Raw genomic sequence first — 144,179 nt, 5'->3', positions numbered from 1 at the left:
ATCTTATCTATGCTGCTTCTGAATCCAATCAAGTAACCTGAAGTCTTTACCATTCTCAAAGAGCTCATTGATTTCTGCTCCCAAGAGACCAGAAATATTGTGACCAATAAGAGTGCTAACTTTTTGGCCATAGATATTCACTGCATCTGTCAGCTGACCCAGTGTTTTGACAGTATCCAAAATAATCATGTCTATGCTGTAACTTTAGTTCTATTATTTTCAGCTTTGTAACTATATTTTTTTTTAAATTTATTTATTTATTTATTTATTTACGATAGTCATACAGAGAGAGAGAGAGAGGCAGAGACACAGGCAGAGGGAGAAGCAGGCTCCATGCACCGGGAGCCCGACGTGGGCCTGGATCCCGGGTCTCCAGGATCGCGCCCTGGGCCAAAGGCAGGCGCCAAACCGCTGCGCCACCCAGGGATCCCCTTTGTAACTATATTTAATGTACATCTGTGTCTAAGTTTATATCCATCAATGCCTGCTAAGTGGTTTTCTAAAAAAATTCTGATCATCTCTGTGGTTTCATGTTGTATATTAAAGTGTTCTGTCAATCACAATGTAAGATATGGACCTAGAATTAATTTGCATGCCTTCCCTTTTCACAATTAATGTGTTATTTGCCTTGCATTCACTTTTTTTTTTTTTTGGCTTTTACTGGTTCCATTAGATTTTATTTACATTTATCTTAACAGACTTCTGCAGTTAATCAAATAAATTCAGCAGTAAACCCAAGATGACTGTTAAAATGATTAAATAAACTTTCTCGGCCACATTACAGCTCTCCAGTCATTATGCTCTTTGCCTGAATGTATTTATAAATAAATGCGTGCATCACAGCTAGCCAATTGTCAGTGGGTATTCTGGGAGAAAATGATTCAAGGGGAGCTGTTTTATGTCATGTGTTTTTATTAGAGAATTTTTACCATAGCTTCTGTTTGGGAGCTCCTTTTTGAATCTAGGATTATAATATTAAGACTAAACTGAGCATTAAAAACATTTGGACATAGATCAAACTCATATCACCAAGCTTCTACAGTGTAAAATTCTTCATTTCTCTCTTTGTTTACAACAAATTGATAATAAGGATATTATAATTTTCTTTTTACTATTGGGAAAATACTTAAATTGTCTAAAGTACTTTAAGAGTCAGTTATTCTGACTCAAATTTTAGTGTTCTTTTACTTTACTACTGGCTCTCAAATTATTTTGATGATAATACATTCAGGTCCTCAAAATCCTCTTAACTCTCCCATTTACACTTTCCATATTGGTGGGAGAAAGAGGAACATTTGTGCTAAAAAACCAAATTGTCACAGTCTAAGCAAAATTTGTTCAGGGTGACTTAAAAACAGAATTTATTAAATAGAATTTATTGAAATCAAGAAAAGCAATTGAAAAATATACCCAACTCAAGACTAACATAGATGATGCTCTGCATTATTAAGCACTGCCAAATTTCCAATGATATATGTAAGTACCACATATCAGCAGCTCTGCAATACTGCTAAATGCTGTCTGGGATCCAGACTTCATAGCAGAAGAAAAACCCACAGTAAATACCAGGGATGCATCAATTTTTGTTTATAAAATTACATTTAGTAAGTCACAATAACTCATTTAAAAAGTGAACCTCAGTTATATATAAATATATGCTTGGTTGGGATTGATTGTCACTGAATCATAAGAACTGAAGAAGAGGGGATCCCTGGGTGGCGCAGCAGTTTAGCGCCTGCCTTTGGCTCGGGGCTCGATCCTGGAGAGCCGGGATGGAGTCCCATGTCGGGCTCCTGGTGCGTGGAGCCTGCTTCTCCCTCTGCCTGTGTCTCTGCCTCTCTCTCTCTCTCTCTCTCTGTGACTATCATAAATAAATAAAAATTTAAAAAAAAAAAAAGAACTGAAGAAGAAACTGGCATCTTGGAACACTTCCACTCATTGGGTAAATTCTTTCTGCCTAAAAGGAGGTTGCAGCCGAAACCATGAAAGATCACTACAAGGTGGTTTTCACCTAATTTTAAAACTATGTTCCTTTGAAGGAAAATATCTAACCAAATATGCCACTGGGCTTTATGCCAACTTACATACTGAGATTTAGTAAAAGTTTTTTTTTTAAATAAAATGATTGAGAAGGAGCATAGAATCTAGTTCCTCTCAAATATTTTAACATCATGACACGAGTAGAAAATTATTATCTTTAATCAGCATACATTACCTGGAAGTGATGAGAAACACTAATATATTTTCTGTAGTTCATTTTTTAAATTCTTTTTTTTAAGATTTTATTTATTTATTCATGAGAGACAGAGAGAGAGAGAGGGAGAGAGAGAGAGGCAGAGACACAGGCAGAGGGAGAAGCAGGCTCCATTCAGAGAGCCCGATGTGGGACTCAATCCCAGGCCTCTAGGATCATGCCCTGGGCCAAAGTCAGTGCTAAACTGCTGAGCCACCCAGGCTGCCCTGTATTTTATTTAATAGTAATAGAAAAAGTGAAAGCCCAAAGTTTAAATTGATGTTTTCGAAAGTTTTAATGAGCAACTTAAACTTGCTAAACAACATAACTTTTTTTTGTATCACTTTGTATCGCTTGAAATGGTTACATGCAATAATTTCAACTGATATATTTTTAAGTGGTTATTAAATTGATTTAAATTGTGTCATTTCTTATAACTATCTCTGTAATGTAGTCATAGCCCCCTAATAAGACATGGCATATTGGTTGTAAAAGTGATACATGACTTCATGTTCCCTGGCTTCAGATTTGTATACTCTTAGAATATTGTCTGCCCTGTAATACTTTGCACTTGAATAATAATAATAATAATAATAATAATAATAATAGAGCAGACCATAGCAGACCAAGGGAGTTCACAGATCTGTTATAACCCCAGTGCAGTTCTTAAGCCCCTGTATTTTTAAAAATTCTTCCCCATTTGTACCAGATTTTTCTCCAGTTCTAGCTTTTCAAAAATATTTATAGACATTTATTGAGCATTTAGTTTGTGCTAAAAATTCATCTCAGTGTTTTGTGTATAAAGTAGTTACTGTAAACCAATATAGAATAGGTGGTATTATTATTCCACTTACACTGAAATAAAACTAAAAAACCCTGTGTCCAAGATTGCAGACTCCGGCAGTGTGACTCAGCATTTCCTCTCAACCACAATCCCTCAGACTGGTGCTCTCCTGCTTCTGGCCTTCCAAGGGAAGAGAAATTAGCTCACTTGCAGAGATAACCCACCCTTTTCTTAACCACTTCTTATGTTTACACCTGTTTTTCTTCATGTTGAGCTGCTGATTCCTGATAATTACCAAAGTCTGGTTCTCCCTACTAGGTAATGTAAAATTATGCCTCATTGAAGATTGCTGAATTCAGGGCCGCCCTTGAGAGATATTTGGAGACAGCTCTTCAAATAGCAGGTTTTTCTTCTCCAGTCTTAGTACACCTCATTGTTATTTGTTTTGGAATGTCTTTGAGACCCTTGACCTCTCCAGCACTTCTCCAGGCAGGAATTGTCCTCTTAAGGAATGATACCAAGACTCAGCCTAAAGTCTCTGGGATTCTTTGACTCCTATGTAACAAAGATATACATGAGCTTTACCCCTCAGATGCCTAAACATCCCTCCACTGGTGAAAAATCGGGTTAGAATTTTGGCAGTCTTGTTACAAAGTTGCCATTAATGTTGTATGGACAGAAAGGAAGGACCAGATTGCTTACTTAAGATCTTGTGATGCATAAGGGGTTTATGTTATCACTCCACAGTAAGGGAGTCAGTAATGGAATATCATGGATTGTGGAGTTCTTCATTGTGAGTTCTGTCCTTTAACCCAGCTCCCTACAAGTGAACCTACCCTTTCAAGTACTCCCTTGCAAACATCAACTGTGCAAGTGAGAGAAATAGTGTGGTCACAGTGGGAGGCGATCAGCCAAAACAAATTGGGGGAGAGATGAGAGATTGTGAGACTGAAGGCTCTTGTTTGAACTTGGAGTTGAATGAGACCTGCCTGGGACAAAACTAGCACATGAGACAAATTAAGGAAATAAAATATTTGGAAATGTACTCTTGGAATAATAGGAGACTTCGAGGTCTGGCTTTTGCCCAGGGGCTGGAATTGGTGGTTCTTTGGTCTAAATGAAACAGTCATTAAAAACTGAACAAATATGGTTAAGTCGCGTTCAGAAGGAGAGTTTGACTCATTCTTCAATTCCTAATCCTCTGCAAACAGTGTATACAATTTTCTAACAATGTGATTTAATAGTATTGAACTGAGATTTTATTTTCCAATTTTCAAGCCATTCTTGACAATTAAACTGAGTGTAGCCATAGACAATCTACAAAGAAAATACCCATGTTGGGTCAGGAAATCTAAAATTCTACCCCTGCACTGCCATTAGATATTTTATCTCTCTGCGTTAATTTCTTCCCAGGTAAATTAGGATTAATCTACTTGCTTCACAGAATTAAATGTAATCTTCTACAAGAAAATAATTTGTAAAGGATAGCCTACTGTTTAAAAGTCTGTTATTATCATTAATATTTATGATACTATCCATATATTTTTTTAAGATGTTATTTATTTATTCATGACAGACACACAGAGAGAGAGAGAGAGTCAGAGACACAGGCAGAGGGAGAAGCAGGCCCCACACAGGGACCTGTTATGGGACTCAATCCTGGGTCTCCAGGATCACGCCCTGGGGTGAAGGTGGCACTAAACCACTGAGCTACCCTGGCTGCCCACTATCCACATTTTTTAAAGATTCTTTTCTATGTATAAAGTTCTTCAATATTATAAATAATCATTAAATTGAAAATCTCTTAAAAAAGAATCCTTATTCTTATATTAGAGATTGATGGCCAAACAACAAACCCTTTCTTCTCTTCTTCCACAGCAATAGAATTGTAGTTGGTACAGTTCCCAGACTTCCTTATAGTTAGATGTGGCCAGATGTCTTCGTTTATGTGAGTGAAAGTGACATGTGCCACTTCCAGGACAATTTCTTAATAACAGGCTGTGCTTCCTGAGTTTTTCTTTTTACTGACCACTAGTTCTAACTTGGACATGGTGATATATCACACATGAGGAAGACCCCTTAAAGGATGGTAGAAAAATACAGCTTTGAAACCTGGACCTCTGAATCGTCCCATGAACAAAACTGTCTGATACCATGGTAGATATTCCCTGCATTGTTTTGGATAGAGAAATAAACTATAGTTTTTGGTGCCTGTTTGATACAACTGTTTAGTTCATCTTACCTATTAAAAATTATATCCATTATGTTCTGAGGTGTTTCCATGTTTTCTCTGAGATCCCAGAAAACATATAGGGGAAATGTCCTACTTAGGAAATGTCCTAAATAATAAAACCTCTCAAATTGGCAGCATGGAATGAATAGCATTGATAACCCAATACTGATTAAATGATCAAGAAGTTTGAATTTTTGGGATGCCTGGGTGGTTTAGCAACTAAGCGTCTGCCTTCAACTCAGGGCGATCCTGTGGTCCTGGGATCAAGTCCCATATCAGGCTCCCTGCGTGGAGCCTGCTTCTCCCTCTGCTTATATCTCTGCCTCTGTGTGTGTGTACGTGTGTGTGTGTGTGTGTGTGTATCTTTCATGAATAAATAAAAAAGGAGTTTGAGTTAATATTTAGATAATTTTATACTTTTAAAATAATTGCAAAAATAATGCATAGGGTTCCATTTACCCTTCAGCCAGCTTCCTCTTATGTTAACATCTTATGTAACTATAAAACATTTATCAAAAACTAAGAAATCAAACTTGGTATTATTTTATTAATCAAAGTACAGACCTTATTCACATTTTGCCAATTATTTCATTAATGTTCTTTTTCTGTTCCAGATCTAACCCAGGATTCCACATTGCATTGGCATTCCTAAGCAGTCTTCTCTCATCTTTGAGTCCTGTCTTTTCTTATCTTTGATGCCTTGACACATTTGAAGAGTACTGTAAAGTTGTTTTGTAAAAGGTCCTTCAACTTGGGTTTGTGTCATGTTTTCTCATAATTATATTGACATTAATTAATGAAAAGAATATCACAGAAATGGCATGCCCTTCTCAATACATTGTATCAGGGGTACATGGAGTTGATGTATATGACTGGTGATGCTAACCTTAATCATTCAGTTGTGGTAGTGTTTGCTAAAGTTTTCCACTCTAAATTTACTATTTTTTTTTCTGTTGTTATACTAAATGCTGTGGAGGAATAATATGCAAATATCCTCTTTCAGCTTAAACTGTCACCCACCTATCTTACTTTCCACCTGTGGATCTAGTCTGTGGCAATTTTTTGCTATAGTGTTCTAATGATAGTCTTCTATTTTCTCTTGGTACTTTTAAATTTGTTCACTAACATTCTTTTTACTTATTCTAGGTAGGTGTCTAGGAGTGGGGCTGCTTGGTCATATAGGTATATGCTGAATTTAGAAGAAACTCTCAAAGTCCTCTCCAGTTTGGAAATGGCTGCAGCATTTTGTAAGCCTGCCAGCAGTGTTTGAGAAGTTTCAACAGCTCAGCATGCTCACTACTTTTTGGTATTGCTAGTTGTTTTGATTTTAGACATTCTAATTGGTGTATAATGATGTCTCATTATGGTTTTAACTTGTGTGTCCCTAATGATTAATGATCTTGAACATCTTTTCATGTGCTTATTCCTACTATAACCACAAAGTCTGTTCCTTAAAATGAGTTAAAAAGGACTTTAAAAAAAATTCATACCTTGCAGAAATTCAAATGATGGAAAATTCACAAAAAGAGTGTTAAACTAAACTTGAAATGAGTGTTACTTTTTTAAGAGTAAGAAATGCCAAAAGCAGAACTAAGGAAGATGCTAAAACCCTTTGGATTTTAATGCCTGAGTGACCTGAGGGAGTTTCTAATATAGCCCATCCAAGTCTGTTTATTGTTAATACAAGAACAATCTGTGAATATAAGTATATAAGTAACCTTAGTGTGTATTGTGGACAAAAATAGTCATATAATAGTAGAATATAGAACCTGAAGGAGATCTGGATACCTAGCCCGTCTTTTTTTATTTAACCGGATGCTAGCGACAATCTGGTTTATAATAAAACATCTCTTGCCTGGTTCTGTCTTGTGTGATTTTTTTTCCTCCTAATTTTTACATAGCTTTTATGTCCATATTTATGTTTCCCAGTTACCAATCTAGGCAATTCTTCCTATCACCTGGAAGAGTAAACTGATCCCGAGATGACTTTAAGATCTTTCTTAACTATGAGAATATTGCAATAATAATCCAGGAGAGAGCTCAGGGTCCTTTCATTTCCTCAGAGAGTGCCAGTCAGCAGCTGAGACCATAAACAGCTCTCTCTTTTTTTAAAAAAGTTTTTAAAATTTAAATTCAATTTGCCAACTTAAAGTATAACACCCAATGCTCATCCCTTCAAGTGCCCTCCTTAGTGCCCAACACCTAGTCACCCCATCCCCCCACCCACCTCCCCTTCGGCAACCCAGCAACCCTTCATTCGTTTCCCAGAGCATAAATAGTTTTCGTTTGTTCATCTAGTAAATATCTATCCAGCGTCCTGAGCTAGGCACTGAGATGACCATAATAAATAAAGGTTTTTTCCTACTCCCAGTGATTTTCACACTTAATTCATTTAAAAATATATATTGTAGGAGAGGAAAAAAAGAGGTTTCTTTTCAAGAATGTGTGTTTCTCAACCCAGCTACACATCCATGGCAAAGGTGTATTCTGGATGATACAACAACCATGACAGGTTTCTTTAAGGAAGAAGAGATAATAATCACTTCAGATCCTTACTTCCTGAGCCACCAGATGCAAATATTTTCAGCAAATTGTTGAGATACTTCCTGTTGTAATGCAGTTCTTAAAGACTTGGAAGAGTTATTTGCTTACATCAGATTTTAGGAAGTAATTCATAGAAGAGCAATTCAAATACAAGGCATAATATTGTTCCTCAAGCTACACCCGCTCTCCCTTCTTACAGAAAAACACTGCCCAGACTTCCTATTAAATACAATCTTTTCCTAAAAGAAGGTGAATGGCATCAATTCTGAAACAATGGAATTCCATCTGGGATGGTCGTTTATAGAAGAGTAGCTCAAAAAATGAAAATTATCATTAGGGAGACTGTACATACAGAAAATGAAGAGTATTTTGTTAGATTCTAACAAACTATGATCTTACTAGACTCTTATTTAAAACATAGACTTTTATTTAAAACTTTTTGAATTGAAGGTCTAAGCAGAACAGAGTAATATTCAGAAAAATGTTCTTCAAAGTATATATATATACATATATATGGAGATATGTATATTTATGCACATTTATCACATGTATAGTTATATAAGATATATAAATAAGATATTTTACATATATCACATATATATTTACAAGATATATATAAGTAGGATATATTTATGGAGTGTTTTGAGTCTTTTTTTTTAAGATTTATTTACTTATTCATGAGAGACACAGAGAGAGGCAGAGACATAGGCAGAGGGAGAAGCAGGTTCTGTGGGGCTCGATCCTGGGACTCCAGGATTACACGCCCTGAACCAAAGGCAGACACTCAACTGCTGAGCCACCCAGGCATCCCTGTTTTTGAGTCTTTATATGTGATTCTGTACAGGTAACATGAGAAATTTAGAAATAAAGAGGAAAATAATTTTAAACACTTTAAAATAATTTAACATTAATTTTGAAAAGATTATTCAATTACTATCTTTTTGTGAACTTTTAATAAAATATAGTTTCCAACTTGCTGAAAATATTTTCTGGTTATTATTGTGAGTTCTCATGAGTTACATGTATGATGTTTCTTTCAAAGTTGTATGTTTAAATCATAAAGGTATTATAAAATAACACATGGAAAATGATTTACTAGAGGTATGTTAGCTGAAAGAGATGGAAGACTTGATGATTCTCACATATACTACTAACAACTCTGTGGTCATATGTATTCAGACATTGGCAGTCATTTTTGCATGCATTGAAATATGAATATTCATCCTTTGTGTTTCACTGTGATGTATGTGACAGTATTATATGCCACCTTGACCCCTGACCATCACCAGAGATTAGAAAGAAGTTATGTTGAGTGGCAATAGATTGAATTTCATAGCACACCTTCATATGACAAGAAACCATGACCCCCACTAGATGTAATGAGTGAGAGAGTTTTGTGTTTCGAAGTGTCAGGAAATAAGGAGAACCACCTCAGGACATTCAGGTCAAAGTTTGAAGGAAAATATGTCTAAAAAATAAGAAGAGTAGAGATATGGATAAAATAAATACAGAAACAGAAATCATGTTAACAACACCCATTTTAGAAGGTGCTTCATACATACACTCTCACATAGCCACATTTCAATCTCTATGGATACTTCAAGTAAAATGATTCAGTGGAAATCGGGAGATTTTTAGACAGGAGACAGAAGTATAGGTACAACTGAGATTCCATGAAAACATGTTGCTAAGAAATTTACTGATATTAACTGTTATTTTCCTGAGGAATGCTTTTAATTCCATATTTTAACTATTTACATACATTTTCTAAAAAAATACTTTTCTTAAAAAAATAAAAATAAAAATAAAAAAATACTTTTTTATAGTTTTATAATCCTCTAATTACTGGCTTTTACTTTTAATATTCTTAAAAATCCAATAATAATAATGTTAATTCAAGAAAGGTAAATACAATGCTGAGCTCTCTAAGGTACAAGAATTTTTATACATCACCACATAAAAATTATCAGTTAGAGATTGTTTTATGGACCTTTCAAGTATTAATTTATGATATTTTGGTATATTGTAAAAATAATTCCTGTTGCATCTGCTAGGTGATCATTATATTTGGTGACTAGGTAGACATATTGTCTATTACCAAAGTGGACTTAATGCAGTTCTAAAAAAGTACAAAAAGATTTCTCTTGCCTAATAAATTATTTTTTTCTGTATTACTTAAATGACTTGTTCCCATCAAATTTTATTTGTCTAGCAGAATCTAGAATAACCTTTGCATTTTAATATTCACTCTGTATTTCATTAGGATTATTCATAATGCTTTGTTTTTTGCTTTGACATTTCTTACAGAGAAAACTGGATATGCCAAATTTGTGAATTTATATGTTTATAAATGTATAAATTTTACTTCAAATAGAAATTACAGAAGGATCAAAGTAATCTGAATTATGTTGTCCTTGCATCTCTGCTTTTTTGACTACAGGGGAGGAAATTCTACATTCGATGGACGTGGGTATGCTACTCAGCATCAGCCATGAGAACATCAATTGCCATGGAAACTCATGTGGGAAAAAAACTGTAATTTAAGTATATTAAATAACTTTGAAGAAGATAATTCAGATTATATACTTTTCCCCTAAAATATCTATTTTTAACCAAATATTCCTTTTTAGGTGTGATTCTATGAACTATCATTGTCACCTTGATTTATTCTATGTATTTAATGCTTTTTGGAGGTAATGAGTCATATCTTCTTTCTTCTCCTTTTCCTTCAGTTTCCTTGTTAACTGTTTGCTCTGTTCTGCTAGCTACCAACTTTTGCAACTCCTAATTTCATTTAAGCCTTTTCTTTCTTTTTTTTTTTTTAATGCTGCTAAGACACTAAAAGGAAACTCTCAGATGCTAGAATCAAGCTCTGGAAACATACTGGAAAGGATTAGAACATCACGATGAGACTTGCCTGTTTAAGGTAGGCCAGAGACATCTAGGCCAGGTACAATTTGGTTGCATGGGATACAGTAATGAAAAGAGCTCTCTGACTTTGAGAATTTTACACATACTCAGGAAACAAAATAATAACTTGCATTTCTACATTATCTTAGTAATTCCTAAAATCAGTGATTTTCAACTTTTTGAAACTGCTACATGGAATAGCTGATGTTCAAATACATCACACTGCTATGAGAATATAAAAAGTCATGAGCATTTCCATTTCACTAGTTACTGGTTGTAATTTCAAGGTGATGGTTGTTATCATGGAGGCTAAAACAGATCGATGACTAGATATTGTAGAGGTCAGCACTACTTGCCATGTATTGGAAAGTATTAGAATTAGACTTGAGTCGCTGAAGAAACATAATTAATGTAAACAGGACACAATATTCTTGAAGGAACTGACATATCAGGTCAGTAGAGAGAGAAAGACTCAGACACAGCCAAATAAGCCATGCAGCCACTTAACTAAAAGTACTACAGAGATCAAGGACTTGGTCTTAAACCTAAGACAGAATCTTTGAATTTAGAACTATAATATATGGTCAGAAAATATTTAGTGAACCAAGTGACTTGAAAACAAGTCATGGTTTAGACTTCCTCTTAAGTAAAGGCAGGACTTGTTGAGGATCTCAGGAACAATCAACACTGTTAATGGGACAATATGCCTGAAAGCACCTACCCATAGTTCAGCACTTGGTCAATACATATTCAGTATCTATATCTTCTTCTTAAATGCCATCCAAGAAATGTTAAGATCACCACAAAAATTCCAGGATAGCTCTGTGAAGGAGTGATTGATATTGTATCCTAAATCAGGAAAAATTTGACCAGACAAGAAAAAAATACAATCTATATCATGCTTTATCCTGTATTAGAGATACTTAACAACTACATCAACCCCCTTTGAAAATAAGTTGATTTCCTATTTACCCAGATATTGATGAGGAAATTAAAAGAAATATTATTTAAATGTTATTAAGCTAAGGAATCGATTCAAATAATATTAATTTTAGGTGCCACTTAAATTATTTGAGCTGAGAAATTCTCTCTATCCCATTCCTTCTATAGAACTATAAGCTATGGGGAATAAGGAAAGGAAGGATAACTTCAGCTTGAAGCTCTCTACGAGGAGCCAATATATCAGGAAACAATCCTGGTTCAAGGAGACAACTTGCACATCCCCTTTCTCTACTAAATTTCAAATGTTTGTCACAAAGCAACACCTAGCCAGCACCATCTGACTCCCTATGAACTTTCAGCAAGATAAGGCTAAAAGGTTCCCACCACTGATTTCCCCCAGAAAGAATACTATTTCAACTTCATGGCTCATGCTTTACATTCATTACATAAACATTTGAATATCACTCTTGTTGTATGTGTATATTTGAATAACTCTTTATATTGACATACTTTCAAGAAAAATCTTCTTTAGAAATATGAACAAGATGTTCAAAAATGTGAAACTGGTTTTTAGTAAACCAAGTTGAACTTAAAAGCGATGCTGCATGGAAAAGAGCAACAAAATGTTTCCTAGCGGTTATGTACGATTGTTTTATTAGGTTTGATAAGACTAAACAGTCCAAAGGTTTGACAGTCCTGACACCTGGCATATGAAAGATGGAATTCCTGAATGGAAATTATTCTTATTGAACTTCTCTGAAGAGTTTTGGCTGGAAAGAAGTATCTTTTCCAATGCCAGTACATTCTCGGCGCTCCTTCAACTGGCTGAAAAATGAGGTACTGAATTCTTTGCTTAATGGGAAATCTACTGTTGTTTTAATACATTTTTTGGAACCTTTTTTTAAAAAAAATTTCTGTCATCACATTTCCTTTGTGGAAATAAATATGACACCATATGGGAAAAAATGTTATAGCGCCATATGTATAGAATAATATTCTGAATTTAAAGATGAACTAACTCTAACCCCCATTTAATGATCAGAAAAATATTGAAAATAAATATCTATGCAGTTTATATGCTTCATGATTGCTATGCAAAACACCAAGGTAATATGGATACTCTGTACTTGGCTATGTTTAGGTGAAATCAAAAGTGTTTATAACATGAATAATAAGGTATTTTTATGTGGCTACATTATTTATCTTACTGGTTCTACTGTGTGATGCACAACAGACTCGTTATTGTACTTCAGTTCAGATATTTATATACAATATAGTTCAAAGAACTGATTCCTATTCTTCTACCTATGGCTTAAAAATGTAAGACAGAAAACCAAATAAAAAGAGATTCATAAATCACAATAGTATAGGTGTTGAAAAGGAAAAGTGGGGTTATTTTTTTGGTCTGTCAGTGTATCACATGAATTCTTAAGTTATGAAACCCATAAAGAATAGTTTCATAATTGAAAACAAAAAAGGAAACTGTGGATTAATCAAACAAAGAAATAAAGGATTCTGTAGAATCAATTTGGAGACCAGGTGAGAAAGCTATACATTTTGGAAGGTCTAAGAAACAAAAGTATTTTGTGATTCTGGAATACTTTCTCTTTTCAGCCCAAGACTCAATAATGGGAAACAACATAAGACCAATACTTTGGGTAGAGAACCAACAAGTATCCTGAAACATTTGCTTCTTTAACCCATTTGAATATGTTCCATGAGTCCAATGTAGTAGAAGGTGATGGACTAGAATTCATGAACCCCCAAAATATGAGCCAAGAGAAATTCTATCCTAGGATGACTAACATCTTGTATCAAAACATTTCTGATGACAGAGAACTCTTTTCCTCCTGAGATACTCCATTTTATCTTGATCCAAACATGCTCGAACTCCACCTTTTGCTCATTTTTTTCCTGTCTTAAAGAAACATTTATCTCCTGTTTCTTGCCTATATGGTTGTTTAAAACACATGAAGATAGTACTCATGTTCCTCAGCCTACATGGCCATTTGAACACTGTGTTGTCCAGAAAAAACATGCTTAGCCCTTTCCATCATTTAAAAATGTGAATTCCTGTCATGTTTGCTCCTCATCTTAATTCCACATCTTTAAATGACCTCGTAAATTGTTCATCCTATTACATTTTAAAATGTGTCAATGAAGACACCCCAAACACATTCCAGTTTTTATAGAGGATAAAAACACTATCACTACCTCACTTTTATTACCTGTTATCAGAAAATACTATCTGTCCTACATATTTACAGTGAACCACTTTTCCTCTCATTTTGCCAATCTGACTGATCAGCAGAATTACCTTCTTACCATTAATGAAATTCCATGATAACCTAAAACAATTAAGCATGAGAAAAACAATTTTTATTTGAACTAGATGAATGCTCATCATATTTGAGGGAAGTAAGTGTCATGATTAGTTATCCATTTGGCAGTTGAAATATTTCTTTCCTTTTCCTTGTAATAATTTATGTATAAGGCAGCAATACAATACTTTTATCTATAGTGGAATTCCTTCTCCACATGAGCTTTTATGTTTCCCAGCTTTCAATGTTACATTTTTTCTGAAGTCTAAAGTAATTGACAGAATAGCCATTTTTAAAATATATTTCCTTATTCCAATACTTGTTTCAATTCCAAATTCCTGTTAAGATTCAGGTATCAAGCTTCAGCTCTGAGACCTGGGCTAGTGTTTCAGAATGGTCTTTGTCTTCTTCTTTTGTGAAGTGAAAAATAAACGGCTCACCAATGGTAAAGAGAAACCTCTTTTGTAATTATTCATTGCATTATATAAATAAGGCTCAGAGGAAAAGAAGAAGAAGAAAGAAGAAGAAGAAGAAGAAGAAAAACGCTTAGAGATGATGATGTCAGAGTATCTCTGAGAATAGCCACAGATTGGTAATTTTGAGTATTGGCATACATACATTAATCTTCAAGAAGTTTTAAAATATCCTTGAATGTACATAGTATGTTTAAGAAATGTTATTACAGTAATGCCAAGGATTTACCATTCATTGAAAATAATGGTAAGAACTTTCAGATACATTGAATACTAGCATAATAAAGTTTTGAAATCCAGTCTTCTGGCTCCTTTTTTTGTATGCTCAAGCCTAAAGCTGTTCTAACTAGAGATTTATGTTTAACCAAGTCAAGATTTCTAATTAAAGTCTTGTTCTGGACATGATAATAGCTGAAATATGACAGTGTTTGTGACAAAGTGACCAATTACATAAAGATGAGCAGAAAATCAAGGGACATATTTTTTTGTCCAAGAATGGGACAGAAGTCCCCTATCGAATAAGATTTAAAGGGGCTGTAGGAAACAGAAGTAAAAGTGAATTTTGATTAGTTAATAATTCATGACTCTTGCTACTTTGGAGGGGATGGCAAAACCTCAAAAGTTAATATAGCTTTAAGACCCTCCTAGGAGGGCCAGATCGTGGGCACTGAAGTTCCAAATCTGGGCAAAATGTCCTCTCCCAAGTCTAGTGAGGTCCTACCCTCAGAAGATCATTCCCATTTGATCAATGTGTACTGACAAATGGAAAATGAAATCCAAAAACTCAGGAGGCCCTCTTCAAATGTTCTGGATTATATACAATCCTTGGGACCTGGGGAGATGTAATAGGAGAGATCAAATTTCTCACCAGTGACTCAGTCAGATGTATTTTGATTTAGAAATATGTTTTGATACCTAAAGGTTATGATTTTATTAAAAAGAAATCAGACTTTCTTCATTCCAAAAAATTTGTGAAATAGAAAGATATGCATGGCAACAGTTGAATCAGGACACATATTGGGTCGACAGGCCATTGGGTGGGCATGTGTCAGCAGTGGGTAAGTATTGAATCAGTGGTGTCTAAAGACAACTCATACACAACCTGGACTTTCTGTGCATTTCTCTAGCTCTGTGGCCTCTAGGATGCATTGCCCTGTTTGCTATGTAGTTATATACTGTATAAATGCTGCAAGGGCATTTTAGAAGATTTCTGATCTTGATTCACTTTCCTTCCTGAAAATTCTCTGTGAGTGGTTATTTTTTTAGCCTTAAAGTAGGAGTTTTATGCCTCTAGAAATATACTACAATTTTATGGCTCTTTCTGATGAGTGAATTTTTCAGCAACCATATGGTGTGGCTGGCTCTAACTCTGTCAAACTCTAATGACCTTCAGAGCCTGCGGAGCAGCTTGTTCATGCCGATCTTTCTTAAGCCTTGTTGTATTGATTGCAGTCTTTGATAAGTCAAGTTGTTGAGTTTTCAGTCTGTGCCAAAAGGTTTAAATAAGAAGGTTGGAAATTTGTCCTTTGGTTGAGCTTTATTTTGCAAAACTTTCTTTCTCCTTTGTCATAGGTACAATAACTGTATGGCATAACTTCTTATTTTCTTTTTGAATATTTTAGAAAATACTTCTCAAGCCTCTTCATGTGAAGTGTCTGAGATAGTCACACCATCCCTTCTCATTTACATGTATCAGAATATTTTCTGCTATAATCTCAGTTTATACTTCTTGAACTTCTTTGAAATATGCTTATGTTTCTAATTATTTCAGAGCTTAAAGTAGTGAAATATTAGGTAGTATAATGAGTTTCTTTTATACAGTAAAACTTTTATTTTTTATCCATACAATAATCATTTTAATTAATATCTACTACGTGCTTAGCATAGCACCTTCCCATAGTAGAATGAGATACTACGACCGCTGTTAGTGATAATAATAATAATAATAATAATAATATTAATAATATTAAATGTAGGTAAAATTTGTTGAGTGGTTCCTACTTGCCAGACACCATTGTAGAATTGTACATGTCAGATGCCAATTCTTATGCATACTCGATTGGATTATAAGAAATTGAAATGGGAAAATTTGTTCTTTTGCTTCATAATAAATGTCATACAGATGATTCACAACAAATTTCAACTTAAGCAGCTTGATTCTTTGAACTTATCTTGGCTTTCTGGACAAGATAGTGAGGGATGATTAAAATAAACTATTTCTGTTGGGGGGTTGGTGGCTCAGTTGGTTAAGTGTTTGTCTTTGGCTCAGGTCATGATCTCATGACCTGCTTCAGGCTCCCTGCTTCAGGCTCCCTGCTCAGCAGGGAGTCAGCTTTTCCTTCTTCCCCTGCCCCTTTTCCTGTTTGTGCTCTTTCTCCCTCTCTCTCTCTCAAATAAATTTATAAAATCTTAAAAAATAATAATAAAATAAAATAATAAAATTTCTGGGGTGCCTGGCAGCTCACCTGGTAGACCATGTGACTCTTGATCTTGGGGTTGTAAATTCAAGCCCTGCATTGGGTGTAGAGATTGTTTTAACATAACATCTTAAAAAAAAAAAAACAATGAAAAAGTATTTCTGATGAGAGAGGAGTTTAGCTCCTGAAAGTCCTAATGAGTCTGGCAAACAAAATGGGGCTTTTTCCTGAGGGAATGTAGATCAAGGAGGGCATGTAAGTGAGGGGCTGACATAATTGGCTGCAATTCCAGAAAGCTCTCTCTGGTAGTTGTGTGGTGAACTGCAGGCTGGAAAGGTGAAAAATAGTTGAGAATTATTCCCAAGTTTGTGGCTTATGTTGCTTGAGTGAATGGAATGTTTGTATGACAGTGCAGGAGGAGTGAGAAAGATAATGAACTCAGGTTTGGAAATGTGGGGTGGCACTGAAGGGAGTTGGGAATGGAAAAGAATTTGATACTCAAATAGAAATTTGTGCTAGTTCTGGATGGAGTAGATGAGGCCAAGGAACTGAATGGGGTTCTCCTTTGAGTGTTATAAAGCACTGAATGAGAGCCAAGGACTCAGGAAAACTCCAACAACATGGGCGTCCCAGAAGACAGGGAGTTGACACAGTTTCCTGACAACCATTTTGAACAGTGATGAGAGGAAAACAGAATAATCAGGTGTGAAAGCCAAGAAAGGAGGCATTTTGGGAGACAGGACGACTGTCATTTTTTTAAGCCTTTGTAATCTGATGATTGAAAAGATTTCTGTTGGATTTATTACCAATGAGATTGTCAGCAATCTTGGTATGAGTAATTTCACTGGAATGATGAATTCTGCAAAGCAAGCTGAATTTGACTGAGGAAACAACTGGGAGGTAAGGAAGCAGAAATAGTAATGTAACAACACTTTAGGAAGCTTGACTGAAGGCACCTGGCTCAGTTGGTTAAGCATCCAACTTGGGCTCAGGTCATGATCTCAGGGCCCTGGGATCAAGCCCTGCATGGGGCTCCTACTCAGTGAGAGTCTTCTTGTTCCTCTCCCTCACCTTCTGCCCATCTCCCTGCTCCTGTTCTCTGTGTGTGTGTCATAAATAAATAAAAATCTTCAAAAATAAAAAAAGAAGCTTGTCTCTGGGGATGCATGGGTGGCTCTATCCATTAAGCATCTAACTGTTGATCTCAGCTCAAGTCTCAGTCTCAGAGTTGTGAGTTCAAGCCCCACATTGAGCTCCATACTGGGCCTGGATACTACTTTAAAAACAAAACAAAACAAAAAACTTGTCTGTGAAGGGCCAGAACAAGAATATGTGCTTACCAAAAGGGACATGTCAAAACAGAACCAATAAACTTAAACCAAAAGTACTCATAGTTGATTTTGGCACTAAAAAAGTAGGAATAGATAGAATTATAGGTGTATATGTTTTGCAGAGGCATATAGTGTAAAGAAGTTGAAGTCCCTGCAATGATACAGCAGATTGGGGCAGTGGGGGGAGGGGAGGCTAGTGCCAAAGTAGTTTAGAGAATTCTAAATTAGCTGTTTGTGGCAAAGGGAAAGCAGCTGACTAGGGGAATATGAAAGGTAAGCTATGTTGAGGAACAAGTTAGGACTACAGATCATGTCAGGATCTGCAAGTTGGTGCTATTTTCTCCCGAAGAATTTAGCATCCTGGAGAAGGGAAACAACTACATTTATTCATGCTTGAAGTTTTTCTATCCTAGTGACTAAAGAACTCATTAGAGAGGAAGGTGAGTCTATTAGGAACAGAGTTGAAAAAAATAGATGTTATTGAATTTGAGCAATAAAAAACAAGGACTATTAATGAGTTACTTGCCGCATGTAAAGAGGACCAGCAAAAGAACTATGGGTCCTGTTTGCAATTATGTTAGTAGTTGAGATAGAAATACTTATACAAATGTATAATTAATAGTGATATTAATTGCTCTGAAAGAAAATTAAAATATATTCTAAGAGGCTAAAAAATGGTAGAATGGTAGAATGTTTTGGATTCAATATTCTGGAAACAGACTCTAGAATGGGAGTGTCACACAGAAGTCTTACTGCCGAGTGCTCTCAGGAGACTTGTAGAGACTTGGGCAAGCAAGATTGTGTTGAGGGTGAAGGTGGATCACAATGTGGTTGCACCTGAAGTCTTAGCTGATTCTATGGGAAGTCTTATTGTTGCAATGGCCATTCAAATCTGTCCCAAACTGAGGCAAGGAAATAGAGATTTGCATCTTCACAGTACACACTCATTGGCCACAGTCCCTTCCCCCCACCCCCGCCCCGAAAAAGTTGATAATCATGGGCAAGGCACTCACTACTACAGCCGAGGGAAATTCAGTGGTGGTCATAGCAGAGAGCTCTTGTCAGCTGTATTTCCAACAGCTGGGGTGTTGTGATAGTCCTAAAGAGGGTATCTAAATGAAGTATCAAATAATAGATTATAATCTACCACTTAAGTAATACAGATCCACTGGCATCTTCAAGTAAGTTTTCCCTATCTGGGAAAAGCTCCTCCAGGATTCTTACTGACCTTCTTCCCTGGGAAACTTACAATGAAATGGTTATAAGATCAACTGTAATCCCTGCTGCTGCTTAGTTCTTAGTAGTAACCGATATTCTTCACCTTCCTCTACTACATATTCCAGATTTTCTTCATTCTGGAAAAAGCTAATTCTTCTCCTTGCTCGGTGGTTTACCTGGTGGAGTGACTGAGATTGTTATCCCTGAATGATCCCTGGTTACCATGCTATTCTTAAATAATGACTGCTATACTTTTTCATTATTGTTAAAACCAGTTATAGAAGCAACGGAATACCCCACAGAAGCATCTGAGCCCAAAATGTATTCATCCTCATTTTGCAGCTTTAAGATCAGAGTAGATCTCTTGGCAAGATGCCTGGCAAAATGGCAATTACCTGTTTTTCTTGATGTTTTCTTGGTGCAGCTTTCAAAACCAAATTGATGAATATAATTAAGTACATATTTAAGAGATCCATTCTTCCATTCATCAGGTCAGTAATTTCTGGGTGCTTTTATACATGTCCTGTGGTCTTGTGTCCATTGCCATAAAGTTGGTCCCTTTGTCTGAGACATAGTCATGTGAGATGCTGTGTCAATAGATGATATATTTTTCTATAGGTCTTCAGATATACAGGATGGCCAAGGCCATGTGTGTAGGAAAATCATATGTATAATCAGAACATGTCTTTTGACATACTGATCTTTCCATGTGGGAGAAGTCCAATGCAATCAACTTTCTACCAAATGTTGGCTGGTCTTCTTGAGGCTGGGATCATATCAGAGGCTTGAATCATATCAGAGGCTTAGCATTGGTATCTGCCATTGGCCAGACATTCAGCAGAAATCGTTTCTAGAACAGTCTTGGGGAGTGATGGCCTACAAATAATCTCCATCCTTGCCATCATGGCAACTACATTTATGATCCCTTTGACCGAGCCCTGGGATGACCAATGACAGTAATGGACTGACTTTATATCTTAGTCATTCTCTCTATTTTGTTACTTGGTTTCTCTCTGGGGTTTAAGCTGATAAGTGGTATTAACATGCTATACAAAGATCTTCACACTCTGTGCCCTCTCCCATTCACATGTTTTTCCCCTCGATTTTCATCCTATTATTAAGAAATGTCCTTCTTGTCTGCCTATCTTCTCTACAGTTATGTTTTATTGATCCTCTAATCCTCTATTTTGGTGGAGTTGCTCTGTTTTACAACCTCATGGTGCTGCTTATTGTGGAAACTGCACCCATTTTGTTTCTAACAGTTAAGAGCTGCCACCTGACTTCCTATTCTATCATCGTATCATCCCCATTGCCATCGTGAAGCCTAGATCACCCATTTGCCATCTGCTACGGAAGACGTGTTCTACTGAACTTAACGATAATGATGATCCTCTCACTAAGCATCCTTTATCCTAGTAAATGGAATTTTCCCCAGCCCTTCTATGGCATATTTAGCTGGTAGATTTTCCAGCCTTAGATAGTACATTCATTCTAGAATGTTTACTTCTCTGAGTTTTTTGAACTCTCCCTCCCCTACCTGTTACAGCAGTTCTGGCATTTATACTCCACTCAAGGCAGACTATCAGTTTTTGCATGTTTCCAAGAGTTATCTTAGCCATGTATTAACACTGTCTCCTAGGGTTCTCACCAGAATTTTAAATATACTACAGAAAAGTATCCCATATCAATGAACTTGGCCTTACCAAATTTATGTCTGCTTCTCTCAGTGCATCTGAAAATTCAGTTCCATATATTCTCTCCCTGCTCCTGCTGGTGTATATGAGCTAGATCCTGGAATTTCTTCACTGAGAATCCCTCTCCTTTCTTGGCAGACTCCTGTCATTCAGGCTGTTCAGGCTATCCTGGGATTTGACAGTTTTTTTAGTGGTATGATTTTAAAATGTTTACCAGGATGTAGATGGGAGTAGATCATTGAAGAGGTAAGCATTCTCTTGTAAGGTACCTGCTACTGCTTCATTTGAGACCCTTCCATAGTCTTCATGCAAGGGAAGCCATTAAGCTCTAATAAAGAAGGTGTAGGGTCAATTTTATAGAACCAGCAGGTTCAGGGAATTTGGGAATTCAAAGTTCTCAATAGAATTTATCTAGAAATCCTCTTTCCATATTTTAAGATCCTTCTATTTTCCTATTTAGGCTGTGACTTTGGCATAAAAGATATGCTGGACTAACAATGCAGCCTTGTCAGAAATTCTGTAATTCTTAAGATAAAGTCACGAATCTGTTCTTCTGTTCTATCTTCCCTCTACTATGTGAAATTAGGGTTTTTTCTTTTTAATGCAACGGATGAGGCCCTGCAGGTTTTGCATTTTGCATTAAATTGGGGATTAATGACTGAGCTACTGGTATCCCATCCCCCCTCCTAACCTCAGTGATGGTGTCCTTATTGTTACCTAGATACTTGGCGGTCCAGCTCTAATGTTTTACTTTACAGTTGCTTCCTAGCACCATTCTTGACATAATCCTAGGTTGGATTTCCTGGAAATATACTTTGAGGAAAAAATTGTATTCTAAAAGTTTATTGGGAAGAGTTCTAAGGAGACATACCTATAAAGAAGTGAAGACAGTATTGGATAGAAAGAGATGCTAATCCATCACGCAATATGATACAGTCAATCCTTGGTGAACATTTAGAATTCAGTTAAAGAAAGGAGCCAGACATTTTTATTCTTGCCTCATACATATTTTAGCCTTCTGTGGATGACTATTTCCAGTGAAAGATGCAACTATGTGCTGTTGATAGCTGATGTTAACTGATAGGGAATAGCAATTTATCTTACCTATGAAAAAGTGATTTGGAGAAAGCGTGCCCTATTTATTATGGAAGATTCAAGGCAGGCTTTTTGTTTTATGAAGAGATATATAGATTAAGACCATTAAAAGGCAATGTAAGGCGAAATGGTGGGAGAAGAGAATTAAATGCAGAAGGAAGACCATGTGTGAAGATTCTAGAGTTAGTGAAGAGACCATCCTTCCAGAGGACTTAAAAGACATCCTCTGTGAAGAGGAGACAGATTGCCTCAAGACATGTCTGGAGAGAAAGGCAACAGCTAGATCATATAGGATCCTTTAGAACATGTTAAGGATTTTGAATTTTAATATAATGGGAAGCTGTTGAAGAATCAAGAGTCAATAAGTGTAAGTCGAAATAAGATCATCAGCTCTGGCTAAAACAAGAGTCTCTAAGAGACTCTGGTTTGAAAAATGGCCAGAATCCAAGCAGAGGGGCCTCATAGTGATTGTGCAGATGAAGAATAATGGAAAAAGATACAAAATTTATGACAGAGTCAAAATGAACAGGACTTAATAGTGGATTAGATGTGAATGTTGAAGGACGGGGAAATATCAAAGAAGAGAAATAAAAACAGATTTCTGCCTTGAAAACCAGGTAGATAGGTAAATGGTATTGTGATCTAGGGACACTAGCCGTTGAGACTGCAGACCTAAATGGACCTCATTTAGTCATCACCCATGGGATTCTTGATGTTGGCATCAGGGCAGTTAAATATATGGGTATAAAACACCAGGAAAATAAATTTAGGATCTGTAGACTATAACCGAAGGGAAAAAATGAGTTCAAATATGAAGGGGATGTAGAGTGGGAACATACAAGCTGAGACATAAAGAATATTGTCAAGTTGGGTAGAGGTCCCAATTTCTAGATATTCAAAGTTTTGTTCCCTTTCTGGTTTTGTTTTGTTTTGTTTTAATTTTCCTCTTTCTCTCTCTACCCCAAAGCCCTCCACCTCTACTTAGTGAGTTCCAGACACTATCAATATACAGAACTTGGCAGCAGACTGTTGCAAGAGCATCACCAGAAAATATTGTCATTCAACTTGAGTGGATTCTAGAAAGCCCTATGTCTAAATGCAAATGTTTGCTCAGTCTAAAATGTTTCAAAAAGTTCCTTTTATTTCCAAAGTTGTCAATATTACAGTCTTATTATTTTTAACATTTTATTATTTATTATTCATAAGAGACAGAGAGAGAGAGGCAGAGACACAGGCAGAGGGAGAAGCAGGCTCCGTGCAGAGAGCCCAAGGCAGGACTCGATCCCGGGTCTCCAGGATCACTCCCCAGGAGGAAAGCGGCGCTAAACCGCTGAGCCACCCAGGCTGCCCTACAGTCTTATTTTTTGAGTTATGTTTATGTCAGAGAAAAATGTTATTACTGCCATTTTTCTTGTCTTTAATATCAGTTTCTTCTTTCTTAACTAGCATGTGCCTCGGGATATGTGGGCAACTTGAATGTGGTGACCATGTCTTATTCATATTATGGTTCCAATGTTTATCCTAGAGTATGACAAATAAGCAGTGGTCAGCAAATTCTGATTGAACAAATAAATTAATGAAAATTGAATAAATGACTATGAAGTTACTATAGAACAGGGAGAAAATTATTAGAGCACCAAAACAACAACAAAACAAAACAAAAACTGAGAGAGGGTGGAGACAATCCAAGTCATTAGGAAACCATTTTAGCAAGACAAGTCTTTCATGTCACCTGATGTGACTCCTAAGACAGGCAATGGATTCAGAGATGTTATTATGCATTCTACATACATGAAAGTATTAATTAAATATTTTTAAATAGGCATATTTCATAACACTCTAAAAGTGCACATGCTAAGATACTGGTGGGGATTTTTGAACAGTTGCATGATAAATTTAGAGAGACCATGAAGAATGCCTGAGTTTCCAAAAAAAAAAAAAAAAGGAAAGAGAAGAAATGAATCACTTGACATAATATGACTAAGAAAAGAAGTGAACATTCTTTTATTAGTCAAATGTCAAAATATGGACCAAAAATCAAAGAAGCTTAAAAACAAGCAAAACCAGAACAGCATTGCTACAGGCAGAAAAGAAATATCAACCAAATGATAAAAGGCTATTCCCAAACACAGACTTCAGCTCTTTCCTATGTTTACCAGCAAGCTGGCAGCAACTCAGATTTCAACAATTTACTTTACCACAGTTGATAAAGGTGCTAGAAATATTTTGTTTTATCATAAACAGGGTGGAATAGAGAAATGGAAAGGCAGAGGACCACTTTCAGGATGTTGGGAGGGGGCTGCTTGGCCCCTTACGGGGAACATAGATGCTATGTTTGAGTAATCCGTATTTTTTTGAAAGCCAGATGCTAGGGTTTTTCCTTTTGTCCTTTTCCTAAATGCATTTTCTTATATAAGTAAAAATATATTTATTAATCAATGAATTTAAGTAATATTAGCTTGGTCACAGCAAGCTTATAAGATTTCATGTACTGAAAGCAATTTAAAATTGTACACAAGATATTATGCTTTTTTTTCCTGTCCAATATTTTTGGGGCATTGTGAAGGGAACTTTTTCATTATTCAAAAAGGAAATGATTAATCTGCTACTGTCCATTGCCAGATGGTAATATGAATTTGTAGTTTATTTAAGAATAGACTTAATGTGGGGGGAAGAGAATCCTTCCTATTTGTGATGTATCAATAATTTGACTGAAGAGAAGTTATATACTATTAAGTTGCATGTTAGATTCTTTTCCTTTTTCTTCCCTGAAGTCGTCACAAATAAACTGCACCCAAAATCATATTATATGCTGACAACTTTATGAGGCTATTTAAATATCCTTTCTTGAAACATTTTTAATAGTAAAGGATTTTTGTATATTTGGCTTTTTAGACTTTGGCATCCAAAATATTTTCATTTGATTACATACTATCTGTTGCTAATAGATAAGTAATTCATTTTCTGGAAAATATTTCTTCTAGCATTATTTTCTAGCACTTTTACAAATATAATTCAAATGCATTTTTTTGGAAAAGAATCAGAATTTTGGAATATCTGTTTCTCTAAAAATACATTCAACTATGGATAATTTAGTACACACACACACACATATATATATATGCATATATATACATATATATATGCATATATTGTTTGCATTCAGATCCTGAATTTGTTTAACTAATAGAAAATTTTAAACTTTTTTTTTTAATTTTTATTTATCTATGATAGTCACAGAGAGAGGGAGAGACAGAGACACAGGCAGAGGGAGAAGCAGGCTCCATGCACCGGGAGCCCGACGTGGGAATCGATCCCGGGTCTCCAGGATCGCACCCTGGGCCAAAGGCAGGCGCCAAACTGCTGCGCCACCCAGGGATCCCCTAATAGAAAATTTTAAACCTGTTAGAATTTTTAGGGACATAAGAAATTCTGCTTTGAAATGAAGAAGAAGGTATCTTCAACTCATATTTCTAATATAGTTATCTTAAAATATGTTGAAATTCTTTTTTGCCATTATTATTATAAAATGTTTTTTTTTTAACTATGGGAAAATCCTAACACATACATACATTTCAGGAGATCAATAAGACAACTCCATCTACCTTCATTACTCAGCTTTAAAAGCCACTATGCCTCCGGACCAATCTTCCTTCATATGTGCCTCTCCTCACAAGACTTCTCAAAATTATTTTGAATTAAACTCTCTACTTCATATCCTTTTATTCATAAATACTAAAAGCTACTGGAGTACCTGAGTGGCTGAGTCCATTAAACACCCAACTCTTGATTTCAGCTCAGATAGTGATCTCAGGGTCATGAGATCAGGCTCCATCCTCCAACTCCACACTGGGCATGGAATCTGTTTGGGCTTCTCTTTGTCCCTCTACCTCTGCTCCTCCCTACTCCCTCCCACTCTAAAAAAAATAATAATAATAAGTAAAATAAAATCTACCAAAAGATCCTCTTTTCATAAAAAAAAGAAGAAGAAAGAAAAAGAAAAACAAAGGATAACTGATTCAAATATCTCTGATACCAATCATTCAGCTATGGGGCTAAGCAAGGGCAATATTCATCCTGAAATCTGGCTCCAAAGGAGAATATTAAATGCTATTTAGTTACCTGTTACCTATTCTTAAAATCAATGACCAAAGTTACCAGTAATGAAAGTCAAAGTATATTCACCTTTAAGTATACATTGTATGCCTTTTGGGGGGTTGGGCTATTTTTACTCCTGAATAGGAAGCTGGTTAGGTGAACTGTCATTATAAGTTTATGTTTAGTCCTTTGGTTTGGGATCTAACACAAATCACTTCAGTGCAAGGCAGAACTCAGAACCCCCGAATAACAGCCATTGGGTGCTTTCAGTGAAAGCAAGAAAAATAATACAATCATGTTGGTCATTCACTTTTAAAAAATCAGTAAATCATCTAAACCCATTTATTATTCATTATCCATCTATTATGTACCTACTCATATAGCTACTCATTCAATGAACATTTATTGTGTGTCATCCTCTGAACTAGGTGCTAAAGCTACAAAGGTGAAATAAAAGTCTATGATCTCTTACATGCAGACAATGAAATATTATTCAGCACAAGCAGAAATGAGCCATCAAAAAAAATAAACATAATGACACCTAAAAAAAAAAACAAAACAAAAAAAACTGACCCTTGGATATGTGTGACATTCCTCAGGAACTCCTGCCCTAAATCCAAGGAAAGGAAAAACAAATGGTTAAGGAGAGCATGTGATGTAATAGGGGCACTGGGTGTTATATGCAACTGATAAATTATTGAACACTACATCTGACAATAATGGTGTACTGTGTGTTGGCTAATTGAATTTAAATAAAAAAAAATTTAAAAAAGAAAAAAAATGAGCCATCAAACCATGAAAAGACACGAAAGAATCTCTAATGCATACTGCTAAGTGACAGGAGCCAAGCTGACAAAGCTACAGACTGTATGATTCCAAGTAAATGACAATCCAGAAAAGGCAGATGGAGACAGTAAAAAAAGATTAGTGGTTACCAGGATTTGGGAGAAGTGAGGGATGGATAGGTGGAACACCAGAGTTTTTAGAGCAGTGAAACCATTCTGCATGATACTGTAATATCAGACACATGTTATGATACATATGTCAAAACTTATAGATTGGAAAACACAGAGTCAACCCTTATGCAAACTATGAAATTTAGTCTCTATCCATGAATCACTGTTGGCTTATTAATTGTAACAAACATGTATCAATGATGCTTGCAGTTAATACATAATAGGAGAAACCAGAGGAGGGGCTATGTCAAAACACTGGGTACTTGCTGCTCAATTTTTTCTGTAAACCTAAAACTACTAAGAAAATAGTCTATTAATTAAAAGCATATTATGATCTTTTCCTTCCTAGATTTCAAGATCTAGTTTGGGGCAGATGTATAAATAACTATCCTTATTAGTTTCTTTGGTTTGCCGTAACAAATTTCCACAAACTTAGTGGCTATAGACAACAAAAGTTTACTCTCTCACAGTTCTGGAGTCTGAAAAAAAGTGTGGATAGGTCGTGCACCCTCCAAAAGCTCTAGGAAAAACCTTTCCAGCTTCCGGTGGGTCCATAAATTTCTCAGCTTGCAGTCAATACAATCTCTCACTCCACCTTCACACAGTCTCCTTTTCTCCCTGTGTGTCTTTCCTTTGAGTTTTATGAGGACACATATATTGGATTTAAATCCCATCCATATAATCCAGGATGATCTCATCTCAAGATTCTTAATTTAATTGTATCTGCAATGAACCTTTGTCCAAACAAAGTTGCATTCAATAGTTAAGTGCTTAGGGTGTGGATATACCTTTTGGGAGGCCACTATTCAATTCATTGCACTACGCATAACATGATTTGCACTATAGAGAACGGTACAAACACAGTGCTCTGAGAGAGAGGTATGAGATTCTCATAGGGAATGTGACAGGAGATGGATGTTGAAAGTCTAGCTAGAGGAGCACCTGGGTGGCTCAGTTGGTTAGGCGATCAGGTATTGATTTCAGCTCAGGTCATGATCTCAGGGTCATGAGATTGAGTCTGGAGTCAGGCTCTGAGCTGGGCACAGAATCTGTTTAAGATTCTTTCTCTCTGTCTCCCTCAGCCCCTGCCAAAAAAAAAAAAAAAAAAAAAAAAAAGAAAGGAAGGAAGGAAGGAAGAAAGTTGTATTGGAGTTTCCAACATTAGGGTAGGAGTGTAGCAGTGTGAGAGGTAGGGGAATGCCATCTTCAGGGAGGTGTTTCAGGCAGCAAGATACATTTAGAGAGTGATAAGAAGGTCAATGTCCCAAGAAAGGAGAGTGGATGAGAGCTAAAGGAAACAATAGCATATCAATCTGAGATGTCAGACTTGCCAGGTTATACAAGAACTGGCAACCTTAAGGTAAAAACTTTGGTTCTTCTTCCTATTCACAAAGTTTCTAAAGACAAGATCGGATTCATAGTTTAGAAATAGGGCTGTTTGCAACAGAGTGAGGACTTTAGGAAGCAGAGATCAGTGGCCAGGAGATTGATAGTCTGCACGCAAATGAAATACGACTCTTGAGATCTCCCAATGGGGAGAGAGCCGAGAGATGAGAAATAGATATTTTGGAGGTGGAATAGATGGCATGTGTTGAATAACTGGGTTTGCTGAACAGGGAAGAATATGAGGGTGAATCTTCATTTCATGGCTTCAAGACTGAGTTTGATGCCTTTCTCCAAAGTAAGGACTTTCAGAGGAAAGGAGTGATTTCATGTGGTGTCTATGAAGTTATGAGCTAATTTTGGATATATTTAATTTTCTTTTATCTTGTACCCAAGTTCTAAATGTAGTGTATCAATTTTTTTTTGTATCAAAATATTTTGCTCTGGAGCAGTAAAGAGCTCTGAAAAAAAGAAGTTTAAACTTTTGGGGAAATCTTCAAAATTATCTTTCAAATTGCCCGGATAGTCTCTCCCCAGTCATTTTCTGTCACAGATGACAGGCTCAAACAGACCCATGACTCTGAAAACAGAAAGAATGAGAGAGTCATCAAATATCCAGGGGCTGGCTCAGCAGTTTAGCGCCGCCTTCAGCTGGGGCGTGATCCTGGAGACCCGGGATCGAGTCCCACGTCAGGCTCCCTGCATGGAGTCTGCTCCTCCCTCTGCCTGTGTCTCTGCCTCTTTCTCTCTCTGTGTGTCTCTCATGAATTAAAAAAAAAATCCAGGAGCTTTACTGGTTTGTAGACGTGAGAAATAGACGTGAGAAAAAGAATTTCCCTTTTTCAGGAGAGAGAAGTCTGAAATGACTGCTACAAAGTAGCAACTCAATCTTATTATAAAGGTTGTAAAAAGAATTAGAACATAAACTTTTGCCAGGGAGGAGATCTTCAAACTCAAGGAATGTTGCTTTACTACCTTTTATTTTTATCTTTTCAAAGCTGGTGCAATGAAAGAAGAAATCTATGTTCCAGCATAAAAAATAAACATAATATCACTGTGACAGGGACTGATTCAGTATGGAAACATTGACTGTAGAGGCTTTCTGGCTTACTTCAAAAGACTTTCAATAACTGCCAAAAGAGTTTATTTGGATAGTTTCAGTTTCATGTGTTTAATCAACTAAAAACTCAATCCAGAGTTGAGAGCGTGACACAGCACGTGTTCAGAAGAGGGTGTGCATGTGTTCATATTTGTAGAGCCATGACTGTGTTTGCATGTGTAGATATTTGAGCGTGAGCAAAGGTGTGTGTGTGCATGTGTGTGTATTATAAAATTTTATGCTGTTTTATATCATTCATTTTTTTAAATAGGGCCCATGCTTCTCATCCTCACAGCTGTGATCATATCAGGCCTAAATTTCCATGATTTCTGTAACACTTCATCATGCTCTAGATCTTACAAGAGTATGTCACAAAGGGATTATATGTAACTATAGATAAGAATGAAAAGTAGAAAAGTAAAACTGCTTTCCCTCTGACTTTGTTCAGCTTGATATGATAGGCCTTACTTTTAAGGACTACTATGTTCTATCAGTTGGTTTCCATGTATTGGCATATACTGCTAAATGTATATTGTGCCATTCAGTTATGCACTACAAGCAAAATAGTGTTTCCTGAAAGGAATTTCTCTCAAAACTTTCTGTTATTAGAGTAGGCAAATCTACCATAGCCCTTCCTAGATGAACATGTGAATAACAATGTGATGACTACCACCTCCTATACCATTGACTTCTTACCAATTCTTCTTCTTGTCATATCAGTTATTTGGAGAGTTTGATAAAATCATAGATTCACAGGCGCCATCCCTGCTGAATGTTAAATGTTCGGGAAAGAACTATGATTTTAGCCAGCTCTTTGTGAACTCATTGAAGATTCTGTAAGTCTGTAAAACAATAAACTAGCCCAATCCCTTGTTTTTCAGGAGGATTTTCAGAAGACTGAGACTAAGGAAGATTATTAACCCATTCAGACGATGTCTCTTTCTCCTAAACCACTGTGCCACACCACCAATCATTTGGGCACACAATACACAAGGAAATTCTGACTTGGGGTTTTCAGCATAAGTGACTTTAAAATGATTCTACTATGCCACAGTGAATTTGGCCCCAGTTCCAATATACATACCAACATGCAGCTTAGTGGTTGTATAGAGTACAGTGTTAATGATGCCAGAGTTGTGCTATTCATCCCTTTACTGTCATTATTTAAAAACAAAGACACTGGTAATTTTGCCCATCTTGCATCTAACCTTGATTCCAACCAGTGGTCTTACAAATATTTCCTGCTGGTCAGAAAAGGAGTGTGTGTGACTCAGCATTGCCACTGACATTGGAGGGATATAACTCAAAGGGTGTGGTGTTGGTGACATAGTAGTAACATCTCTGCAGACGAAGAACAATTTCTTTTTGAACCGGTGCCATTAGATATTAACTGTTTTTAGTAGAAGGATAAGACATGGTCACTGTACCTAATGAACTTAATGTATGAATGGAAAAACAAAGCCTGACCCAGAAAGAAGAGATTCTAGGTCAGGGCATGTGTAGAGATCTCTCATTTTGAACCAGGGGCATGACACAATGTTCCCTCTCAATCTTCATTCCACATACATATATGATAAGTTGTTACGTCAATTGTTTAAAAAAGTGTTGTGGATGATTTTTTGACATTGACAGTCTATTTTTTTTAAAGATTTATTTATTTATTTTAGAGAGAGAGGGTGGGGGGGCATAGAGAATCTTAAGCAGACTCCCTACTGATCATGGAGCCCCCACACAGGGCTTGATCTCAGGACTCTGAGATCCTGACTTGACCAGAAACCAAAAGTCACACATTTAACCAACTGAGCCACCCAGATACCCCGCCAAAAGTTATTTAACTTTATACTGGCATCAGTCGTCTAAATGATATATATTCTTTCCTGAAGGAAACAACTCAGTAAATATACAAGTAGTTTATGATCTTTCTTTTGCAGTTCCTCTAAAACCATGAGCAAAAGATTACAGATACTGTATTTTCCTTTGTAGAAAGCATAGGCAAGGCTCATATCTTCTTAGAAATTTTGTGAATTTGCATAAACTACTCACATTCTCTATGTTCCAATTTTCTGTCAGTAATTGTGACCAAGAACAACCGGTTTTATGGGGTTTCACTTGGGGTACTGTAAGCCACAGGCTCATCTGACCACTTACTAAATTCCCCAATATTAATAGTAAAGGCAGACACTGGGTAACAGTTGTCACCATTCCCTAGTTTGCCACTGTCTTTGGGCAGCTCAGAATGCCTGCTTCACTTCTGAGTTTCATTAGAGCTGGCCTGTGAGGCAACTGGCGTGCTAAGGGAGATGGCGGAGATAAGGATGAATCCATATTAAATGTTCTCAATCTCTTCCTACTGTCAGAAAGTTAGCAAATGGTATGATTATGGCATTAATGAGTGCATTCATCCCTGCTCCCTCCCTTCAACCCCATCTCTTGGGGAATGATTGAACAACTCTTACCATCTGTAAGGGTCTAAGATAAGTAGTTTATATGCTTGAATCTCATTTGGTCCTCCCAGTTATCTCACAGTGTAAGGTGGAGTTTATTCAAATTTTCCAGGCAAAATTAAGGCTCGGGACAAATAATTTTCCCAAGCACGTGTGACTATTAGTTGTCAAACCTGGGTATTTGAACACTTTCAGTATGATTCTGGAGCCTATGCTTTTGGCACTTGACTATCCTCTGTCCTAAAGGAGAGCAATGGGATTAGAAACAGTTGGGAATACCAAACCAAATGAGGCACCAGGGCCTGTCTAGACATGTAGCATACGAGCATTTGGAAGCCCCACTCCTTCTCCTCATTCTCTTGGTACAGGCTTCTTCTAATTCATTAGTTGAGAAATCAACTAAGGTATATTACAAAGGGGGTGGGTAGGTGTAAGTATGAGTAATTTATGGAAAAAGGGGTTTTCCCTATTACTCAGGGAAGGAAAAGTAACTGGCATCCAATAAATTCCAGGCATAAGCATTTCTCTTATAACATGGACCTACTGCTGTGTGGCATTGGCCCATTTTACGGATGAGGCATTCAAGCTCTTTAGGTTTAACCCATTACATTGTTTCTGATGCTTGAATACAAAGATATTGTTCCTACCCTTCAAGTGCCCCAGATATGTCAGATATGAATATATGAATTGCAACAGAGAGGAATAAAAATGATGGAAGAAATATACGCTGAAAAATCTATTTACTGAGACTTCTGGTTACTCATTCAAAAGCTGCAAGTAAAAATAATAAAACTATTTTCATGAGAGTCTTTTGAGTTCTAGACTTCTCATTTGGAGAATAGACCAATTATGTCTAGGTTGGGATTTAATTTATGTTAAGGTCTTCCAAAGTTATTTTTAATTTGAAGCTTACTCAGACCAGAAAATGACATTTTCTGTGGTCCTGAATAACTTCCTTCACAAAACTTCCATGGATGGTGCTGAACATATGACCGTCTGCAGGGTTAACCAGGTAAAACTTGAACAGACAATTTTCTGTAGTCAGAAGCAGTAAAACCAAATCCATGACATTTTTATCACATCAGGCTATTCCAGATACTAGTTCTACCTTTTGACAGGATGCCAAGGAGTTGACCATTAAAACAATGTATCCGGCACCATGATATCTGGCTTTTTAAATACTCGTTTCTATAAAACATAACAACATTGCACTTCAGTTTTCAATTGCTTTTCTTTTTGATTGTCTCTGAACAGACACATATTTGATTCACAGGATACATTTAAGTTTAATGTTCCCATAACCACAGACAAAATTTTGTGCTTTTTAAAATAAGTTTTAACAGAAAGCATGGATGATAGTAAGGAACATGGTAAAACCTAGTGACTTCCCAAGACATCTATAAACTGTGAGCTATTTTAGGAAAATGTAAAAACAATGCACAAAGAGAACACACACCCAAATCAAGTCCTGAATATTCCCAAATCAAATATAACTGGAAGGAGCAGTTGAAACTAAAAACTAAAAATTCTCTGTGAAAAACCTGCGACGAAAGAAATATCGATCCCATTCTCAAATATTAATGAAACCTACATCTGCGGAAATGAACAATGTCACTCTGAAATGACATTATCAATACTAAAGAGATAGTGTAAGTGGGAATCTGATAACTGTAAGGAAGATTTCAATATATTATAAACTAAATGACTATATGTATCCTAAAAGAAGGAAAGTGAGTGCAATAAAAGCTAAAATAATATTACAAATTTACTTTTTTAAAAAAATATTTTTTAAAATTTATTTATTTATGATAGTCATACAGAGAGAGAGAGAGGCAGAGACATAGGCAGAGGGAGAAGCAGGCTCCATGCACCGGGAGCCCGACGTGGGATTCGATCCCGTGGCTCCAGGATCGCACCCTGGGCCAAAGGCAGGCGCCAAACCGCTGCGCCTCCCAGAGATCCCACAAATTTACTTTTTAAAGTAACGAAATGTTTCATCTGCCGTGTCTTATAAAGATATGTTATGATATTCTTTGTCCTGTTTCCGCAGAGTAAAAAATCATGCTTTCCCTCACCCCCAAAGCAAGAAAACAAGCCCATTCTTTCCAATGGCATTCCAATTCACTATTTTTCCCTCCAATATCACCTCTTTTACTATAACCAGATTGAGAGTATCAAGAATGGAAACCAGTCCTCCTGTCTTAGAAACATACATAAGAAGTCTTTCTTTAAAAAAATAATAAAAAATAAGTAAACTTTTTTTCATATTGGAATCTAGGGCACTGTAAGAAAAGTATTCCAATTGATGGCAGAAAGCCATTATGAGGAAACAAACTGTATATAAGCATGGGGACACAGCCTTTGTAGCTCTGAAATAACTTACACAAAGAACTCATATATAAATTTGGCTCACCTCAGCAATGCTTTTTCTTTAAATTACACAGAAATCTGAAATGCATTGGGTGTGTGTAAGGGCAAACTGTGGCCCTGAATAAAAATGTGTATTTAAAAGGGGAAATGTGGAAGTAATTATTACCTTGATGTATTTACCAGAATGCACAGAATGTATTCAGCATGTCTCACTTGGGCATTGAGGGTTTCGCAGAACACCTATGACTCTCAAACTCCAGCATTTGGCATCATGTGATCCGTGAGTTAGTGATAAACTACCTTTACCCAGGCACTGTTGTCTTGGAAAGCCTCAACGAGCCAGGCTGCTGAGATGAACTGAAATCATTATTTGAAATGAATGAGTCACTCTTCTCTGGTTCAAAATGAACAAATCAGTGTTGCAGGCAGGCACTTTTAGAGAAATAAACAGGAACTTTTGTTTCCTTCCACGTAGAGGCTAGAAAAGCAAGGCCAAGGAAAGTGTGCTAAGTAACTGCAAAAAAATAAAGTTGGATTTCATGATTACTGTTGGGTCTTTAAATTGTGCTTCTAAGCCAACATGCATATTTCCTGCAAACCAGACTTAAGAGGAGGCTCTGGTCAGTAGTAAGAAGTGTCCATGCCCAAGAGTGGGGAGGGGATGTTTATAAAGTGGGGGTTCTAGTGGGCTGGCTACAGTAGATATGCTCTACAAAGTAACTAGAAGTGGGGAAAGTGGACAGTGGCAATCTGAGCCAAAGACCCTGAGGAAATATCCAAAGTAGGAAGCTGATGAAAACATAGGAAAGTCCCTAATTTAGAGATGCAGAGACACAGCTACAAGTTGGGCCTTGGGAAAGAAGCCACACTGAAGCAGACAGGCCATAAACAACATGGTGTGTCCCCTATGATTTCAGCACATACCAGTGAGCATTTAGGGTTTATTTTATGGGACCACAAGTGTGTGATCCATGGATATATTGAGCCAGCCAAATAGAGCAGGATCATGAGATCTAAATGTTTGCATTTGTCTTGGCTTCTGGAATGACAGATAATAACAATTGCCTTTTTACAGCAAAGTTCCAGGACACATTTCTCCTCCTCCTGTTCCTCTGTGATCACACCTCACAGATTCTCTAAGTGAACTTAAGAATGATGGATACAAATAAAATGGTGAGCTTATGAAGTGAAGGATTTGGGGTATTCAGGTTAGATGGAACCTTGAAAGACCAAATCTACTAGAAGGAAGCAAGGCTTAATTCAGTCTAGGAAAGTACATAGCAGTTTTCTGCTGAGGACGAATGTTGGAAAGGCCATCTTAGGTAAAGAAGAAACAGCATGTGTAAACAAACTAGTGTGCCTGAGGAACCAGAGTGATTTATTATGGATGGACCACAGATTATTGGCAGGGAGTGGCAAAAGGCCTGGTTAGAAATGTTCAGGCTAAGGCCAAATTCTAAAGGAGCTAGCTAACGCGTGCTATGGAATTTGAACTTTATCTGTTAGGCAATGATGAGTGATTAATGCTACTAATGTGGTGATGGGGAGGGAGGTCAGGGATCACGTGTTTCGATGTACACTCCAGAAATCTCCCTCTGGTCACAAGATGAAATAGTTTGGAAGTGAGCCAAACTAGAGGTAGGGGAAATTGGTTAGAAAAAGTTGATTGCAACAGTTCAGTGAACAAAATAATTCAGAATATGGAATAAGCAGCAACAGTAGAGGAACAGAGACAATGGGTTCAGGAATATTCAGGAGGAAGTGTGGCAGTACTTATGGAAATGAACCATCAGGGGACACGAGGTTTTCTGACTGGTGGTATGGAATACAAGAAAAAAAGCAGATTTGTCATGGAGGAGGGGAAATAAAGAGACAAATTTAGTTTTCAAAATGGTATGTCTGTGGGACATCTGGGTGCACTTGCTTGAGATCAGATGGAATTATTACTTTCAGAATTAAGTTCTCTTATTCGGTTCACTTTTTGATGCAAGTGACACAAACCCAATTCAACTAGTTTAAACCAAATCAAGGGATTTATTAGCTTTTTCAAGTGGGCACAGCTGGATTTAGAGATCTAAACATGGTTTGTCAGACTTTATCTCTCATTTCTCCTCGCTTCTGTTTGGCTTCCACTTCAGAGGCCCTTTCCATGAGGTAGTAAGCTGAGTACAGACAGCACTAATCCTGCATGCTCTTGGTTCCTGAGGAAAGACAACATGCTCTTCTTAATGTCTCTGTCAGAATTTCTGGACTCTGATTAGCCTGGTTTGTCATGCACCAGTCATGTTCCCAGGGCATGAAATACTCAGATAGTCCAAGCCTGTGTCACAGTCCTGACTTGGGAGCCAGCTTCCAGGTAAAGCACCAAGAGTGACCATCCCCAAAGAACCACATGGGGTTGAGACAGGTGCATCTGAGTGGCAAATTATGCAGCTCTAATGAAATGGCAATTAGACAACTAGTTTGAACTTCAAGACATTGGAGAAGAGCAATGAAGGTGACTTCAAAGCATGTGAACATGATAAATCTCTTCTAAGTTAGCCCTGCCTTCAAAGGCTCCAGAGCTTGGCCAGCACGGTAAGGAGAACCAACACATATCTCTAACACCAAAAGTCAAAGACTTTTAAAATTTATTCTAAGGAAGGTTTTTGAAAGTTTGGGAACCAATTGGACAAATAAACAGAATTACTTGGAGGAATGTTTGGAACTGAACCATACCCACTGAAATCCTCCTCCATCCTCACAACACGCTCACGCACACACACACACACACACATACACACACACACAGGATGCAAGGCTGAGAGAAATCAGTGTGTTTGGGGAAGTGGGGGGGCACAGAACCAGGGAGAAGATCACAGTCCCTGGCCTGAAAACCTGGGAAAGGAGCTGCTTTTGTTTAAGCCAGCTGCCTCAAATCGCCCCAAAAAGGTGTTTAGTCAGATTGGATTCTCCAAATAACTAAATTCCATCCCTCCCCCTGCTGGGGCAGTGTAGCTTTTGGAAGTGATTAGAACTGCCTGGAAATCCTGAGTTGGAAAGGTAAGCAGAATGGGAGGAGACTGCCAGCCCTGGCTCTCCAGGGAGTTTTGACCCGGTCCGTCCCATTCTGGGCTTGGACAAATCTAGTGACTGCCCTGGAATCCTGGGTGCAGACTAGCCTCTGCCTTGCTCTCTGCCAGCAGATCCAGGTGGTGGCTTGGGCTTGCAGGGAGCAATGCAGTCTGTGGAGAGCAATACCCCTTGAACTCAGCTGCAGCATGAGTGTGGGAATACACTGAGAGGACCAGAGTGAGAACCATGCAGGGCTGTGACTATATAGCCTGATTTATAACTTTCAAATATTCAGACATGCAGCATGTGGGCCTCGGGCCCAGCAAATGTTAGGGGCAAGCCTGTCTCTAGCATTTACCATTTCAAAGCCTTTCATAGTGTAATAAACACATATTTAAGATAAATCTAATTTTGATCGTGGTGCAAAGAGAAATGTGTGTTTCCCAAAAGATGGTTTACTGTTACCGAAGAACTTCACTGGCTTTGCCTTTTTAGTGGGTTAGCTGTTAAGAGTCATGTAGGTTAATCTACCATGAGGAACATTTACAAAGTGACTTAGATTCTATTTGGTTTTACTTAATGAGTGTTTTTATTTTATTTTATGAGTTTTTTTTTTAAAGTATATCTTTGTGTTTTATTTTTGTAATTGTTTGGGTATATTTATGGTTTGGAATGGGTTTTTAAGAATTTAAGTGAAATTGAGACTATTTCATTTATAGGGAAATTTGCAAGATTGCATCTATAGGTCAATCCTATGAGTGATCATAAGAGCATGAACAAATTAGATTCTTGTTGAGGATCACCTTCCAGTCACCTTTTATAGTCACCTGTTATAGTGCTTTTTGTAAGTGATCACTTGCCTGAACTGCCCATTAGCCAATATGTGGCCCCGCCACACAACAGCCAGGAACTTTGCCACCTTGCGAAGCCGATTTCCTGACACATTCCCCTCTGTTGCAGGATTCTGGACCATCTTCAAAGGCTTTTGCCTGGTTTTTGTCAAAGCTTGAAAATGTGAAGGGACAATAAATATTCCAATCTACTTCAATTTACAGTGTTATTTTAATTATAAAAAGTGTCCCCATATACAGCAATTATACTTGGTGCTAGACTAATGGATAATGGAATAATTATACAAATAAAATACAGAAGAATAAGTTGCTTTAAGATAATGTATTATGACTGGTTTTAGTTTCTAATATGGCAGATCGTGTTAGAGTTTTCAAAGCTATTTGAAGTCTGTAGATGTTTTCGGTTTTCGTAACCTCAAAAACAGATGTCTAAAAAGTCTTATTGTGCTTTTCTACAAATGGTGTATAGGAAGAGTGTTTGCAGAGCACAGATTACCTCAGCCCTATCCTATGAGTCTCTGTCTTCAGTTGTATTTTTTATGGTCTGTGGTACATAAACTTTTTAGACAGTGGGAGGAGACAGTAGCTGAAGTAAAATTAAGTGTCTTACCATGGGAGAACTTTTACTACAACTTCCTCTGTGACTAAGCAGAACTCTAAAAGAATAGGCAGTCTTTAGCCACAGAATGCTCTTGAGGCATTTTTCTGAGAAAAATGTTTAATTTTTTTAACCACTGGGCAAAAAAAAATTTCTGGTAACTAGTCCACACATCTAAGTGCTTTCAAAATCACACACAATTTGGGTTCAGATGAGACTATATCCTTACTAGCTATGTATCCTCAAAATAATTAGACCCTCATCTATAGATTAGGGAATTAATACTGACCCAATAGGGATATTCTTGGGAAGAAGTAAAGTAAACCTGCAACAGATTCTAGCATATACTTGGTGATCAACACTCATTAGAATGTAATAGGTGATCAAGACTAATATGAATGTGAATCTGACCATGATTCCTCACACTATTCCAATTAATAGTACTTGACATCTGACACATGTGCCCACTTTGAAAAAGCGGCAGTTCATCTGAAGCATTGCAGAGATGAAACATAATTAATGCATTACAATTTAATGCCATGTAATAGACTATGTTTTATACTCAGATAAACGCTGGAAGAAATGGCTATAAATACAATATTTTCCCATTTTATTAAAATGTTTGTCCTTCCCTCCTTCCTGTTTTAATAGAAATATACATATTCATGTATTAAAATCTTAATAGTTCATTTTAGTTGTTTTAGTTGTTTTGAAATTAAGATTTTTCTCCAGTTACTTTATTATACATTATTGATCTTTCACCTGTGACCACCTAAACATTTTCCTCCTTGGCTCTCATTTAGTAAATCAAATCTAAGGTGTTCCAAAATGAACCTCAAGTTCATTACTCTTCTTCATCTTCTACCAAACAGCTATTACTTTTGCTATTTCTCTTAATAAAGGTGCCTTTTTGCCCATGTCACCTAAGCTTGAATTTTTCTCCCTTTCTTTTAACTTCTTATCCAAACTGCTATGTTATTGAAATATTAATTTGAAACCATTTTGCCATGTAACATACACATTTCATATATATAAACATATATGTGATAGCTAACATGTGTATGGAGAGTTCACATGTGTGTATATACACAATAGCTTGCATATATGTGTGTATACACACATGCTAGCTCTCTATGTGCTCTCATATATATATGCATAACTATATATATGTATACTAATGTACACATATATGTAAAGAGCAAATATTTTTGTTGAGTGGTTACCATATAAGATACAGAGAATCCGTGTTACATGTTACAGAAATAGTGTTTCATTTATTCTAATCTTCCATTCACCCTGTGAAGTTGATACTGATTATTTCCATTTTGCAGATAAGGAAAGAATTTCTGGAACTTAAGCTCAAACAAATAAGAAAGAAAAGAACTGAGGTTTCAAATCCAGATCCGTCAGACTCTAAAGCCTGTATCATCTACCACCTATTACTTCCCACATCCAGTCCATCCCACCTAATCACATTGTCACTTCTTTTCTTGAACTCTTATTAACTCGATTACATTCACCCCTTAGTGTGTTTCTTCATTGTGTTTTGCCCTTGATGCAATTTAAAATTCGTCACATGATTTGTTCTCTTAAAGCACAACTCAAGCCTGTTTTTCTTCTATTTAAAAATTGTGAATGGCTTCTTATTACAAATGTTCTCTGCTATTTTTCTTCCATTATTGTATTAGGGTTCCCCAGAGAAACTGAACCAGCAAGTATATTTATAGAGAGAGAGATTTTAAGGCAGTGGCTCATGTAATTGTAGAGTGTGACAAATCCAGTATCTGCAGAGTGGGCTGGCCGACTGGATACCCAGGGATGAGCCAGTTTTACAGAGTAAGTTCAAAGGCCATCAAGAGTGGAGACTCATGAAAGAGAAGATTTTCAGATGAAGTACAAAGGCAGTCTGTTACAGAATTCCTTCTTGCTAAGGGAAGTCAGCCTTTTTTTAATTCAGGCCTTCAACTGATCAGATGAGGCCCACTCACATTGTGGACAGTCTGCTTTACTTAAAATTAACCAATTTAAATATAAATCTCATTCAGGGTAAAGTTCAACCAAATATCTATCTTGGTCCAGTCAGGTTGATATACAAAAGTAACCAATTTGATAACTATTCAAGAGATTCCTTATAATTCAGAGAAACTGGCCCTTCTGGATTCCTGAAAGCACCCTATTCTTTCCCATCTTTTTCCTTTAATGGCACTATCACTGTTGCTTAAACAGTCCACTCTTCTCTTACCTTATCATTCAATAAAAGGTGTGTTTAATGAATGAAGAGATAAATATAAGAAGAAAAGGAAAAAATAGTATGCCAAATAACAAAGCAAGTATTGCCTGAAGTTATAATTAAATAAGTCTTTCAACAAATGTTAACCCAGCCACCAGAGTTATCTGTTATACAAACAGTAACTCTCTGGAATGTTTTTTTTTTTTTTTTTTCATTTGAAATGTAAAGTGGTGAAGAACAGAACATCATTGGTCAGTAGAACTTTCTGTGATGATGAAAACACTATAGCCTCTAGTATCCAACATGGTAGCCACTAGGTACATGTGGCTATTAAGCACTTGAAATGTGACTTGTTTTACTAATGAATGAAATTTTCTCATTTCATTTAATTTTTATTAATTTAAACTTAAATTGCTAGTATGGCTAGGGACTACTGCAGGCAGTGCATGACTTGACAATCTAGAAAGTCTCCTAATCTAATTATCTTTTTATTCTGTTTAATAACGTTTAATTCTGTGTAACCAGACATATTGGAAACTTATATCTTTATAGAAATCCTGTTTAAGTCAGATTATGAAACTGACATGGAATTTTCTGGAAAATATCTAAATCTATGTTTGGCATAAGTTATTTTTATGTGACAAATTTATTTAATAATTAATAATGAGGAGAAATGCATAGAATTCACTTTACAGTGTAAAGTGCTTTGCACCTTAATTTCTTAACAGTAACAAAATAGGGCTAGAAATAAATATTTTACCTGTGTAATTATGGGCACCAAGTGGAATAACATGTATTTTAACACTTAGCATGTTTTCCAGCGTATAGCAGATCCTCAACATAGTTGTTTTTCTCCCTTATAATTTTTTTAAGTTATACAACCTTTCTTATAGTCTGGAGGGTAATCTTTGTTTTTATTTCCTATTGAATTTGGTTGTGTTTCTTAAAAAAAAAAAAAGAAAAAAAAAGGAAAGCCACAAACAACAACAATAAAAAACCACAGTGCAATATAAATCACAAATCAAAGCAGGGCAGGGTTCAAACACTAAACAAAAGAAAAACATTCTTCACCTTGGAGGCCCTTTTTTCCAAACCAGCAAGTTCAAGGATTTCTCCATCACTGTTGGTGCTGGCAAGGAAGCCACAACCTGTTTGTTTTCCTTCTCATCTCCCTTTGGTCCAAGTGCTCATTTTTAAGTCTTGCCACCGGAGATGCTGGCCCCCATCCTTCGAAAGAGACCCTATCATTTAAGAAAGGATTGGGGCGGCCAGGTCGCCTGTGGCTCCATGCTCCAGCAGGACTGCCAAATATGTGGGAGCAACTTCCTGCTCATTGTAGGCTGTGCCCTGGCACCCTCAGTGCCAGCAGCTGTGTGGGGTCTCTTCTCGCCAGGGGCCTCTCATTCACTGCTGAAACATTCTTGGAAAGTCAAGTTCCAAAGCTAAACAAACAGCAGAGATAAATTTTGCAACAATATGCATTGACATTTTATAGCAGGGTTATGAAAAAGATTTAGGGGAAGTGAAACACACCTCCTAATACTCACATGTGACAGCAGCAGCATCACCAGGCTTAGTAAACCTAGACCCCCTTCTGAAAAGGAATTCTCATTTGAAGTGATATTCCACAGAGATCCTCACTTTAAAGTTTCCTGTAATTTGTCTTTGCTTTTCTTTTTCAAGTTACCAGGCTCACAATGCTACTGATCACTCCCTGTTTGGGGAGGGACTCTCTCCTCACCCCTCTTAGTGTTTTCAAGGTCTGTGAAAAATGAATTTTAGGGGGGATCCCTGGGTGGCTCAGCAGTTTAGCACCTGCCTTAGGCCCAGGGCATGATCCTGGAGTCCTGGGTTCAAGTCCCGCATCGGGCTCCCTGCGTGGAGCCTGCTTCTCCCTCTGCCCATGTCTCTGCCTCTCTCTCTCTCTCTCTCTCTGTGTGTGTGTGTGTCTCTCATGAATAAATAAATAAAATTTAAAAAAAAGAGAATGGATTTTAATGTAAAGCTTGAAAAACATAATTTCACCAGAATAATTAGTCAATAAATATTTCTTCAAGTAAGACCCATTGTCATAAAAGTAGTGTGTTGAAGAGTGAGGTCGTGAGCTATTAAGTCTCAGTTTATGCTTACATGTGCAAATATCTCTCTGTCAAGGAATAGAAAACACACTGCTTCCTTTAACGATCTTTTCTAGTTTTCTAAGCCCCCTTACGTTCAAGAAGCATATGCTCAATTCAGTGGCAACTTGAAAACGTGTGACAGATGTACAATAAAATATTGTATCTATGCTCACACTAAGGGCTCAGAAGGAAAATTAAATCTTTCTAAGTAGGAGAGGTCAGGCAGTCATTTTTTCCATACTTTCCTGTATGTGCTCCAAGCTCTGGAATGTACTGAGGAATGCATATCGAATGGTTTAGTACAGATATTTTTCTTCAATTTTTCTCCAGATTTTATTGCATTCACAGGGAAATATGAAATCACTAGGTTATCTTATCCATAGATTTATATGGAAATGAAATAACGTGTTTGATACTGAATGGATGTATTGCCTTCTATGTCCAAGAAGAAAAATGTTTTTCTCCCTGAAAAAAAATCAAATACAGTTAATGCCAGTTATAATTCACCTTCCAAAACCCTAAGTTTGGTTTAGACTAGGACTGGAAATCAAATCACATCTTCCCTTTGTGTAGTAAGGTGCAGCCATGGCTCATTTATTGGGCATTGTTAAAAGATGAAGTATCCATGTAAAAGAAGTGCCCAGGCACAACTTCTATTCCTTTACGTATAAACTGAAAAGGAAAAACACATAAAAGTATTTTCTAAACATTAAAAAAAAATAAATTACATGTTACCTTCATATGCTATGTGTTCTGAATATAATTTAATCAAATTTGGAACTGAGATCAGCCACTTATTAATTAAATAACTTTGGCAAGTTAGTAAAACCCAGCTCAGCCATTTACTGGTTTTATAATTTTGGCAAATTAGTTAGCCTCTGTTTTCTCATCTGTCAAGTAGAGATAATTATACTTATGTCACAGTTTGAATTAGCTAATCTGTATAAAACACCTCATAAAATGCCCAACACATAGACCTACCCAGCATAACCTCCTGGCCAACCCTATGGGTTCAATGGCCAGACTGTTTGGATTGGAATGTACCTTTGCCACATCCTAGCAAGCAAACTTGAGCCATGTTTTTAACTTAACATCACTGCCTCTCAGTTTTCATATCTATAAAATGGAGATGATAATAGTATGCAAGAATGAAATAAGTAATGCACACAAGCGTTTAGAGCAGTGACTTCCATATATATTAACTATGATTAATATTTTCTGAAAGATTTCTAAATGATCCAACTGTGTATCATTTTGGCAGGGATGTATACATGCATGTGTGGGGAGGTGAGGGGGGGTAGTATTCTTTTTTCTGGTTATTTATGTGTCGGCCATCTTTCTAATACCTTTCTAAATAGCAGCCATAAAAAAGTTCATCGAAGTAGGTTAATTACCTGTTTCTATGCTTTTGCATTTTCTATGTTTGTCTGTTGGTTTTGTTGTTCCTTCCTGTTTTCATTGTGAAAACATCATACTCATCTCAGCCAAATAATGAGGAAAGACGGGGGTGGCTGAGGAAATGGGAGATCCTTTCAGAATCTGCCAATGCAGGAACAGTGGAGGCCCATCAAAAAATTGGTGTCACACAGGCAAATAGTAGAATGAAATTGTGGTGACAGATAAAATGGGTATTCTCAGTGTACTATGTTCAGATTTGTGCAAGAGGTATCTCTGCTCCTGTGCTTGCCTCTCCCAAAGAGCAAGGATTTAGTGCGATCAAAGGATATCCCCAGCTAATGTCCATATTCTCCCTTTCTGATCCATTCTTCTGGTATCTACAGTTTCATAATTCCTTAATCATTATTCCTCAGCTTATTTCCAGATTACTATCCTGAGGTCTACTCTCCTAGACCCAAGGGTTGTGGGGGAGCTCTATATGGAAATAAGAACAAAACTCGGGTGCCTGGACTGTCTACATTGATGTGCTCAGGGAAGTCTCATGGTGGGTGGAAGGCAGTCAGGGCTGGCACATAACAGAGTTCAGAGAACTTCAGACTGGCTTCCCTACACTTCCACATTTAAGTGTCAACTGTGAATCTACATCCCTAGGTCATTCTGAATTAGATATACCAAAGTAGGAAGGTAAAACATGTTTAAATAGTAGTTTGGTAGCTTGATTTAGAAGTTTTAAATATTAGGTGATAGTATGTTGATCTTCATTTATACTCCTGTTCCAGCCCTTGTAAATATTAGGAGTAAGCCTGTACATATTTTTCCATCTGGGATACCTCTTATGATTTGAAGATTTGAAACTTGAACACATTGGGGATAGTTTCACCAAGGCTTATAGCTGAAGTAAAGAGGAAAAGACACAGAAGTATATGAGACAAGGTAGACTTTAAACCATAATGAGATCCTACTAAATACTTAATGGTTAAAACTAAAAAGCCTGACAACATCAAATGTTGGTGGAGATGTGGAGAAACTCATTTTTAGGGAGAATGTGAAACGGTTTAATCACTTTAAATAAAGGTCTGGTGGTTTCTTATAAAATTAAACATATATCTATCTTATAAAATTAAACATATATCTAGCAATTCTACTTCAATTTGTTTAACCATGAAAAATTTTAAAAATATGTTCAAAAAATATTTAAAAATTTAAAAAATAAAAAATAAGTAAAAATAAAAATATGTTGTCAAACACATTTTTCATTGTAGTTAAGCACTGGAGACTATCCAAATGTTCATAAATAGAAAAATGACTACAACTGTGGTTTATTAATATAATGGAATACTGCTATAGTAGAATACGAAGGAATGAATTTCTGACAAAAACAATATGCAAAAATCACACACACACAAAAATAAATGTTGCTAAGTTAAAGAAACCTTAGACACACTGGAAAAATATATAGTAATTCCATTTATACAATTTTCAGTGCAAATAAAATGAACCTGTATTTTAAAATATCTGAACATTTTAACTACCTCTAGGGGAATGATGGTAGATACTGATGGGGAAAGAAATGATGAAAAGTTGTGAGGGGCACCTGGATGGCTCAGTGTTTGAGCATCTGCCTTTGGCTCAGGTTGTGATTCCAGGGTCTTGGGATCAAGTTCCGCATCCGGCTCCCTGAGGGAAGCCTACTTCTCTCTCTGGCTATGTCTCTCCTTTCTCTCTGTGTCTCTCATGAATAAATAAATAAAATCTTTTTTAAAAAGTTGTGAGATATAGGTAATGAGTGTATGTATGCCCGTGCATGAGAGCAGACTTCTTGGAGAAGGGGTAGCAGAAATTCCTGGAGCTAGAGATGTTTCTCCTAGTGAGGAGCTGGTCAAGACTTGGAATTCTTTCAATAGCGAGTATTTCCGAAATGCTGTTTTCTGGAGAAAGTGGCTAAATGGTGGAGGAAAATGTTCTGGTGCAACTAGAGAGGTCCTACCGTAAGCACCAGGTCTGGGACCATGGCAAGTACCCCAGGGTCCTGGCTTCGCACAGGAGCAGCCTTCTCCAAGGGATGATCAGTCAGTCTTAAATAATGAGTAAATCAGAAGGGACAAATGTGGACTAAAGACCAGAACGGACTCCCTGAATGGGCTAACTTTTGTGAGACCCTAGGGTTTTCACGTGACTTGGAAAGGGTAAACACTCAAATCAACGGAGACTGATTTTTATACTGTGCTGGTAAGTGAAGTCTCAATCAGAGTAGAAAAATTAAATCATGTTCTGGGTCTTCCACTTTGAATTTATGTTTAAAAGTTGAGCCCTCCTTCAGAGGGATTAGGCTTATGTGGGTGGCCCGGAAGGCAAAAACCATGACAAATGCATGAAGTTTTACAGAAGTCAGTGTCAGCTCAATATAAAGAATATTTCCTATGGGAGCTATAAAACCAGAAGGGATAATGTGTTCATCAGCTAATAATACATGTTCTGGTTCACTTAAAATTTGATATTCTCTTTGCAAATTAATAAATGGTATTCTAAGACATTAACACAAAAATAAAAACAGAATGAGCTGTTGCTGTAAACTTATCTCAATTGATTTAGTCTTTTAGAATTATTGGGTTCCTCTTGTTATGGAAATTATTCTGCAATATATACACATATCAAATCATCACATTGTGCACCTTAAGCATACACAGCTTTACATGCCAATTATATCCCAATAAAGCTGAAAAAATTAATTATTGGATTCCTTTGGGTAGACATCTGTAGCCTCCAGCATCTTACCACAATTTGGTGTTTTATGATACAAGTAAGTCTCAGGCCAAATTCTGCCAATATATATTTATTAGGAAGTACACACAGGTCAGGAATTCAACCTGCAAACTTGTTGGAGTTTCTTTGTTCTTTTAGGAACTCCTACAGCTAAATAAAAGAGTCTCCTGTGGGGCAAATGTGACAATATTCCAATAGCCATAGTAGGTTAGCCTGCTCATCAAAATGAGGGACATAACCCTAGGCATGGGGTACCATTTTGAACAATTGAACTAATCCAAGATTCTTATGCCTCATTTAACCAAAAGCAGAAGTGATCAGTCCATATTATCTTACACAATGCTTAGAGAAATCACTGCTAACTTTCTTTTGGCTGATTTTACCACACCATTTGACACTAAGCAAGGCTCAAGACTCGGGATGATTGAATTGATTATGATCATCATTCTGCAACGTAGAATTCTGATGACGACTTTCAAGTACTAGTTAACAATGCCTGGGGTATATGATCTTGATTAGGATTCTTCAAGTTAACTCGTTATCCCTAGTGTACAGATTAAAGCTAATATGCACATTTATAACATTTACGCTTAAATGATCTCAGATAATTTGCAGAAAATATAACATCTACTTCATAAAGCATGAGTTCTCATTAATATAAGCCATCTTATAGCAGAAGCTGTAAGATCAGATGTTAGTCATTGCTGTCAGAGAAAATACCTTCACTGAGTCCTTTGGGTCCTCATCTCATTCTAAAATTCCTTTTTTTTTTTTTAACCTAAGATCACACATCTAAATAGTGGTGAATCTAGGAATGAAAATTAGTTTTCCTTTTGATCAGTTTCTCCTTCAGGCTGGCTACAAGATTTAACAAGTTATTCAACATATTCATATTCATAATTATTTTTGATTAAGTCGTATTCATTCAAACGTCCATTGATTTTCTTAGAATACTACTTAAATCTTTATTATCATTCTCCTTATTGTGGTTTTTATGATAAAATTTATAGTTTTAACTATTTTTACTCTACAGACTAATTGCAAACCACATTATGAAAAATGGATAAGTATGGTATTTACCTCCTCTAAAATGTTAAATAAAAATTACTTTTAACATTCATCAAAATTACAAGTGAGGCTTGCAGTTGCTCCACATCTCACTATTTGTGGAGTAATTTGAGATATTTGTAATCTATCAGAAAGGCCATATAAAATATCAACATTTAATTTCTCACCATATTAGAAGATATGAAGTTCAGTATATTGATATTAGACAAAAGGTGACTGTAGGTACATTCTGTTCTATTAATTTTAAAATGCAAAATTACACTAAATTCTAAATATTCAGACATAATATAAAATAAATACTTGGGCTGAATGATATCCTTGGTAAAATCACTATTTAAAAGCAATGAAAATTCCCTTAATTTTCACAGTGGAATTGAAACTATTTTATTAGAGAAAAAATATTATGCAGGAGAATCAAGCTTCTGATTATTCTAAGATAACTTTCCTATTTCTTTGCTGATGAACCTTTCTTCTTCCTGTCATCACCTCCAAGTTTCAAGGAATGTGAAAACCAACAAGGGGAACAAACTGTTCTGTGGTGTCAGGATTGGTGGTTTTATGGAAACTTCTCCTAGCTATCCATATAGTCTCAACGAGGACAGTTAAAAAAAGGCCAAAGCAAATGTTTCCTTTCTGGGGTTTTGAGGCCAGCACTTCCAGTTGAGAAATAAAGGCACACATTTAGTGGGTTAGTCTGTTGCAATAACAACTATTTGAAATTGGAAGATTTGACAAAGTGATGAATTAGAAATCCAAAAGTATTTTGCTCTAATGAATACATTCTGATACATTATTGATCAAGATGTGTCATTTAATTTTAGCATACCAAATACCATGGAAAATGCATCCACATTGTAATATCTGTAAAGGGTGTTCAAAACAGCTGGGCTCCTATATTGTGCTGCAGCAGAATGAGCAGAGACTAAAATTTCCTTGAGGATGGAGGCCTTGTGTTACAGATTTTTATAACCAGACAGCCCAGCCAGATCAGTGCTGATTGGTGAATGGGAGTGATCAGTGTCTTAAATTGACAACTGCTTTGTATAGATTTAGTGAAATAAGAGCTGGATTGGTGAGTGGTCAAAAAGCTGAGGTTCTCCTTCTAACCCTATGTCCTGCTAACAAGCCTCATTCTCCTCAATTATATATTAATGATGTCTGTCTACCTACCTTGAGACTATATTTTATGGCAAAAGCAGTTATGTTTGTTTTAAAACTCTATGTACTGGATTGCTATAAAGGGATAGTCCTATAGTGCGTCCTACAGATGCATCCTATAGGTGGAGTTATCTTTAAAATACCTAGGCAAGAGAAGGTAGCATGTTGCTCGATATTCCTGAACCCAGTAAGTGAATGAATCCCTGAAGTTAGAGCTGTATAATATGATCACATTTTAAAAATTGAGGTATAACTTAAATACAATAAGATTGTACAGATTTTAGATATATAATTTGATAATTCTTACAAATGTATACACCCATATAATCACTAGAATAATCAAGACATAAAACATTTCCACCAATCTCAAAAGTTCCCTCCTGCCCCTTTACCAGTCTATCTCCATCTCTCTACCACCAGGCAGCTGCTGTTCTGATTTCTATCTCTATAGTTTAGTTTTGATGTTCTAGAATTTTGTATAAATGGAAAATACAGTATGCACACTTTTTTGGTTATCTTGCTCAATGTAAAATCTTGGAGGTTCATCTTGTGTCAGTTTTCTCTTTGTCATTGATGACTTGGATAAATATATCATTATTTGTTTACCCATTCACCTATTGATAGATGTTGATTTTTTCTAGTCTTAGGCTTTTATAAATAGTTTCCATGGATATTCTTGTATAAATCTTTTTGTTGGAACATGCTTTAATTTCTCTTGGGTAAATATGCAGAAGAGAATTTACTAGACCATTAAGTTGGCTTTTCTTTATAAGAAAATGACAAACACTTTCTAAGGCAGTTGCAACATTTTAAATACTCACCAGCAGTGAATGCATGAGAATTCCAATTGGTCTGTATACTGTCCAACATTTGGAATTATTGCGTATGTGGGTGTGTAATTTTGGCAATTTCAGTGGTGTTTGTAAAGTAGTCCCTTCTTGTGGTATTAATTTGCATTTCTTGATGATAAAAAATATATGAAACTTTTGGAAGTCTCTTGCCCATTTCTAATTGTTCTTTTGTCTTTATATTATTACAGTTTAAGAGTTCTTTATATATTGTTGATACAGATTCTTTGTGAGATATCGTGAATGTTTTCTCCCATTTTATGGATTGACTTTCATGTTGTGGTATCTTTTGTCAAGCAAAATATTAAGAATTTTAATTAAGTCCAGTTTATCAATTATTTGTTCTAAAATTAGTACTTTTTATTTCTAAAAAAAAAACTTTATATACTTTTACAAATATATTTCTCTTGTTTTTTTCTTGTTGGCACTTTATAGTTTCAGTTTTTACATTACACTAATAATTTTGCTTATATATGTATATGCTGTGAGTCACATTTAATTTTTAATTTTTTAGATGTTTATCTGATTTTCTAGTTAGATTTGTTGAAAGACATTCTTTTCTTCCATTAATTAGCTTTAGCATGTTTCCAAAAGTATGTCGACTCAATATATTTGGTCCTATTTCTGGACTTTATTCTGGTCCATTGCACTAATGTCAATGCCACATAAGATAGTTTCTTACATATAGTATCTTTATAATAAGTCTTAAAGTCAGTTATTTAAATCCATCAGGTTTGTTCAACTTTATCAATGTGAGCAGCATATACTTTGATATTTCTGAAAACTTACTCTGAAAATCTCTGCCTTTAAATACAAGTGCTTAGTCCATTTACACTTAATGTAGTTGTTGACACTCTTAAGTTTAAGCCTGTCATCTTTCTTTTTTATTTCTATTTGTTCCATTTATTTTTTGTTCTTTGTTTTCTGCACTCCTTTAGAACAATGTAATTTGTTCAAATCTTTCATATTATCCCCTTTGATGACTTTTTATCTCTGCCTCATTGCATTACATTTCTAGATACTCTTTTATAGACTAGAATGTGCATTCCATATTATTGCTTTTTGAATTTGAACTTTTATATAAGATCAGTAGAAGTGATATTTAACTATTTGGTACTAATATTATTTGTTCTAAGCTCAGATTATTGAGATATTGCAAGACTAGTTATTTTCAGAGGGACTACCAGAAAAGAGAAAAAGGTAGTTCTTATGAGAGAAAACAAGAAGTACAGAAATAAATATCATGTATGACTAAAGCTCCATTTATATGATTTGGGCTCAAAAGTAAATATATAAATATTTTCTTTAAATGTATCCTTTATTAGATTTTAGACAAGTGATACAGCACAGTGATACTTGATTAAATGTGGTAGCACATGCTTGAAGTTACTATAACTTTAAAAATAAACTATCTTTGAAAAGAAGAATATATTTGACTGCTAGCCTTTACATTTACATTCATGCATTTACATTTACATTCTGTTAAGATAAATGCCTTTTGATTTTCTCTTCATTCATTCATTCATTCATTCATTCATTCATTCATTCAAAAAGTAGCTCAGTTTGCTAGGAACACCACATGACCACTGAGGAAATCTTGAGTCAATTCCTAAGAAGGCCAGGAACAGTTAATGTTTCTTTTTTGTTCCTTCAAAGCAAAAGGAGGCCTGGCCTAAATTAAGCTGGGAGTGCTTTTTGCAAAGCATACCAAGCTTTATGGGACTTCAAGCTCAGCATTTTAGGCAGAGTATTTCAAACTAAATCACAAGAAAAAAATTCACCACTATATTACTTCCTTTAAACAATTCAGCATGATGTATTTTTTTCTCCCTTTGGAAATGGGATACAGCTGCTTCCTGGGTCATGATTATGTTTGAGGATCTTTTTGGTAAACTGAGGCCTTCCTGAAATATCATTATGAAAATGTGTAAAATATAAGTCTTACGACCTTAAACACTTATGGAGCTGTAGGGAAAATAAAGAAGAATGAAATCTGTAAAGAAAAAGAATAAAATTACAACTTTCTAATGCATATTCTTATGAGTTTTTTAAATGCAGCATCTTGTTTTTAGACCATTAAGAGCAATTGAAATCAGATTTTTATTTTTAAGTAAAAGAACACTCTTTACTAAATAATAACAGTGTAAGAAGAAAGAGTTCTATGAACGTCTTCAAGTGTTTAAATACAAATGTATTTTACAATCAAAAACCTTTTTAGCTTATTCTTTATCTTACAGATCCTTTTCCCATCATGCAGGTTACCTTATTGTTTCATGGAACATTTTTGTTCCTTATTTTTTAGGAAATTGCATAGGCTTTTTTTTTCTTGATTGCAAGAGTAATAGATACTTATTAGAAAACAGCTACAGAGGAAGCACAAAGAGTGACTATTTTTCACTTGCTGAAAAATAATCCATTTAGCATCTTGATGAATTTTATTCTATCCTTTTCCTGTGTATGTATTTTAATCCCAACCATACATACATATGCATATAAAAACACAGATACAAACATATATATGTTTAATGAATTTACACGGTAATTTCTAAATATGTATTGTTTCAAACACTAATGTTTCCCTTTAATAGGCTTTAAAAATATTAAATATCAATAAATACAGATTCTTAGATTTTTATATCCATACAACTGAAACTGTTCTGTGAGAAAATCACTCCTCACTTCAGATCCAGTGTACAATCCCCATTCTTCATTTTATTTGACCTTTACTTGACACTTGTGGATCTTTCTCTTTCTCTTGAACCACTGTCTTCATTTGGCTTCCAGAACCACTTCTGGTTTTATTTTTCTTGCTGTTCCTTCTTGGTATCCTTTACTAATTTCTCCTCAATTCCACAGTCTCACAGTCTCTAAACATCTGAGTTTTATTGGGCTCAGTCCTTACACCTCTTCTCCTGTCTCTCTGTAACCATTCCCTGGGTGCTTATATATAGTTGGGTGACTTTTAATACCATTTACGAGATAGCATCTCCCACATATAACTCTCCATCCTGGCAGCCTTCTCTGTTTTCCTGGCTAAATACATACAACTGACAATTTGACATCTCTATCTGGAGATTTCATAGGCATCTCAAACTTAAGATTCAAAACTTCAAAGTAGAAGTTAGAGTCTGATTGATATTATCTGCCAGACATACTCATCTTCCCTGTCTCAGTATGTGGTAACTCTATCTTTTCCTGTTATTTAAGAAATAAATTTTCAAGTCTTCTTTGAATTCTTTTACTGATAATCCTACATCTGATTTGATAAAAATGCTATTGGCTTTTCAAATAAGCCCTGAATCTTAGCTAACTTACAATCTCCACTGCTACACACAGGCCCAAGCACCTTTATCTCTTGCTTAGATGATCACAGAATACTTATAACCAGTCTCCTACCTGTTATCTTTAGATCCTTTTAATCTCTTCTCTATGCAGCCAAGGAACCTTATTATAGCATTTAAACTGATCACATTACTTTTCTCTTTTATCCACTTTATGGGATATGGGTCTTTATCCAAGACCTTTATGGGTAAAGGTCTTCACGAGCATCTCTTTCCCCTCTGACCTCATCTCCTAGGACTCACCTTTTGCTCACATCTCTTGGCCTGTGCTGACCCCATGATGTTCTTCAGGGACCCTGGTATTAGCTTTTCTCTCTCTTTAATATTATATTCTTCCACATATCCTCATCATCTATTCTGTGACCTATATCTTGATGCAAATTTCATCCTCTCCATGTATATCCTTCAGCTACCTCATCATGAATCCCACCATCCCATTTCCCTGCTTTATTTTTCTTTTTAGTGCCAATCTAATATACTATGCATATTTATTTAACGATTATGTTTTTGTCTGTCCAGCTAGAATGTAAGGCCCAGGGATTTTTTTTCTATTTTATTATTTCTGTATGAACAGTTTATAGAACAGTGGCTAGAATATTATGAGCACTGAAATATTTGTTTAATGAATGAAGAAATAAATGAAGCCCCATCATGAATTGAGCCTTCTAATAGTATTTCATTACATGGATGAAATGTTACTTTTTTCAACCAACTCTGGATTGATACATGCTTAGTTTGTTTCTATTTCTTTATTATTATTATTTTATTTGTTTGTTTTAGAGAGGGGGCAGGGACAGAGGGAAAGGGAGAGAGAGAATCTTAAGCAAGCTCCATGCTTGAGTGCAGCCCAATGCAGTGCCTGAGATCACGACCTAAGCTGAAATCAAGAGTTGGACACAGGGATCCCTGGGGGGCGCAGCGGTTTGGCGCCTGCCTTTGGCCCAGGGCGCGATCCGGGAGACCCTGGATCGAATCCCACATCGGGCTCCCGGAGCATGGAGCCTGCTTCTCCCTCTGCCTGTGTCTCTGCCTCTCTCTCTCTCTGTGTGACTATCATAAATAAATGTAAAAAAAAAAGGGGGGGGTTGGACACTTAACCAACCGAGCCACCCACTTGCCCCTCTTTCTTTATTATTACTAACATACTATATTAAGTTCTTTGACAATACCTGAATATTCCTGTAAGGTGAGTTTCTAGAAGTGGAATTGCCTTATTAAAGGTCTGGCACAGTTTTGAGGCTTTAATTATATGGCTGATAGTCCTCCACAAAACATGCAGAGTCATATTCCTGCACCATGTGTGTGAAAGTCTCTCATCCAGTGCTTTGGCTATAGTGAGTATAACCATTCTTTCTCATATTTCTCAACATATAATAAAGATTTGTTAGCTCAGTGTTGTTTTACATTTCATGCAACTTAAATAAATAACTACAAATAAAAACTAAAAAAACATAAATAGAATTCCTCACAAACCTAGATGGTAGCGTCTCTCTCTGGCAACCAGCACACAAACACCTTTGGTTAGTGGTAGTACAGCCCCTTCTCTGACTAGATGGGTCAGTTCTTATAAATTCCTCAGAGATTTGACTTTTTACATTCATATGTACTCTCTTCCCATTCACCAGACTGATAGTATTCTTTTATTTTGCCACTGGTTCCTACTAAGATCCAATAAGAGGACTGATATTGGTGTTTTTGCTGAGAAAACCAACAAACACGATGCATCATAGCTGAATTAATCTTCTTTACAAAGCAAGTCACTTGTAACTCCTCTCTGTCATTAGATCTTCAGTGAATTTCTAGGTAGGGCCAGACTTTCTCATCCCTTTAGGAAGGTGGAAGACAGTTGGGAATGTGTAGCTATTCAGTCGGCCTAACATGAGTCTTTCTAACTAAAGTTTATTTGTTTTGGCTGTGATTCTGACAGGCCTCCTTCCTGTGCTCTTGTTAGATTTTTCTGTCTACATTCATAAAATAGGGAGCCTGTCTCTTGGTGAATATTGAATTCCTCCATGTGATAACTTGTGACTTTAATGAAATTTTGTTAATCTCTGAAACATGGGTTCCTTTGTATCTAGTGCCCCTAATCTTCATAAGCTATTTTTTGTTGTTACTTAGATGCTAGTATTTTGTCTGTTGTTTGGTTCAGATTTTCTGTTTAGTCTATAAAAAATGGCCTATATATATATATATATATATATATATATATATATATTCAAATTACATTTTAAGAAATGTATTTTTTTGCATGACTTAGTAGAAGTTAGTTTCTCTTGTTAAAAGTTATAATTAATATAGTGGTAGAGATTATACAGAGAGTAATAGTGACAGAGAAGTCATAACTCTGCATGTGCTTTTACTGTTTAAAGAAAAGGAGTCCATTTTTCCTAACACAGTTTTTCCCAAACTTTTTGGTTCTTCATAACTTTAAACTACTAGAAGTTATTTTTGAGGTCAAAGAGCATTATTTTGTGTGTTATAATATCAATATTTGCAAAACAGAAATTTTCAAAACACTGGCTTATTCGTTTAAAGATAGAAGTGGTAAACCAATCGTATGTTAATAAAAGGAATATATTTTTATGAAAATAACATTTTAAAAATTTTAGCTAGAAAAGTAACATCGTTTTACATTTTTGTAAATGTCTTTAATATATGAATTAATAGATGACAGCTGGATTCTCAGCCTGCTTCTGCATCTAATCTGTTGTAATATCACACATCATGCAGCTTCTGGAAAATTCCAATCCACACTTGTGAGAGAATAGAAATTAAAAAGATAAATAACATCTTAACATTATTATGGAAATAGTTTTGACCTCACTGACCCCCTAAGTGTTCCCCAGGGGTCCTTGGATCATATGTTGTCCAACAATAAAGGGTAAGTATGATCCAGAATATGAAAGAGCAGAGTATAGGACAAAACTTGAAGAGTTGGAATTTATTAGCTTTGGTTTATATTACCTAAATCTGAAAAGAAGTGAAGAAGTATGTTAAAATTTTAGGAACATCTGCTCACTCTTGATGGGCTTGGCTTACTCCTTTGGTTTGCTAATCCATGCCCTCATCTACATTGTGAAAGGATTTTTTTTTCACTTTCTCTATAACCTACCTGCTTAGATAGTAGGAACTGTGTCTCACCAGAACAATTTTCTGTGCTTCCTATTGACTTCTTAATGTCATTGATTATTAAATTAAGATATAAACAAGAAAGAGCACAGTTTCTTCAGTTATGAATGAGCTACAGTTTTTACAATGATAATATCTTCTGAATTTGTTTTTAAAACCTTTTATTGTCAATTTGATTAAACAGGTAACTGGAATGTTTCAAACAGGTAACTGGGAATTGTTTCTCAGACACCATTTTTCTATTTTATTAAAGTGAACCAAATTGTCTCTAACAACTCTTTTGGTTTTGCCTTCCTGAAATTTGTCCCTCAATTTGGAAAAGAATGAAAACATTTTCAGGATATATTTTATACCTTAAACTATTTTGGTGAGTTCCTAGAGATCACCTGAGAAATCACAAAGATTTGTTCTATTACCTTGTAAATAAAAAGAAGCCAGACATTTTTATGTGTGTTTGATCTATTACTGTTGCAGGAGCTTCATGAGAAAAGGTGCAAGTTTGGAAAAGACAGTGTTTCCTAGATAATGTGTGTGTCAGTAAAATATTGTATTTATATATTAAACATTATGTTTATATTTAAATATTATATTTTATATAGGAAGCTCCCAGGAACTTGCCAGTGTCCTCTCTATCCATAATATGTTTTTACTCCCAGGAGGAAAATTGATCAAAATTTCTATGAGTTACATGCCATACTCCATTAGAGAATTTTACTTTCTTTTGTTTGAATGTGATTATGGTGATAAACTAACAAAAGCCATTAAGTCTATAGACGGTTTTGTTTGACTCCAGTGCTTGCCTGAAGTTTCTGCCATAAGCCAAAGGCCAGCATTATATCTCTGACACCTTAGATGCTTCAAAGAGTACACTCTTCAGTGGGGGCCTCAGAGCTAACATCACACAGACAACTTTGAAACTCACCTAGTAGACTGCTTCATGAAATTAGACCACTAACCCAAGAAATAAGAATTCATTTCCTGGAACTGAGTAAGAAATCTGATAAAGATAATTTATTGTGACTGTTTTTTGGCATAATGTTGGTATAGTTTTAAATTTCTATTTTGTAGAGCCATGAAGAAGCCCTTTCTTTTTCTTCTTAAACTGTCTATAATGCATACATTTTAGTGAAATCTGCTTTTTAAATCTGAAATAGAGCATTTAAAAATATTTGGTTCTGACTAACTGCAAATTATTACAAACTTGGTGGCTTCAGATGACAGAATGTATTTTATCACAGTTCCGGAGTCCAGAAGTCCAAACATCAAAGTGCTTGCAGGATAGGTTCTTTCTGATGATTCTCAGGGGAGAATCTGTCCCAGGCCTAATATCTGATGGTGGCGGCCAATCTTGGACATTTCTCGGCTTAGAGATGTATCGCTTCAATCTCTTCCTCCATTTGCTACACAGCCATCCCTTCACTGTGTCCCTAAATCCAAGATGATTCTCATCACAAAATCCATACCTTAATTACATCTACAAAGAGCTTATTTCCAAGGAAGGACACACTCAACAGGCATTAGGACTTGGAGCTATCTTTTGGGAGGACATACGTCAACCCACTATACTACCTCTCCAGAACTGAGAAACTTATGACTTCTTACTTTTCATGGAAGTATTTGCAAAAGCACAATAAGAACTTATACTATAAGGTCTTGCCTGATTTGAAACGGAAACTCTTTAAATCGGGTATGACATGTTGCCTTAAAGGAAAAAACAAAACAAAACCTTTACTTATGTAGCCAATGCCTCCAAACTTCTCCCATGAAAACTGGCATAATACCTGGCTTACAGGTCCTTGTCTCACCCTTAAAGGTAGTAAAGAAGGTTACTGGCAGACTAGGAATCTTTAAAAATTGAGGGGACTTGCAAGAGACAGGAATCCACTTGGATATATTGTACTGCCGGTAAAATCTGTGTGTGTAAAATTTATATGCTAAAAAATACATGCTGTGCTTATGATCAAAATAATAGTCAAATTAAAACCAAATAGCGTGCGAAAGCAATCACCGTGTTAAAAAAATCACCTTGTTATTATCCCTGGACAGTCTGAAATAGTAAAATAGTGTATGGTAATCTGATTGATTTATTGATTTATTGATTTTAGTCCATTTGCCGTATTTCTTTTTTTCAATGTCCTTGTCTCTGTGTCTGTCTCCCCTCTCCCTGTACACAGTGATAGGAAGCAGGCTCCTTGACATCCAGGGTTTACTTTTGAAGGATCCCTACCACTTCCCTGGGGGACTGCCAGAGGTACCAAAGTGTTTACAAGGGGTTCTCATCATAGGTCGTGTTCATGGTACAGATAGTTCTATGGAAATTCAGTGCAATATCCTTGAATTCTAGATGTACTCTTCCCAAAAACTGATCTGCTTAAGAATATGTGTGTAAGACAAGTTGAATCTTCGTCTCTACCTCCTTTATCCTAATCATCATACTTACACTTTTGAAATAAGAAGTATAGTTCTTCCCCATACCAAATCTTGCTATATTATCTCAATGTGTAAAAACGTTGACAATGAAATGAAGGAACATTAATATTCACTTCATTAAGAGATGAATTTATAGATTATTTTTTATGTTCTTTGATGAATAATATCAAAATTTAAACCAATAATTTGGTCATTTGTATATTAATAATTATAATAATACATTTAAATCCAGAATAAAATGTTTAACTTTTTTAAAAAAAGATTTTATTTACCTTTTTGAGAGAGAACACGTGAGCATAAGTCCAGGAGGGGCTGAGAGGGAGAAGGAGAAACAGAATCCCCTCTGAGCAGAGAGAGTGGGGCTTGATCCCAGGACCCTGAGATCATGGAGGTTGGGCAGAAGCCCACTGAGCCATACAGCTTCCTCTGAAATATTTGACTTTTAAGAACATGTCATTAAAGTAAATTTTTAAAATTTAAATATCAATGTATAGATTCATAAATATATATATATATATATAGTCACAGTTAAAAATGAAAAGAAAAGGTGGTCAATATAAAGACTTTTAAATATAAAAAAATGCATTAAGATAAATTTGAGTTAGGGGAAGAAGAAGAGAAATAATATTTCAAGAGAAAAATTAAATTTCCAAATATTAAAGAAAAGCTTGTTTATGTATATTCTGGTAGATTATGAGGGATGTCAAATGACTACTGTATTTGCCTTATGATGGATACACTTAAAGTATATCCCAATAACTATATATTTCAGCATATCTAAGGCATTACACCATTTCTAGAAAAATTCTTTTAGCAGCACATTTAGCAAAACATTATAAATTTTATGCTATTCCTAATCTCTAGGCTCTCCTGGAAAGAATGACTGCTAATGAGTATTCTGTGCTATTGTGTTAGCTAGAGGTAATGTCAACCTCAGCTAACATCATATCTTAATTCATTAAAAATGCCCAAAAAACTTTCACAACTGTTTCTAATAATGGAATCATAAGACCAAATGTTAAATCTTTGGGGAACAGAAATTCATAGTTGTAACAAAGATTTAGAGTCCCTCATACTTTGAGCGTTGGTTTGTACATTTGGACTTGTACATAGTAGCACAAAGTGTTGATTAAGAGCCTGGCAAGCCAACATACTGACTGTAACTTTCACCAAATTACTTAAAATTTCCAAACCCAACATTTTATTATTTAAAATAGGGCTCATCTGTAAAATAGTCCTGTCGCTTAGAATTCCTCAAAGGAATCAATTGTATATTGAGAGCAAAGGACAGTGTCTGGAACATAAAATTATTATGTTTAAATAATTGATACTATAATTATGTGTAGACAATCATTTATTCCTTTCTTTAAAAATTAACTAACATTTGGGGCATCTGGATGGCTAAGTCAGTTAAGTGGCCAACTCTTGATATTGGCTCAGGTCATGATCTCAGGGTCCTGAGAGCAAACCCTGATTCAGGCTCTGCACTGAGCATGGAGTCTGCTTGAGATGTCTTTGTCCCTCTGACCTTCAACTGGTTCATGCATGCATGCTCTCTCTCAAAAACATTTTTAAAAAATTGACTAACATTTATCCCTAATCGGTAATAAATATATCGCCTACAATATATTCCTATTTAACTCATTCAGTATTACTTAGGTATTCCTCAAATCTTCACCTACAGAAAATTAATAATGCCAATATAATGAAAGCTAATATTTCTGTGAATCTTTCATTAGAAGATAAAAATAATCTCTTGGCAAAAAACAACAGTTAGAACTGAAACTTAATAAAAAGCCAGTCATTTCTTGGCATTTACTCCTATTATCACAGAGAAGTAATCAAGATGGAGCATAAAGTTCATGGCCAACTACTATTTGAACAATGTTGGCTTCCCTGTTATTGTACTGCACTTCATTAACTCCTTTTAGCCTAAAAAAGGCTGTTTTATGACAAAAAAAATGAACTTCAAAGCCTTAACTTTGAATATTTGATTGTTGATATTAAACAGTACACAGAGAAACCCCAAATTTGAGTATATTCTCAATTTAGGAGCCCAATTTCATTAATATATCATTTGAAACTTTAATTGAATTTATAACTGTATAGATTCACAAACTTAACATGCATTCAGATGTTTCACAGATGTGGAAATGTTTTCATTTGGAAGACTCACCCTATTTTACTGGTGTGAAGTCCTCTGATAAGTTAATACCTCTATGTAATGAAAGTTAAATAATAGCTTGCCACCATTCAACCATATCATGCATCAAATAGTGTCCACAAAAAACATTTATCTGTGCTGTCCTTGTCCTTTTTCTATTGCTAAAACAAATCAAATTGGTTTTAAACTTGTTTCTTGGTAGCTTTGAAAATGTGTGCATTAAAGTCCAATGAGAGATATAATGTTTTGGGGGGGTTATTTGCATATTTTCAATAGTCTCATTAACAATGTCGAATGACCCTCAGACTTCTCCTAATCCACTCATCGAACTGGACTCTAGCTGGAGGCACAGAGACAGAGCTTTTCAGCTTGTTAATCATACTTAGGATTACACCACTTAATTGGCTCTCGTTTTAGGCTGTGATAAAAAATATATATATAATCCCAAAAATAGTCTAATTAGTCTGCATTCCAAATGCTGAAGAAATAGGATAAGGTGTTACCTGCAGGAGAAAAAAGAAAAAAAAGCCAAGCAAGTTGAATTTGGCCTTTTCCTTCTACAACCATGGTCATTTTCCAGCTCTCATCATATTTTTTCAATTAGCTGTGTTTGATGCACTTGCTCACTTCTTCCTGCTTGAAACACATTCTTCACTTGACCTCTGGAACATCCCTGTCTCAGCTCGTCTTTTCTTTTGTTCTCTCTTTTTAACTCACTAGCCTCCCCTTCTAATCTCCTTCCCTGGATTAGGTTCATATTTCCTAACTGCTATATTGGAGTACCCAGGAATCTGGTCTTAGAACTCTGCTCTATCTGTGCTCACCCCCTAAATGATTTTATCTTATCTGACAATGATCAAGTCATTCATATTCTGATAATTTTCAAATTTAGGTCTTTAAAGATATTTATTTATTTATTTATTTATTTATTTATTTATTTATTTAATAAAAGCCCAAGAGTTGGGGTAGAGGCAGAGGGAAAGATTCTCAAGCAGACTCTGCCTGAGTATGGAACCCACCCTGGGGCTCAATCTCACCATGACCAAGATTGTGACCTGAGCTGAAACCACAGGTCAGATGCTTAACCAACTGAGACACCCAGGTGCCCCATCAAACAAAGGTTTTTAACCTTAACCTTCTTTTCTGAATTCTAGAGTTCTATACCCATCTACTTATCAACATTCTCCATGGAAGTTTACAAAAATCTAATTTTTTCTTTTCTTTCTTTCACTGATTTCAACTTTGAAAATTGTTAATTCCAAAATGGAACTTGTAACTCCTCCCCTTTCCAAAATCACCCATCTTGCTGTTGCCAATCTTAGAAAAAGGTGACTTTGTTTATTCATGCCGAAATCAAGGAATAATCCCCAATGCCTACTTTGTCTTACACTCCATAGCCAATCTTTCAGTAATTTTCAGAACATAATCAGAATCTGGCAACTTCTTTATGACCTTCATGTTGTCTCCCAAATTTAAGCCATGACTTTCTTTCATTTGGACTATTGAATTTGTCTTGTAACACTTTCCTTGTCTAACCTGGCCTTCCTGTAGTCTATGTTCTCACTTCAGTGAGAATGTCATCACTCTATACAGAACTTGTGAAAAGAGGAAAGTGCAAAGTTTTTATTATGGTCTGTGAAGACTTAGACTGTCTCTGAGGCTGCCTGCAAGATACTCATGACTTCTTTCTGTTTTCACGGTCTACCACTCCTCTTACTCTAGTCTAGCCTTCTGGTCGTTTGATTTTCTTTTCACATACCAGACATGGTCCTGCCTCTGGGACTTTGCATTTGCTGTTCCTGTTGCCTGGAAGACTTTTCCTCCAGCTAACTTCACAACTGCTTCTCTCCATTCTTTTGGGTTTCTGCTTATATGTTCTTTCTCTCAAAGACATTCTCTTATCACCTTAAATAAAATAGCACCCCCACTGCCACTGTCTATCTCCTGATTCCTTTTTACTCCTGCTCTTCCTCACAGCACTTTTTAACATTTACTTAAAATATTCCTTTGTCCTTTCATGCCACCTGGCATTATATACTTATCTATTTATTTGTTTATTGTCCTTCTCTTCCTTTTATTTTTTTATTTTTTTTTCAAGATTTCATTTATTTACTTATGAGAGACAGAGAGAGAGAGAGAGAGAGAGAGAGGCAGAGACACAGGCAGGGAAGGAGTAGGCTCCCCGCTGAGCAGGGATCCTGATGTGGGACTTGATCCCGGGACCCTGGGATCACACCCTGAGCCAAAGGTGCTCAACCATGGAGCCACCCAGGTATCCCCCCTTCTCCTTTTAAACAGTTAATGTGTTATTGAAGATTTTGTTTTGCTTTCTGTTATACTGTCATAAACCAGAGAGTGACTGGCACAATGTAGATGCTCAAATAACTTCCTATTGTGTGATTCCAGTTCTGGGACAGCTTCACTGAAAATGCTTCCCTTTGTGCTCTTTCCCTTTAATATAACACCTTCTGGAAGGCAGAAGTGTTGGGCTTCTGCACAGTGGTCCTGGGTAAATACCATAACCACTGTTGGAGTAGAGGTCCTCTCCAGCCTTAATAATCTAAAGCTGCTGTCACAGGTAACAAACTTTTGCAGCCATGTGTGCAATAGAAAATTCAACTCAACTTGGTTTAAATAGTGAGAGGACATCCAAAGGGACAACTGTTAAGCCCCCAGCCCCGCAATACCTTTAGTTAACAAGGTCTATGTGCTTTGTCCTGCACAGTACTGGCTTCATCCTGAGAATGTTTCCCCTTGTGCTTGTGGGAGTGGCTGCCCAAGGCATTGAGGTCATATGTGTTTCAGTTCACATCCAACATGAGAGAGAGATGCTTCCAGAATCCTTCTGAGCAGATCTGTGAAGAATTTCTCTGGATCCCTCCAGAAATATTCACATCTTTCGAATCAAAATAGTCACATGCTCATACTGGACTCAACTGCTAATGAGAGAGACCATTTATCCTTATACAATTCCAGTTCACCCACGAACAGAGAATAATGTGGTCACCTTTCTCTCAGGTTATGTGGGTTACATCAAGGAAGTCAGAAGCCAGAACAAACTCAGACTCAGGCTGTCTTGGAGGTAGTAGGAAGAATGTTTGCTAATCAGATAGTCAAACATATCCCAAATTCCTGAAGGGATACTGACTTGAAAGCCAAGAGACAGCAAAAACCATGGCAGATGGGATAAGCAGTCTGATGTGTCTTAATCTACTTTTTATTTTCTGTATGCTGTGTTTGATACCTTGGAAAATGTTTCTACCTGGGGAGGGATTGCCCCTTCAGAAGCCGGCTGATTCTTAGAGAGATAGCAAAGGATCCAGCCTGGAGCATGCCTTTGAGATGCAAATTAATCAGACCAAAGGCATACCTCTTCTATCTCATATACACTCCAGAAGAAAATATTCCTCTGTTTTAATCATCCCAGGATCGGGTACCAGGCAACTAGAGATCATCTCTATAGCTATATAAAGCCCATCAAAATTAAAATTATCAAATTAGGCAGCCCCTACGTTGTTCCCCCTGCCCTGCCTTATCTTTACCATGAAAGCCCTAGTAAAGACTCTGGCCTTATGCTTTCCCCTCACCCCTGTCTTCCCCCTCACTGCTGTCTTCTACCTCCTGACCACACTGATATCTTTCCTACGTGGCCCTGCCTGGCCTGGCATGCCTACTGTCTTGGACCTATGAGTATAATAATCTTTGTTTTCCTGAACCTTTCCTGTGTCTCCTCTTGTGGCTGCACCTGGCTGACCATCACATTTAAACAAAAAAAAAGTAAAACACTGGGCTTTTCCAGAAAGTGAGAATACGTTGAGAAGGCTACAGGTGTATTTATTGTTAATTTGCTTGGGTCTTGGTTAGCTCTCTGCTCCAAACTACCCTCTTTTTAAATATTTATTTATTTATTTATTTATTTATTTATTTATTTATTTGAGAGAGAGAGTTAGAGCAGGAATGAGGACAGTAGTAGAGGGAGAGGGAAAAACAGACTCCCCACTCAGCAGGGAGCCTGACTAGGGGCTCCATCTCAGGACTCCAAGATCATGACCTGAGGCAAAGGCCAATACTTAACGGACTGAGACACCCAAGTGCCCTGCTCCAAACTACTCTTAATGAATGAAATGTGAATGAAGCAGAATTTTTTTTTTCATTCTTGGTGCTAAAGGTAAAAGTACAGGTTTTTAAAAATATGTTTAATTGCTTTCCACTTCTAGCTTGGCAGTGAAGTAAATCAAATATGGATTTGTATTTAAGAATGATTTGGTTTAAAATCCAAATTTCACTACTTATTAGTAATATGCCCTTGGTGGAGTTACTTTTTCCCTTTGAGGTTCATATTTTTATTCACTAAAAAGATCACTATAATGCTTTCTAACAGTGGCAATTAATCCAGATTGTGTGAAATAATGTGTGTGAAACACCTGACTTAAAGTAGACAGTCTGTGAATGCAGCTCTCTGCCTCCTCCCTTTACAGCAAGGTACACAGCTGCAAGGAAATATTGAGAATATAAAAAGTCTACAGCTCTCCACAAAGAATGGTAAAGGAATAGATAGACAATCTTTCTTTATTACTAGATTTTAGCTCGTAGGACTTGTTTAATTCCTAAACTTCTGAGCCACCTGGGTGGCTCAGTGGTTGAGTGGCTGCCTTTAGCTCAGGTTGTGATACCAGGGTCCCACAGCCTCAAACAAGTCCCACATGGGGCTCCCTGCAAGGAGCCTTCTTCTCCCTCTGCCTATGTCTCTGCCTCTCATTCTGTGTCTCTCACGAATAAATAAAGAAGATCTCTTTTAAAAAATCCTAAATTTCTACCAACAAAGTACTACTCAGTAAATTTTCAGTTGATTGGTTTGGTTCCTTTCTTTCTGTGACTCTATTGAAAATAAGATAACCCACGCAGTATATGGCAAAAATTCAGTCTTTAATTCCAAATTTCTAATATACTAATATCTTTCTTTAATGATAAAGAAGTTTGAAGACTTAAAAGAATAAGATAAATATGTTAATTCTCCTGGTTTGCTTCTTTCATATTCTCATACTATGTTTGAGGGCTGAACTACCTTGTAACTATATTGATTAGTAAAAGGGCACGTGGTGTCTTAGGACATTTAAGATGGATTTTGAACAGAATGTCTTTTCTTTTTAACATAATATCTCTGTTCCCATTGCCTCTTCCCAGATTCTAACTACTCATTCACTGTGGATTCAATCTCCTGGTGACCGCGATAACCCATGAATGTAAACCCAGCTGTCAGCAGTGTTTTCACAACCATTTTGTAAAATTAGAGCATTGTCCAAAACACAGATGAAATACAGGGAAATGGGAAAACCAAAACTTGACATGATCCATCCAGGTAAAAGCTAAATTTCCTATGCCTTTCCGAATCATTCCTTTTCTTTCTTGATAGCAAAGTAAAAGCCAGTAATTCCAGAAATCCCACACTTCCCTCTAGTACTATGTCCTCGCTTTCATTGTCAGGATGAGAAGGAAATGTTCCCATTTTTTTAGGCACTCAAAACTCTGACACTAGCTTTGACCTTCTGCCAGTATAAATGAATTGCTTTAAGATAGTAGCTATTTCACAAAATAATTAATTGGAAATCCCAGGCCAGATGACATTAGTGCCAGAGATTCCAAATAATTGAACCTAGTTGTAGGTCAACCACTGACCATGACAGGGAGGAGGAAAAGGGAAAAGAAAACAAACAAAAAAGTAGGTCCAAAGACTAAAGACAACACTCTTTATTAGACAGTTCCTCATCTTTTCGAATCCTGTATAATGTCTAATGATTTCACTTTTCATGCCTTCGTCTGCCCTAGCAGCACCAACTATGCTTTTCTTGGCATCCTTTGCAAACTATTCTAATCTCAGCAAAAGTTTCCTAGTGGAATTCTGTCTAGCACCCAGTTACATTTAGTGGAGCCAGAATTCTCAATTCCTCAATCACTTACACCAGCCAGGGACTCCTCTCACTGGCACACGTGTTTTTCCCACCAGAGCCATGGTCCTCTACTGATTTGTGCTGATTCTACACACACTTCTGGTTGCAAGTTTATATTTGGATCCAACCAGTGAGATCTGTTCAGACTCCAGGGCCCATTAAACTCCATCATCTTGAAGTTCACTGGCATGGTTATTATTTTTAAGAACACTTAAAGTATGAAGCACACATTCCACATTTACTAAGTATAACTTTCATCACCAAGAGAATTTCCATATTCAAAATATGAGCTTAGAGTTGATCTACGCTTTATGAAAGGAATTCTAAAGAAAGTCTCCAATTCAGTTGAGCAAACACACTTTAATTTGTGTTTTCTCAAAGGACTAATTATTTCCAAAAATGATAAATTGAAAGATATATTTATAGAGGTAACTTTATTTGTTTTATTTTTTGAAGTAGGTTCTACACTCAGCGTGGAGCTCAGCATGAGGCTTGAACTCATGACCCTGAGATCAAGACCAGAGTTGAGATCCAGAGTCAGACACTTAACTAATGGAGCCACCCAGGTGCCTCCATAGAGGTAACTTTAAAAAGAAATACCATCTCTTTTTACCCTGGCCCCATATGAATTCTAGCTGATGCTCCGGAGACGTGACTCCACTGTAACAATGCTTTTCATAAAGACTGCTGTTGATCCTGGTTTTGTTTTTAACATATCAGGAGGAATCAAGTCAATAAATGCAACCAGCAGTATTTACTTTTGAGGCATTACCTCCTTGGAGATTTGTGATTTTTGAGAGCTCTAATATTGTTTTCATCACAAATATGAATCATGTTTACACTTGCAAAGTTGACATAGTAACCCAAAGAAAAATAAGTTTCTATTCATTTTTATAATCAATTCACTGAGTAGTGCAAAAGTGATCAAACAACGAGTAGGATGACAAGTTGCAAAGTCATTTCTTAAATATGATTTATTTCGATTATCATGAGTTTTTTTTTCTTTTAGGAAATCAGTGCCCCATATATCTCCACTGTCAGATATATATTCAGAGGTCTGAAAAGTGTCATAAGTAAAGTGTAATGAAAGTAAAGGAAAGGATGCTTGTAATAGCAGCAGGAACAGCAGCAGCAACAACAATGCATGGTAATAAGTAAGGGCTGAAATCTGTCTCTTGAGTGGTAGCAGTGCAGAGGCCTTCGGTTACAATAGGTAGCTAGCTAGCTAGACAGACAGGCAGGCAGAGAAACACATAACATTAGACCATGTTAGTCTTTTTAAAAAATTTCTTAGTACTTTGAATTATTATTATTTAGTTGAGTTCCCTAGAAGCATATACAAGGAAGATCCAAGAAGTAATGGTTTAACTCAGGGGCACACATCAAGGCTCTCTGATGTGCTGATCTCTGTTTGTAGAGAAGAATTTCTTAACTTCCTAATGCATTCTTTATTCTTAAAAGGATATTTGGTGTATTGCAGGTAACCTTCAGATAAAGCTAATATTGTACCGATGGGTAGATGGGTAGGTAGATAGATAAGTAGATGCAGTATAAGAGAATCTCATTATCTTTTCTCAGGATTCTTGACATTATTTCCAAAGGATTGTAAATAGAGGCAATGTACACATGTCAAGGCCATTTTATTTTAATCTATGAAGTCAAAGGACTCTGCTACCCTCTACCCCCCATTCGTGCCCTTTCCCCCCTGAAACTACTAAAGATGACATCTATACTATTTCAGTGTATTTTATTTTTTTATTTTTTTTTTAAAGATTTTATTTATTTATTCATGATAGTCACACAGAGAGAGACAGAGAGGCAGAGACACAGGCAGAGGGAGAAGCAGGCTCCATGCACCGGGAGCCCGACGTGGGATTCGATCCCGGGTCTCCAGGATCGCGCCCTGGGCCAAAGGCAGGCGCCAAACCGCTGCGCCACCCAGGGATCCCTTCAGTGTATTTTAGAGTCACTGCAATGAACAAAGGATTCTGATATGTTGCTGAATCTCTCTGGGGTCTTTTAAAGAGTCTTCTAGTGGATTCCAGAAGAAATATCTGGGGCATATAGTTTATGGTCTTTTATTCATACCAATTTTGAGAAGCAACTGTTTTGCAGTACTATTGAAATAAAAAACTGCCTAGGAAAAGTCAGGTGAATGTTAGTTCTAAATGTATTAAGAGGGGGAAAAAATAAATGTATTAAGGGGAAAACAAAAAGAACAGAAAGATTATCAGACCATGCTACAAAGCTGTTACTACATAGGTAAGAAATTCTTATGAATAATTTGATGCCAGAGCTACCAATGTTTTTTCAATCTGAAAATCCTTAGTAACAACTCAGATATTCTATTTTAAGCTGAAAATCACTTTACCAGATAATATGGTTCTGTGCCATCTAATAACATATTCACAGGGAGAAGATATTATACATTATGTAATGCATTTATAATTTTTATACCTCTATATGATCTAGTTATCATTTGTAGATTCTAATCTAATTATTACAAAATAAATTATATTTCAGCATACTATAAGAGCTAACATGTTAATTATTAACTTCCTTTAATTTTTTAAGATATGTTTTTCATATGTTAAACCAATTTGGAACATTTATACTTTACCCAGAATTATTAGAATTTTTGCCAAGTAATAATCTAATTGAAAAAAGGAATTTTTAGTGAGTTCCTATGTTTTAATGGTTTCACAATTAATCTTGGGTATAGTCAGTGAAAAGTCACATATCCAAAACTGTAGCACACCCTCTCTCAGACAGTGGAGAGCAGCGAACACTCTGGTTAAAATCAGTAGCAAAATAAATGTATATATTGATTAATCAATCAGATAAATAGTCCAAAGGAAGCCTTTTATCCTAGGTAAAGAGAGTGGTTGCTTCTGGATGGAAACACCTGCATTGTTAAAGATATTACTTAGAAACATATGTCAAAGAATTTATAGGATGGAGCATGGCTGGAGACAATTCCTTGTATTGAAGCTAGTATGTCATTAGTTTATGTGACTTCCAGTTCTTGTATCACCTTATAGGAGTCTTCCCACAGATCAATTGCCCATTCTAATGTTCTCCCCCATGCTTGCCCCAGAGATGGCAATTTCATTTCTCTTGGAAGCAGCTTCATTTCCTGTTCTGTGGCTGAGGGTCCTGAAGCACAGAACTTCCTATGCTTCCACCAAACGATGTCATTAATTCTAGGGTACCTGACAACCATGTTCTCCTTCAAAGACTCTGAGGAAGCAGAGGGAGATTACCGGCCCCCTCCCTGCTGGTGCAAGCTTTTTCTGTTCCATCTCTGGATAAAAATTCCTGCAGAATAAATTTATTATGCACCTTTCAGTCTAGAGATTATGCCGACTTTTCCTTTCTAAAAGTGCAGAGTTAGGAGCAGAGAACACGAGTATCAGAACCAGACATAGCAGAATGAAGTTCCAACTCTATCTCAATGAGCTATGTGACTTTGAGCAGTCTCCTTAACTTCCTTAGGCCTCATTTTCAATGAAATATGGAAAATAATTTAAGTTTCCTTTGGGATTGTTAGAATAATTACAGGAGCTAATATTTTAAATATCTAGCTTATTGAGCAGCACATATTAGGAACTTAATATAAATATCACTTCCCCTCCCCCTTTCTGTTCACATGGTTAAAGTGCTAGTATTATTTCTCCTAGAAAGGAAATCCTAATTCTGGGAGACATCATTAGGAGAATAGAATGGCTTCTGGTTCCGTAAAGACCTGGGCATTCTTACCACTTTGGTGACTTTGAGCACGTTGATTTAGTTCTCTGGAATTATTTCTTCATTTACTCATGCAAGTAGCATCTATAAGCCTGAGAGTTATTAAATTAAATGCTATACTGTATAGGCTGTCTATAGTGTCTGAAGTAATGCCAAAAAGAATGCATTTAATAAATGGTTGTTTTTTTTTCTACTGTGTCCCACTCTTCATATAGCTACTTACATAGTAGTAAGTTGTCAATTAGAATAATTACACTGTGTGGTGTTATGGCCAGTTTGACAATGTTTTAAAAGTTCTTCCTTCTATCTTTACTTCCATACCTTTTACACACTAGAAGGTAGAATGGAAGAAGTGATATAAGTAATGGAAGACACAATGTAGTATGAAAATTCAGGGGATAAAAAAGATGCCAAAGAGGGGAACCTGGCTGGCTCAGTTGGTAGAGCATGCAACTTTTGATCTTGGGGTCATGACTTGAGCACCACATTGGGTATAGAGATTACTTAAGAAAAAAAGCCTGAAATAGGGGCTAGGCCAATAGAAAGTGGAGGATTAGACAGATGAAGATGGAAGGAAAATGTGATATTAGTCAGGTCATACTATTTTTCTCTGTACAACATCCCAATGGCTTCTTTACTTTGGACATAAAGTCAAACTTTATTTCATGCAAGATCAGATCTTACCTGCTTGTATGACCTCTTTTCATGTCATTCCTCTCTGCTTTTTCAACTAAGCCAGCAGTACTGGCTGGCTTTCAAACCCCCTTACCTGCCAACCTCAATTCTACCTCAGAAATTGTATAGTATCTGCATTTTGGGAGGGGTGGAGGTGGGGGGGGTGTTATTTTATATCTTGATTGAATGGGCTGCTACACAGATATGTGTACTTGTGAAAATTGATCAACTCTACATTTAATTTAAGTGCATCCTGTTGTATTAAAGTACACCTCAACAAAGCTGATTTAAAGAAAAAAGAACTGGTATTCAGTTACAGAAGTCAACAATAAAGTAGAATTGATCTCAAAATACTTGTTTTAAGAAGAATTTTATAAGCACTTACCAATTCTATAAGGTGAATTGGTAAAATTCAACTTTTTTAGGATTTAGAAGCTGATTTTCCCAGACTTCAAACATAAATGAATGAATGTGGGTTATAGGCTAAAGGAAGTGGAATTTGGCGAGGAGCAGATAGCAAGAACTAAAACTGGGTGGTGGCCTGAAAATGCAATAGGGAGCTATCACAGACTTCATCTACGATTTCCATCCAGGAACAGATCCAGACAGCTGGAGACTGTGTAGGGGGCCTTTAAAACACAGTTTCAAAACTCTATTTTTTTAAACTTGATTTGAGTTAAGTTTCTTAGGTTAGATCCCAGTTCATCACAGCAAAACAAAATAAAAGGAAAAAAAAAAACTTTGGCTTTGCTCTTATGATTTGGGGAGATACACTTGAGACTTTTTCCAGGATATTATCAAAGTAAACCTCTTACAATCCACTGTGTGTACAACTAAAAGATATCCTAAAGGAAATATGCTAAGATGTGACAAGAAAAGTATATATTCCTCGGAAGAAACAAAATTGTAAAAAAAAAATTGAATTTTTTTTTTCAAATTACCAGTGGTGGTTTTTTTTTTTCTTCTGTTGTGGCCTTGATGAAAAGGAAAGGGAAGAATTTGTGCAGTTTGTTCACTACCCCCCAGATTTTTAGAATTATGTAAGGATAATAGTATTTCCCCACCCGTCCCCTGAGGAGCTTTTAAGACTAGCATCTGTGAGGTGCATTTCCTAGATAAATGCAAACTGCCCTTTGACTCTCTTCAAGATAAGAAAACACTGACCCTTTCAACCGAGTTATTTATGACATTCACATAATGTGAAACAGTGCTTAGACCTGATGGGAACGCCCAGAAGTACATGTACCGAAGGCAGCTAAGATTCCACTTAGCTACTATCCAGGAGAGACCGCCACACAAGTCGAACAATGCCCAAGGCTCATTAAGAAGTTTGATGAATTTAATACAATTCAAATTAAAGAAAATCTCGGGGGAACATGTTTAGAAAAGAAAACCAGATGGGGTTCCAATGTAGAGCATCCAGAGAGCAAGTGTGGGATGGCCTATAATCCTGGGGATTCTGGAAACATGAGAAAATGTGATTTATCTTCTTGGCGAATTAACATGCAAAATGTGTTGGTGGCATAATATTGAGTTTCAGATTTCATAATGAAAATTTCCAGATTGTGAAGGGGGAAAAAAAAAAAAACACTGGATACTGGAAGAAGTCGTCTTCCCTTCCTACAAGACTTGCCAAAGTAAAGGGGAATTAAATAAAAGGAAGGAAAAATGCACCCAATATATCAACACTAGTTATCAAGTGGAAAATGTCAGGATGTGTACCACCAAGAAAATAAGAACAGATCTGAATATCAACTTGCCCAGTTGCTATCCTTCCCTTTTCTTAGTATGGAATAATAATGTTAATTGATGCTCTTGTGCATTGGACTGGAGGATGGGAAACTGAGATTCTTTGAACAAAAAATGTAGAAAAAGAAAACAACAATCCAGTTTACACTAAAAAAAAAAAAGACTTAAAGCTTAAATATAAACCAGAAATAGTGATTCTGGTATAGTCAGATTTAGTCATGTGGCATTACCATTTGTGAAATGAACCCAGATTGGACTTCAGGACAGGTGAGGTCCAGAGTTTCTTTCTATTCAGACAAGGGTGGCTAACTCAGAGAAAATGATGGAAGATTTTGGTTTATTTTGTTTTGTTTTGTGACATCACATTAAAACTCTTCAAATATAGCATTAATCATTTGCATTACTAATACATTTTTTTTTCTGAGAATTTTAGCAAAGCTCAAACCCAGGACAAATATTACCAAACAAAAAGAGAAGTGTTCATTGTGCTCCCTTTGCCAGAAAATACATAAAATAGTGAAAAATTGAATTTAAATTATTTTTTAAGATTTATTTATTTATTTGAGGAGAGAGAGACAGGGAGAGGCAGAGGGAGAAGGAGACAGAGAATCTCAAACAGACTCCCTGCTGAGTGTGGAGCCCAATGGAGGGCTTGATCTCACAACCCTGAGATCATAACTGAGCTGAAATCAAGAGTTAGATCCTTGAACAACCCAGGTGCTCCTAAAGTCACCTGAAATTCTATCACTCAAATGAAGTCATAGAAAAAAAAAAAGCTATCACAAAGTAAGGCCATACTCCACATCTAATGTGCAAAGTGTTTTTCTCTTATTATATATAATGAATAGGTTTCATGTCAACATATGCAGACTAAAATAATAATTTTTAATGGCTGCTTAGTACATTATTTAAGTACACCATAATTGAATCACTAAATATGCCATCTTAGTACATTTATATTGTTTCTAATTTTTTCTGTGTTTAAAAACAATACTAGAGTGAATATATGGAATGCCTGGAACAATTAGTATGCACTTTTATTACATTTCTAGGACTCCAAAAAAATAAAAAATAAAGAATTAAGAGTAGACCCAATGGGTTTAATTTCATGGTATATAATATGTAATGTATCAGAATGCTGTTCTGTCTCATATTTCTTTATCCTCACTTATTGGCATAAGCCAGTAACGGAAATAGGAATTACTTAGAGAGGAATTAAAGCACAGGAAGCCTGGAGTCACCTATAACAAACTTAGTAGAAACCTAAGGAAAAAAAAATAGTTGTCACATTAAAAAAACAAATACAAAACAAAACAAAACAGTATCTCAGCGATAGCTCATAGGTGAGCTAATGAGAAATTGGGGGGTAAACAGAGATTGTTGAAGGGCAAATAAGATCATCTTTTGTGCACAAAGGATGCACAAATGATGGCAGGTTAATATCTACACACAAAGTTGTACTGAGTAAGCAAAGATTCGCTCTATACTGAATTAAAAGACTAGATATAAATAAGCCATCAGGGACCCTGGTGAAACTTTTGGCTACAATGTGCAAACTGTCATACTAAGCTGCCTTGTGGTAGCAAAGACAAATGATTTCCAGTGCACAGTGTCCATTGGGAGGAAACTGGAAGCAAATCTGGGAACCTCAGAGTGGTGATTCGTAGCCCCATGCTTGTCAGGATGGCAGCATCTGGAAAGAATGATAGAATCTCAGATTCCTAGAAAAATATAATTTTGGGGGAGATATAAAACAAGGCCTCTACAAGGGGCAAAAGAATGCTCCACTAATTAACTTGATCACAATTATAAGTTCCTATTGATTAAACCTCCAAAGTAATACATCATGTACCCTCCTTTCCTTATTGTTCCTGCTCTAATGGCTTAGGGCATTGAACTAGATTTTTTTAGATAACCTGCAAACCTTCCCTTCTCTAGGACATTCCTTATTCCACCATCAGAGTAATGTCTCTAGGACATGTCTTATTATGCCTTTTGCCTAAGCAAAGGTTTAATTGCTTGGACTATTGGATAAAATAGTTTGAAGTCTTCTGCAATGGGTTCTCTTCTGGTGGCATCATGCTCCATGGCTCTTCCCAGAAATGCCAGACAGCTTGCATGTAGTTCACCAGACTGGGTTGTTTGCTCCGTGCCTGTATGCCTTCACATTTGCTATCCTCTTTCTTTTCAGAATGTGCTTCCTGTCTTTGGAACCCCAAGTGAATTTTCCTTGAAGACCATTCTTAAGTATCCACCTCAATTAAACCTTTATAGGCCTTCCTCCAAGGTAGAGTTAGAGATTTGTTCCTCTGTACTCTCATTTGAGCACTTTAGCCAATTGCAAAGGTAAAGCTTCTTGAGCAGTACATGGGTTTTTCTTCTATGTGCCCTGATGGTTTCTTACAGTGCATGACACTTAGCAGATTATTGTATGAATGAATATCTTAGATTTCTCACAGGTGATATTATAAAAATGGAACGTTATTTTATTTCTACTTTCGGAAAGACTTTAAAAGTGTTCATCCTATAGGTGGCCACAGATTTTTTTAAAAAAATAGGTTTCCTTGTTATTATGGAAAATGTTTTGTCTTAAGTACGGAAATGGCTTAATGACAGGAAGCAATGTGTAGGAATAAATGATCATTTCTCTACTTAGAAAAGTGTTAGTGTCAACATTCCCAAGGGACTGATGCTGGAACACAATCTCAACCAACATGTTAAATATATTCTCTAGAAAAAAAAAAAAAAAGCAGAATCCTTTAAGTTTTCTTTTTTGTAATAGCCAGTGCCTTCTGTCTGCTGAAATACTGAGTTGACAGGTATAAAATACAAGAATATAATGAAAGCAGTGAAAATAAAAGATAAGAACATTTGACTTTGATGTAGGAAAATAAAGATAATAGGGTTAAGGAAAAATCCATTCATCCAGTTTATTTTGAGTACCTATTATATACAAAGTCCTACTTTAAGTGTTGTGAAGGCCATAAAACTGAACGAGATTGAGTCATTGTACTTACTTTGTTATGCAAATACAATAACAGTCAAAATAAAATATAGTAGGCTTTAAATTAATAAACCTATATAGATATTTAGAAGAGTAAGAGATCATTTTAAGTTGGAAGAATTGGGAGTTTCATAAAAACATGTGATTTGAGCAGCTCATGATGTCTAGATGTGATTTTTAAAGTTAGAGATTAACAAGGAAGGTGATTCAAAGTGAAGAATAAATGAGAAAGAAGGATCAAAAGTGACTTCTTAAGTGCAATTGGGGACTACTGAAAGGAGATAATTGACAACAAAAAGAAGATATGTAGAAGAAAGTTGATTTGAAGACAGAAAAGGTATAAGATGAGTTAGGTTGCAAGAAAAATAAATTTGTAAGGTACTACACTGTGAATTATAAATTACAACCTAACGAAAAGGTCATACAGTCTGTAGAACATTTCAGAATATGACTGCAGTGGCAGCCGCAACAACAAAATCATGCAATTATGCTTTCTAAATTTTATTGGAAGTAAAAAGTTTTATTGGCAATAAAGCATTTTATTAGACATAAAGCATTCAGTAGGATTTAACTGTCATATAAAGTGATGGTGTTACTATACTCGGATAAGTCTTACATTTTCAGCACTTTATAGATCGCAAATTCTTTCATGTGCACGGCCTCACATCAGGTGAAAAGAATCAGGTGCTGTCACTCTCAATTTAAGAGTAGAAGAGAATAGCTCTAAGTAGTTTAGATAACTTTATTCAAGTTTGCATAACCAGTAAGAGATAGGCAAATCCAGGGATAGAACCTAGATTTTTTTATGTGCAAATTCAATATTCTCTTAACTGTTCTACTTAGCACTCAAGGGATATAGAGATAGAAAGAACTAGAAAAGTTCCTAAAGGGCATCACTAAAATAATCAAGGGAATGTAAGAAGTCCTTTAGAAGGAAAAACTTAAAAAGTATGTATACTGGAAATCTAGTTTAGAAATCAGGAAGGTTTGCTAGTAATTTAATAAATGTTAAAAATAAAGTGACAATGGCTTAGATTATAAAATTCAGATAACTAGAACCAGAAGATTCTCTAGCCCAGAACTTATAAACGACTGGCCTCTTGGCCACATCTATCCTCTAGAGATGTTTTGCATGACCTTCAAGGTTAACACAATATTGTAAATATTGTAAATAGTTCTCATGATTTTGTAATTTGGTATGAAAAATCCCTATTTACAACTTCTTTTGAAAATCAGAAGCTCTGGGATAAGTGGGCTTTGGCCCCATAGAACATCAGCCAGACTGAATCGGGGCTTCACCCTTTAAAAGGAGAATTCGTTTGCTGCTTCAACACAGTATCCCTCCTAAATACTACTAGGGTACACAACTACCCAGTGGATCACACCCATTCTGCTTCACACCTTCATATTACTTGGTAAGCATTTGGTTTTGGCCACCGTTCTTGAATCTAAGTAGAAACATTTGAGGTGCCACCTGATGCTAATGGCAGGCAAGTCAGTTACACCCTCCTTCAAAAAAATTCTTTTGAATATGTTGACAGAGAGAATGAACTTTGAGACTTCAGAAGACACATTCTACCCATAAAAATGGATTTCCATGTCAATGGCAGAGCTCCAGGGGGAAAATCGAAATAATCCTGCTTTTAAAGAGCATGACCTTGGCCCTTTCTGAAGCCAAGTTTATTCTTCTTCTTCTGATTCTATGAGATTCAGATTCATTTATTTATTCACTAAATATTTACTAACTTCTCACTATGTGCCAGGTATTGTGTTAGTTGCTAAGGCAAAAATCAATGAATAAAACAGTCTAAAGTCCTTGCTCCAGGGATGCCTGGGTGGCTCAGCGGTGGAGCGTCTCCCTTCACCTTAGGGAGTGATCCCGGGAGTTCGCAGATGGAGATCCAGTCCCACATCGGCTCTCTGCAAGGAGCCTGCTTCTCCCTCTGCCTGTCTCTGCCTTCTCTCTGTGTCTCTCATGAATAAATAAATAAAATCTTAAAAAAAATAAAATAAAATAAAATCCTTGCCCTTATGGACCTTACATACTGTATGAATAGGTAGAAAACCAACATATAAATAAATAAACTTATAGCAGGTTTGAAAAGGGGAATTGGGAATAGGTAGGGGATTGTAATTGCCTCAAGGCAGATCAAGGAAGGACACATTAAGAGAGTGACATTTAAAAAACAATTTGGGAGAAGAAAAGGAAAAACTCGAGTATCTAAGGGAAGCATATTTCAAGAAAAGATGCCTCACAAATCATTTGTATAAGTTACTGTTTGTGCTTATTAGTTCAAATCGTTTCCTGATACTGTCAACCAAGAGACTTAACCATTTTGACCCAAGAATAAAGCATGCCCAACAATTCCAATATTATTCAGTGTTTTGAAGTGTATTTTAGTATGTCAGGGCAAGAGCATCATGAAGTACTGTAGGATTTAATAGGCTTAATATTTAAAATTCTTTTAACTGTTTTTGTTAATTCTACATTGGATGCAAGATTTTCTCTTTTTTTTGTCTTTAAAATAAAGTACACAAGGAACGGTATAATCAGAAACAAACTATTATTAACAGGATAATGTAAAATTAATTTGGGCTTTTTCTTAAAGTGAGGTAGGGGAAAAATGTTTTCACATGTATTCCTTATTTTTAGAATTCTTCCAAGACTCCTAGATTAATTACCTTTAAAAAAGGGGGTTTGAAGAAACTATTATTTTGCATTGAGCCTGGTCCTGATGTTTTAATATTTATTTTGCCTTATGAAAAATCGTTACACAAGTGAGTAGATTGAAACTCAGGCTAAAAAATGTATGCGAATTTATACAGCTAAAGAAGAAAGCAAGTTAGAATTCCACTTCAATTAATTTTAAAGTTGGGTTTCTGTATTATAAAAATATCAGAAGGTTATTCTAGATCATAATGTGATCATAACCATCTAACCACAATAGCATCTACCTAAGGTGGCTCTAAATATAATTAGAATGAAATTCAAACCATGTTTTGGCAGCATTATGTGATGCTCATAGAAGTATAGGAAGAGGAGAATCATACATGAATTGCTGGTGAAAAAGGTGCCTTTCTGACTGATGTCAGTCTGCAGATTCACCTATGGACATCACTCCTGTCTTCCAAAACAATTCTGGAAGAACCCCCAAAATAGAAGTTCCTCCATGTAGAAAATTAGAGCGAAAAAAAAGAGAAAGAAAGAAAGAAAGAAAGAAAGAAAGAAAGAAAGAAAGAAGAAAAAAAACAGAGTTCCCAATGGGTTCCATTGTGCTCAGGACACAGCAACCAAACACTGCTCTCTGCAAAAGAAATGTCAGGCCATGGTGCTTGGAGGACCATACAACACTCTCACATAACTGTGCTGATGAGGTGTCACCTATTTCCATCCAAAAGTTGTTGTAATATGATAACACCTTTGGGATAAGGCACTTTTCTGTCTATGAAATTATTGAATGCAGGCCTTATTCACCTCTCCACATTAGGCTTGGATGCTCAAAATCTGATTTTAGGCCCTGCAGAAATGAGAGGAGGCATCTAGCATATGAAAACGTTGCATCTGGAAAACTCCTTAATGGGAAATAGATGAACTAGATGATCCAATGAGGTCCTCCACATCCTTAATTTCCATGATTCTGCCTAGGAAGTATTTTAGAAATTTTCTAACCCAAGGCAGATGCCACTGATTTCTGAAAATGAGGGTTAGGGAGGCAATTGGCATTGAAAAAAGGAAAGGAACTGTCCTTGACGGCTAGAGAAAGATGGAATGCCCAAGGCTCAGGCAGTAGGGATAATTGATCCCCTACCACTTTATCTTGCTGAAATAGCAGAAGAGAGGAATAGAAGGACCAGGCTGCCAATTTGTGGATGCTTCTGGCAATGAAACGATTGCTGAAACTATCCTCCCAGTAATTATCTGTTAAGAAACATTCTCACCTTCCTCTTTAGGGCCCAACGCCTGTTTTCACATAAAATAAGAGATTAAGTAAATCCTTTTTGGTTCTCAGTCACCCCTGTAACTTCAGTTCCTACCCTGCTGCTTGTTAACTGTCCCTGTCCTTAAGAGATAGAAATAACAACTGGCTGCAGAAAATGTGGGAAAAACCAGAAAAGAGTTTGTAGTATTTGGCGAATAATGCATCTTACTGGAATAAAGGAGATATAGGAAGTGATCTATATGTATTCTGTATCCTGTAATATTGCTTACAATATTAAATGAGAATTTTGCCTTTTCAACTATATATGAATTTAGGAATATAAAACAGAAATGTCTGCTACTTCATCTTCATAGTTGCCAACATTATTGAATCACACTGAAATGACTATGATAGAACCGGTATTTCAAACTAGATCTATCTTCTCCAGGGGCAACCAACACACCATGCCATTGAGAATTAGAAATTAGGGCCTCTTCATTTGCTTTGCTTAGTGAACTGGTTGTAGAATGAGTGATGCAGTGCTCGCTTAGGCAGCACATATACTAGAACGAGTGATGTGATTTTCTATTTGAAATTAATCATATTTTCTATTAGATTTTCTTTCTAGGATTTTTGAAGACTTCCTGAGATCTGTCAAAAGTCTCTGAGTGCTCTCTACATTTTAGCAAACATTTATTACCTGGATGTACAAAGACGTTCTAGGCACTGCCCCTGCCTTCTAGGGATTTTATTTTTAGTTCTTCCATTTTACATAATCCTGGTACAGAAAAACAATCACTCATACATGTTTCTATTTCTTTAAAAAGCATTCAATGATAAGACATATTTTCTATAAATATGATGTATTTCCTGAAATGTAATTTTTAGCTGAAAGTGACATTGACTTTTATCTAGCCTGGCATTCTTAAAGAAGTATAAGTTTGTTTTTTGTTCTCTCTCTTCTCTTTCTCTCTCTTTTAGCTCTTTGAGAAGTATCTAGCTAAAAGAGCCCTCTAATCTTTTGACCACTGTTCCAGAGCTTAAAATAATTTTTAGAAAAAAGTGTTATAGACAATAGGAAAACTGCAATTCAAGAATCAGTGAAGTATGCAATCAGAGTTCTAGCTCTATTTTTACTATTCACATGTCGTCTTTCATGATAAGTGGCAATCGTGACTGATTTTGAAAATATTAATGTACAATCCCTTGAATTTCCTTACTCTATGCGGCAGGAGTTATTATTTGGTCTTGCTATGAAGAGTTCTCAATGGCCTCTGCTTGTTAAGGACCAACTCATTCTGAATGATGCCTATGGAAGCAAACAGCTGTTCTTGCCTGCTGAGACCTTGTTTGATATGTTCGGCTGTGCATCCTTAACATTTAGCAGGCTGGAAGGCTCAATACATGTATATTAACTTTTAACTGAATACATTGAATGAATAAATGAAGTTTGTTCACAGAGTGACAATGCTATACTTTTTCCCCTGTCACAGCCACCAGCTGTTTGTAGAACAGTGAAGGTCAAATTGCCTTAATATCAATAAATGTGGTTTTCCCCTAGTTACACTTGTAACCTTGTGCAGAGGACTTCACTTTCTATATCCTGGTTTTCTCCATTGTAGAGTGAGGGAATTAAACCAGGTAATCTCCAAAGTCCCTTCCTATTATTCCATTCAGTGATTAGTGTGTGATGACATAGTACACATTCTGGTATTACTTACAATGTTGGGGGCAGCAGACTTGCCATTCACTCCTCCTCAAAGAGGACGTGAGCCAAGTTTAAACAGGCAAGTAGAGGAGAAAGCAAAAGTAAAGTTTCTCTCCTATTCACAGCCTGATAGGCTTTTGCACTCAGATTTCCAGAGGTGAAGAGGATAAAGAGTAGAACAAAGATCATCAGAAAATATTTTTCTGTTAGTGCAGGAAAATCTTTTATTTAGATCACTTAATGGGATAATGGTTGGTTTTATTCACAGGAAGGAGAGTGCTTTTCATATTCATAAAATATTAGTGACTCCAGACCTATTTAATTTCTACACATCTGTTAAGTAGAGAAAAAAGAAACCTAATGATCTAACAGAAAAACACACTTAAAGCTAACATTTGGTTCCCAGACCTATCATTCTGTTTGCCAAAATGAAGTTACTGAAGCTTTCATAGTAATTGTTGTGACTGAGCAGAGCAGAGGGACTTATGTACATTCATGCTGGTATGTATACACATGTATTTGCACCTCACAAGCCCATATTAGAACCTGCTATTTATTTCCTGAATGAAGCCTAAATTAGTCAGTGATATTCTGCAATATTGCTGAGAAATGGATGCACAATGTGTTCTTATTTAAAAGAGAGACAATGAGCAGACAGCGACACAAGAGCATTAAATTACTCTGCCCCAATTTATTTTTTAGAGCAGTTCTCGCTGAAAGGACTTTCAGGGAAACAAGGACATTCAGGAAGTAACCCTCAGTCTCTGTGGACGAATGTGTTTATTGAGAGCCTGCTTGGTGAGAGGCGTACAGACTCCTGGACTTAGAGCTCCTGTTCCAGCTTTATTTCCTTCTGAGTGAAGCCTCCTCAGTTTCTTCATCTGTCAAATGGAGTTCATTTGGTATGGTTGTGAACGTTGGATGAGAAGCAACAAGACCATAGGAAGAAACAATGGGAAGGACACCTAAAGATCACTGTTAAGGCTAAACCAAAAAAAAAAAAAAAAAAAGTTACTCTGTTACTGTTTTTACTTTTCACAAATTGCATAATCCCCTTGGCTGTCACTAGAAAAATATGAAAATCACTTTGTCATAGTAGCTCATGATGTTCCTTTACCCATGTTTTAACAAAGTCATAATTATAAATTTACCACCACCACCAACCAGGGCACAAACCTCTCTCCTCACCTCCAGGTGACAACATACCCCTGTATATACGCATGAAATTAGTGACACAAACTGTGGAATATATGTGCAGTTTAACTGGTTTTACCATATCTAAACATTACAAACGTTAAGTATAAATCAAAGCAAAGGGCAGCTCGGGTGGCTCAGTGGTTTAGCACCGCCTTTGGCCCAGAGTGTGATCCTGGAGACCCGAGATCAAGTCCCACGTCGGGCTGCCTGCATGGAGCCTGCTTCTCCCTCTGCCTGTGTCTCTGCCTCTCTCTCTCCTCTCTGTGTTTCTCCTGAATAAATACGTAAAATCTTAGAAAAAAATAAAATAAATAAAAATAAAGCAAAGACAAAATAGAGGTGCCATTTTTTTTTTATTTTTATAAATTAATTTTTATTGGTGTTCAATTTACCAACATACAGAATAACACCCAGTGCTCATCCCGTCAAGTGTCCCCCTCCGTGCCCGTCACCCATTCACCCCCACCCCCCGCCCTCCTCCCCTTCCACCACCCCTAGTTCGTTTCCCAGAGTTAGGAGTCTTTATGTTCTACCGCTACCAGATTGAATGACAGTCTTTGAATTGTAACATCTCTACTTTTGAGCTTGTAGAAACTTTGTAATACGTACATTGTAGGGGAAAGTGGTGATCTGCTCACACCCACCTTTAGACTCCTGCTCCCTGAAAGTGCTGCCTGGCCAGGATAAAACCACTCTGGGACAATGAAATTGATCTGGGCCAGCAAGAAAGGAAATCACCATTTCCCTTCCTTCTCTCTGTTCCCCACCAATACTGAGTTTGTTTTTCTGTAAAGCTCTTTCCAGAACTGGCAATCAGGAAATAAAAACTGTATGTCTGTACCTCCTGAAAGCTTTTAATGACAGCTTTCACTAATAACCAGTCGCAGCTGAGAAACTACTCATCTACACTTCCCAATATGAACGCATCTCTTTTTTCTCCACAGACTATTTGCTGCTACCCTTTACCAGATGTACATGATCGGAAGGCAGTGCCCTGAACCTTCAGTTGGCGAATCCTACTGTTGAGTTTCCCAGCCTCCTCTACTGGCACAGAGGTATCAAAAAAGTCCCTTCTGCTGATTGACCTGCTGAACTTCTCTGAAGAAAAAAAGCTCTTCTGTATACCGTGACTGCATTTATAGTTCTAGAGAAACTAAATCTAAGCACACAGGGATGTGAATAAAAATCCAAAGTGGTAGAAGATAAACGCCAGGTAAAATGTATTGATAGAGAGTTGTCTTCTATGAATGTTCCCAGCCTGACTTATTTGGGGGTGCGATGGAGGGGGGTAAATGTGCTCACTCTGAAGCTTAAACTCAAATATGAGTTTTTACTTGCACATAAATGATGACAAAGACTTACCTCATCCCTTGAAAAATCTTTACCTGATTATTTCTAAGAATTTCTGGAGGCTACCTGATTTGTATGAAATTATAACTGTTCACATTCTGTTAACTCAGTTTTCTCTTTGAAAGTCAGATGTCCTCATGACACCTAAGGAAGACTGCTGACACTGACACTGGGGCTCTCCTGAAAAATGAAGGCAGTGCTCCACACACCCCTCCTCTGAATAACTTGTTTCATAACATGTAAAAACGTGTTCCATGGCTAAAATCATGCTGGATGACTTCAATCAATATTGAGTCACTTTTCCATATCTCTACCTCCTTGTTGGTTCCTTTAAAAAAAATCTTAAATCTTAAAATTTATATAATTATTCAGGAAAGATAAAACTTGAAGAAAATTTAACTGGACCTCATTAAATGGTCTAAAAGAAAAATCATGAAAGATCTTTTTAACCATAAATGTGTGAATTTGACCACCACCACTTATAAACTCTAATGCAAGCATACAATATTTAAAGTTTTGGAAATTTTAAAAGAAAAACCATGTACATACCTATACAATAACTATTTAGATTTAGGAACTGTTACTTTATAAAATATGTATACCAATATATCCCTGTTTGTCATACTTGTATACTTTCTACTTACTCAGGGCTAGTATAGAGTATATGATCAATAATGTTGACTATTTAAATTTTTGAAAATACATATTTTAATTGGCTACTGGCTAAATAAGCTATCATATGGCCACTAGAAACATCATTGCTCAGAAGTTAGAATTCCAAAATCAACTCATAGAATCTATATAATGTGGGACAAGAGACAAAGCTCATTAACTGCTGCTGTCTCTTTATGCCTAGGCCTAATCAATAACTTAAACTGTATTGCTAATAAATAATTCATACTATAGTGTTTTTTTTAATGATGTAAATTTTCTTATAACTCCATTTTCTTGGGACTCCTGGGTGGCTCAGTGATTAAGCACGTCTGCCTTTGGCTCAGGGCATGATCCTGGAGTCCCGGGATCGAGTCCCACGTTGGGCTCCCTGCATGGAGCTTGCTTCTCCCTCTGACTATGTGTCTGCCTCTCTCTCTTTCTGTGTCTCTCATGAATAAATAAATAAGATCTTTAAAAAAAAACCAACTAAGTTTTCTTAACACTCCTCAGCAACATTTTCCTGTGATTATCTAAGCATTGGCTCTTAAGGACTTCTGTATAACAGAATAAGTTGTTTTAACTTGAAAGATACCAGATTTGCTTAACTAATTAGGCAAGGCCCACAGATCTTCACCTCCTCTCTTTTAGTAAAAAAGTATAATTAAGTAATGAGACTCAGTTACATTAAAGTAATAAATCAAATAGCGAGGAAGGGCTTATGCTGCATAGAATCCAAATAATGACTTGTCTGTATGGACCAATATCTTTTTCTCATTATAATCTTTTCTAGTATTTTTATTTTGGTTATATACATATAGCATAAAATTAACTATTCTAACCATGTTTATGTGTGCAGTTCAGCAGTACTAACACATTCATATCGTTAGTACTGTTAGTAGCATCACCAACCATCTTTGAAACTCTTTTCATCCTGAAAAACTGAAACTCTACAGCATTAAACAATAATTCCACATTGCTCTCTTGCCCTACCGCTGACACCATTCCAATTTGTCTTTAGGATTTTAACTATCTTAAGTGTTTCATGTAAGTGGAATACTGCGTTTGTCTTTTGGTGACTGGCTTATCTCATTTAGCATAATGTCCTCAAGGCTCATTTATGTCATTGCACATCTCAGAATTTCCCTCCTGTTTAAAGCTGAATAATACCCCCTTGTATGTATATATCTACCTTTTGCATATCCATTTATCTATCAATGGAGACTAGGGTTGCTAACATGTTTTATCTATTATGAATAATGCTGGAATGAACATGGGTATACAAATGTATCTTCAAGGCCCTGCTCTTAATTCCTGAGCATCCACTCAGACGTGGAGTTGCTGTATCAGATGATAATTTTATTTTTAACTTTTTGACAAACCATCATGCTATTTTCCATTGCCGTTATGCCACTCTATTTCTCTCCAACAGTGCATAAGTGCTGCATTCTTTCTACACACTTGCCAGCACTTGTTATTTTCCTTTTTTTATAGTAACCATCCTAATGCATGTGAAGTGGTATCTCATTGTAATATTAACTTTCAGTTTCTTAATTATCAGTGATGTTGAGCTCTGACTCTAATTTTAAACTGTATGGATATGAAACCCTTTTTTCTTCTACTTGACAATTCTGAGAAAAAGAGCCAAATAAAAAGGAAATTCCAAAAGTGTGAGCATAATTTTAACACTATTCTTATTCTTAAAGTATTATTAAAAATTTGAAGGAAACAGCTTAATAAAGTACAAATCACTTTATCTTATATTCAATCTACAGCTTTCCAAAGTAGCGATTAAACCCTACTGAGTCCACACAATTCATTTATTCATTCAACAAATACAAAATGAGGCTCTCATTTGCTTTCACGCTACTGGTTTCTGGGAATGTATAAATCAGACTTCACTATTCTTGTCCTCTAATAACCTATCTTTAGTTTATGGGCATTATCTTCTTTAGCCAAGGATAGGTCAAAATAGAGAAGTTCATATTGTCCTACTAAGAAGTCAGAGAGATCTAATTCAGATACTTTCACTGTCTTTAACACAGGAGACTAGAAAATGTTGTTTAAAATGAATTACCTTTTCTGAAAAATAGGAGTAATTATTTTTACTTAGGGGTTTTATTAATTAACCCTATGGGCAATGTAAATTGGTTAACCAGGTACAGACATGCACATAATGACTTTAAGTCCTTTTTTTTTTTAAATTTCTTTATTTATCCATTCAGAGAGAGAGGCAGAGACACAGGCAGAGGGAGAAGCAGGCCCCATGCAGGAAGCCTGACATGGGACTCGATCCAAGGTCTCCAGTATCACGGCCTGCAGCTCAGGGCATGCTAAACCACTGCGCCACCAGGGCTGCCTGACTTTTAGCCTTTCATTGGCATATAGATAGCTAGGAGTTCACAAATGTCTTAACTCAAGCCCAGAAACACTGAGGCTTCCATTAATTTAGAGAATTTTCACAATAACTATTTCTCTCTTTTTTTAAAGTGTTGGTTTTTTAAAAAGATTTTATTTATTTAAGACACAGCAAGAGAGAGCATGAGCAAGGGGGAGGGGCAGAAGCAGGCTCCTCCCTGAGCAGGGAGCACAATATTGGGCTCCATCCCAGGACCCTGGGATCATGACATTTAACTGACTGAGCCACCCAGATGCCTCCAATAACAATTTCTCTTGACTAGTCCTTGAGAAAAATCAATAAATGGAAGTAATCTCTGCTGTCAGTGCTTAGAAGTTACATAAAACAAAAAGTGTCTTGAAAAATATAGGCATGAGAGTGATAAAATCATTTGCTGAGACTTGTACTGTAGAATTGTACATCAGCCAACATTTAATTTTCCTTAAAGAGACCAAATGGATCCCAGGACCTCCTATCTGGGCTGTAACATTATTTAGTGTATTCATTTATTTAAAGAAGGAAAATCTGCCGTCGTAAAGAACATGTGCTGGTCACAAGGAGTTGGACTGTTTTTATCCTGCATGGTCAGTTCTAACTGCAGATTCATTAATGGTTGGATTCCTAAGTGGCTTGTCTTACAGGTAAGGAGCATTATTGCATGGATCAGGGCAGTATCCTTTTTCACAATAATTATTTGTCATTGTGGAATTATAAACAAATAGTCTATTTTTCTGGGATTATATGGCAATCACATGACCCTGGTAATAGTATTGGTCCTTTGCTTTGCATTATTAAATAAAAATTAAGTTTTGAGATGTTAAAACTCAGAGCTCGATCCTGGACATTGACATCAAGATGATTGGACACAGGCAAGGAATTAATGCATCCTCAGGAAGTGGCTCCCACACCCCCCCATCAAGGGCACTCTAACCCCACAAACACTGGTCCCACACACCTAGAAGCAATCCACTTATTTTCTAAAGCTTTAAAATTTTCTACAAACCTGATTATGAAATTTTCAATAAGTTTGGTTATTCTGTTGATACTTTTTTCCCTAAATAACAGACTTTGGAAATTTTTTCTCATCTGAAAACTGGGTAATTCTAGGAAAAAAAGAAGCTATTATGTTTGATCCTTCATGTTTTCAAATTTTGAGGCAATGCCTTTATAAATTAGTCTATACTAATACAAAGTTGTGATTCAGGGTCAAAAATAAAAACTTAGACCAGATGGGAATATTTACTATTGCTTACTTTAAGATATAAAAATGTGAAAAAATTGAAGTAGAAAACTGTGCTGAAAATGTAACCACCGTTCTTTTGGTAATACAGTAGTAGATATTCATTATGATTTATTTTCCCTTGAACCGTACTTTGTCTTTAAGTAATTCTGGTGTATAAGAGTAGAGTACTTTCACATTTGTGCTTTTTTTTTTTTCTCAATAAAACTACGGCTGCATTGTTTGTCTTAATATTTATCTCTGCACTGGAATGCTTCTTGAAGGTTTCTTTCTGATTTTTAAGTTTCATATTCTACAGTATAATTTGCCTATTTCTTTAGTCTGTTGCCAGGACGTTAAATATAATAGTAAAGCTTTACTGAAAAGTGGAAAGTAGGAAAATTTGAAAATTGGAATCCTATGCCTTTCTTCTTTTCTGAGAAAATTTTTTGTACCTATGTGCTTTGGGGATTTGACATTAGTCATTTGGTTGACCCGACAAAAAGATGTGAACTGCATCTTCTTAAGTGAGATCAGTCTCATTGTTAAATTTTTATTGTATGCTTTATGTAAAACCGATTTGAAAAATTCTGTCTAGATTGTTTTTACTTCTACAAGGAAGGATATATAGATACATTTTTTTTGACTTTATCGATCCCTGTACCTATTTGTTAGCATTTCCTTAAATGTGTTTTCTCCAGATGTTAAAAGTAAAAACTCCTTGTTACTTTTTCCATCCACACTCTTTACCACTTTCCATAGGCGGCATATTATGCACGCCAAGGACGGGAGGAAATAACAGACGTGTGAGCCCCAAATTATAGGCACAAAAATAACTTGCATAAAATAAGTTTTAAATGACACCACTTTCCAAAAAAGCCAGCTCTAATTGACTCAAGCCTAGAAAGCAGTAACTTTAGGGAACATCAGACACACGTCCACTGATCCCAGAAAGTGTTCCACAGTGTGACATTAGCTGGAATGATGACATTCCCAGCTTGCTGCCAGCACATTCCAGGAGGCAGGCTGGGTTTTTTGGTACTGGTCAAGCCAGTGTCCCCAACAGTATTGTCCTGACATCGTTGAGATGCTATCTTATTTATACAAGCAACTCCTGAGAATCCAGCCCAGTTGCTCACCTGCAAGAGATAAAAGAAAAGACAGGGAGGCAGAGGGAATGCAAGAAATAAGGAGAAACTCCTCTCTGGTTGCAGACCGAATCCTCAGCAGGGCTTACTGACTGGAGCAGCCCGGGTTCCTGCTGTTCGCAGAATGTTACAGATGGCTGCCTGGGCAGGAAGCCCTCCCCCTTCCCTAACGGTGCTCTGGGGAATGCAGGGGGCCTGGAACCAGCCCTCTCCTTCCCTTCCAAACCTCTTCTCCAAACCCCTGCTGAGAAACAGAGAGACAGAGAGAGAGAGAGAGAAAGAGAAAGAGAGAAGGGGGCGGGGGGGTAGGCCCTGGAAACATTTCTGCCAGTCTGTTTTTTTAGTGGAATCTTGAATTAACCTCTTCACTCCCGATTAGAATAGCGATTTATAACTTTGCCGGCATCTCTTTAATGTCCAGAATCCATTCCACCAGCTCATTGAAGTACCCTACCATTTGGGTTGAATTAGAATGGCACTTTTGAGTTATGCAACAATTTCAAGTAAGCGAAAGCAGGTTTGAATTCGGAAATAATTAAAAGTATTTTAGCACATCAAATATTGTATTAATCGTGTTCTCTGGTTAGATTTTTTTAAAGATCACATTTGAAAGTTTTGTTTTCCCCATAGTTTGCTCCCCCTCACCCCATCTCCATTTGGTGCAGTTTCTTTCTTTCTTTCTTTTTTTTTTTTTCTAAGTATGAATTTGTTTTGGACCTATGTGATGAGAGGTTAATTTCGTAATCAGTCTTTTGTTAATTTGAAGGTAATTTCATTATCTTAGCCTATGTATCTCTATCTTAAGGCATACTAGATTTGTACACTAAATAAAGCAGGTGTTTCTTAAAGATAACTTTCATTTTGGACTTTATAAAGTTAGGAAATCCAGCTGACATATGTCTCCACCCAAAAAGGAAGCAGAAACTTTATTCTAAACTACAAAATTCATTGTTATTTCTAGCCTCATATGTGCCATCACAATAGAAACAAAATATACCCAGGAACAATATACTTATTTTAAAACATTTTATTACATTTATTTGATTCAAAAATATAGTGTAGGGAAGAAAAGAATAATTTTCCCTCTACCCTTCTAGGCTCTTGGCTGAGATACCCAGTGTAATAAAAGATTAACAGGAGAAAAACAACCAAGTTTATTAGCTGTATACCTCCTGTATACATGGGAAATACCCAGGAAAACTGTGTAACTTCCTGAGGTGGTATGAGCCACCACCTTAAATATCATCTCCAGCTAAAGACAAAAGATGCTGGGAGATGGGAGGAGCCACTTAATGGAGGCTATCAGGAAACGCACAGTAAACTCGGGTGTGATTGTTATGCAGATTTAGGTAGTGACCTTCTCTATTGATAAAATTTTCTAGAGATGTACAGTCCTCCTTCCCTTCCTAGTGAAGAGAGATACCCTTACAAATGGAGATTTCCCTTATGAGTGTCTCTTACAAAAGATAACTTCTAAGCCTCCAAAGCTATTCCTATATGTTGTTTCTTAAAAATACTCAGTCCAAAATAACTCTTATGCCAAAAAGAAATATTTTAGGGTGGCAAATTCTGCTTTCCTTCAAATGTTACAGACCACCCAAACGCTATAATCCCAATAATAAACTGGTTAGGTATTTCATCATCTCACTAATAAAATATTCTAACCAACTATAGTTTTACTGCATAAAAAGACAAATAAAAGCTTTCAAAAATAGGAAACTATTGAAAATATAGTTCAAGAATGTAACAGATGGAAGTTCAAAAGGAAAATAACTTCTTAATTTCACATGAAACAAATCCAGATAGTCTGTGATTGATTATATTAATCTATTGATTAATTCACCAAATATTGAGTGCCCTCTGAGTTTCAAGTCCCATGGTGGACATTAGAGATACAGTCATAAATAGAACAAACTATTTGCCCCCAAGAAACTACAGTCTGGTGGAAGACCAGACAATCTGGGTTTCTGTCAACTGCTGTCTTAAGTCCTTTTATCTAAACACTTAGAAAGGCTAGGTGAAAAAGTCAGTTCAGCCAGCTCTTAACTGAACAAGTTCTGGGTCATGGCACCTGGACTGCATCTGTTCCCATTAGTCCCCAAGCTGTATCATTCATTACATATTTTTAATAGCATGCTTGTTTGGACACAATAGAGACTTTACGCATTCAAGATTCCTTCCAACAATTTTTTTTCATTTTATTTACCTATCTGTATTCCATTTCTAGCTGAAAACAAACACATAAATAAAAAAAATAAGGGGAAATTTACTGAGGAGTTTTTGAGAAATGTTTTTTCTTGGAGAAAAAGCAAGAGAAATGGAAACAGAAAGTCTCAACTATTTTGCCCTTGCCTTGGATGTGGTTGTATGTGGTAGTGATGCTTAAAGCTAAGACAGTTTTGCAATTATGAGGGAAAGCTGATGGCAGAGATGCTGACTATGGCCCTGAAAACTTGAGTTACTCAATATCCCACCTGGGATGGGCTACCTCTCAATTTCTTACATGAGCTATATTGATAGCTTTCCTTGTTTAATCCACTTTGGTTTTGGAAATATTACTGGCAGTCAAAAACACCTTAGCTGAAATAATATGTTTAGAGGAAGTGGAATGATATTTGTTTCCTAGGAATAAAAATTGAATGACTATACTTACATTCCAAATAGAGAATTTTGTAATATGTATTTAATTCATGCAGTTTCCAAATCATAAAACTTCTTGGGAGGCATATTAAACTCTATAAAATCTAGATTCTAGAATTAAGTGTTATTTATTGGATAAACAGTCCTATTCCACGTGTTTGGGGTTTCAAAATTTTATCTGACTTTGATAGCTAACTTCAGGTGACTCCTAGCTTGCTGGTTTTTGAGTCAGTGGTGTGGTTTACAGTCATACCTTACAATTTGATCAACCACATCATAAAACACTCTATAGAGATATTGGCCAACACATTCAAGTGAGAATCCGGGCCAAAAACCAAATTTTCAGTCTCTGTGTGTAATTGTCACTGACTCTAAATATGTATTTGAGAGAAATGTAAGATTATTGGGCAAATTAAAGTCTGTCAGCATCAACCTACTAGCTGTGTCATATCTTTTTTTACACTATCTGTTTCAAAACTCAGCCAAATGGAAGGGCCCATAAAGAGGACACATTCTATTTTCATGGCACCTTTTATCTTCTGGCCTATAGGCTTCCTTTGCTATGGTACAGTTGGCTCCAGTTTACATGAAGACAATGATATATAAGAATATAGATATATTTGGAGATCCTGAACAATTGATATCATGCAGTTTATTGCTAAATTATTGGGGCATGAGTTTTTTAAAGATGTATTGATTCACTAGCACAAAAGAAAATCCCACAGATAGATAGCCTCAATAAAAAATACAAAGAAATAAAACTGTGTGTGTGTGTGTGAATGATCTCATTTATTACAGTTTTACTAGACAGCCAAGTAGAAAGAATCATAATAAAGATACATGAAAATGAGGGGAAAACACCTATGTTGCTTTAGCATAAGAATAAACATGAAGTGTGCTTCAAGGAAAAAATCCAGTCACACTGGAAATGCCTTAAATGTCTACATGTGTAATGATTCAGCAAGGCCCAATGCGCTAATGACGAGCCATTGCCGCATGCTGCAGTACTGCAAAGCAAAGCCATTCTTTTACGTTGCCCTTATCCAAGTCCATTAAGAAATAATGGTTCTAAGATGAAAGTCTTGTTAGGGTTTCAATGAAAATGTTTGGCACACCATGATGAAAAGTCAACAATCTGCTTTTAACAAGAGACACTGGAAAAACGTTGGTTAACATACCACTGAAAATATTAATTCTCCTTAATGGCAGGATGCAACATAGCTTTTTATAGTTTCTGATCCATGTCATAAATTTGGCTATGACAAAGGGGATACTCCAGCTTTAACTCACTGGCAAGAACATTAGTTATTTTCCAGCCCTAAAAGGTTTGGCCTTTGTATTCTTTGTAATGCACCAAAGAGCCAGATTATTCTCAGAGGGAAAGGGTGTGTGTGTATATGCATGTGTGTGCGCTCATACTTGCACATGCATGTGTATGTGTAGTCAATGTATGTGCGTTAACAGTATGAGTAGTTTTCTTTGAGTTTTTGGACAGAGAAAATAAGGAAAAAATGCTACAAGTCTCAGGTCCTGGCCTCATTGCCAGAATTCCAACATTTGCACAGTCAAATCAATGGGGAAGATAACAGCCTTACAAACCATAATTACTTGATCAGTGTAGGCCTGCAGATGCTGTCCATTTCAACTGAATGTGGTTAGAAAAAAAATATTTTTTCCTATACTTTTTTTTCCTCAACATAAATATAAATTTTCAGATTTTAAAGATGTAAAAATAACAAGAAGGAACCAGCTCAGGGCAATGAATTTTGGCGTCAAAATTTACATTTCAAAACAACATTACTCTTGTCCAAATCCTCATGTAGTATATATGCTCTCTTAGGAAAATAGATACACATACGTGATAAATATAACTTCAGGGATCCCTGGGTGGCGCAGCGGTTTAGTGCCTGCCTTTGGCCCAGGGCGCGATCCTGGAGACCTGGGATCGAATCCCACGTCGGGCTCCCAGTACATGGAGCCTGCTTCTCCCTCTGCCTATGTCTCTGTCTCTCTCTCTCTCTCTGTGACTATCATAAATTAAAAAAAATAATAAATATAACTTCAGTGCCAGACCTTAACATTTTATCCTAATGCCTTCTTTCAGCTTTGCCAGTGAGTGAGTGTCCATTCCTTTTTCTTCAGCAGTATCAAAAAAGGATTTATTTGAATTGGATAAGTACAGGAATATTTACTAATGGAATAATTCTTTGTTGTATGATTGAGGGATATCATTGTAATAATGTTTTAAGTTTATTCCTGATGGCTTGGGCTTTTTCTTCAACAATAACAAAACCCCATAAATTTAAAATATGCTAATAGAATTGTTTCCCCTGTTTTAAATTTAATGGTGAATCCAATGGCTTAGAGCAATGAATGAGAAGAAAGATGAAGTATGAACTTCGTACATAGGAAAAATATAAAATAGCTTACCACCAGAATATCTTAAGTGGTTTTTTTTTATGAATAGGAACATGAGTAGAGTGAATTATACTGTGATGTTGCTTCTCTATACAAATAGTGCTTAAACTTCTATAAGCATAAGAATCATTTAGTGAATATTGAGGTGGAGATTTGTTAAAAATCAAAAGTTTTAGACTCAGAGATTCCAATGCAGAAGGTCTGGGGTAGGAGCCAAGAATCTGCATTTTAAACAACTGTCTCTCTCTATCATTTGATACTAATGTCAGTGGTCATTTCCTCAACTATGAGAAAATAACTGCTTTATAACCTTTGAAGAGTTACATTTTGAACAAAGGGTTTGTACTTATTCACACTCCTGTAGGTTTTGCTATTAAGTAATTAACTTTGTACACTCCAAAAAAGTGTGCCCCTTCAAATGCCACAGAGGGTTCTCAGTGCAAGTTCCTGTGTTGGCTTGATAGAAACCTGGAGGGAAGGTTATAAAGAGAATTTTAATATCAGAGCAGTGATTAAATAAATTAACTTCAGGGTTGCTTCCAAACCATCATTTTTTCATAATGTTTCCTATAAATGTTCAGTGTTCTTTTAAAAAATCATGGGTAAGAAAATAAAAAGGTATAATAAAGCACAAGGTGTCTATTTCTTTTCTTCGTATTTCTTAAACAAGATGTGATGGGAAACTAACATTGGACTTTTTTTTTAAGTGACCTGTGATTGTGCAAGATTGAAATAATCTTGAAAGATTATGATAATAATCTTTTCAGCCGATCCATTTTCTTTTTGGTTTATATGTACTTACTTTTGCAAAGTATATATTGTTTCTTCTTTTTGTTTTTTTTTTTAAATAAACTTAATCTACTTGAGAGAGGATGGGGAGGGGCAGTGCGGAAGGGAGAGAGAAAATCTCAAGCAGACTTCCCCCTGAGTGCAGAGCCTCACTCGGTGTTCCATCTCTCAAGACCTTGAGATCATGACCTGAAGTGAAACAAGAGCCAGGTGATTAACCAATTGAGCCACCCAGGTGCCCCAAAATATGTATTGTTTTTTAAGGTGCACATATCTTTAATTTATATACACAGTACAATGTTATATATCACATTCTTTTCTATACTTTTCATTGGCCACTCTGTCTTTAAAGTCAATTTACGTTACAGTGCATAATCTAACCCACAAACTGCCCCACAGTTCTCCAGCTTGTGTACCTTTCATGTTTTACCTATACATTTTGCCAGGATGAAGTCCCAGGTTGCCTCCAAATCCCTAACACTAAAAAAGATACTGTCATAGATATCCTCTTATATATCTGTTGATGGGCCTGCATATATCAATTTCAAAGTGGGTACTACCAATTATATTTTAAAACAAACTTTAGCAAAGGAGAATAAGGGTTTCGAAATTTCTGTCATTTATTAGGTGACCTTAGAAACACAGAAGAAAGCTATTTATGATACCCTTATGAGAGTATTGTTTATTCCATGTAATAATTGTTATAATTCATCTGCCCCCACCCCCCTTGTGCTCTCTACAGTGATGAGCTTATTTAAACAAAAAGAAAAGGAAGAAAAAAAGAGAGAAAAGAAATTATTCTCGTCATTACTTTTAATGAAAGAGAAATAAATCCTACCTTTCCCCAAAACCTACTTAATTTGACTGAAACATGATCTTTTTTCACCTGTGATTATCAATCCAAATATGAGCACTGGGTGTTATTCTGTATGTTGGTAAATTGAACACCAATAAAAATTAATTTATAAAAAAAAAAAAAAGAAATGACAAATACCCACAAAAAAAACCAAATATAAAATCAGTCCAAATATGTACACCAAATCAAATTTATTGAATAATTGAATTCTTTTGAAAAATCATTTAGAGCATTAGCAATTTTTGTATTTTATATTTAAGTAGTAGTATTAAAACATACTTAATGGATCGGTCTGTTGTATTCATATCTACTGGATGAACTTTCACCTCCTTGCATTTAATGAAGTGTTACTGTAATTTGATTTGTTTATATTTAGAATTATCTTGCCAGCAAATACACAAAAGCGGCTATGCAAAGATCAGCAAATATCTTTAAAAACTTAACAACAGTTTAAAGGGAACTTCAGAGCACATAGTAGAGACCCCTTCCACAACCCCTGAAAATGTAGCCATGTGGCCATTTCTGTTCTTCAATTTGATTTCTGCCCACTTTAACTGTTGAATGTTTGAGTGGCATGTTCCAATAACATGAGATTTCACATAATAGATTTTAACCAAATAAGCAAGGGCATTTTCTTGATTAAGCATTTCAGTAAGATGGGGGGGGGCACTTTCTCTGTAATAAAGATCTGAAATCACATAAGAAGTCAGTCCAGAGGGGATCCCTGGGTGGCGCAGCGGTTTGGCGCCTGCCTTTGGCCCAGGGCGTGATCCTGGAGACCCGGGATCGAATCCCACATCGGGCTCCCAGTGCATGGAGCCTGCTTCTCCCTCTGCCTATGTCTCTGCCTCTCTTTCTCTCTCTCTGTGACTATCATAAATAAATAAAAAAAAAAAAAAAATTAAAAAAAAAATAAAAAAAAAAAAAAAGTTTAAAAAAAAAAAAAAAAAAAAAAAAAAAAAGAAGTCAGTCCAGAAATGAAATTTAACATATAAGTTGCCACGTAACGTACCACTTCAAAAAATATTAATAGAATGGGTAGGAAAATAGGAGGTCATGCATTCATTTATTATTCTGTTGATTGGGGAATGAGATAGGTTCAAGCCGTAAGCAGGCTTTGATCTGGCATTTTCGTGTTGCAGTGGTTATTACATTTATTTTACCTATAAAACTCTTTCTTTCCTAGAAGTCTTATTCGAGAAAAATAATTATAAGTGAGTAGGCATAAAGCTGGGAGGAGGAGGCACCTGTGTAAAGCCATGCTCCTTCTTCCTTGTCCCTAGTCAATACCTCTGCAGAAGTGTGCAAGCTCCCCGAGAACAACAATTTTGGGAAGCACTGGTTATAAAAATCAAAGGCTAAAAAGGAGATGTAAATGCAACTGTTTGTGCCTGTTTTCACTAATTAAAAGCAAAATGAATCATAATGAATTTGAGAGTACATAAAATTGAAAGGGTATCCATCAAATTTGGTGCAGACCAAAGAAGTACCCCGGGTTAACCTTAATTGCACGACACACTTCTTTTTCACTAGACTATGATCTCCACCACTGGTCATGCACAAACTGAGGGTAGAACAGCACAGACTTCATTTGAGTTTATTGTGCTCCATGCACCTAACAATTAACAAAAGAAGCTTTACAAGTTATTAAATATAGTGCATATTTTCTCACTTAATCTTAATTATCCTCTAAGGTAGGTGGCTTTTGCCCCATTTTAGTGATAAGGAAACTAAAAATTGAAGAGAGGGGAAATGCTTCCTGGTAATATTTACTATCATGACACTTTTGAATATTCAGTAATACTGACTATTCCTTTTTATGTTTGCGCTCTCATTCATGGGCTAAACACTAAATGTTTTTCATATCTTGAGAACCTTCAAAAGTAGATTTTAATGGTGGAATTTGTATAAAAAACATGTCAGGAATCACAAAGAAAAACAATATTTTATTGGCTTATTCAAAAAACACAATAGTTATTTTCAAAGGGAAATAACAGATAAACATTGTTTATATAAGGGTAATTCAAAATTACTTGGCTGCACTCATGTTTGTTGATAAAGCTAAAATGAACTTTCACTTAGATATACTTTGAAGCCTAGCTTCTGGCCCGTCTCCAAGGGTGGAGTGAAGGAGAAATCTGTCAGCAGTCCGTCCTGATTGTGTTCAGTCCTATGCTGAGTACAGTACACATCACTTCTATTTCCTTGCACAGATCCAAGGAAAGGCAAGGTCTGTCCCTACTATTTGTAACACCTTTAAAATTTTCTCTTCCTTTCTGATAGGCAGGCCGGAGGGCAAAGAGCTGTGATAACACTATTTAAACACCATATCCTTAACTTGTTATACATTAATATTATTTTGATATCCCTGTCCTTCAATTAGGCCAGGGAAATTCTCATTATTCCCCCTCATTATTCTCAGTGTCATCTCCAGAGACCAGCTGGTTTTTGATAGGAGGGGTTTTAAACACACCATATGGATGTGTCAAGCCTACAAAAGGTCTGCCTGAAGTCCATTTTCTACACCCACAGAGTTCAAGTTTTCCATTCGTATTCAACAGAAATTCTGATGATCTACCTAACCTTAATATATGCAGTAAATCTGTAGAAAAGGGATAAGAAATATGTAGTATTTCTCAAACATACTTGATTTCAGAATCCTAGAAGCTAGTGGCCACTTACTTTGTTTTGCTTTAGATTTTAGGACCACTTGGGTGATATGGGAAGTTAACCAACAAATAAGCTTAAGTGAAAAGGTATTAATTCATGTGATATCAGCTCCATTATGGTTCTCAGTCTTGGTTGCATGACTGAGTTATCTGTCAAGCTTTAAAAAGAGAGTAATCTCCAGACCTCAACTAGACCAACTAAATCAAAATCTCTGTAGATTAGATAGGGACAATTTGTGAATGTTCCTCCTGGTGCTGCCATGGTGGAGAATTATTGAGCTCACCAATCATTTCTTTCAAAAAAGAAGTGAAGGCACCTATGTGTGTTGAGTTTCACTAGGAGTTTATTTTCCTAGTGATAGTCAAGCTGCTGGTCCTTAACTGAGTTCAAACTTCATGTGCGGGCCTAAGTGTATCTCAGGTTAACCCTTCACAATTTTACTCAACAAAGTGGGGTACGAAGCTCCAGAAGCTTGCCAGAAATGCAGAATCTCAGACTTCATCTGAAAACCATTGAATTATAATGTGTCTTTTAACAAGGCTTCCTGGAAGGTTTGCATACACATTCAAAATTAAAAAACACTGGTATAATTCAAAATTAGGAAACATTGGAAAAGTTAGGGGTTCACTGTTTTTGTGATCTAATTTTGCACTAGAAACTGAAATGAACACTATGTTAAGAAGGGAAGAGGGGTATATTGCCCCTCAAATTTTTGATGTGTAGGACATCAACCAAAGTGCGAGCTTTCTCAGGATGATTCATGGATATTCAATTTAGTCGTGAATTCCTTTCATCTGACACCTACTTTCACTTACTAATGGAAGTGCTATCTTTTCACATATGCTTTCTTTCTTTGGCACTGCATAGAATTTTTCATCCTATGCAAAAAAAAGAAAAAAAAAGTTGCAACAGAAGGCAGTACAGCCAAATATTGTGGGATGAGGGAATTTGGTGACTGGCCACTAGTGACTGGCCAACTTGGGCAGCAGGCTATTGAGTTTCCAACAGTGAGTCTCATAGTTCATAGAGCCACATTGAATCTTCAGCTAAATATACTTGTATGTGGGGTTAATATACTTCTCTTCAGTGCTTCATTTAATTCCTCGTCTTGTCTTGTGATTCTCTTCAATCTCACCTGACCTTTCTTTGGAACTGGAAACATGTTGGAGAAAAGCAGGCAGAATAAACTCATCTTAGAAAATCTAGGGGATCCCGGGTGGCTCAGCGGTTTAGTGCCTGCCTTTGGCCCAGGGCGTGATCCTGGAGACCCGAGATCGAGTCCCAAGTCGGGCTCCCAGGGTTGAGCCTGCTTCTCCCTCTGCTTGTGTCTCTGCCTGCCCCTCTCTCCCTGTCTTTCATAAATGAATAAATTTAAAAAAATCTTAAAAAAAAGAAAATCTGAGGATATTTCCTGATTTTAGGAAGCACATCCCTGATAAGACCTTTGTGACACAAACTTTGGGTGCATAGGGAGGTAGGAACACTCAAGGGTGACTGCTGGTTCTTTGCACACTTTGAGTAGTTGTCCAATAAAAAAGGAGTTTCCTTCTTAGCCCAAACCTCTCCCTTTCCTAAGAATGACCCAGAATAGCTAATGCTTATTTGCCAGAAACTTAGTACTCTAAATTTATTAATTCCTCAAATTTTTCTAAGAAAATCATGAGGACTCGGAGGCACAGTATTTTTTTAAGTAATCTCTACACCCAACATGGGGCTCAAGCTCACAACCCCAAGATCAAGAGAGGCATGCTCTACCGACTAAGCCAGCCAGCTATGCCAAGCACAGCATTTTTAAATAAACTTCACTTTTTAGAAGAGTTTTACCTTTACACAAAAATGGCAAAAATGACACAGAGACTTCCTGCATATTTCACACCCAGAAGTATTGTTAACATTATAATTAACATCTTATATTTATATGGTTACAATTAAGGAACCAATATCAATATATTATTAACTAAAATCCATGCTTTATTCAGATCATCTTAGTTCTTACTGTGTGTTCTTTTACTGTTCTGAGCACAAGATTTTTAAAGAAACTTCCAGGATTACACAATAGTAGTTGACAGCTTGTCTTTAAATGCAGACTAAGTCCAGAGGCCCAGACTTTTAAGCACTACATTATAATGTCTTGTGAAAGAGAAATATGTCCATTAAATCAGACATCTTGAAGAAGCTATACCCGTTACACAGGGGTGGGTGGGGTGGGCATCTTTTCTATAATCCTGGGAAAGCCAGTACAATCTGAGGAAGATACTGATGCTGTGGAAAGCTTATATGTGACATTTGTGGTCAAACATACCAAGTCCATCTCCATCAGTTATAAGTAGTTAGGCTTCAGTTTCCTTTCTGGAATATGGGCATGATATCAATATTCAAAGGCTATTGAGAAGATTTTTATAAGGGGAAGGGACTATTATTCATTGAGCATCTTTGATTTGTCTAAAACTAACCTACTTAATTTATATATTTCTTCACTTATTTCCTCTTTTTTTATATCCCATATCCATATGCTCGCTATTTGTAAAGAAAAATGTCATTACCAAAAGGTGTCAAAATGTAGGACTAGCCTCACAAGTGAAAACTGTGATATTTGTCTTTGCATTGAGGAGGTTGATTGGCTATCATCTGCATGATTTTATCATTGGCTATATAACAATATCACCAGACTTGATCTAAATGAGGATTTAAGGCCACAACAGTTCTATTTTTATGATGTGCTATCTCCTTACCTCAGTTGCAGGATACTTAAATAACTGATATGCAAAACTCAAAAGAATAATGATCTGCCCAAGGATTAACCCGCAGTATTTTGAGGCTTCTTCCCATGAGTTGATCTGGTTTTCCAAAAGAGAGTTGGATTCCAGTGTTCTCCTGCTGCTTCCTGGTGTCTGTAACAGCACCAGGAACAGGCAATTCATCTTTCATACACACAACATGGCTTTGGCAACAGAGGAAAAATGTCTGTCTAGCCAGGAAAAAGCATTTGCCGCACACTCCCATATGTTCACGCCACCCACATCCAAAAAGTCTGATCCTGGGAGCTGCCTTTAGAATTGTCATCATGTTCTGATATGGATTCTGAGGCTAAGAAATCTACATATTCAGCAATGTCTCAAGCCTACTCAGCTGTTCTTCCATTGCTGTCCTGTCACTTCCTCCTTCTTTCCTTCCCTGTTACTGCTTCTATGTCTCTCAATATGTCTATGCTATAAGTGTTCTAAGATGATCACTTAATTACTTTAAAATATGCAGAACATGTTAAAGCCACAAAAGCCTTTGAAAATTAGATGCTTTAAACTTTGTTGGAGTGTATTCCCCTTATTAATTATAAAAAAGGTATGGTCTCATTTAAATTTATGTGTAATAAATATACATATTTTTTTAATTTCTAAAAAATGTAAATCCAAATAGAAACCTGATTTAGAAATATCGATTCTCACCCACTTAGGATACTAGTTATTTTGTTTTCACATGAAGGGAAACGTATCTGTATCATACATCAATGAATTTAGAATTTCAGAATTTATTCATATAATTTAAATTATATGAATATATGGCTCAAAAGGGAGCGTGAAATGTAATAAGTTTCATCTAGAAATACCTTAACAATTCCAAATAATATTGTTGAAAATCTCCAGGAAAGAGATTTTATGACTTTCTGTAGTACAGTGATATTTTCTTAGATTAATTAGAGAGATTAATTAATATATTTTAACGAAATAGAAACATAATAAATAGCATTTTTATTATTTTCTGTGTAATAGACATTGCACTGCTAGAGATATATTAAATATTTAGTCTCCATTTAATTCCTGATATTAAGGGTATAATGGGCCATTATCATTTCCATTTGTGGATGAAGAAATGGGGTAAAGTGGAATTAGAAACCTACAAAGAAGGACTACATTAGGCAGTGGCAGAGTGAGAGTTGACCTCAGAATTAGTTTGCTTTGAATTTTGCCTCCATGAAGAGACAGTTATCTCTCACTAAAAACGATACTGTTGAAGGTCATTCTAAATACCCTGTGAATGTATTCTAATTTTCTTTTACAATAGTTTTGACTTTATTATGAAAACTATTGATTAAAATCTCTTTAACACACTTGAACCTTTCAATGAGAATTTTAGGCTTTTTTCCTCTTTCTTTCTTTCTTTCTTTCTTTCTTTCTTTCTTTCTTTCTTTTTTAGATTTTATTTATTTATTCATGAGAGACACACACAGAGAGAGGCAGAGACACACACAGAGGGAGAAGCAGGCTTCCCACTGGGAGCCCAATGCAGGACTTGATCCCAGGACCCCAGGATCACACCCTGAACCAAAGGCAGACATTCAACCTGTGAGCCACTCATGCATCCCTAGGCTCTTTTTTGTTTTTTCAAGAATGTGTAAAGTACTTTAAATGAAAGCGCATTACTAGATCTTTTTGTCTTGTTTTCTCTCTTTATTCATATATTTATCCATCATTTGTTAACTACTGCAGTAAAAATGATGTTGGGGTAAAATGAACATCAAAAGTATTAATGCTAAGTGCCACTTGTCTGGGGATTATCTAAGTGGAAGAGAGGAGACAACTCCTCATTGAATGTATGATAAAATATTCAACATCATGTAATTACTAATATGAGTCACATAGGAAAGAAAATGCTGTATAAGCTGTGAAGGTTTTCGATAGCTCAATAAAAGAAGTAATTCTCGAGCTAGGAATAAAATAGTGGGGAGAAGTTACCTACAACACACAAGGCATTCCAGACCAATGATATAGTGTGAGGGAAAGTGTGCAGGTAGAATTGAGTATGGCTTACTCGGAAAAAATGAGAAAATAATTTCATTGGAGCAAAAACTGAGTTGAGGGGATATACGAGCTGAGACTGGAAAAACTATTTAAAAAGCATACTATGACCAATTTTGGATGAGAAGTTGCAATGTTTCCATTTTATTCCATAGGCATTTGGGGTCCACCAACAGTTTTTGGGTCAGGAGAGTTATGTGATGAAATCAATATTTAGAGAGATTTCAAAGTGATTTTGGGCTTAATACAAAATTATTTTAATTCCTTTCCTTCCATCTAAACTTGGTAGAGGAGGGAAAATGGGGATAGGATTATGCAAATGACACTAGTCTCAGTGAGGAGTAAGAGTAGGTCAATATCCAGGCTGAAATCTCTGCACATTGTGATTTAGAGAAAGAGATAATGTATCCCTGGTGACAGGTGATGGAAGATGAATGCACTGTGGAGGGATGGATAGAAATATCCTGAAGGGATAGGAAGGACTTTAAAGGAAAATGTCAAAAACAGTCACACAAATGTCACCAAAAGGTTACTTTCCTTATGGATGAGGTTATTAGAATATAACAACTAGATCATAGTTGGACATTGAAAGGAAGCATAAATATAGAGAAACAACTTTGCCCATGCTAAAAACTGGAGAATAGCAAAACTCTCCTTAAAAAACAAAAACAAAAACAAAAACAAAAAACGGAGTTCCTTCTAAGTTATTGAAATGATTGCTATTGGATTTCAAGCATCATAGAACCTGGAGTGCCTGGGTGGCTCAGTTGGTTAAGTGCTCAACTCTTGATCTCAGCTCAGGTCTTGATCTCAGGGATATATATATATATATATATATATATATATATATATATCAGGGTCCTGGGATTGAGCCCAGCATCAGACTCCTTGCTTAGCAAGGAAGTCTGCTTCTCCCTCTCTCTCTTCCTGGAACTCCCCCTGCTTGGGTGCTCTTTCTCTGTCAAATAAATAAATAAAATCTTTTGAAAAATTAAATATTCTTAGGTAAAAAGAACAGGTGACACAGCTATAAGTAGGCTTACTTAAATCTGCATGATGTGTATACGGGGCACAGAAGCCACCATTTCATTTCCCTTTCTGCCCCCCCCCCACAGTAATATTCTGCATACAAAGGAAAATATATGAAACTCACCAGTATCTTATTAATATTCTCTATTTTAGAAGAGTGAGATTCTCTCAAGTAAGTTTGAGAAAGGTATAACTATGTAACTGAGCTGGCAAACATGAGGATAAAAATCTAATGTTAGAGAAAGATGTGTGGAAATGAAAAACATGGCCACTGACTTTAACACTGTAAACACAATGGCAGAAAACATCTGACATTTTAGAAAATGGAATACATGAAACAGAAGTCAAACTCCAGAAAGTCTCTTGCAATGCAGAAGCAAAGGAGTAAAATGTGGAAAATTAAAACAGATGGGTGACAAACCAAAGGATTTGCATATATAAAATAGAAATTAAGAAAAGATAACAGAATTGATAAATCGAAGCAAATGTTGAAAAGCTAATCAAAAAAAGTTTTTTTGGGTTGTAGAAAAAATAGAGTATAAGAGATTGTCAAGTTTCAGGAAAAATGGAACAGGTAAGTTGTTCTCTATACATAACTTTGTGAATTGTAAGTTATGAGTTTTAAAAATACCACAAGCATCAGACACAAAAACAGTTTGACTGTCAGAAACCCATGGAGTCATGTTTCTAAATGCTTGGCAAAATTCTATCTTGGCCAACCAGATTCATTGTGAAAGACAAGCTAGTAGACATTATTGGACATGCAAAAGCTTGGGAAAGATGCTACCCACATACTTTTCTGGGAACGATGACTCAAATAGGCTGGAGAATAACCCAAGGGTGTGGAAAATAGTAGAATGAAAGAAAATTGTGGTGTATCAAAAAACAGGAAATATAGAAGTAAGTCTAAATAACTGTTTTTGGAGATTATACAATAATATTTATGTCCAAAAGATTTTCACATTATTTTATGTATAATATAAATATAATAATTTAATATTAATATGCATACATCAGCAAAAACTTGGAAAAATAAGAGGGAGATAAGAAAGAAAATAAAAAGTAATATTTTATAGAATGTATTACATAACTTATTTTTCATTATTGACACTGATATTTAGAAAACCATTGGTTTAATATTTTTAAGTTGGGGCACCTGGGTGGCTCAGTTCATTGAGCATATGCCTTCGGTTTGGGTCATAATCCCAGGTTCCTGGAATTGAGCCCTGCATCAGGCTCCTTGCTCAGCAAGGGAGTCTGCTTCTCCCTCTCCCTCTGCCTGCAACTCCCCCTGCTTGGGCGCTCTCTCTCTCTCTCTCTCTCTCTCTCGTGCTCTATCTCTCTCTCTGTCAAATAAATAAATAAATAAAATCTTTTGAAAATTAAATATTCTTAGGTAAAAAGGATACAGCTATAAGCAGTCTTACTTTAATCTGGAGGATGTGTATATGGGACTTCATTGAGCTCTTTTAATTTTGACTCTGTTTTAAAACTATCATGCTAACCTAACACAAAAGTCACCAAAAGATCACCACAAAGGATTGCCAAAAACTCACCCAAAGAGTTCTGTCTTTATGGAATATAATAACTGGATCAGTAATGTCACAGAGAAAGAATTCAAGTGTTGTTACTGTAATTGGGAAACAGATGCAAAGTAGATATTTTTGCAGTGATTAAAATATATTTTATTAAAAAATAACCACAACTTCTGAAAGAAGGAGATCTAATGTATCCACATTATGGAACCACAAAGGACCTCAAACAGCCAAAACAGTCTCAAGAAAGAAGAACAAAGAGGGAAGCATTACAACTTCTCGATTTCAAACTATATTACGAAATTATATAATAAAAACAGTATGGTATTAGCATTAAAAATCAACACCTAGAGCAATGGAACAGAATAGTGAGCCCAAAAATAAACCCATACATGTACGTTCAATTATTTTTGACAAAGGAATCTAGAATATACAATGAAGAAAGGACAGTCTCTTCATTAAATGGTACTGGAAAAACTAGACAGCCATATGTAAAAAGAATGAAATTGGACCACTGCCTTACACCACATAAAAAAATCAACTCAAAATATATTAAAGACTTGAAATTAAATCCTGAAACCATAAAACTTCTGCAAGAAAACATAAGGAGTAAGCTCCTTGACATTGGTTTTGGCAATGATTTTTTTTTTGATTTGTCACCAAAAGCAATATCAATAAATGCAAAAACAAACAAGTGGGAATGCAGCAAACCAAAAACCTTCTGCACAGCAAAGTGAGCCATCAATAAAATGAAAAGGCAGCTTATGTAATGGAAGAAAATATTCGCAAACCACATATCTGATAAGTTAATATCCAAAATATACAAATAACTTCTACAACTCAATAGTAACAAAACCCCCAAATAACCCAATTAAAACTTGGGCAAAAGGATAGGGAGGACACTTGCAATGATGAGCACTGGGTGCTGTACGTAAGTGATGAATCATTAAATTCTACACCCAAAACCAATAGTACACCACCATATGTTAACTAACTGGAATTTAAAGAAAAATTAAAAAAAGAAATGGGCAAGAAACTTAATAGACATTTTTCCAAAGAAGACATACAAAAGGCCAACAGCTACATTAAAAAATGCTCAATATCACTCATCTTCAGGGAAATACAAATCAAAACCACCATGAGATATTACCTTATTCTTGTTAGGATGGCTATTTTCAAAAACACAAGAAATAACAAATGCTTAAGCGAAGATGTGGAGAAAAAGAATCCCCTATGCACTTTTGGTGGGAATGCAAACTGGTGCAGCCACTATGGAAAACATTACAGAGATTTCTCAAGAAATTAGAAATAAAATTGTCACATGATCCAGCAATCCCATCTATGGGTATATATCCAAAGGAAACAAAACTGCTATCTCAAAAAGATGCCGGTACCGTATTCATTGCAGCATTGTTCACAATAGCTAATTTATGGAATTGATCTAAGTGTACTTCAATGGAGGAATTGATCAAGAAAACTAGGTGAATATATACAATGGAATACTATTCAGCCTTTAAAAACAAGGAAATTTTGTCTTTTGAGCCAGCATAGATGAACCCCATGTGACACTATGTGAAGTGAAATAAGCCAGAGAAAGACAAATATTTACTACATGATATCACTTGTGTGCGGAATGTGAAAAAAAAAATTGACAGAAATAGAGTAGAAAAGTGGGTAGCAAGGGCTGAGGGGCAGAGGAAATAGGAGGCTCGTGAAAAGGTACAAGTTTTTGGTTAAAAAATGAATAGGGTCTAAGGATCTAATGTAGAGAGCATGGTGACTATAGTCAACACCACTGTATTGTATAATTGAAATTGACTATGAGTAGAATGTAAACATTCTCATCAAAAGAAGAAAAAAAGGTAAATATGTGAGGTGATGGATTTGTCAATTAACTCCAAGGAGGAACCCTTTCACAATATATACATAGATCAACCCATCAGATGGTACATTTTAAATACCTTACAGTTCTACTTGCCAGTTAAACCTCAGTACTTCTAAGAAAATTAAAGTATCCCTAATAGTAAAGAAAAGTGTGGCAAAAATATGGTCTAAGTAGTAAAAGACAGGAAGGGAAAAAGCTTACTAGAAAAAAAAATTTAAAACAGAAAGCAAAGAGAAAATTTGTTATAAAAAAAAGTGTGGGGGGGGGGGCTGGGTGGCTCAGAGAGTTGAGCATCTTCCTTCAGTTTAGATCATGATCTCAGAGTCCTGGGATTAAGGCCTGCTCAGCAGGGAGTCTGCTTCTCCTTCTGCCCCTCCACTTCTGCTCGTGTTCTTTCTCTCAGTATCTCTCTGTCTCAAAGGAATAAATAAAATCTTTAAAAAAAAAACTAGATTCTAGTTGCAAAAATACGTAAATGGGTTAAATGTCTATTGAAATTTGACAAAAAAATAAAAATCCACTATTTTAAAAGACAGTCATAAGAGATTCATAGACAAAGTTTAAAAATAAAAGGATGGGCAATTAAATGCAACCAAGAGGAAGAAAAAGTAGGCATTATTAACATCCCTGAGCTATAGTACAAATAATTACAACAGCAACAAAGGGCCTAACATGCAAATAATAACATGGACAATAAGTGTATACAGGGTATTCACAAAAGATATCTAAATGAGCATTAATATGTGAAATAATGCTCATTCCTACAGTTCTTGGGATGTAAATCTGCACAACTATTCTAGGGAATAGGTTTGGGCTGAGAAAAATCCCCAAATTTTAATAACATAGTCTTTAGGTCAAGAATTCCTTTATAAGGAATTTGCTCTAACAAAATAATCATGAATGGATACAAATATTTGGGTGAACAGGTGAAAAGATGTTCGTTTAAGCTTATTGCTTATAATAATAGTAAATTAGAAACATTTAAATGTTCAACATGAGACTTCTTAAATCAAGTATAAGATGTCCTCAGGATGAAATATGATGAAATGTTATTCAACCTTTAAAAATTATAATTTAAAGGAATATTTAATGTCAAGAGAAAATGTCTCCAATATATTAAGTTTATAAAACAGATGTGGGGAAAAAAAGAAGGTGGAGAGTTGATGCATAAAACAAAGTGGTGATGATAATATTTCAAAATTCTTTTTTTAATAATAAATTTATTTTTATTGGTGTTCAATTTGCCAACATACAGAATAACACCCAGTGCTCATCCCGTCAAGTGTCCCCCTCAGTGCCCGTCACCCACTCACCCCCCCCCCCCGCCCTCCTCCCTTTCCACCACCCCTAGTTCATTTCCCAGAGTTAGGAGTCTTTATGTTCTGTGTCCCTTTCTGATATTTCCCACACATTTCTTCTCCCTTCCCTTATATTCCCTTTCACTATTTTTTATATTCCCCAAATGAATGAGAACATACACTGTTTGTCCTTCTCCGATTGACTTACTTCACTCAGCATAATACCCTCAGTTCCATCCACGTTGAAGCAAATGGTGGGTATTTGTCGTTTCTAATGGCTGAGTAATATTCCATTGTATACATAAACCACATCTTCTTTATCCATTCATCTTTCGATGGACACCGAGGCTCCTTCCACAGTTTGGCTATTGTGGACATGGCTGCTATAATTCTAATGGACATGCCTTTCGTCTCTCTTTTTACATCATATTACAGTACTGGGTTTCCCAGAACCCACCATGCACCTTTAAGGGAACCTCAAGTCCCAGCTATGCAGAACATCAGATGACACAGTACTGCGGATGTGGTACAGGAAGTGACTTAAGTCTAAAGTCAAGGTTGAGAAGTTAACACTAACCTCGTGCCTCTGAGAGTTGTAGTACTTGTACAGTCCATTTCCACTCTCCTGCTTTTCACCAAAATTGGGTGGGAAGAAAGAGAGTAAAATAATTTGAATTAGAACTATAATCATAAAGAAATCCTTGAGTTTAAATGAGATTATAATATATATATATATATTCTTCATTGGGCAAACAATTTACTTGGATTCAGAAAATAAATTTAAAGCTTTTAACATTGCATTTCTTATACACTCAGGTTTTTCATGGAAGAATTTATACTTGCTACATCAAAACATGCTTACTGGCAGTTTTTCTGAAAAATAACTGTATATTCAAAAATTTGGTGACAAGAGTGGCATTGTTTTACTCTTGGAAATCTCTTTGATGTCTTAATTGAAGACAGTTGGCTTCTTACATTTTTCTTCCTGTAATCTGTAGCATTATTTTGTTGTTGTTGAAGTATATAAAGAAATCCGTTTTTCCCACAGGTATGTAATTGGAAAGAAGAGGAGAATTTTCAGATAATTATAATGATCCTTGATCCTACACCAAACCTGGCAAAAAGTAGTTAAAGTTAGTTGGAATGTAAAATCTGAAATCAACTTTCTTTGTCCTGTTATATAAAAATCCACTAGTTATACTTTAAGTGGCTATTTTAGTCATATGTAATTTTGTGACTTCATAAATTTGTCATTTGGAAAACAGATCACTGATTTATGCAGCTCTTCCAAATATTGACGGATTTCATTATACATTATCAAAAAATCACAATCATTAATGTCTTCATCAATTTCATCAGAAAAGTGTTTAAAGTATCAGGAAACTACAGAACTAATGGTAGATAAAAAAAAAAATTCCAAAATTGTCAATTTTCTTTTGACAGCTCTAATTTTATTATAATTACCGTCAGTTGTTTTTCACAAAGTGCCAGGTTCATTTTATTCCTTTTTGAGGAAATTTCTGCCCAATACCTAAGTTTGAAGAATCACAATTTGTCAGTCGGTTTTTATTTTCAGTAAGGATAATGTTCCATGGCGGGTTTTGAGTCATTCTAGAAGGAATAATAGGATTATAATCGCCTTAAAGAACGAAAAGAGCATTCTAAGTAGCAGACTGAGAAAAGACACAAATGTGTTGAAGTATACAGCATACCAGGGACCCTGTAATTATACTATTTTATCTAGAGCATAAAACAGACAGTAAGAGCAAAACTGGTAGGAGTTGAAGGCAGAGGAAATTTTGTGAGCTTTTGAAGAATCTTGATATGTTAAAAATTTTATCTGCTAATTAATTTAGTTATTGCATCACAGTTACTCTATTAAAATCTAGATTATAGGTCATTAAGTTGCTTATATGTTTTTTTACATACTCAGCAGTATACTTCACTAGAGCTATATTTAGGATTACGACTTATTTTCTTGAAAAACTTTGCACAGGGATCCCTGGGTGGCGCAGCGGTTTGGCGCCTGCCTTTGGCCCAGGGCGCGATCCTGGAGACCCAGGATCGAATCCCATGTCGGGCTCCCGGTGCATGGAGCCTGCTTCTCCCTCTGCCTGTGTCTCTGCCTCTCTCTCTCTCTCTCTGTGACTATCATAAATAAATAAAAAATAAATAAAAAAAAAACAACTTTGCACAAAAACCTAAAACAAGGCATTATAACATTACATCTGATGTACAAGCCTAAAAGTCTTTTTGATAATTAGAAACATTTTTTCATTTTTTGGCTAAGTTCTTAGATTCCCTAGAGATAAGTAAATCAGCGCACATTTCATGCAAAGTCTGAAAAGGCAGTTCTTGGAAATAGCTATCTAGATTCAACTTCTTTCAGTCACTTAAATGGACCACTGAGTGTAGGCCTTTTCTGCCCATAGCTTGTTCTGGAAATCAGTACCTAGATTTTCACTTAGATTCTAAGGAGCTTAATCAGTGGTTATTCAACATTACTGTTTACCCTTGCCATTGTCTTAACAAGATGAGTTAAAGATAAAGAAAATATCAAAGTGTACCAAAAATGCTTTGCTGTTTAAAGTATTTCTAACTCAATTTAAACTTCACCAATAGCTAAACGTTTTCTTTTTGTGATTGTTGGATCAGATAGGAGTTTTATCCAAACTATTTATCCTAATCAGCAGTTGGAGAAGAAGAATGTTAAATAAACGATTTTATTTTGATTCTTTCTCTGGATGTTTACCAGGCTGTTGACAAAACCCAGAGAATGTTTAATGACTTGGTGGGGAAACTTGAAACAGAAGTGGGAACTGCTCTCAAGGAGATTCATTTGCTATTTTTTCTTTCAGTGCAACAAAAGGAAAATGATGACAGGCCACCTCTTGGTACCCAGTTTGAATTAGAAAATTCATCATGCTCCTTGTCGAGAGTTCAATTCTCTCACATTGAATTGAATAAACATTTTCAATGAAAGCCAGAAAGACACAGATAAAATTCAGATGTCTTTGAAAAGAGACTTTACACAGGGGATTGAAGGGGATAGGCTCTCCAAAGTCTCACACATAGACTTATGCAAGGTTGCTTGTGTTGTGCCAAGAAAAAAGGCGTGTGGCCTCAGCGCCGCATGATGGCTGAAACCCTATGGTCACGAACTTAAGAGAGTTATCTCCTAGGAATGTGGTGATAAATAAGCCGTTATAATATTAACCAAGGAAACAGTTTGTAGGCACATCCATTAAAGGAATTACTGGAGTTATTCAATTTTAAATCCTTATTAATCTTTTTATATCTTGGGTAATACCAATTCCCTAAAGTATGCTATTTAAAGCTCAGGGAAAATGCATCCTCAAGGACCTATTGCCAGCAAAGAAGCTGTTTTCAACATCTGGGAATAAAAATCACCACCAAATATAGATCATTGGGTCAACTTGCTTTGGGAAATGGTGAAATTCAAAAACGTGAGTTACAACATTTGCATGAACTTGTTAGCTTCACGGTAACTAATTTAGAATTCTATTTCCAGATCTGTATGTATGCTGATGGAGAAAGTACAGATGTGATCGGAGCATCATTTTCCTAACCACCAGAAGTCTGGTGATATACTCGTGGGTGAGTCACTTGCCTCAGTGTCTTCTTGATTTAATTCATTATTCTTTGATTGATATAAAAATCCAGCCAAAGTAACTTATTTATTATTTTCTATCTATATAACTCCATCCATTACTACATAGAACTTGAAATTGTATTAAGTTACTGCTCTCTCCCTCTTTAGAACAATTAAAGCCAAGATAAAATTTCTGAGGACCTAGGATGTGGTATCATTATTTTGATACAGGTGTTACTCTAACACTCTTAGTCAATTATTTGATATTGACATTTTAATTCTCTTATTTTTTACGGCTGTCATTTAATCATCTTCTAACCAGATTTTGCTCTCAACATGACTAAATGTTTCCTTTTACTTTCTGTCTAAGCTTAGTCTCTAAAGAATGGTCAACCATTGGGTCATCTGGGTGGCTCAGTCAGGTAAGCATCTGACTTGAGCTCAGGTCATGATCTCAGAGTCCTGGGATTAAGCCCCACATCAGGCTCGGGGAGACTGCTTCTCCTGTCCCTCCCCCTACTTGTTTTCTATCTATATCTCTCTCTTTTAAATAAAGAAAATCTTTAAAAAAAAAAAAGAATGGTCAACTATCCTCACTTATCTTTTACTCCTAACTTACTCTAGTAGTTCCTGAACCCAATAACTCATCCGACATCATTACCATTTATAATAATGACTTCCTCATTGCACCCGCCAGTGGTAATCTGCTGCAGTGAACACACTGTAGAATTCATTCCTTCTTCAAATGACATTTCTTGGAATGATTCTTGGATATCTTTGTTCTTCACTCCCCTTTTCTTATCTGTCTGCTTCAGACACTTGTTTTCTTCCACCAACTCTTAAATTTTGAGGTTTCCCAGGATTTTATTATCTCTGCACTAATTTCTCCACTCCCTCCTCTCTCTGGTTGATAATTTTCATTCTCATCACACACACACACACACACACACACACACACACACACACCAGCCAGAATTCCTGTGGTAAGCAACAGCAACAGTCTTTTTATCCAGCTGCATCCTGCACATGTCCATTTGGCTTTCACATAAATAACTCAAGCTCAACATGTGCAAAGTTGAACTTTCCCACTGACATTTCTCCTCTCAATGTTCACTAACTCTAATAGTTGCACCACCAGTTTTAGAAACTGAAGAGTTTCTAGTGCTTGCCCATTCCATCATCCCACTTCCAATCAATTTTACACCCTTGACAGTTTTATATCTGAAGTTTTTATTCAATCTCTTCATTTTTCCCCATCCCAAACACAACTTTCCTAGATTGACTTAAATCATCTTTTTCTTACATGATTATAACCGCCATCAATATGGCCTTCTGCCTCCAGGATTATTTTTGTTTGTTTGTTTCTTTGTTTTAATATACCCCCATATTGTAGTCAGCACAATCTGAAACAAAATAAATCAGATTCTATTCTACCCTGTTTGATAGCTATTAATGTCTTTGTAGAGCTTATGATAAAACAAGGTACAAGCACCTAATATGTAGCACATTTGAGTACTTATATTTAGGAGCCTGGTTTGATTTTGGTATAAGAGAAAAGCCAAATGTGATACTGAAGTGGCTTAGAAAAGAGAATTGTATTTCTATCTCATATAAAAAAATTCTGAAGGTAGGCAGATTCAGGATGATATGTAAGTCTCACAGTGTCACCAAGAACCAAAGATCCTTTTTCCCTTGCCTTGCCATGTTTAGCCCAAGATTTCCATTCTCAAGATAACTTTATGATACAAGATGGTTGCTGGAGCTCCAGCCATACTACCTGTTCCAGACAGAAGAAAGAGAAGATTCAGAATGAGAGTGGAGAATGAAAAGCATCTCAAACAACATCTGTGGAATTTTTTCTCAAAATAATACAAAATAATAATTAGGAAAAAATGAGTATTTTATAAGATGAGCCCCAAATTTTATTCTTTTTTATTTATTATTTCATATTATTTACATTCTATTATCTATTATCTTATTATGTTATGTATTCTAATCTATTCTATTCTAATCTATAATACTTGTATCCTAGTCATATATTTTAAGTTTTTATTTAAATTTTAGTATTATAGTATTATATTGGTTTCAGGAGTACAATTTTTGATTCATCACTTATATATAACACAAGTGCCCTCTTAATACCCATCACCCACTTAGCCCACCCCCCCACCTCCCCTCCAGCAACACTCAGTTTTTCCCTATAGATAACATTCTATAGTTTTCTATGGTTTGCCTCCCTCTCTTTTTTTCCCCTTATGCTATGTACATATGTTTTGTTTCTTAAATTCTACATACCAGTGAAATCATATAATGTTTGTCTTTCCCTGACCAACTTATTTCACTGAGCATAACACACTATAGCTCCAACCATGTTGGTGCAAATGGCAAGATTTCATTCTTTTTTATGGCTGAGTGATATTCCACATATATATATATGTGATATATATAATATCACATCTTCTTTACTCATTAGCCAAGGGACATTTGTGCTCTTCCCTTAACTTGGCTATTGTTGATAATGCTACTATAAACATCAAGGTGCTTGTGTCCCTTCAAATCAGTATTTTTGTATCCTTTGGGTAAATACCTAGTAGTATAATTGCTGGGTCATAGGGTAGTTCTATTTTTAACTTTTTAAGAGACCTTTGTGCTGTTTTCCAGAGTGGCTGCTTTAGTTTACATTCCCAACAGTGTAAGAGCATTCTCCTTTCTCTGCATTCTCACCAACATCTATTGTTTCCTGTGTTGTTAATTTTAGCCATTCTGACACTGTGAGATGATAGCTCATTGTAGCTTTGATTTGTATTTTCCTGATGATAAGTGGCATTGAATACCTTTTCATGTGTCTGTTAGCTATCTGGATGCATTCTTTGGAAAAATGTTTATCCATGTTTTCTGCCCATTTCTTAACTGGATTATTTGGGTTTTGGGTGTTGAGTTCGTAAGTTCTTTGAGATTTTGGATACTAGCCTTTTAATAGATAAGTCAAATATCTTCTCCCATTAGGTAGGTTGCCTTTTTAGTTTTGTTGATTCTTTCCTTCCTTGTGCAGAAGCTTCTTATCTGAAGCTCTAGTTCAGAAAAATAGTTCATTTTTGCCTTTCCCTTGCCTCTGGAGATACATCTAGTAAGACATTGTTATGCCTGATGTCAAGAGATCACTACCTGTGTTACCTACCAGGATCTTGATGGTTTCCTGTCTCATATTTAGGTGTTTAATCCATTTTTATTGTATTTTTGTATATGGTGTAATAAGGTCCACTTTCATTCTTCTGCATGTTGGTGTCCAGTTTTCCAACACCATTTGTTGAAGACATTGTCTTTTCTTCATTGGATATTCTTTCCTGCTTTGTTGAGGATTAGTTGACCATATAGTTGTGGGTCCATTTTTGGATTTTCTGTTCTGTTCCATTGATCTATGTGTCTGTTTTTGTGCTAGTACCATGCTGCCTTGATGGCTACAGCTTTTTAATATAGCTTGAAGTCCAGATTTGTGATACCTCTGGCAGTTTTTCTTTTCTTTTTCAAGGTTATTTTGACTATTCAGGGTTTTTTGTGGTTCTATACAAATTTTATGGATTGTTTGCCCTAGCTCTGTTAAAAATGTTGGTGGTATTTTTTATAGGGATTGCATTAAATGTATAGATTGCTTTGGGTGATATAGACATTTTACCAATATTTGTTCTTCCAAACCTGAACATGGAATGTTTTCCCATTTCTTTGTGTCATCTTCAATTTTGTTTTATAAGTGTTCTGTAGTTTTCCTATCTTTACCCCTTTGGTTAGGTTTATTTTTAGGTATCTTATACTTTTGGTATAATGGTAAATTGAACCAATTCCTTGATTTCTCATCCTGTTGTTTCATTATTGGTATAGAGGGATGCAACAGATTTTTGTATGTTGATTTTGTTTCCTGTGACTTTGATGAGTTCATGAATCAGTTCTAGCAATTTTTTGGTGGATCTAGTCACAGATTTTTGAATTGCAATCTTTTCTTTCTTATTGATTACATTGCTCCTCAGAGGATAATTTTAAAGATTAAATTGCATTTTGTATAAAATAACAGAGAAATGCATGGTATAAAAGATGCTAAATTAACTTTTTTTTTTTTTACCACTAATGACACCAAAAGATGAGAAAAAAACTGGAAAGACTTAGCATGAAAGTTATTCTAAGAAGGATTTACTGTGGGCTTTTAAAAAGATCTAATGATTTTGTAGCTATTTGATCCTGTATTGTTCTTTTTTCTCCTATGCCAGCTAGACCTAAAGGCCTTCACAGGCTTTTCCTGACTAGGAAAATTAAAAAGACAGAAGAAAGGAATGAAAATGAAACATTGGGCCATCAGGAGACAATGAGCAAGTAGTTAACTCTAAGGTTCAAAAAGAATGAACTACTCTGCTACCCTGTGAAGAGGTATTTACTTTACATATATATAATATAATATGTATTATATATATTATACATGTTATATATAATATATACTATATATTATTATATATATTTATTTATATATATAAATCTATATAAAACCAAAGCAACCCAAACTCCCTGCCCAAAAGTCTTTAAGAATCGAGTCCCACATCGGGCTCTCTGAGAGGAGCCTGCTTCTCCCTCTATGTCTCTGCCTCTCTCTGTGTCTCTCACGAATACATAAAATCTTAAAGAAAAAAAAATGGTTTAAAGATCTATTTTATATAGTCTTCTAGAATTTGTGCATATTCTTAGCACTTGATGTCTTCATAAGATACAACATTCCTTTGTCTCAATAGGATATAACATTCATCCTTTCTGATATAAAGGGACATACATTAATAATTAATCAAATATTAACTAATAAGAGTTTGTAGGTTTCCTCAGTTAACCAATATTTTGTGGCTATTTTGTTTAAATAGAGGCTCCATTATAAATTTATTATGAAGAATAGCATGATTTTAAAATTATGATGAGAACAATAAATTACATATAAAATGAGTAATACTTTGCTGAATGTATTTTGAAATCCTAATAAGCAGTTGTTATTATATAACAATGATGAATTGTTTATTCATCCTGTAACTATTTATTAGCTTGCTTTCTAGAAAAACACGTTTCAAGAATGCTTTTATAATAGAATATTGAGTGGAACTTTTTAAGTTGGTCTGGATTTTGTCACTGGAATGTAAAATTAGGAACAAATTGCTGGTCCTAGTGCATTCTAAAAAAAACCCAGATGTCTTATAAAATACACAGTGTAGTACTTATAGGTAAAAGGATTCACTGTTTCCAACTTTCAGATGATGATAGATAGATAGATAGATAGATAGATAGATAGATAGATGATAGATGATAGATAGATGATAGATAGATGATAGAAAGAAAGAATGATGAAATAAAATGTAAAACATACTGGTGAATGTGAACAGGTGGGAGTTTTCTGCTGAGATTCTTTTAATTTTTCAGAAAGTTTGAATTAAATCTAAGTAAAAAGTCTCCAAAAATTTAAAAAGCACTAAAATCTAGGGATTGTATCTCTTTATAACCTTCATAGGAAGGTAATCAAATAAGCTCTGCTATCAAATTAGCTCTGCTACCCCCAAACATCTTTTCATCACTGCCTCCCCCACAAGTTTATAAATAGAAAGAGGAAAGAATCAATGAAGCAGTGATTCACTGGGTCCCTGGGGAATTTTAACAATTCCTGCCTTTCTCTAGGATGTAGGAGGTGAATAATATACTCCCTCCCTCCAATTTTGTGAGGAGACCACTATGTCATTCACCAGTTAAATATCTGCTTCTGAAGAGGATTAGCCAATCTTCAGACTGTACCTTTGTAGTTGGAGAAAAAGGAACTGGACAGTGAAGATGAGAAAAAGAGAAAGAGAGAGAGGCAAGGAAGGAGGGAGAGAGAAAGAGTGAGAAGGGGGTAAAGAGGGAAAAGGAAAGGAGCCCACATATTTATATGAAAATTTTCTAAGTCAAATGGACACTGACACTGAAGAAGGCAGCCAGTCTTGTATGATCTTGCCAGGACCACCCTTCCTTCAAATTCTAATTGTCTCATGGGACTTAGAGATAAATTCTTTCCAAGTCCTGCTGAAAGTCTCCTCTTGTCCTTTCCCTGACCTGGGAGATACACTTCCAGTTCTCTTCCAATATTACTATCAGCCTCTGTTACTGGTGGTAAGGACTATCACTAGCAGCCATGGTGTCTGGTGGTAGTTGGCAATAGCAGCCCTTCCTTAAACAAGCTTTATTATCTGGAGAGGGTGTCTCTGTCCCACATTGTATACATCTTCTTTGTCTCCTGTTAGAAGCTAATTCCAAAGCAATCCGAAAATCCCACTGAATTGCTCCTTAAACTTTCTTTTAAACATTACATAGTAGGAACAAAAGCTAATCTGACTGTAATCTAATAAAACAACTAAGTAACTTCACATTACCCTTGAGGAATAGAATTCCTAATTTATGGAATTGAGACTTTAGATCCGTTGTTTTTTTTTTTTTTATAATTATAACCTAATGTTTTTCCTGTAGAATGAGATAAAATATTTATTTCACTATTAATATTCTCTGAACATTCTTACTCTCATATCCAAAAACATTTTTGGCTCTACATTGCCTATATGATCCAAGGCCCTGGGCCTGCATAAAGGCAGTTGCTCTTGCCTGATATTTCACTATTCTTCACACAAATTATTTATCCCAGCCTGTGATTTCCTTCTTCATATTGTCTCTGGTATCTGCCTTCTCCTTTATATTCCCACAGCTAACACTCTAGTCTATTCCATTATAAAGTCACATCTGGATTATAAGAACCTACTTAGGTAGTCTTGTCAAAGCCATTTTAAAACTAGCAGGCTGCTACTGGATAATTCTTTCTAACATGACTTTTATCATGTCCCCTGTTCAAAACTCATCAATAACACCTAATTCGCAAGGATGGAATCATAATTTTAAGATTTTTTTCCATGCCTGAGTCCACAGTGACTTATAACTTTGTCTGCTTTCGAAGCAGACTCACTAGCTAGCTATTTGTGTTTCCCCTTTCCCTCACAATGTACCTTACACATTCTCAACTGCTTTGTACTATTCCTCAGTTTACCTGGATCTTTGTTTTTATATATTCTCCTCATTCTTCAAGACCATTTCCCCCCACTTTCTCTTTCTTTATGTAGACTTCTAAAGAATATACATTTACCTTGTGGCTTCTATTTATGAAGTTTGTTAAATTTTATTGCTTTTCTGGCCATTTGGAAAGAAATACTTGTAAAAAGAACATGGACTTTGGAATAACAGAAGTCCATGTTTGAGTTCCAGGTCCACCACCTTACTACTACCTGTGAAACTGGGCATATTACCTCACTTTTCTGAAATTCATTCATTTGCCCCACATGTAAAAACAGAGTAGTATATCTATACATAAGTTAAGTGTGCAATCTTGTGTTTTCAAATAAAATGTAGTCTTATAGAAAGCAGAATTTTATATCTTAATCTCTATATTGCACAATGTCTAGAACTAGTTACAGTAGATAGCTACAACCAGTCTTCTACTGCTGTGACCTTCCAACCTGAATCAGTGACCCTAGGGGATACACAAAGATTTTCCAAGAAATACATGGACATGGATAGCTTAAAAAACAGGGGAAATTTCCTGATATTTAGCTTACATCTATGTTCCTTCCTTAAGAATCAACTACGTAAGAAAGCATCTATAGCCAAGGAATTCATAACTGTTTTTCTGCTTTATGAAGAAAGCTGGAACCTTTTTTTCATTCATAACCCATGGTGTTCAAACCTTCAGAGGGCTAGAAAAGGAACAATTCAAAATATTCAAAATATTGTATTATGATACTAATGAAAATGAATGACTACTTATAAACACTTTTATTTTCCATGTCAGATGGCTTCACATTGCTTGCAATAAGTAACATTGGAGTAGACAGTCATCAATGTATGGATCATCAAAAATAACTTTTAATGATAAATCGCCATGTCATCTTTGGCATGGAACTCAGAGGGTTTATAAGGAATTGAATGACATGATGAAAATAAAACTCCCTTCATTCCATATTTCTTATTTATGAGTGCATGGTTCCTCAGGGCTTAGATCTATAGAAATGAAAAGTGGGTAGCTAATAGCTGTTGAAACCTATCTTATTCTAGCAATAAAATAAATTCATCCAAGGATACAAGGATGAACTAACTAAAAGAAAAGAAAGAAAGAAAGAAAGAAAGAAAGAAAGAAAGAAAGAAAGAAAGAAAAAAGAAACAAAGAAAGAGAGAAAAAAAAGAGTCCTATCCACCTATCCATATCATTGAGAAATGCTTTTCATAAAGACCTTCACTTTAAAAGTTTAATAACCACCTTACAAAATGTGTAATATATGCTGCTAGAGTTGATATTTAAAATAATAGCAATAAAAATAAAAATAAATGAAAAAATAGCAATAATCACAATAATATATAGAAGAAAACACTTTTTTGAAATTTTAAACATTGTGTCATAGGAAATAAAGAAGAGCAATTGGTGATCTCAATGCCTATTATTGTGGCAGAGAGGTATAATACAGAAGCCAATAATATAATTTAAGGCTAAAAATATAGTACATAATGACAAAATATACTTGGTGGAAATTAAGTTAAAAAGGAGCGAGTGCACACATTTCAAAAACATTGCAGAGGACGTCAAATTGCCATGACGTTTGTTAAGATATTAAACATTTAAAATAATAGATTGTTTTAATGCCAATTTTTGCACTATACTACATATCATATCTCTTGCAGAAAGTATTTAAGCTTTTGATAAGAAAAATAAATAAATAAACATTTGATAACATTTATATGTTGATTTGAGAATTGCGGATACACATATATGTATATATATACTTTCACAAAATTATTTTAGAAGATATTGAAGCAAAAGTGTTTAAGGAGCATTATTTAATCAAGAATATAATTTCTAACATTTAATCCTTGCAATTAGATGAGAATCTAGTATATTCATAAAATAATAGACAAAAAAGAAAACAGTCCTTTTTTGGTAAACCATACTGATAATCTTTCAACATATTACCTATCACTAAAAACTAAAGAAAGCAATTATGCTTCCCAAGAAAATCAAGATGAGACTTATCTTCCTGCCATAAACAATTAGGAAACTGGACAAAATATTCAGACAACTATTTTCAGATATTGGACAACCATTATTCCAGGACTATTATCTTGAGAGAGAAGGAAAACAAATGTGGTGAGTTATGTTGTCTTTGTGGCTTTCTCTCTAGAGGCACTTTCTTTCTTTCTTTTTTTTAATTTTATTTATTTATTTATAAGAGACACACAGAGAGAGGCAGAGACACAGGCAGAGGAAGAAGCAGGCTCTCTACTAGAAGCCTGATGCAGGACTCAATCCCAGGACCCCGGGATCACCATCGGAGCTGAAGGCAGACACTCAACCCCTGAACCACTCAGGTGCCCCTCTAGAGGCACTTTCTAACCCATGGTACAGAGAAGGGAATCCCAACTATAAAGTGGTGTTCTATGTAAAGAGGCAGATATCAAATCAGGGAGTTGGAGGCAACTGGAAACTGAAGAGTGGCAGATAAGAAAAGAAGAAAGTCATACAGGGAAAGAGTCCCAGAAATCTGCATAGAATACTCTGGAATCTGTTACTGAATTCTAAGTTCTGCACACATAGGAAAAAATTCACCTGTCCAGGGAAAGGAAGAGCAGAGATATGTAATGGAAAAATATGTAGAATTTCCATAGTTCTAGGAGGTTTTTGAGTTTAAGCCAGCCAGAATAGAGAGATTACATTGAACAGTCAGGACATTCTGGAGAGATGGCAGGACAAAATAGTAGGACTAAGAACGACAACAACAACAACAAAAAGATCAGAAAGGGAGACAAAACATAAAGACTCCTAACTCTGGGAAACGAACTAGGGGTGGTGGAAGGGAAAGAGGGCGGGGGGTGGGAGTGAATGGGTAATGGGCACTGAGGGGAGCACTTGACGGGATGAGCACTGGGTGTTATTCTGTATGTTGGTAAATTGAACACCAATAAAAAATAAATTTATTATATAAAAAAGAAGACTCCCTAGAGTAAAAACTACCCTGAACTTGCACTAATAAAATTTGAAAGCAAGCCTCAAAATAAGTAATAACTATATGCCAAAGTCCAACAGCCTTTAAAAGAATTTTTATAAAAAAATAAAATTAAATAAATAAAATAAAATAAAATAAAATAAAATATTTTTTAAAAAAATATGCCATGGTGTAAAATTAACAAATGTCCAACATCAAATAAAATTGGGTAGACATATGAAGAAAAAGGAAAATGTTACCTTAACCAGTAATAGAATAATAATAATTATTGATTTTAACATTGATAATCATCAATTTAATTCAACATATTCATATACTAAGAGAATACCACATGACCACCTTCATAGATGATGCAATTCAATACCTATCTATAGCAAAACTTACAGAATTTCACTCATTTCTTCTATATTTATTATTTAGAAATTTAGTGAATGGAAGAGCTGTTCTTTCTCCCCATATATTTATTTTTTAAAAATCATTTATTTATATTAGTATGGCTATATAAATAATCTATTTTGTGGATCAAAATTCAATACTATAATTATTTAATTTTTTCTTAAATATTTCCTTGTTGGTCATTGAACATGACTTTAGGTTTGATCCTGCATATTTTTTTTAAAGATTCTATCCATTTATTCATGAGAGACAGAGAGAGAGAGAAGCAGAAACACAGGCAGAAGGAGAAGCAGGCTCCATGCAGGGAGCCCGACATGGGACTCAATCCTGGGTCTCCAAGATCCCACCCCGGGCTGAAGGCGGTGCTAAACCACTGAGACACCAGGGCTGATCCTGCATAATTTTGATCAAGTCAAAATTTTGTAAAAGAACAAAGTTGGAGGACTTATTCTACATGATTTCAAATATAAATAAATATATAAATCGAGGAATTAAAACATAGAGTGCCCTCAAATGAACACATAAACACATACATACATATGGTTAATCAATGTTAACAAACGTGCCAAGGTAGTCAAGTGGGAAAAGATTTTCTTGCCAATACATGGTGCTAGTACAACTAGCTATCCGTTTGTAAAAATATATACCTCAACCCTTACACTACATATGCAAAATTAGTTTTAAATGGATCCTAGACATATTTTAGAAGTTAAAACTATAAAAGTTTTAGATAAATAAGAGGAGAAAATCTCTGTGACTTTAAGTAGGCAAAGGCCAAAAAGTATGACTCATAGAAGAAAAAAATGATAATTGGACTTTATTAAAATTAAAAATTTGTGTCCTACAAAAGACATGAGTAAGAAAGACAAAGACCTGGAAGAGCACCTGGGTGACATGGCTCAGTCAGTTAAGCATCCTGCTCTTGATATTAGCTCACATCATCATCTCAGGGTCCTGGGGTCAGACCCATGTTGGACTCCCCACCCAACTGAGAGTCGGCTTGCCTCCCTCTCCCTCTGCCTCTTTCCTTGTGTGCTTGCTCACTCTTTCTTTTACCCTCAAATAAATAAATAAATCTTAGAAGAAAAAAAAAAGAATGGCAAAGATCTGGCGAAAATATTCACAATACATATATCTTTTAAAAAATATTTTGCTTGTTATTTATTTATTTATTTATTTTAGAGAACCCATGGGCATGAGTAGGGGGAGGAGCAGAAAGAGAGGACGAGGGAGAGAGAATCTTGAGCAGACTCTGCACTGAGCTCAGAGCCCCACACAGGGCTTGATATCACCATGCCAAGATCATGACCTAAGCCAAAATTAAGAGCCTACAGATTAACTGACTGAGCTACCCAGGCAACCCCCACAATACATATTTCTGATAAAAGCCTGGTTTCTAGAATACTTAAGAATTACTACAAGTTAATAAGACAACGTCATTTGAATTGAACAAAATATTTGGTAAGATTTTTATAAGTAAAATGAAAGATCAAGAAGTCCACGACAAGTTGCTCAAAATCATGAGTCATTAAAATCACTGTAAGATACACTGCACATCAAGTAGAAGGCCTACATTTAAAATGCCTGTCAGGAATTCTACCTCTGCCCATAAAGGATTAACTGCTTATAGGCATTGCCTTCTCAATGTAAACATCAAACTGGACAAAATGTTTGCAACAACTATTTCCAGACATAGAACAACAAAGGCAGAGGCCTGGGATTACTGAGAGAGGGGAAATAAACAAGGTCAGCCCTATAAATGCTCCAGTGTACTTCCTGGAAGCAATTTCCAGGCTGCAGGGTAGGAAGGATGAGCCCAAATGAAGCCTGGTAGGCTCATGGAATTGTGGATTTAAAAAGACAGACATTGCAGTGTGGGGAAGCCAAGGTAGCTGAATTTGTGGGTCAAAATAAGAAAGAAAAGGGAGCTGTGCAAAGGAAGAGTTTTTTCTTTAGAAAGACTGTACAGCTGCTCTAAAACTCACATGGCAATTCAAAGGACATGGAGTGAACTGATCAATTTTGAAGTAGGCATAGAAACTCAAGTTTATATACTACCAGAATTCAAGAATTTAATAAAGTTACAATAATCAAGATATTGTGGTAATGGCATTAAGGATATCCAAATAGGTCAGTGAAACAGAAGAGGGAGTTCATATGCATATATGAACAAGTAATGTTTGTCAAAGTATTAAGTCAAAAGTTGAAGGACAGTGTTTTCTGACTGAGCCACCCAGGTGCCCCGAGGACAGTGTTTTCAACAACAAACGTTGGAACAACTGAATATCCATGTAGAAAAAAATAATACATTTTAAAATTTTGTTATTTAAAATTTAAAATTTAAATTAAAAATACCCTCACTTCAACCTTAAAAAAGATTGGAAACCTAGATGTAAAAGCTAAAACCTTACAACTTCTGAAAATGTAGTAGAAAATCATAACCTTGGATTAAGCAAAGATTTCTTAGAAATCTCTGTGTGTAAAGCTAATCCATAGAAAAAAAATCGCCAAAGAATATCAACTTAAAAGCTTTTACCTTTAGAAGAAATTATTTTTTAAAAAATAAAAAGGCCACAAGCCGGGAAAAATATATGCAAAACAATGCTCTGGTAAATGTCTTGAATCTAGAATACATAAATAGTATATAACTTAATATGGACTGAAGATTTGAACAGACATTTTACTGAAGACCTAAAAATAAGAAGCCCAAGAAAGTTGGGAAGTCACATTGTAAGTCATTAGGGAAATGAAAATTAAAATCACAATTAAATACTATTAGCCATCTACTTCATATCTAAGAAACCCTATACCATAAAGCTTATCTTCTGTTTTCTTCTCATAATTCTATATTTTTGGGTCCACATCCAGGTCTCTGATCCATATAGTGTTAATTCATATACATGAGGCAACATACGGGATGACATTTACATTTTGCATAATGATAGCTAATTGTTCCAGCACCACTAGTGTTTCCTTCTTCCATTGACTTGCTTTTGCATGTTGCCAAAAATCAATTGTTCGTATATGTGTGGTTCTACTTCTGGACTCCTTATTATATTTATTTTTATTTTTTTATTAATTAATTTTTATTGGTGTTCAATTTACCAACATACAGAATAACACCCAGTGCTCATCCCGTCAAGTGTACCCCTCAGTGCCCGTCACCCATTCACCCCCACCCCCACCCTCCTCCCCCTCCACCACCCCTAGTTCATTTCCCAGAGTTAGAAGTCTTTATGTTCTGTCTCCCTTTCTGATATTTCTCACACATTTCTTCTCCCTTCCCTTATATTCCCTTTCGCTATTATTCATATTCCCCAAATGAATGAGAACATACACTGTTTGTCCTTCTCCGGTTACTGTGGCCAAGTTCAAAAAGGGTGTTGCCTGAGTTCTCCTCTGGGATTTTGATGGAATCTTGTCTCACATTTAGATCTTTCATCCATTTTGAGTTTATCTTTGTGTATGGTGCAAGAGAGTGGTCCAGTTTCATTCTTCTGCATGTGGATGTCCAATTTTCCCAGCACCATTTATTGAAGAGACTGTCTTTCTTCCAGTGGATCGTCTTTCCTCCTTTATCGTATATTAGTTGAGCATAAAGTTCAGGGTCCACTTCTGGGTTCTCTGTTCTGTTCCATTGATCTATATGTCTGTTTTTGTGCCAGTACCACACTGTCTTGATGAACACAGCTTTGTAGTACAACCTGAAATCTGGCATTGTGATGCCCCCAGATATGGTTTTCTTTTTTTAAAATTCCCCTGGCTGTTTGGGGTCTTTTCTGATTCCACACAAATCTTAAAATAATTTGTTCTAAGTCTCTGAAGAAAGTCCATGGTATTTTGATAGGGATTGCATTATACGTGTAAATTGCCCTGGGTAACATTGACATTTTCACAATATTAATTCTGCCAATCCATGAGCATGGAATATTTTTCCATCTCTTTGTGTCTTCCTCAATTTCTTTCAGAAGTGTTCTGTAGTTTTTAGGGTATATTTTGAGAACCATTTGAATGGTAAATGGTTCTCCAACCTTTTATTTTCAGGTTGTAGGTGTCCTTCTGTCTAAAATGAGTCTCTTGCAGACAGCAAATAGATGGGTCCTGTTTTTTTATCCAGTCTGAAACTCTGCGCCTTTTGATGGGGTCATTAAGCCCATTCACGTTCAGAGTTACTTGAACTTCTTCTTAAAGGGGAGTTTTAAGAGTCCCCCTTAAAATTTCTTGCAGAGCTGGTTTGGAGGTCACATATTCTTTCAGTTCCTGCCTGTCTTGGAAGCTCTTTATCTCTCCTTCCATTTTGAATGAGAGCCTTGCTGGATAAAGTATTCTTGGTTGCATGTTCTTCTCATTTAGGACCCTGAATATATCCTGCCAGCCCTTTCTGGCCTGCCACGTCTCTGTGGAGAGGTCTGCTGTTACCCTAATATTCCTCCCCATGAAAGTCAGGGACTTCTTGTCTCTTGTTGCTTTAAGGATCTTCTCTTTATCTTTGGAATTTGCAAGCTTCACTATTAGATGTCGAGGTGTTGAACGGTTTTTATTGATTTTAGGGGGGGATCTCTCTATTTCCTGGATCTGAATGCCTGTTTCCCTTCCCAGATTGGGAAAGTTTTCAGCTAGGATTTGTTCAAATACATATTCTGGCCCTCTGTCCCTTTCGGCGCCCTCGGGAACCCCAATTAAACGTAGGTTTTTCTTCCTTAGAGTGTCATTTATTTGCCTTAATCTGTCTTCATGGTCCCTTAATTGATTGTCTCTTTTTTCCTCAGTTTCCCTCTTTGCCATTAACTTGTCTTCTATGTCACTCACTCGTTCTTCCACCTCGTTAACCCTCGTCGTTAGGACTTCTAGTTTGGATTGCATCTCATTCAATTGATTTTTAATTTCTGCCTGATTGGATCTAAATTCTGCAGTCATGAAGTCTCGTGAGTCCTTAATGCTTTTTTCTAGAGCCACCAGTAGCTGTATAATGGTGCTTCTGAATTGGCTTTCTGACATTGAAGTGTAATCCAGATTTTGTAACTCTGTGGGAGAGAGGGCTGTTTCTGATTCTTTCTTTTGAGGTGAGGTTTTCCTTCTAGTCATTTTGCTCAGTGCAGAGTGGCCAGAAACAAGTTGTATTGGAACACGGGGGAGTATCACTGGTCCGTCCAGCTGGTCTTCTGGGGGAGGGGCCTGCTGTGCTGATTTTCAGGTGTTAGCACTTGGGGGAGCTGCTCTGCCCCTGCCTGCTGCCGGGCTCAGCGGGGGTTGTTTACCCCGTGGGGCCCCAGGAGGAACAGCAGCAGTTGCTATGGCAACTCTGGAAGCCTGGATTCAGCCTCCGCAGGAACTACGGGGCTCGGGGCTCTCGGTTCTCCGTCTGCAGGGCCTGGAGGCTCCGGGCGGGGCCGCTGATCTGCTCAGCTCGGGGCAGGAGCGTCCTCGCTGTCCTGGGCCCTCCCGGCCTCTGCCTGTCCCGGGGGAGGCCGGATCCTGGGCTGTGTCCCGGCGCCCTGTGCTCCGGGGCCTGCGCTGTGGGATTCGCGCTCCCGCCCCGCAGCCCCCTCCGCGGAGCCGCCGCCCGAGCCCCTCCGAGCTGCTCCGGCCCCGCCGTGCGCGCTGCAGCCCTTAGGGAGCTCGGCGCACTCTCCCGGGGCGCAGGTGTCTGTTAGTGTCCCCGGGAGCCCGAGGGCATCCCCGCTCTCCTGGGTCCTGCTCCAACTCCCTGCGGGCCCCTTGCCGCCCGGGAAGGTTGGTGCAGCTCCTGCTCCTCCAGGACGGGGCTCTCCTGTCCTGGGGACACTCGCCCCGGCCTCAGCCCGGCTCCTCGCGGGGCCCCTCCCCCTCGGAGGCCTTTTGTGTCTTTATTTCTCTTTCCCCGTCTTCCTACCTGGATAGAAGCGCGGACTCTTCTCACTGTAGCGTTCCAGCTGGTCTCTCTTTACATCTCAGGCCGAATTCGCAAATTTTCAGGATGGTTTGAAGGTTATCTAGGTAATTTGGTGGGGACAGGTGACTTGGGGACCCTGCTCTTCCGCCATCTTGCCCCTCCTTATTATATTTAATTAATCTATTTGCTTATTTTGATGCCAGCGTCATACTGTCTTGATTAGTATAACTTTAAAAAGCCTTGAAATCATTCTTTTCAAAAGTTGTTTTGGCTATTCTAGATCATTTCTGTATAATTTTAAAAATCATTTTGACACTTTCTATAAAAATGGCCTCCTGAGATTTTGGTTGTAACTTTTTGAATCTATAAATTAATGTGAAGAGAATTCTCATATTAAAATATTAGTTCTCCAACCCCTGTTCAATGTAGGCCTTTTCATTTACTTAGGTCTTCTTTAATTTTTTCCAGTACCATTTTATACTTTTTGTACAGGTAGAGTACATCTTTTGTCTGATTTATCTCCAACCTTTTCATATCCTCTTGGTGTACGTGGAACATCATCAATCGAAACATCCACACTAAATTTTGTTGAGGATTTATCCTGTTTCTATGGGTGGCCACAACTGCAAGGAATGTGACCACTTTCTTCTGAAATATCATTAAAAAGAGTATCACCTTTCTAGCTCAAGTGAAAAAAAAAAAACCTTGAGAAAGGATTTTAATTGGCCTGGCTTCTTTTATATATGTGACTCTGACTTTGTCAAGAATGCTTTGCCAGTAAAACAGAAGATAATGTCGTAATAGTAGCTTAAACAAATGGAAGATTATTTTTGCTCCAATAATAAAACTAAGGAAAAGAGTCAAAAGCCAGCAAAGTGGCTCAAAATCCAAGCTCTTTCTGTTTTTCTGTTCCAACATCTTTAATGTTGACTCATGTCCTCATGCTTACTGCATTATGGTTACCAAATGGGTACTATATTTCCAGGTACTACATCTGAATTTCAGCTGGAAAAAGAACAAGCTGGCTAAAGGACAAGCCAACTGTGTCTGTTCATTCTTATCACGGAAGAAAATCTGTCCCAGAAGTACTATTCAGCAAACTTTTATCTCATTGACCAGAAATGGGCTACATGGCCACTCTTAGTCTCATGGCATCTGAGAAATGGATTATTTTATCTTTTCCAATCTCTGTAATAGAGGAAGAGAAAGATTATATTTGAGCATTGAGTAAACCAAGCTATAATGTCTGCCACCCTGGAAAACACTATGCCTAGAAGATAGGAAAGTCTTATTATTCCAGCCTAGATTATAAGCCTGTCTCTGCAGTTAGGGAATGACACAATCTGTTTTCACAGGAGAAAGTTCAGGATGTGATTATGTTGACAGAAAATGATAGTGGATTGATACATGTATCAATGATACACCAAATTAAGATAGAACTCTGGAATTTCTCTCTTAGGATAATGCAATTGGGCTGAGTTCTCGGGAGCATTCTCCTTTATTTAAATTAGATTAGAAGCAGAGTTTATATTGACACATCTCATCTACTCCTAAGGCCTGATAAGATTTATCCAGAGAAGAAACACTGTATATGAAAAAATAATAATAATAAGAGCATGGATCTGAGGCCAGAGTTCTGAGTTAAAATCCTAGCATATTACCTAGATTTGTCACAATCACTAAATTACTCAACTCCTGGAAGCCTCAGTTTCCACATCTATAAAATGGAGATAACTATTCTGAATGGCCATAGTATGGGGGGGAGGAGATTAAATGAGGTAATTTATATACAGCATCTAGTTTCTAGTTGGCACTTTAAAAATGTCCATTTTTTTCCCGGTTGCTTCTTTCCTCTATTTTCCCCTTTTATTTCTTCTGATTAGATTTAAAGCATCTCCCAAGCTCCTATTTGTGTTGCTTCCCAAAGGATTCCTTAAATGCCAAGTGAGGTTCAAATTTTTAAAAGTTTGCATAATATTTGTAAAAGAGCCATGGAAACATATATGTCTGGCCAAATGACCCTAACCTTCCCAGGTCTAACCAAATGATAGTGTTGGGAAGCCCTTCTCAGCCTGGCTGGGTTCTGGATATTAACTTCCCTCATGATTCTGAGATTGATCTGCAGATGATAGAGGTCAATTCCATCATATTTCTTTGTGAAAGCCTCCCTTGTTTTTCTAGTCAATTCATACATTTTCTGTGCCCCCACGTTAACATGTATCTCTCCGTTCTAGTACTCACTGGCAATTCTAATCTTGCATCTGTGTGGCTGTTTTTAGATTTGTATTTCTGAAGGAAGGAATGGTATTTCTTCTGTTTGCTACTATATCCTAAGTGCCTAGCCTAGAGATAAGAGATGGAGAATATTCCAGAAGGAATCAAGTACCTTTTCTGAAATTTCCCTGAAAAACATCTTCATCCCTCCATTTCCCACAATTTATCAACACTTACTTAAATTCTAGGACTTAGGATACTGCTTTGTGCTCAAGAGAGTAGAAGTTATGTTTCTCTGTCACTAACAGCTGAAGGTCTTCTTGCCAAGGATTCACTCTCTAATTTATTCATTCACTTGCTGAAGCAGCTTTATGGAAGAAAATATTCCATACAGCTCTCATTTTGATTTTCATAAATGACAGGATCAATTTGCAGAAAGTGGGGGTTGTGATAAAAGGCTCTAAAAATGCATTTCCACTTAAGCTGATGCGACGAGTGCAATGTGCCATTGAATGGACATTTCCTGTCCTACAGCCATGGAAGAATGAGAATACAGGTTCATGGCTCCGTGTTGGGGCCTCAAATTCAGAGTTTAGCCCTTTTAAGAGCTCTGCTGAGAGGTTTCTGCACTGTCTACCATCTCCTATTTGGAAACCCATTTGACTTTTTCCATTAGTGTTTTTCTTCTTTTTGAAGTGTTGTAATTCAGCCTCAGTGTGTGGTCTGGCTTCATTCACACAAGAGCAGAGACTAGAAGACCTGAGCCAAACTGTGGTGGGCCAATGTTACAAATTGCCTCTATTTTCCATTTTAACAACAATTGTTTTTACTTTAACAACTCTGAGGCTGGAACTTTCCTGGGGGTGTGTGGGGGGGTGGAGAGTGGAATTCTGAATATCTATAAATAAAAAAATAAATAAAAATAAAGAGATAAATCATGGGGAATAGCCCACAAGAAGAAAAATGATTATATATCACTAGTATTATTTCTAAATCTTGTATTTTTTAAAAAAGTGATTTGTCAAATCACCAAATTGGTACGTGCTACAGTTTGCCACTGCAAACCCACTTTCTCTGTTTCATAGTGTCTTATACTTCCTTTAAGATTCTAACTTGGGCTTGAGACCATGTGTTTCCATAAGTCATCCATTCTTGAGCCTGAACCAACTCCTAACCTCATTTTTTGAATAAATTAATGGGGATATGTCCACATTTAATACCCAGTGCTGTATTCGGTGTCTTTCTGGTTACCCATAATTGGATGATTACAGAAGAGCAATCTATTGTAGAGTGCAGAGTGTGATGCACTATGTTGAAATTTATGTTCATAACATAAACTATGTAATAAATTATACAGTAAATACAGGAACAAGCATGTGGCTAAGAACTAAAATTCAACATGACACTCTCAAATAAATGTTGAAACATTAGACAAACCATTTGTTTTACTACCTCAATGTTTAAAGTCTGCTAAATGGGATAGTGATTCCTGTCTCCACCTATATTGAAGCATTAAAGAGTTCTTGTCAATAATGTAATTCTAAGGTCATCTGGTTCCCAGATGCACTGCTTTTTTTTTCTTTTTTGAGATGCACTGCTTTTTATAATAATATCAGACATAGATAATCAGCTTTATTCGCTGTTTACTGTATAGCTCAACATTCAACTTTACCTAAATTCAGAAGTTTTAGAACACTATCATGTATCCTATCATTTTGTAGGAACAATTTTCCCACAACTCACATTCACCCTATTTTTATGAATTATAATCACAAATTCTGAGGTTGTATCTTCTTTTATGTAGCTAACATATTATTTTGTACCTCAGGATCTGAACCTATGTTTTCAGATCTCTCTGAACATATACATTGGATTAGAATTTTTTCAATTATTGTCAGTGTTTACTCCACTTGTTCATTTCTTTATAGATTTATTCAGTTCATATTTGTTGAACACATTATATGTGCAAGCCTTGGGGATAACAGAAAAAATAAGCCCCTCCTTTGAGTAGTTTACATTTGGGAAAGGAATAGGTGAATTCACAGAGAAAAACAAAAGAAAATATTTCATAGGGCATGACTAGATGGGTAATGATCTCTCTACAGAGGTAGTATGTGAAGAAAGATCTAAAATATGTGAAAAGTTAGGTACTGTGAAGACCTGGGGGAAGAGCATTCTACACAGAGGGATGAATAAGGCTGATAAGGAGCAGGGCCAGGAGCACCAGAGAGTTAGGTGAGGGCTAGTTCCCATATGTCTTGTGGCCCATAAGTCGTTGGGATTTTATGCAGTGTGCACCACGAAAGCACTTGAGTAAAGAACTTTTCATGATGTTAGTTTTAATGCTATAATGGCCTGTTTCTTTGAAAGTACCAGAAAAAAATTAACTAGTAAGTATATATTGAAGGTTTCCTTTGCACAGAAATTAGGCTCAATTTGTGAGGAAATAAACAAGAATACTATTAGAGGCCTGGCCTTCAGAATCTGCCAGTGTACTAAAGTGGATGGATCACAAACAGATCAAAAGATGGGGGTGGTGGAATTGGATCAAGATAATTAAAAAGCACAAGCTTCCAGCTATACAATAAATAAGGACTAGGGATGTAACGTGCAACATGATGACTATAGTTAACACTGCTGTATGGTTTATAGGAGACCTAAGAGAATAGATCCTAGATCCTTTTGTTTTGTTTCTCGGATTTTTTTTTTGTATCGTATGAAATGATGGATGTTAACTACACTTATTGTGGTAATCATTTCACAATATATGTAAATCAAGCCATTATGCTGTGCATTCTAAACTTATATAGTGCTATACGTCAATTATATCTTTTTAAAAAGATTTTATTTATTTATGTGAAAGAGAGAGAGAGCAAACAGAAGTGAGCAGAAGTTGGTGGGGAGGAGCAGCAGGAGGAGGATAAGCAGACTCCCCACTGAGTAGGGAAAAGGATGCAGGGGTCGATCCCAGGGATTGATCTCCGGGGCCCCAGGATCATGACCTGACCTGAAGGCAAATGCTCAACTAACTGAGCCACCAGGACACCTGATAATAAAACTGGAAAAATGCTTTATATCAGGAGACTGTCCATGTCAAATTAGTGGCATGGAATACAAACCCACACTGCCTCTCCTTAAAGAGCTGATTCCTCCTTGGAAAACTAGAAGAGTCACATGTAAGACAAATGTACTACAGCAGATTACTACAGACCATGTGCAAAGTATTTTAAAACGGCCTATCAGTGAAGGGAAGAATAGTAAGATGATGTTGGTTGAGGAAAGAAGGCTTGAACAACTAGCAGACATCAAAGAGAAAGAAAAAGAAGATGCAACAGAATTTAAGATGTAGGACTCATAGGATATTGATGATTCTGGACATATATGATGGGAGAAAGGAATGTACTTGGGAGCTACAGGACCTAAGATTGGACAGGCAGAAAGTTTGCCTTCCAACTCTAGCAGAAAAGTTTTAAGTTTATTGATGAAGATGCTGTCAGAATTTGTTCAATGGAATAATGAAAACTATATGTGAGGAAGACTAGAGCAGCAGGGATATGAAGGAAGGTTCAAAAAAATGAAAGTTTGAAGTAATGTAACCCAATCTTTATATTTTACATATGTAAAAACAGGAGCCCAAGAAGTGAACTTATTTTTTCAGGTTTTTATGGCCTGTGAGGATCAAGGAAGGGGAGAGAGAGAGATGTGAGTAGGTGGTTGAAACTCAAGACAGGACAACCTTATACAGTGATGGCAGTACAATGACCAAAAGGGAATGATTTAAATGGATGTCTTATAAAATGTAGAGAGGTTATTTACATTTTGCACAAAGATATTTTTACTTTTTTATTGAATTATAACTTACACATTTGAAATGCACAGCTTAATAAATGTTTGCAAAGGAAACATACTTATGTAACTAATAAAAAATAGGACTTATAGAAGATACAGATCATCCAAAAAGCCTCTCTCCTAACAGTCTACCAATTAAAATGCCTTCTTATGTTCACTAATATCCTCATTTCTATCAACTAGATTCATTTTGCCAGTTTTGAACTTTAAATAAGTTGTTATACAATATAGACATTCTTTTTTTAAAAAAAATTGTTTTTACTTATTTTAAACTCCAGGGTGCTTAATATACAATATTACATAGTTAAAAGTGTACAATATAGTGACTCATCACTTCCATACAACACCTGGTGTTGTGTCATCATGACAAATGTACTCCGTAATCCCTATCACCTAATACAGGTATTCTTTTATGTCTGGCTTCTTTGAATCATTGATCAGTCAGCTTCACCTGGTTGTTGCATACAGCAGTAGAGCTTTTCTTTATTATTACTGTGTATCATCCTATTGTGAAAATGCACAAATATTATTATTAATGGAGACTTGCATCTGGTTTTCCATTGTGATTGCTGTGAATATTCTCACACTTTGAAAGAGTGTACAGTGATATGTATTTCTCTTGATTACATAGCTAGGATTCGAATTGTTGGGTCTTTAGGTATGATACAGAAAGCTTTATAGATATTGTCAGCTTAACAAAATAATTATGTCCTCAAATTTTATGGCTTGTCTTTTACTCTTTTTTTTAAGATTTTTTTTTCAAGTAATCTCCACACCCAACATGAGGCTTGAACTTATAACCCCATTATCAAGAGTCATATCGTCTATCGACTGAGCCAGCCAGGCACTCCATATTTTTATACTTTTAATGGTGTGTTTTGATCAACAACTTTCTCTTAATTTTAATAAAATCAAATCTGTTCATCTATTTATTTCTGGATAATTTTTTATGATTAAAAAATACTTTACAAAATATTTTCTTCCAAATGGATGTTTTAATAGTATTTTTGATCTTGTACAACCTTACCTTTTTTAACTTTTTCCATTTGGGTCTGAAATCTATTGGGAATGAATTTTGTATATGACATTTTAGGTAGAAATGAATTACTTTTTCCATAAAAAATTTGATTGACCCAGTACAATTTTCCAAGAAAACCATTCTTTCTTTACTGAATTTTAGCAGCAACTTTTTTTGTAAATTAGGTGAATATATGTCAATAGGTTTGCTTCTGAATTCTATATTCTATTCTCTCAAATTGTGTATCTATATATCAATATCGCATTTTTCCTTATAGTAGTTTTATAAAATTCTTGATAACCGATTATATAAATCTTCTAAATTTGTTCTTTCTCAAGGTTATCCTGGTTATTTTTGGACCTTTGCCTTCTCATATAAATTTAGCTTTAGCTGATCAATTAGAAAAGTTGGTAATTTAACTGAAATTGTATTGAAACTATGGATAAATTTAGAGAGAATTGGCATCTTAAGAATACTGAATACTCCATTTTCTGGCCATAGTGGGTTTTTTTTCCTGCTTATTATGGTTTCCTTTGATTTTTCTAATATTTTATAGATTACTGTGTAGAAATATTTTAATTTTCACTAGATTTATTCCTTGACATCTGGTGACTTTCAAGCTATTATAAATTAATCTTTCAACTTTTATTTTCTAAATGTTTGTAACTAGTAAGTTTATAAATGTAATTAATCCATATAGAACATATATAATCAGCAATATCACTAAATTTTAATGGTTTATCGGTATATTTCTTAGATTTGTGTATCTTCCATCCGTTTATGCTTTATTCTGATTAATATTCTACTAATCTATAATCCAATCACTAATCCTGTCTTCTGCAGTTTTTAAATTGCCATTAAATTCATCTTTTAATTCTGTTTCAATTATCTAAGCTTTATATTTGATTTCTGTCTTAAATGATGTCGCTATTTGGTGAGTTTTTCAAATTGTCATCTGTTTTATTAAGTATATTAATCTCAGTTATTTAAAAATCTTTTTAATGTTTTCTCTTTGTTCTGGTTATTTAACTGTTTTTTTTTTTTTACATTTTGTAAATTTTTATTTAATGCTGGAAAACGTAGAAAAAAAATTGTAAAGGCTCTAGATATCTTCCTGTGAAGATTTAATGTGTTTGTTTTTCCAACCCAATTTAAGTATAGGCAGATCACTTTCATCCAGGCAAAACTGATCTATTTTTAGTTGGTTCTTACTCCTTGTATACAACACGTGCATACAATCTCCATGTAAAATAATCTTAAGTGTTTGAATGTGATCATTCTTATTTGGGGGGTGCTGAACACTGCTTTTTGTCTCTCTAGCATCATGAGATTTTCAAACTCTGCTAAACTATTTAGCTTCTGAGCAGAGTCTCGGAGTTTCTCTGTCCCTGAATCAGTGAGTCCTTAGAGTGGAAATTATATGTAGACTGTCAGAGTCACTTTCCTGAAGTTCCCTGATTTAAGATCTCTCAAATTATGGCTTTTCTAATAATGCTGAAGTCCAATTTTTTGTTTTCCAACAGTTTCTAGGCTGGTGCTTTGTGATCAGTTTCTAGTTCAGGGCTAGGAATTGGCAGTCAAGGTGAAAAAGTGGAGATAAATAGAGGGTTCATTTCAATGCATTTTCTGTCTTCTCAATCATTTGGTTCCTCACTTTCTTGCTGCCTTAGTTATTGGAACATAATCTTAAACACTTGTTCCTTTTTATTTTATTTTGTTACATTTTGCTCAGCTTTAATAGTTGATCACAGAGGGAGGTTTTGTCTACTACAATTACTGCATCACAGCAAGAATTCCTGAGTTATAGATACAGCTTCAAATATGTAAGATGATATCGAAGAAAAAATTGAAAAAAGAAAATCCTTTTTAGGTTTGAGTTTTGGGAGGTTTTGTTTGTGTTGTATGTTTATTGTAATTTTGCAATCCCAATACATGGCATTTAAGAAACCTTATAATCAGACTCTGGAACAACTTGTCCAGTACCATCTCCTACTGTATGTTATAAACTACACTGAACCTCTCAAGGCTTCAAAAATATTTCATACATTTCCTCGTACCTACATTTTTACGTGTTATTTTATATGCCCAGAACTAAACTTCTCAACCGATAAATCTGGAATATTTGTATGCAGCCAAGGGATTAAAGGTATGATAAGATATGGACCCCTTCAACCCATAGAGTAGCTGAGTAGGGTCAGTAATGGCCAGACCACTTGGGGAAGTTGCCTCCAGCTGAGAATTACTTCCTTCTTTCCCACAGCGAGCTATAAAAATAGGATATGTGCTATGATATGAACAAATTTGGAAGCAGTGGCCAAGAATATTTCCCTTCACTCTCTTCCACATTTCCATATACAATTAATTTTTGTTCCATGAAAGGTTTTGCTCACTATTTGTGTAATCTCCTTTCCACTAATTTTATTCATTTCTATAACAACATAATGTTGTAATTTTGTGGCTTTTGATATTGTACCAAATGTATGGGTTTTGAAGTTAGAAAAACTAAATTTGAATCCTGCATGAGGTCTTGTGGTCATTGGTAAGTTTTCTTTGAGGGTCACTTGTCACATCTGTAAAATTAGGGAAATATTACCTACCTCATTATTTTAAAAATAGTTATTGAATGCATATTTTATGCTAACCACTTAGTTTGTCATTAGATTAAGAGATAGAATGTCCATGAGTGCATAGAGCAATAGCACAGGAAACATCTTTTAATCACTTAATTTAAAATCTTACTTTTCATTATTTTAAAATCAATAAATTAGACTGACAGAAGTTGGCAAAGGACTAGTACCAGTCCACTGAGTTTCCAAATTTTAGAGCGTGAATAAATATGCAAATTGTACCCTGCAACAGTCAGTCAACTAATCTCTTATTGTTCTATAGGTACATTCTAAGCAGTTTTCTTTGAGGGTCTGTTTGAAAGACTTCTTTTACTTAGAGATTCATGAATTTGAGTAGAGAATCATACAAATTATATGTATCTTGAGGATGCTTCCCAGCTCACGATCACCTTTCTTGTTGTGGCTCAATTATTAAATCCGTCGTCAAGAATACAGACTGTAAATGCTCAAACCTGGCTTTAACTCCACCTATACCATTTACTAGGTGTTCATTTCATGTTCATTGACTAGATGGCTCCAGGTTCATCATCTGTAAAGACTGATGTAATAATTGCATATGACTTGTAGGCATTTTGGGAGGATAGGAAGGGATTCTATGTGTAAAATTATTATGGCATGGCACACAGTAAGTGCTCAATAACCGCTAGCTATTGTTTTTTTTCCCAACCTTGGATTCTCTTCCAAGAGCTCAATGCATTAGCCAAGGAGCAATTTAATCTATTTCCTTCTTCCACCACCATTTTCCAGAGTTCTCAATCCCAGGTGAAAGTGTTGGAAAAGGTTTCCTTTCTGAAATATATTTGGGCAGGCCAGTTATTCCACATAAATCAAGTACCCCCTTGAGGCTCCCCAGTTTTTAAAAGCATGGGAATGTGGGTTGTCTTGGCTTCACTGCCTTTGTCCGGTGTGTAGGATGTCCTGGCAGTCCATCCACTTGAGCCTGAAATTTGGCCTTGGGGCTGGGTTCTGTTCACTTCCTCCTAAGTAAGCTTTCAGGCCAGGAAAATGTTGTAATAGAGTTTCTTCTCTCCAAAAAATCCCTAGAGATTCCTCCTTTTGGACTTGAGGGTAGACATTCAAATACTGCCTTCCTTGGATGTTTTTTAGTTTAGCCAAGGATTAAATTTTTCAAATTGTCTGCCTTAATAAATATATCCAACCCTTCCATTCATTCTGTATTTGAACCCAAAGTCAGGGGGCTGTTTATATTTAAACCTCTTCCAGAAACCCATATCCTTTTCTTTTATGACCTTTTAACCTGTCTGCTCTTGTGTGTGTGTGTGTGTGTGTGTGTGTGTTAGGTTCTTAGTAGGTTGCTGACTTTTCCTTTTACACATTTAATCTTCTTACACATTTAATATATTTTCTATTTTAATATATGCACTAGAGCACAATGAAGGATTACACACACACACACACACACACACCCCAACATGGAAGGCAGAGAAAAAATACTTTGTACCAAGAACAAAATATGCAGGAAATGGATATGGAAAATACCCATTTTTAAGTTTAGTAGGTAAAAAAGCCCAAGCTCATTAAGGATGGAGAAAATACTTACAGAGGACAGCCCTAGTAAAAAGAAGAGACCTCCATGGCCCTGATTCAGAGGCTTTTTATTTTAGGCTGTGATCTTGAGTGCAGTGTGAAAAATGGAAGAAAAGCACTATTGGGCCAATATATTGAAACCCATAGGTCATGTAGAAGAAATCTGTAAGGACACTGAGGGTTGCATGCAATGGCACAAATGGTTGCACTGCCTTCCAAAAGGTAACCTATACAAAGCACCGTTGCTTATAAGCCCTTCACTTCTCTGCACCCAGGATTTGTTATTTTCTCATTGAAAGCTTAGAGAAAGGTGGGGGCTATGCAAAGAATTACCCCAGGTACACAGAGATGACTTTGAAAGTTATGTACACTTTATCCAAGAGTATTCAAAAACATATTAGAGCTAAAGACTATGAAGGAGAATGTTTCTGTCTTTAGCTAAGTGAGGCACACATTTCTTATGGGAAAGGAAAAAGTTCCACCTATATAATCCAGAGGTGTTTTTCCTTCCTCTTTTTATGGGGAATATTCAATATACTATTTCAATCACCTTTACAGATGCTGGTTCTAAAGAATAATGCAGTGAGAACTGAATTCCCTAAAGAGTGGTCAGCACCTTCTAGAATAAGGGCTTATGAAGAGTCATGATAGACATCCACATCATCTTAGACTGTGAAGTTGGCAAGCTTCACTCTTGCTTCCTCCATCTATGCCTCCATCAACCTTTATGGTTACTGTACCTTACCAGAGATATTGCATATAATACATTCTTATAGAATGTGTGGGAGGAATTAGTTCATTACATGATCCACGTCCAGGGCTGGTGGAAGATCAAAATACATCTGCCAGAATCTTTAGATCTAACTTCTTCTACCATCCCTATCTTCATCTTCTACTTTCTCTTCTTCTTCTAATGTGTATAAAGAAAAGCCTAGTTTGTCACTTTGGAAGGTTACTGGTTCCTTCTAAACTGTTCTTATGTGGGGTTTTATATTCGCTGAATTTTGATTTTCCTGAATACTCATTAATTCCAACGACTGGGAAATTATCACCTACTGAAATTTATAAAATCAAAGTAGCCATGGGCCTTTCTTAAATACCAGCTTTGAAATGCTTATGGAGACTGGCAAGCTAATTGGCTTTTCTAGATGTTTCTTCATACAGAACAGTTGCAACCTAATTCTGGGAAGACTTCCAGGAGAATGTGATCCAATAATAAGCACATTATTCAGAGATCCATAATGATATCATCAGATTCAAGTACAGAGGCACTTTCTTGGAACGATTGCAATGGAAGAGAGATTCAAAACTGACAATAAATATTTTCATAATTTTCAATAACAGTATCATGAATATTATGCTGGCTAGTGAATGGTGTTTTATCAGTTTCAATATTTTTACTAATAAAATTTATGAATGCCTCATTTAAACATATTACAAACGTTATTACTATTGGAATATTTTTGTTAACCACAACTTTGACAGATAACATTGCTGTGTTTTTTTCTAAAATCAAAGCCAGCTTGGTGCTAAGTGAAATCTATTGTGTATCAGGACTTTGTTTGTTAATCCAAATCAAAGACTACTAGAAGAACAGTATACAATATTTAATCACTATTTATAGTACCCCATATTATTCTCTTGAATAGGTTTAGGCTCATCTCTTTTGATCAAAGTTTGGTTTTTATACTATATTGTAGCCAATGTATCCCCAAGGAGCTAGAAAGAAAGAGGTTCTCCAGAGAGTTCCAAGCAAGTATTACACCATATTGGTGAAAGATTCATATTGTCAGTTACTAGAATTACAAAGGAAGCCTAAGCAGAAAGGTCAAACTCGAAAGCTCTGTAGAAAGAATCTAAAAGCAAAGAAGATCTAAATAAAAGTCAGGTATAGAAAGTAAAAGGAAAGGAAAGATGCTCCAATGGTAATATGGAGTTTGTGAAAACTAAGATTAGACAAAGAACTGAGACAAAGGAGACAAAGTTCTGTTACAGGTATGTCTTCTGCTTCAACAAGCCAGGCTTTGTCTTAAAAATAAATGATCAAATTTACCAGGACAGACAAGTGGTTCTTTAAGAGAGGCTTTCCTTAAGCTTATGCTTCCTTGAGATAACTGTCCTACCAAATAGCCTGGAAACTTTAATCATAAAATCAAACTATAACATCAAGTGTTTTCAAGTAACAAAAGACAATGCATATGAGTGCAACATATGAGTGCAAGGCTCTCATATGTTAGCACAGGCTAATGTTTCCAATTATACACCATAATTGGTCTCTGAAATTAATAAATATGTAATCTGGAAGTATTTTCTATCTTTTGGAATATATACAATAAATTATCTATTTTACTAGACTTAACATTTGACATTTACTGGTGATCAAAGAGAACAAAAAGAAAACATTTTCTTGAAATCAGAATTTTAAGAACCATGAGCCCCTATGTAACTTCTCACCTTTGTAAACTAGAGTGGGGGGTCTCAGTTTTTCTGATTTCTTTTTCCAACTCATGGCTCAATTAAATTCAACAAATAATTATTGAATGCAATGATTAGTGCTCTGATCACAGGAATATTATCAAGAATAGCAGCAAAAGTCATGGTTTCAATTATGTATGTAAAATTTTGTTAGAATA

Source organism: Nyctereutes procyonoides, unplaced genomic scaffold (assembly GCF_905146905.1).
Source record: "Nyctereutes procyonoides isolate TBG_1078 unplaced genomic scaffold, NYPRO_anot_genome, whole genome shotgun sequence".
In the NCBI taxonomy this organism is placed as follows: domain Eukaryota; kingdom Metazoa; phylum Chordata; class Mammalia; order Carnivora; family Canidae; genus Nyctereutes; species Nyctereutes procyonoides.
The sequence above is the reverse complement of the archived record's forward strand: the minus strand, read 5'-3'. Positions refer to the sequence as shown.